General features: G+C 44.0%; 1 protein-coding gene and 1 pseudogene across 1 annotated transcript; one reads left to right on the top strand and one right to left on the bottom strand.

Annotated features, from left to right (window-relative positions):
• The first annotated feature begins 2,231 nt into the window (after window positions 1-2,231).
• On the top strand, window positions 2,232-2,345 carry LOC136643085 (5S ribosomal RNA; annotated as a pseudogene).
• A 43,670-nt stretch (window positions 2,346-46,015) lies between these two features.
• On the bottom strand, window positions 46,016-134,222 carry KCNIP1 (potassium voltage-gated channel interacting protein 1). The gene is given in 9 exon segments (XM_066614179.1): window positions 46,016-46,093; window positions 47,845-47,907; window positions 48,654-48,758; window positions 51,649-51,756; window positions 53,519-53,589; window positions 54,974-55,043; window positions 61,108-61,232; window positions 133,993-134,113; window positions 134,115-134,222. Coding segments are annotated over 9 exon segments (819 nt in total). The 3' UTR covers window positions 46,016-46,045.
• Between the last annotated feature and the right edge of the window lie 9,957 nt (window positions 134,223-144,179).

The raw sequence follows: 144,179 nt of genomic DNA, 5'->3' as shown, positions 1-144,179 counted from the left end.
CTTCATCCAGTCCCAAGAACATAAATTCAATTAACTAGATGTTTCCTTACCATCTCTTTCCCTATCTTGAGTGGTGATGCCCCTAATTCTTCATTACTGAAAATGGCAGATTGGGTGCCTTCCCAATGTGGGCATAGACAGATGAAAAATAAGCAGCTCTGCCTTTTCTCTATTATTAGTTACCACTTCCCTGTGTCCTCCATGCATGCCCCAGCCTGAAGGCCCTGGCCTCTTCCCCCTTAAGGGATCCCCAGGATCGCGTTGCTCAGGGGGGCTGCAGGGACTTGGATGTATGTACTCAGCAGTCCCTGCAGCAGCCGTCCTGGGGTGCAGGGAGCCCTGCGCGAGCATCTGCCGCCCACCCTGCCTCATCTTCTCCCCATTCCACCCCTCCCTGCATTACTCCTGTCCCTGCACTGGACCAGGTCCTGCAGGCTTGCTGTCTGGCCTTCCCACTGGTGCATGACTACTAATGCTCTCACAAAGTGATTTACAACGTTTTTGCTTTACAACGTTTTTGCGACAGTGTGTGCACTTGAATAGGATTGGGCCATAAAAGTGGAAACTAGCCAGCAAATACTTTTCCTGATAATAAGTGGCAAAATATTTTAAACCAAATGCGAAAATGCTTGGCAGAAGCTCTTTGTTCCAGATAACAGCCATATTACTTTTACGACAACTTGATTTTGTGCAACTTCTTGTAGACAAATTCATGCATCTTCCTTTTGTGGCCAGAGTATAGAAACTGACAGATGCCTCTAGAGGAAGTGTTACAGTTTGGATGGAGCCTTGTGTCTGTGTTTATAGCACTTCTACTCTATTATCTAATAAAGAGAACTTCCTTCTTCTCTGTCTACTTTCCTTCCCTCTACATAAGTTACATAAATTTAGCTGAGAGATGTTTCCACAGAAATTCATCATTGAATTATCAGCTGTTTAGTCTCAGGCAGAGAAACTTTCAGCATGGCCCTGGGTTGGTTAGGAAGCTTTATTCAGATTCTTATCTCTTATGAGATCATTTTAAGGCAGCAAGCTCAGTAAGGAATACACCTCTATATGAGTCATGAACTATCTGTCATCCATTGTCTACAGGGAGCAGTTTAGGACAAAAGCATCTGAGCTGCTTGCCTCCTGGCCTCCTACAATGAGAGACATGCACGAGCAGTTCCTGGCCCTCTGCCAGCACACTGTTCCCATTTTCCTAATTGTGCGTACAGTGGTTTGTCTGACCCACAACTATACTCACAGTTTAAATATTATTTTAAAACAAGTGTGGAAGGTTGGTTTCACTGACCCTCCCCCCCACATGATTAGAATGGAAATGACACACTGAGAGAAGAAACATTATGAGGGAGACAGCATCTCAGATACTATCATTTGAACCAGCTGAATATCACCACAGATTAGTTTATCCATATCATGGAGGTTAATTTTAAATCCTCAAGTGCCAATCAAATGACCCCTTTATGCAGAGTGTACACAACAGCTATATTAGTTATACAGTATGTGTCAAAGAGACAATGGTCTGATAAACCTGAAAATATTTAATACATAACTTGTGGTATTTTATGTAGGCATTGCATTTATTTCTCTTTGTGAACATGAGATACTAATGGAAGGAAAAACAAGCCTGAAGAAATATGGGTGCATGGTTGTGATGATTATCTACACAAACTCTTACCCTGCCTACTTGAAAAACAGCTATTTTCTACAGGATGAAAATATTGTTCTCTCAGTCTGCAATTCTGTCCTTGTTTACCTGGGGATTACCTGACTATAATGGGGCTTACTTCTGAGGAGACATGCTTAGGATTGGGCACTTAGGGCCCAACTTTCCTATCCAACTTTCAAGCACCTGTGCAGCAGCAATACAACCCTGAAGTAAGAGTACAAATGTCCCCATACCTTGAGGTGGCCTCTGTGACTGCCCCCCAATTGCAAGATGCAATGCATGTCTCATTGGCACAGCTGCATCAGCACTGGAAAATTGGATAGGATTGAGCCCTTAGTTGACTATCAGATGTTTACACATGCATTGCTGCACTATCCATTAATGCATTGACTATTGAATAAAAGTTTTCACGACAATATTAGTCAACACAGGAGCTGTGGAAGCTGAGTGCCAAATGAAGGAAAGCAAAATGCACAGTGTATTAGACTTATGGACCATTAATTACATTTAAAAAATGCATACAGAAAAAAGTGACATAACTGATTTAGAATTTGGAAGTGCATACTGTTACCCTGCACATGCCCGATCTCATCTGATCTTGGAAGCTAAGCAGGGTCAGGCCTGGTTAGTACTTGGATGGGAGACCGCCTGGGAATACCGGGTACTGTAGGCTTATACCATAGTCTTTCGAGACTGAAGGTTGCCAACCAGTTTCCTTGAGACCTAGAAAGTAGTTTGCCCTGTGCACACTCCAGTAAACACTCAAGTCACAAATATGGATGAACGGGTCACGTTTATTAAGGTTACTTACAGAGAGAGAAATGTGAGACCTGCTGCTATAAAGAAAGATAGTTTGTTAGTGCAGAGGCTAATTCAGAGTAAGAGCATAGTTGATTGCCTGACCCCCAGGCAGGCGTTCCCACCCTGACCCCAAGTCACACTCCCATGTCTGTGTCACACTAACTTATCACAGTCAACCCCATAAGGGGCAGAGGCAGCTGGAATCCAGAAGTCGGCCACAGACTGGAAAGCATTTGAGGCAGTTCTCATAATTCAGGTCAGGAGCTACCCTCCAACCCCTCCTACCAGCAAGCCACTGAGAAGTGGGAAGTACCCTGCTCTTCCTCTGCTGACCTCCGGGGGCACACCAAGAGCCAACTTCATGCCTGCATGATAATCCCCCCCCATCCACACTTGCCACCTAAGAACAGCTTGCTTTAAAAAACTTGCTCCAGAAGGACACCCGTCACACTGAGAGTCCAATCCTATCCAATTTACCAGTGCCGGTGCAGCCATGCCAGTGGGGCGTGTGCTTCATCCTGTGGTGGGGAGGAAATCACGGAGGCCTCTTCAAGAGAAGCGAACATTTGTTTCCTTACCTTGAGACTGCATTGCAGCTGCACCGGTGCTGGAAAGTTGGATAGGATTGGGCTCTAACTTAGCAGCACATACAGAGTCCTTGAATAGCCGTTCTGCAATTCATGACCAGTATGCTGATGCCAATAACCTCACTTTCCAAAATGTGCACAGTCTCTCTGAACGCCATCTTGGTTCCTTAGCTGATATTCTTCAGAGTCAGCCAGAACTTTGCCCTGGAGGGAGTAAGGCAGGGCTCTCTCGAATCAAGAGCATACTAATATGGGCCATTTGTGTGTCACCCTTTTCTAAGGTCTTGCAAATTAAGGCTCTCCACCTTGGCACAATCTCACTTGAGAGCAGGAGTCTTCCAGAATCATAAGTGAAGTTCAACTGCACAGTGGCCAAGTCACCTGAACAGTCTTTTCAGCCTCCTTCTCCAAGAAATCTCTCCCACCAATGGCCTAAGCATGGAGGCAGTTGACACCCTACCATACCTTTTGTCCCATAGGACTCTTTAGTTAGGGTGCAATTAAGCCTTTGTGTCCTTAAGGTGTGTGTGTGTGTGTGTGTGTGTGTGTGTGTGTGTGTGTGTGAGACACACCTTAACTCAATCAAGACCAGGAAATTCCTAGCTGCACTCCAGGAGATGTTCCAGACACCATTACTCACTCCGGAGTGTCATTGTTTTCTTTATAGTCTTACAACTACCCCTGTACTGGAAGCAGGATTTTGGCATTTTCTTCCCCTTTGTCTATGCTATTTTGGTTCTCTTTTCCTCCACTGGAGCCTTCCACTCTGTGTCTTTTTGGTGGGGTTTTTCCTGCTTGGAAAGCCTCTTGCTTCAGGAACCGCCTTCATCTCTGGAGGAGCTACTCTCCCTGCTCACTAAGGGGCACCTTTTAGCCTGTGTTTTTCCATTTTCCCCAGGATCTGAACCCATGCAGCCCAGTCTTCCTTCACAGAAGAACATTGTACCCCAGTCTACCCAGCAAACTAAGGATAGGTAATTTCTCCTCTCCCTAACCCTCCTCTCCCTAACAACTCCCCATTCCTTCTAAAAGCCTTCATTACCCAGTGCATGTTTGAAACTTCCTGCTACCATTTTCTTCCTTTTTCATTCCCTACTTCACTTAACCTGTGCCTGTCCAAACAGAGCTACACCAGAAAATATCTTTTCACCCACAACTACATAGATCTTTGTGCAACGGATTTTATGAATAAACATACTTTTTCCTTGTTTTTCTATATCTCTTCATAGAATCATAAAGTTCTTTTGAAAAATCCAGTCTCCTGGTTACTGTTGGCCTAGTTGGAGTTATTTGGTCCATTATCCAGTCAATAGTCCCTAAACAGCCCACACACTGGCCTCTTGAGTTATAAATTCCCTAATTTAGTTTAAATCTTGGCCTTGCAGACCTGGGTCAGGCTCTCTCTCTCCTCTCTCTCTCTTTGTGTTTGTGTACACCAGCAGAAACGTGTATGAGAGCAGCATTGGTAACAACACAGCACAAGGATATCAGATAAATCTCATTTCACATCTGTTATAGGCAGGCCTGGCCAAAGGGAAAGTTGTACCTGAAACAGAGTCTGCCTCTGCCCTCATCTGTGGGGAAGAGATGCCCCATCTCCTCTGCTTTCATTAAGAAGTGGAGGAGAGGTGATGATGATGATGATGGCCACCTCTGCCAGCCCACCTCCTACGCGAGCAAGGAGGAGGCAGGCAGCAGCAGCAGTGACCGCTGTCATCTTACCACACTTGCCCACCCTTACTCCCCTTACTCACAGAAGAGGTAGCAGTGGTAGATGGGCTATAAGTGTGGCTCTCCTCCTTGCTCATAGGAAATAAGATGGAGATGGAGGCTGTGGTGGTTGCAGCGATCCTCTTCCTGATTTAGGGTTGTTATTACTGCTTCTGCCACTGCCAACTTTCTCTGCTTTCTTCCTCTGCCAACTTACCTATTTTCTTACTGAAGCAGCAAAGATGCTGAGAAGTGAGGTGGTGCTTCTCCCAGCTTCCTTGTTTTGCCCCTTTCTTCTGTGCTATTTCAAACCATACAGCAGTGGGGCAAGATAAGGAACAGGGGGAGAGGGGTAACCCCTGCCAACAGGGCAGTGAGGCACCTTTTAAAACAATGCCCTCATATTTTGCAGGGGAAGAGCAACTGTTAGTCTTCATCCCAGCATGGTGTCTTTTCCAGTGGCTGTTGCTGGCATCTCTTTTGCATCTTTTTTTTAGATAGAAACCTCTGCCCAAAGGGCTTACAAAGTGGGTTGTTGTGATGCTCCAACCAGGGAAGCCCTGGCTCTGCCCCGTTAAGGGGCAGGGTGATGGAAAATGCAGTGATGCAATTGCCAGTATCGTGCCACTGCTAGGGGCAATGGGGGGGTGGGCTTTGGCACAACAGGGGCAGCGCTGACTTCCCAGGGGCTGCAGGAAGTCTGTGGACGCCTCTGCAGGGCTTTCTGAGCCTCTGAATATCTATGAAAAGCTATTGTGACCCACTTCCTGTTTCATGATTGCAAACCAAAAGTAAGTCGCAATCGCTGTTTTTAGATATTAGAGACTTGGGAAGCCCTGCTGAGGCATCCGCAGGCTCCCCACATGTGCAGATTCCCCACATCTCCCCACACAGCATAGCCTCTTTAGTGAATGGTTCAAGCAGCTTCCTCATGAGGAAGCTGCTTGAACCATTCACTAATGAGGCTATACTATATCTTCAAAACTAGACGTGATAGGGCAAAAAGGATGCCATTTTTGGAATCAGCACCCCAAATCAAACTACCATAAAGTTTGGTAAAAACTTTTCTGACCCTCAGTTTTGTAGGCCTGTGTAATTATAATTTATAAAAATGCACCCTTGGAATACACACAATACCACTTTCTGCACTTTTCCTCCTTGAGGAAAAAATTGAAATCTATTTTAAAAATGTTTCAGAACACCTCTAGTAATAAATGTGGACTAGGTCAGTCAGACATGGAGGTGGTTTCAGTAGGAGAGACAAGCATGTGCTTAATTTTCTCTCACTGAAATCAATGGAATGTCAGAATGCTGAACGTTGACTTATGTATAACTTCTGAGATAATGTTCTTACACAAGAGATTCCGCAGTTTTGAAACTTTGTATTACCTTCCTTAATTCAGAAATCCATATTATTTAGGAACTTGCTCTCCTTTCCTTATTACACTGGAAAAATTTGCATGGATGCTTGGGTCAGATGAGCAGTATCATTTCAAAACTAGAGAGTAACCATATTACATGGGTTTGTCCTGTTGAATTTGCATGGAAAGCTTCTCTGTTTTGCTTTATCCATTTTAGGGGAAGTATGCTGTGTTGTGGCTGTTGATGCAAGGATCTCAAGTCGTGTTTTCAATTGTCAAAGAAGCCATGAAGCCATGAAACTCCATTCTGATCTCATGAGGTCACATCTGTTGTAACCTCAGTTCGTTATAAGAAGTATGGGGATATATGAGGGATTTCAGCATTTAAACAGGAAGGGTTTTTAAGAAAAAAATTCCTAGGAAACCACACTTTCAAATTCTGTTTCCATTTATTAATTTTTATTTATGTATTTATTTTTCTTTTTTTGTAGCTGTTTGATGTAGAATGTCAGTGTGCCACCCAGAGTTAGCAAGATTTAAAAAAACGGATTCTGGTCCTGAGCTTCTATCAGTAGCATGACTTAAGAACATAAGAACATAGAAGCAGCCCACCAAATGCCTCAGGGAGCACACCAGATAACAAGAGACCTATATCCTGGTGCCCTCCCTTGCATCTGGCATTCTGACATAGCCCATTTCTAAAATCAGGAGGTTGCACATACACATCATGGCTTGTAACCCATAATGGATTTTTCCTCCAGAAACTTGTCCAATCCCCTTTTAAAGGCATCCAGGCCAGGTGCCATCACTACAATTGAGGTGTTAATGCTTATCTCTGGGACATGAAAAGTTTAATTTGCTGATTTTTACATGATCAAGCTTTATTGTCCAGTCCCTCTTGACTCAGCAGGTTAGAATAGTCTTAAGTTGGAATTGTCACACAGCCATCATTAGCTTGCATTATATGTTTTCCTCCATTCTGTGGTACTATAGGAAGGGCTTCATCTTTTGTCTAGCAACAGTACCCCCCCCCCCGCCTCCAATTAAATATTAAAAGGAGTTCTGGTAAATTCAAAAGCCAGTTCATCACTTTATGAACTTTATAATAGAAGACAAATAAAGACATTTCATTAAAAAATTTGTGGTTATTTTTTTCCCTTGTTGGACTCACACAGCTACCAAGAAAAGGACAGTTAAGCAAAGAGAGAATCTGTAACTGATTTAGGGCACAATCCAAATTTTGCCCTAAGTGTTGCAAAAGTGTCATAAAGCATTTCTGCAATGATTCAGGAGCAGGCCAGGCCAGTGGAGGGACACACGCTAGCCTGCTCCTGCTGGATCCAACCGTAGACCTGAAAAGTAAGCCTGGGAAGGTGGCGTAGCAGCTTGAGGGGGGCAGGGATGGTATTTTGGGAGTGTTGGGGGAGGGAAGCGGGCAGGGGTTGGGCATGTGGGAGGACTGGCCCTGGGAGGAAGGTGGGGCCAGGATTCAGCACTTAGGCCGAATCCTAACCCCCTCCTGAGCAGCCCAGCCTTACACTGGGCTGCTCGGAGATGTGCCACCTCTTTAGGTTGGGCAGATCCGAGTAGCCCCTTAGAGGCAGCTGCACTGTGACACCAGGTACAGGGAATGAATTCCCCTTACTCTAAGTTGCACTGCAACCCAGCCCAGCCTTGCTCTGGATGCAGCGCAGGTCAGATGGCCTGCCAGCTCCCGGGAATGTTAGGATTGGGCTGCCTGTCACATAGACATGGTCTAGAGTACCTAGGCTGCCAAGACTCTTTGAGATGGGGAGTAGGGGCTGTTCGCTGAGTTTGGTTTAAAGTTTAATTAATTAAAGTAAGCTAATAGCATACCGAGTACATAGTTCTTTATCATGTCTGATAGGCATGTAAACATGCCACCTGACTACCTTAGTTGTGATGCATGAGCATCTCTCTGATGACCAAAGGGGATGCACAGGAATGTATGGAGGAAGGCAGTCCCTGAGGTATCCTGGTCCTATGCTGTATAGGGCTTTAAAGGTCATCACCAATACCTTGAATTGGCTACTTGAAGTCCTTCTTTGCCCTAACTCCCTGCCCCCTCTGAACCTAGATATCCCCCCCCCCACTCACGGGGGCAAACAAAAGATGAGATAAGGGAATGCTCTTGCTTTTTGGAGCTCCCCAAAGAAGCAAAGGAGGCAAAAATCAGGGAACCAATAAGGCGGTTCCTGGCCACCAGTTCATTGCATTAAGCAAAGTTGCCTCCAGGTGAGCTGTTCGAAGTGTTGAGAAGGCTTTTGTTTGAGAGGTTGCCAGGCTTTTCATTTGTTAGTTTTGCTGGCAAAGTCACTTAGAGCTGAGCTGATTTGATCTGTCAGCTGTATTAGAGTTGGATTACTTTCAGCCTTACTTTCTTTGTGGAAGTTGATGGCACTGAGAAGTTGCAAATTCCACTACATGTTTGGACCCTTACCCATCAAGGTCAACTTGTGTGGAGCTCAAAAGGTTGCTGGCAAAATAGTAAATGCACTCCAGGAGGGGAGGGACTCTACTCCTATAAATGAGTAGTGGTTATCTGCCCATCTCTAAAACGTAACTTTCAATAGAGATTACAATAGGGATTACAAGTGGGATCACCTCCCTGCATTACAATCTCTGCACATGAAATGGAGGTTGTCCATGACTTTGTGTACCTTGGCTCAACGATCTCCGACACTCTATCTCTCGATACTGAGCTAAACAAACGCATCGGTAAAGCAGCTACCACGTTTTCCAGACTCACAAAGAGAGTCTGGTCCAACAAGAAGCTGACGGAACATACCAAGATCCAGGTCTACAGAGCTTGCATCCTGAGTACACTTCTGTACTGCGGCGAGTCATGGACTCTTCGATCACAACAGGAGAGGAAACTGAACGCTTTCCACATACGCTGCCTCCGGCGCATTCTTGGCATCACCTGGCAGGACAAAGTTCCTAACAACTCAGTCCTGGAACGTGCTGGAATCCCTAGCATGTATGCACTTCTGAAACAGAGATGCCTGCGTTGGCTTGGTCGTGTCGTGAGAATGGATGATGGCCGGATCCCAAAGGATCTCCTCTATGGAGAACTCATGCAGGGAAAGCGCCCTACAAGTAGACCACAGCTGCGATACAAGGACATCTGCAAGAGGGATCTGAAGGCCTTAGGAGTGGACCTCAACAAGTGGGAAACCCTGGCCTCTGAGAGGCCCGCTTGGAGGCAGGCTGTGCAGCATGGCCTTTCCCAGTTTGAAGAGACACTTGACCAACAGCCTGAGGCAAAGAGGCAAAGAAGGAAGGCCCATACCCAGGGAGACAGACCAGGGACAGACTGCACTTGCTCCCGGTGTGGAAGGGATTGTCACTCCTGGATTGGCCTTTTCAGCCACACTAGATGCTGTTCCAGAACCACCTTTCAGAACGCGATACCATAGTCTTTCGAGACTCAAGGTTCCCAATACTACAAGTGGGACCTCTTTTATCCATGTATTCAAGACACATGGTTTTATTTCACTGTGGGTCACAAACCTGTGGATCTCCCCATCTATTGTCCTTCGAACACGAGTAAAGGTCTGCTCCGTTTGCGTTTGGAGGACTTTTGAGGGTTGACTGTGTGCAGCCTATCTGGCCCTTAGGAGGCCCTCTAAGAAGGCTGAAAACTTGAAGTCCAATTTTCAGCCTTCCAGAGGCTTTAGAGGGCCTTCTGAGGCTTGGGGAGGCCTCCCTGGCCCTCAAAAGGCTGAAAATCGACACTTCCGGTTCCCAGCTGAAAACTGTAAGTGCCGATTTTCAACCTTCCAGAGATCTTAGAGGGCCTCCTGCAGGTTGGGGAGGCCGTGCATGGCCTCCCCAGCCCTCAGAAGGTTCGCCGAATGCAACCGAAGCAGAGCTCCAGTCATGCTCAAGGGACAGCAGGTGTGGCGATCCGCAGATTCAGGAACTGCATTGAGATAAAACTGCAGGTCTTGAATCCATGGATAAAGAGGCCCCAACTGCCTGGTTGAATTCCAAGGACAGAAGGTGGGGAGCTCTGGTCGCATTCCGAGGACAGCAGGTGGGGAGATCCACAGATTTTATTATCTGTGGATTTCTGTATGGGGAGATCCGGGAATGGATCCCCTGTGAATACCAAGGCCTCACCTGTACTTTACCAGCTTTTGACCAGCTTCTAGGGAAGATGTGGTGACAGAGCAACTGCAGACACTACTGGAGGAAAGGGCCTTTTTTGCACTGACACCTAAACTGTGCAGCCGCTTCTTTAGACATTTCACTTGGCACCTTCTTTATTGTCTTTTGGATTATGCTGACCCTGGTCGCATGGAATTTTAAAGTTATAGGATCTCTCTCTTTTACTGGGTTTGCTGTCTGATGATTAATTGTGGTTACTTTTTTACAGTGCTGTTTGCTGCTTTTATTGAGATTTGAATGATGTTCTTTTTCCTTTTAATTAATTATGGTTTTGAGAAGTTTTCAGGTTCAATATAAAGTCAATCTCTTGACTCTTTCCCTGACCCATTTCAGTTGAGTCTCTGACCTGGCCGTGGAGCTGAAATGGCTCTAGTTTCTTGTTGTGGATGATACTAGCAGCAAACAACTTTCAACTTTGGATCTGGAAACGAATGAGCTATTTCTGTACCATTGCACAGGTTGTAATCAGACTGATTTGGGCATTGTTGCTGACACAAATAAGTGGGAGTGCCAATAGGAAAGTGAGAATATGTTGAAAAATTTGTTTTTGCTTGGGGCTATGACAAAGCAATTTCCTTTTAGAAAATTACAACATCCTGTATAGTGCAATCCTGTATAGTGAGATCACAACATCCTGTATAGTGAGATCACAAATTCATCCAAACGTATTGCATCATGGGACGGAAGACAGAAGAGAACTTGAGACTTTTCCACATGATCCATTGCAATGCAGCAAAATGTACAGTAGTTGAGACTAGTCCTATCATGAAGCAACGGGAAGCAGGCTGCATCAGGCAGTGGAATTTTCCTGATACAATTCCTGTTTCAATGCTTCTCTCCATCTGGTGCTTGGTGTGTGCTTGCATCCATACTATGACTACATCGGGGAGAAGGGCAGGTACCCACTACTGTCTGTGACATGTGTAAGCACCTACATAATTTGAATGTAGCAGCCCACTTATCTGACAGAAACCTGAGCTCCCTTTAACGGCCCCCTGCTGTTGCCATTCTTCTCTGTGAAACTTGCCTTGAAGAAAACTTGCTGCAAAGCTTGGAAGAAAACCATGACTTTAGATATGGCTTGTAGATTTCACTAGCAGAGAAGAAAGCATGACAGTATGGCTGGAATCCCTGCTGCGTTCTCTACTGCTGCTCTTATGTTGGAAGAGATGACTGTTCAGTTTGGGGAAGAAGAGAATCTGAAAGACCCTCAGAGGAGAAATGGACCTCATTTCTTCAGCAATGGTGCTAGCTTGCTCAGCCACACGCATCTCCTCCTCCCAGAAACTGGTGTGTGAAGGGTGAGGTGGGGTGAGGGGGTGAAAAGTAGAATGAACTTCTGAGTGAGAGGATTTGAGTTTTGGCTTAACTACACAAGTCTGAGAAATTGGGCTGCTGTTGTTGCTCAGTAGTGATCAAAAGGCAGCCTGGGCATGCTTGAAGGCACCCTTTATATTAATTCATCATGTATTTCATGTCTGGGGCCAGGTATCAGTTAAGCCCAAGGAGAACCAAGATGGCCTTACTGTGAAGACCTGAGTGGTGGAATAGGATGTGGGTGAGGTACTGTTTTGCAGTGGTTTCAGTTATCCTGGAGGGAAGGTAATGCTGCAAGAATACTGTTCCACCTTTTGGCCTCCTACTTGTGGGTCTCTGGAAAGTTTCAGCTTGCCTTCTGTGCTCTAGTACAGGGATGTCCAAACGTTTTGACAGGAGGGCCACATCATCTCTCTGACACTGTGTCCGGGGCCAGGAAAAAAAGAATTAATTTACATTTAAAATTTGAATAAATTTACATAAATGAATTTACTGGAGATGGAACTTATGTGAATGAATGAAGGTCTTGCAGTAGCTCAAGGCCTATAAAAGGCCTTGCACAAAGAAAGGCTGATCTTTCCTTCTCAGCTGGTGCTGCATCACAGATTTGAAACAGCAAACAGTGGAGGAAACCCTCATCCCACAGCTCACACAAGCGGTTGAACAGTCGCCCTTAGGCTGAGAGCAGCTGTGTCGGGACAGTATGGGCTCCAGTATGTCTCCAGAGGGCCAGAGGCTCCATGGAGACTGGGGGCTTCCCACAGGCCAGATTGGGAGCCCCTGAAGACCACAAGTGGCCCCAGGGCAGGGATTTGGGCACCCCTGCTCTAATACAATGATTATGGCACTTCTGGGTTTTACCACCACCACCGCCAAATACACCACTGCAAGTATTTAAAAAACAAACACTTTTTTACTCACTTGCATTTGGTAGCCACAGCAAAACCCAGAAGTGCTGTACTAACAGCGCCTATGGCTCTCTGGTCAGGTCACTACCTTCTTTAAGGGGCTAAGCGTCCCAGCTGAAAATGCACACTCCTGCTGGGGGACTCATGACCCCCAGGTTGGGAAACACTGCTTTAACATCTAAAAAGCTGCTGGATTAAGTCATCCAGATTCCAGGATGGCAATGGAAGTCCTGTACTAGTGCCTGAGATTAGTGAAGGATTAGGGCAGAGCTATTCAAACTGGGGTGTCGCGATGCCCCAGCCTGAGAACCCTGGCCTCTGCTCCCTTAAGGGGCAGGGGCAGAGGGAAGGCAGTGATGTGATCCCTAGGATCATGTCGCTCAGGGGGGCTGAGCCTATATATAAAATCCTCCTCCGCAAAACCAGAAGTGGAGCGCAGTCACTCCACTTTCACTTTTGGAAGGCTGGGGAGCCCTGCACACACTTGCGCAGGGCTCCCTGCGCCCCAGGAAAGCTGCTGCAGGGACTGGTGAGTGCATCCCAGTCCCTGCTGCCCCCCTTAGCAATGTGATCATGGGGATTGTGTCGCTGCCTTCCCCCCACCCTGCTGCCTCCCTCCCCTCCCCTGCAAGGACTTACTGCGGTCTTCAAACTCCCTGAGTTTGAAAAACCACAGGATTAGGGAGCTGAGCTCTGTGTGCACCAGTGACTTTGAGTGGGTGGCAGGCTGGATCCGGTCCATGACTTGTAGGTTGCCAACCCCTGCCCTAAAGGAACAAAATCATGGCTTGGTAGTGTTCCTAAAGGCTCAGATAGCCAGGAATGAATTTCACAAGCTAAGGGAGATTTATCAGTTGCGCTTTTCCTGATGTGATTAGGATTGCCAAACCCGGAGTCTCCAAAGGCAGCATCAAACTCCAGGATTGATACTCAGAGCAATCCTGGAGCTTCCTTTGTTTATTGATATTATGTCATATTAGGGGGGGGGAAATCCAATTTTCCAGTGCGGGTGCAGCCATGCCAATGGGGCATGCACAACATCCTGTGGTGAGGAGGCAGTCACAGAGGTCTCCTCAAGGTATGGCAACATTTGTTCCCATACCTTGGAGCTGCATTGCTACTGCACCAGTGCTGGGAAGTTGGATAGGATTTGGCTCTTAGGCAGGTGACTACAGTGGGTAGAGCCATTTTTGTCAGCACATCCAGGATTTGGAACTCTCTCCCGAGAATGTTCATCATCCTTCCATCTTGTTTTTCCCCCATGCTGTTTATTAAAAACAAACCTGCTCCAGATGGCCTATGGTTTGCTTTATTAAGTTATTGCAGTTTTATTTTTTTTATCTATCTCTGGGGTTGTGGATATGTCTCCATAAATGACCTGGAGACAGGGGTGAGCAGTGAAGTGGCAAAGTTTGCAGATGACACCAAACTTTTCAGAGTGGTGAAGACCAGACGTGATTGTGAGGAGCTCCAGAAGGATCTCTCCAAACTGGCAGAATGGGCAGCATAAGAACATAAGAACAGCCCCACTGGATCAGGCCATAGGCCCATCTAGTCCAGCTTCCTGTATCTCACAGCGGCCCACCAAATGCCCCAGGGAGCACACCAGATAACAAGAGACCTCATCCTGGTGCTCTCCCCTACATCTGGCATTCTGACTTAACCCATTCCTAAAATCAGGAGGTTGCGCATACACATCATGGCTTGTACCCCATAATGGATTTTTCCTCCAGAAACTCGTCCAATCCCCTTTTAAAGGCGTCTAGGCTAGACGCCAGCACCACATCCTGTGGCAAGGAGTTCCACAGACCGACCACGCGCTGAGTAAAGAAATATTTTCTTTTGTCTGTCCTAACCCGCCCAACACTCAATTTTAGTGGATGTCCCCTGGTTCTGGTATTATGTGAGAGTGTAAAGAGCATCTCCCTATCCACTCTGTCCATCCCCTGCATAATTTTGTATGTCTCAATCATGTCCCCCCTCAAGCGTCTCTTTTCTAGGCTGAAGAGGCCCAAACGCCGTAGCCTTTCCTCATAAGGAAGGTGCCCCAGCCCCATAATCATCTTAGTCGCTCTCTTTTGCACCTTTTCCATTTCCACTATGTCTTTTTTGAGATGTGGCGACCAGAACTGGACACAATACTCCAGGTGTGGCCTTACCATCGATTTGTACAACGGCATTATAATACTAACCGTTTTGTTCTCAATACCCTTCCTAATGATCCCAAGCATAGAATTGGCCTTCTTCACTGCCACCGCACATTGGGTCGACACTTTCATCGACCTGTCCACCACCACCCCAAGATCTCTCTCTTGATCTGTCACAGACAGCTTAGAACCCATCAGCCTATATCTAAAGTTTTGATTTTTTGCCCCAATGTGCATGACTTTACACTTACTGACATTGAAGCGCATCTGCCATTTTGCTGCCCATTCTGCCAGTCTGGAGAGATCCTTCTGGAGCTCCTCACAATCACCTCCGGTCTTTACCACTCGGAAAAGTTTGGTGTCGTCTGCAAACTTAGCCACTTCACTGCTCAACCCTGTCTCCAGGTCATTTATGAAGAGGTTGAAAAGCACTGGTCCCAGGACAGATCCTTGGGGCACACCGCTTTTCACCTCTCTCCATTGTGAAAATTGCCCATTGACACCCACTCTCTGCTTCCTGGCCTCCAACCAGTTCTCAATCCACGAGAGGACCTGTCCTCTAATTCCCTGACTGTGGAGTTTTTTCAGTGGCCTTTGGTGAGGGACCGTGTCAAACGCCTTCTGAAAGTCCAGATATATAATGTCCATGGGTTCTCCCGCATCCACATGCCTGTTGACCTTTTCAAAGAATTCTATAAGGTTCGTGAGGCAAGACTTACCCTTACAGAAGCCATGCTGACTCTCCCTCAGCAAGGCCTGTTCGTCTATGTGTTTTGAGATCCTATCTTTGATGAGGCATTCCACCATCTTACCCGGTATGGATGTTAGGCTGACCGGCCTATAGTTTCCCGGGTTCCCCCTCTTTCCCTTTTTAAAAATAGGCGTGACATTTGCTATCCTCCAATCTTCTGGCACCGTGGCCGTTTTGAGGGACAAGTTGCATACCTTAGTCAAGAGATCTGCAACTTCATTCTTCAATTCCTTAATAACCCTTGAGTGTATGCCATCAGGGCCCGGTGACTTATTGATCTTTAATTTATCAATGAGGTCTGAAACATCTTCTCTTTTAACCTCTATCTGACTTAACTCCTCGGTTAGGAGGGGCCATTCGGGTAGCGGTATCTGCCCGAGGTCTTCTGCCGTGAAGACAGATGCAAAGAACTCATTTAATTTCTCTGCCATCTCTAAGTCTCCTTTTATCTCCCCTTTCCCTCCCTCACCATCCAGAGGGCCAACCGCTTCTCTGGCGGGTTTCCTGCTTCTAACATATTTGAAGAAGCTTTTATTATTCCCCTTAATGTTGCTGGCCAGCAACATTATTCCCCTTAATGTTGCTGGCCAGCAAAATGGCAGATGCGTTTCAATGTAAGTAAGTGTAAAGTCATGCACATTGGGGCAAAAAAATCAAAACTTCACATATAGGCTAATGGGTTCTGAGCTATCTGTGACAGATCAGATCTTGGGGTGGTGGTGGAGTCGACCCAATGTATGGTGGCAGTAAAGAAGGCCAATTCTATGCTTGGAATCATTAGAAAAGGTATTGAGAACAAAACGGCTAATATTATAATGCCGTTGTACAAATCGATGGTAAGGCCACACCTGGAGTATTGTGTTCAGTTCCGGTTGCCACATCTCAAAAATGGACATAGTGGAAATGGAAAAGGTGCAAAAGAGAGTGACTAAGATGGTTACTGGGCTGGGGCACCTTCCTTATGAGGAAAGGCTATGGTGTTTGGGCCTCTTCAGCCTAGAAAAGAGTCGCCTGAGGGGGGACATGATTGAGATATACAAAATTATGCATGGGAAGGATAAAGTGGATAGACAGATGCTCTTTACACTCTCACATAATACCAGAACCAGGAGAAATCTGCTAAAATTGAGTGTTGGGAGGGTTAGGACAGACAAAAGAAAATATTTCTTTACTCAGCGTGTGGTTGGTCTGTGGAACTCCTTGCCGCAGGATGTGGTGATGGCATCTGGACTGGACGCCTTTAAAAGGGGATTGGACAAGTTTCTGGAGGAAAAATCCATTATGGGTTACAAGCCATGATGTGTATGTGCAACCTCCTGATTTTAGAAATGGGCTATGTCAGAATGCCAGATGCAAGGGAGGGCACCAGGATGCAGGTCTCTTGTTATCTGGTGTGCTCCCTGGGGCATTTGGTGGTCCGCTGTGAGATACAGGAAGCTGGACTAGATGGGCCTATGGCCTGACCCAGTGGGGCTGTTCTTATGTTCTTTTACTTGTCGGATATACTCACTCACATATGTCTACTCACATATACTTTTTTATACTCATGGATTTGACTCAACACTAATGGCCATTGCATATGAGGAGGAATGTGGTGATCCCTGGAGAAGGGGTAAAATGCACCCCTTTAAAATTCTTTTCTTACTGTTGTAGAGATTTTTTTTATCTCAACAGGATGAGAAGAGCCCTTTAAATTAAAGGAAAACAGTCCTTTACAATAGTGAGAGGGCAGCCAGCTGATAATCCATCAATCATTCTCTCTCCAAGCAATCCCTTCCCTTCCCCCTTAACACTGAAAGAAAGATAATCCTGAGGATAATCATCTCTCAGGATTGTAGTCTTAATGACTATATCTTAACATCACAAAGGCTGTCATGTTACCATCAGCAAGGCTGTTTTTAAATCACCAGAGCAAAGGGCCTTTGTTTTTTAAATTGATTTGCTATGGTGCAATTTTTGCCATGCAAGTGAGTTCTGGGAAGGGACCCTCAAGAACAATGAGACTCAACCTGTACATAATAGGAGTGGGAGTTGGTTTGTGGGAAGTGGGACTAATATTCTTGGGTATCTACCATTGCCTGCCTATCTGCCTCTGCCCTCATAATACCCATACCACCTATATATTTTATAGCATATTATTACGGCATATTATTACAAAGGCAGCATAATGTTCAACTGCTCCGAGAGCGATCACATCTCAGGAGCAGGAGTGATCACCTCTCTTTGTAACACTGAACAATTTCAGTTCATCCCCAATTAACACTTGTATTTATTTGATAGGGTGTGCAACTACTGAGCAAGGGCAGAGTACTTGTCTCTTACAACTGAGCAACTACAACCTGACATCACATGACAGATGTAGGAAAGTTCCTGGGCAAATGGTGTGGCTCCTATGCAACCCTAAACACTACCCTTGCTGGAGGCATCTGCTGTTTCTCAGAGCTTCATTACATCATTTTTCTCTGCTTCAGAAGAGTCAGTGGACCAAAACCTAGGAAACTGGTGTATCTTTTAGGGACAAAAGAAAGTCAGGAATGTGCCCCATGGGCTCAGGATTATCCCCCTCCCCAGGTGTAAAAATTCTATAAACAGACCAGAGCACTCCAAGTTCTTCTACATCTTCCTCCAACCCCTAACTCTGGTGTGTTGATGAAGTTCCCATTGTGCTGCTTTGCTGCATTCTCACCCTCCCCTGCCTCTTTGTCCTCTTTACTCCTTTTCTCCCTTCCAGCTTGTTCTCCTACCTCCATAAGCACCTTAACAACATTATTTGCCTCCTTTCCCCTCAGTAAGTCACCCAATTTACTAAATTTCTTGAGTGCTTGTTCGGTTTGTTTCTCAAACAATCTTGTTCTGTTTGTAGTTGCTCTTGGCTCTTAGCCAGGAGCTCTCAGGATTCAAACACTTGTCTTTAAGACCTCCCCAGGTCTTCTAGAAATTGACTTAGCGGATTCAGGAAAAGTGTCACCTATACTTGCTGTTCACAGATGAAATAAACCGGTTTCTACCTCCTCTGTGTGATTCCCATTCTGTGCTTATTAATAGTGACTAAGTGATGTTACATAATGAAGAAATTTGAAGTCATGTCCAGAATGTAGTTGTGTACGTGTCATGAACACCGACTGTTATCAATTACATATTAATGAGAACTAGTGCATCTTACTTGTCCCAGGCACTCTTGTGTGTTGAGACAAAAAACAAAAAAACAGGCAAATTCAGGAAACTCATTTTTGGAAGTTCCCCCAGGGCAATTCTCAATTTTTCCTAATAGAAACTTGGGGGAACATTAAACAATTCTGATAATTTTTTTTCCATTTGGAATGAATGAAACCATTTTTAAGATAAGGATTTCCTTGCTCAAAATGCCCTGAACTGTGTGATATGAAGATTTTTATGTAAGATTGGCTAAAGAAGTAGAGAATGGTAATTACAGTGTACACTGTAAACAAAATAAAGCAATTAAATTCAAGATTTATTTCTGCTGCCATCTTCATGACAGGCATATACAAGGCTATCAGTGTTTGGAGAGGGACTGCCAGTGACAGCATGCTGATCCAGGGCAGTAGTTAGTGTTCATTTTCTTCCCATTCCTCTTTGTTCCCCCTTTTAAAAAAAAATGTTTTTTAAATTTTCCAAAAACAAATATAAACACACACACATAACACAAAAAACATGACACACTTAACTACACAAAAAAAGGGTGCAGGAAATCATATATCATTATCATGTATCACTAAAACTAATAAATCATTACATATCTCCTAATCAATTTCCTCTTCTAAATTTACTCTAAATTAGATTTCTTACCATTTAAATTTACCTCTTAATATCATTTTTCATTCATCATTCGTCTATCATATCATATCAAATATAATATATATGTAGTACAATCATCTAAATGCCCTATCATATATTTCTAAAACTTCATTTTCAACCAAGCATAAAAGGGTTTCCACTGCTCCATTTGTGTCGGTTTTCGTTGTTGAGCCAAAATTTCTGAAAGTCTGTCCATTTCTGCCACATTCATTATTTTCTCTATTAATTCATCTTTCATTGGTATTTTAAAGTCCTTCCAATATCTAGCATATAAAATCCTCGCTACAGTTAAAATCATAATAACTAGGTACACCTCTTTATCTATAACATCTAAAGTAACATTGAGCAAAAATAATTTCAACGGTATAGTATATCCAACAATCTCTTGTATTAGATTTCTTACCATCCTCCAATAAATTTGCGTTTTCTTACATGTCCACCACATATGATAAAGTGTTGCTTCCGCACATTTACATTTTCAACAACTATTTGGTATATTCTGTTTCATTTGTACCAATTTTATTGGTGTCATGTACCATCTATAAAACATTTTATATACATTTTCTTTGAAATTTGTTGCTCTAGTAAGTTCTATATTATGCTTCCAGATCTGTTCCCATTGATCTATTGTGATATTATGGCCTGTATTTTGCACCCATTTTATCATACATCGTTTTACTGTTTCTTCTTGCATCTCAAAGTCCAATAAGAACATATACTTTTTTGATATATTTTTCTTTTGTTTCTAGCAATAGTCTATCTATCAAATGGCATCTGTTCCATATAGTAACCTTCTTGTTTTCCTCTCTGTTCCCCTGTGTGTTCTGGACACACAGCTTACCAGGGAAAAACCTTTGTGTCTGCTGCCATCAGTCCAAGAGATCAGGCTAGCCAGAGGGGTACCCTGGAATGAGCACCCCCCCCCCTTCTAGAATACTAAACCTCAGAGGGGTCTATCAAAATCACTCTCACAGTAGCACACCAGCAGGGCTAAATGTGACAATCCACGGATTTTTCCCTTAGCAAGTCAGACTAAGAATAATATGCAGTTAATTAAAATGCTGATAAAAAGAAATATTGAACGAGGAGAGGAATCAGGATAATCAAATTTGGCAAAACATAAGGGGTTAATTCAAAACAGAAAGAACTTGGGAGCTAGGCAATCATACAAACGGCCAGCACATAGCTCTGAGGTGCTGCCGAATCTCGCTCATGAATGGTTTAACTCACTGCTAGCCAGGACTTTTTAACAAGAGCTTGTAATGCACCAAGATATTAAAATCAAAATAAAATCCTTACGGTTTCTGAACACCATTCCTTAACTGTTTGTGCCTTTGAGGAGCTGCCCGAGGCTGACTGGCGCACTCAGGATGCAATGGTGGCCATTTTGGCACCACTGCTCCTCTGGGCTCCAGGCAGCTCAGGATTGGGCTGTGAGTGAGGTTCTTGAGGCTGCTTCAACCAAAGAAGGCTAGACTTCCTTCCTGTTTGAGTCCTATCTTCATCTGTAATGAGGTCACCTGTTAATTGAAATCTGCCTGGAAGAGTGCCAGCTGCTTGAAACTTGATCAGCCGGTTTGGCCCATCTTGGCTGCTTCGACACCTGATTTGCACTTTGAATCTACTAAGCTGTTGGCAATGGAATCTCAGCTCTGAATCACAGCTCTGAGTTCCAGTTGGCTCCCACATTAAAAAAAAAAAAATAGGCAAAGGGCCTAATCCTATCCAACTTGGCAATGCTGATGCAGCCATGCCAGGGAGGCATGTGGTGCATTCTTTGATCAGAAGGCAGTCACATTTGTGCCCTTACCTTGGAGATGCATTGTGAGTGCATTGGAGCTGAAAAATTGAATCTGATTGAGCCCAGAATCTACTCAGACATACACATTAAATATAGCCATTTTCACATCTCCTTTCAAGTGATAGTGACACAGCCACCCTATTACAAACTGGGAAACAAACATATTGACTTGCCTTACCATGGATGAAAACACCAGAAGAGACTGTTGTTGAAATCAAAGCCTCAGAGGAATGATCTGAAAATTTGGGTGAGAGTTAAACTCTAACCAGTTCAAGGGTAGCTTAGGGTGCAGCCATTTGCAGCTGTCTTGTGGGTATATTTGCAATTTTGCATGTACAAAACAAAGGCTTGTATATTCGCTATATGCCTGATAGTAGAATTGTATGCACTGGCGTCACTAGGGGGGTGCGGGCCGCACCAGGTGACACGCCGGGGGGCTTCGTGGCTTTAGGAGCTACCCTGTCATGCCATACACCATTAGATGTGGAATGGCCGGTGGAGTGCAGTGCAAAAAACAGAATTGAAATAGCTCCTTTCCTTCAAATGTTATGGCCAAAAACCCGCAAGGAAAAAATGAATGGCGCCCTATGGAAAGTGAAACTGAGCCGTATCTCTCGTTTACTCCCGTATAGGCGTACTTGCCATAGTCCTTCGGAAAGGGCAGGCTGAGAGGACTCCAAGGACGTCAGAATGGTCCTGATTCAATGAATGCAGCCCCCCAAAACACAAAAGGGAGGAGGTCCCTCCCTCCCTCCCAGCTGCAGTCTCTTGAGCCCTATGGAAAGCAAGCAGCCTCACGTCATGTTTACTCGTGAGTAGGCAGATGTGCCTTGGCTGCTGGTCAGGCCAGGCAAAGGGGAATGTGAGGACACCAGAATGGTCCTGATCCAATGGAGCTGGAGATGCTCCAGAAGGCAGCCTTCCCTCCTTCCACTAAAAAGGACAAAAAAGAGGCTTCAGCTGGTAAGGGGAAAGTTTTCTGTTTTGCACTTGTGAAGCCAGGAGGGTCTTTGTATTGATATGCCTGAAATAGAAGAACTTTAAACTGGGCACTGGGGAGGGCTGAAGATCTCACTGCTTTTTTTTTTTTTTGGGGGGGGGGTTATTGCAGGCAGGCTGCAGAGTAAGCTCCATTGACCACTATGGGACTTACTTCAGAGTAGATTCACTTGGTGGAACAGGACTGGCTCCCCCTTATTTAATTATTTCTTTTATTTTAATTTAATTGTTTACAATTATTTATTTTAATTTGCTTGATGATGTCACTTCTGGCCATGACATCACTTTCAATGGGTCCTGAACAGATTGTCATTCTAAAAAGTGGGTCCCAGTGCTAAAAGTTTGAGAACTGCTGCAATAAGTTGTTAGTAAGTTGACACAGGTGTGTGTGTGTGTGTGTGTGTGTGTGTGTGTGTGTGTGAGACTCTACAAGTTTTCAAAATCACTAAAATCAGAATTTGGAGGAATAATACCATCATGTTATATATCAATCAATGCATAATTTAATGCAGAATGCAATGAAACAACCCCCAAATTAGGTTCAGTGGATATCCCTCTACTTTTGTACGCTGATGACATGGCCCTGATATCTCGGACTAAAATAGGATTAAGGAAACTGGTTAACGCCTGCATATAATATCTTACCAACAACGCCCTGCAGCTAAACTATGAAAAGTCCAAGATTGTGGTGTTTGGGCATGCTTGGAAACCACAGTCTTGGTTTTTCAATGGTAAATCAATACAACAAGTCAAGGAATTCCAGTATCTTGGTCTCCGGTTTCATTACTGGCATTTCTGGTCTTCCCATCGTTTTATAGTAATTAATTCATCCAAACTAGCTGTTCAGGCTATAACTCGTTTTTTCTTCTCTTGGGGTAATTCATTTATTCCAGCTGCTCTCCAGGCTTTTAAAGCCAAAGTTACACCTCAAATTTTGTATGGCATTCCTGTTTGGATGCCAGCACTAAATGACTTGATTGAAAAGATCCATTCAAATTTTCTATACAAAATCTTAGGTGTACCGCATTGCGTGCCTTACGCGGCACTTTGCCTTGAGACAGGCCAATATAGGCTGCAGTTCCTAGCATGGTCCAGTTTCTTAAAATACTGGGCCAAAGTGTACTTCAGGGCTGACCAAAACCCATTGTTAACGGGGTTACTGACTAACTTGCTGTTATCTCCCTGCTTAGCTCTTTTCTATAAGAAAATCAGACAAATGGGTCTCGAGGAAGATTTACAAGGAGCTGCTACACTTGAGGTTTCTATTAGGCTCCTGACAACAAGACTAACTGATATAGAAAGGCAAGAGATTTTGGCTGCAGCACAAAAAAAATGTTCGCCCCTAAATTTCCATCTTAACAATACTTTTGGTCAACAACCAAAGTACCTGACCTTCTTAGAGTGCCCCTTTGCAAGGAGGGCTTTTACATTAGCCAGTTGCAACATGTTGCCTTCTAAAGACCTACTTGGTAGGTTTAGAAATGCCCCAAAGGAAGAACAAGTTTGCAATTGTGGCCTCAGAGAGGTAGACTCTCTTCCACGCATTGTTCTGCACTGTGCTTCCAATCAAGTGCTCAGAGACCAGTATCTCCCTTGATTGTCAAGAATCAAAAAAGGTCTTTCTGAGAACACCTTTTTACAACTTCTGCTGGCAGATGAATCTGAACTCGTGACCCTTCCAGTTGCTAAATTTTTATATTTGAGCAACTTGAAGCGGGTTAAGCTGCTGGTCCTAGGCAACTTGGAGTAACTCTGTAAGTAAATTGTTGTGTTTTAACCCTTATTTTTATTTCTCTTTAACATATACTTTTATACACTACTGTCTGGAGATATTAGTTGTAAAACTATATGCCTAATAAAGGTTTGTTGTATGTTGTATGTTGCAATGAAACAAACCACATTCAAATATCTGTGTTCTAACAAAAAGTACAGCCAAAAGACCAGTGGGGGTAGGGCGATGGTACATCACCATGCCCACCACCTGGGGCATTGCCCCGCCCACTGCATGGGGTGATGCGCAGGCCTCCCGCACCAGGTGACACGAATCCTAGTGACGCAACTGATTGTATGTGCTAAATTAGTTATAAATGATGTATTTTATGCTGCTAAAGCAGTAAATTGAGTTGAGGCGCAATACAAAAATAACTATTTTATACAGATAGGCCTTGAGTTACAGATGTCCGACTTACAGACATCCCAACTTACAGACAGATATATCTGCACTTTTTATGGTCTGTCTGGCCTTGTGCTTTTGTGCCTGCAAGGAAGCACTGAGCTGACAAGAGTGGCTGTGACGGCGCGGTCTGTTCAATGCTGTGCTTTCATGCTTGTGCAATAGCCCCACTCTGGCTTGTTGCGTTTCTGACTTCCAGACAAGTTACCAGAACAGAAAATGAGGGTTAGTCAGGGCTACCTGTAGTACAATTTTTTTTTTTGTGACTTCAAAATTTCCAGAGATTTTGCACCTCTGTTGAGACCAGTACTGAGCTTATAAAGAGGGGAATTCCACAGTAGCTGGAAATGGCTGTTGTCACAGCAAACCGCAGGGAAGTCTCTGTTCAGTTTCTGCAGTGGCAGCAAGTCATGTTTTGCTGTGAGACTTTAGGATGACTCAGCGCTGCTGTACATGTACATGTGCATAACTGACTTTGGGCGTCTTCATGATTTGTTTTGAGTTTAGCCATCTGCAGATCTAGTGCTAGTTTCCTCTTGTTACATAAATAATATAAATCAACCCAGTATAACAACATAAATTATGTTGCAATAACAGAGGCATAACAAACATAACAATTACAGACAAATCACGTTAGATCGTGTGGAACTAATTGATCCAGTTAACCTAGAAAGCAAATACTATGTGACTTGTTCAACAGGCTATTTACAGTTGGCCTTCATCTTGTGCAAGAGTTATGTTCTGAGGTCAGAGCAGAAAGCAACATTTTGTATAGTCAAAATGCCCTTAAAGTGAACAAATATGTACCATCTCTTTAAGAACTTGTTGGCATCCTTCAGTCTCGGAAGACTATGGTGTCACGCTCTGAATGGTGGTTCTGGAACAGAGTGTCCTCTCCAGTGCATGAAGCCTGGGTAAAGTAGGTATGGAGGATAGGCTGTTACCCATGCAGCAAATCCCCCCTCTCCACATCGCTGAAATGGTCCAATGGAAAGGCAGAGGCCAATACGGTTGGTTCCAGCGGCATCACAGGAGTTGCCAGAACGTGACTGTGTTCAGCCATGAACTGCCTCAGGGACTCCGGCTCCGGATTTTGCCTCGAGGTTGACTCCTGAAGCCTCTTCCATAACTGGATGTAGCCACAAGGCAGTGGAGGTTTGGGATCAGAGTTTTCCTTCTCTCAGATGAGCTGCCTTCCCAGGCTGACGAGTCCCATCTACCCGGTGGCTGTTTAGTCGCCTCTTATGACAAGTACAGCCAAACTGAGGGCCTATTCTTATCCCCCAGCCCCCAGGGGATAAGAATAGAACTAGGTGCACAGTAAGAACATAAGAACAGCCCCACTGGATCTGGAGCACACCAGATAACAAGAGCACACCAGATAACAAGAGACCTGCATCCTGGTGTCCTCCCTTGCATCTGGCATTCTGACATAGCCCATTTCTAAAATCAGGAGGTTGCACATACATATCATGTCTTGTAACCCGTAATGGATTTTTCCTCTAGAAACTTGTCCAATCCCCTTTTAAAGGCGTCCAGGCCAGATGCCATCACCACATCCTGTAGCAATGAGTTCCACAGACCAACCACACGCTGAGTAAATAAATATTTTATTTTGTCTGTTCTAACTCTCCCAACACTCAATTTTAGTGGGTGTCCCCTGGTTTTGGTGTTATGTGAGAGTGTAAAGAGCATCTCCCTATCCACTCTGTCCATCCCCTGCATAATTTTGTATGTCTCAATCATGTCCCCCCTCGGGCGCCTCTTTTCTAGACTGAAGTGGCCCAAATGGCGTAGCCTTTCCTCATAAGGAAGGTGCCCCAGCCCAGTAATCATGTTAGTCGCTCTCTTTTGCACCTTTTCCATTTCCACTATGTCTTTTTTGAGATGCGGCGACCAGAACTGGACACAATACTCCAGGTGTGACCTTACCATCAATTTGTAAGAGAAACAGATGGGGATTGCGGGAACAGCAGCGTCATTCTCCCATTTAGGCTTGCTCCGAGGTATAAACAGAGTACGTGCAATGACAGGCAGAGTTGCCTGCACTATTTAAACTGCTGTTTTTTTTCTACCTTTGGGGGGGCACTCAAGTGCATATACTGTGAGTCAGTCCTGTGAATCAGTCACATGTAAAATGTGGGCTGACTGTGTATTCAAATCTAGGATAGTGAGCCAGGCAACACCCTGGAGATTTTTGTGTTGCTGTAAAGCTCAAAGTCAGAGATTTTGACTTTGAGCTTTGAGCTTTACAGCAACAAACTTACAGGCCTTTGGAACTGCAACAGAAGGCATCTATCTCCGGACCAGATCAGATGGAAAGCTCTTCAACCTCTCCAGACTGAGAGCAAAGTCCAAAGTCCAGCTGAAATGTCTGTGTGACTTCTTCTTTGCCGACGATGCAGCTGTCACTACCCACTCTGCCAAAGATCTCCAGCAGCTCATGGATCGTTTTAGCAAGGCCTGCCAAGATTTTGGACTGACAATCAGCCTGAAGAAAACACAGGTCATGGTTCAGGATGTGGACTCACCTCCCTGCATTACAATCTCTGCGCATGAACTGGAGGTTGTCCATGACTTTGTGTACCTTGGCTCAACGATCTCCGACACTCTTTCTCTCGATACCGAGCTAAACAAGCGCATCGGAAAGCAGCTACCACGTTTTCCAGACTCACAAAGAGAGTCTGGTCCAACAAGAAGCTGATGGAACATACTAAGATGCAGGTCTACAGAGCTTGCGTCCTGAGTACATTTCTGTACTGCAGCGAGTCATGTACTCTTTGCTCACAACAGGACAGGAAACTGAACGCTTTCCACATGCGCTGCCTCCGATGCATCCTTGGCATCACCTGGCAGGACAAAGTTCCAAAAACACAGTCCTGGAACGAGCTGGAATCCCTAGCATGTATTCACTGCTGAAACAGAGACGCCTGCGTTGGCTTGGTCATGTCGTGAGAATGGATGATGGCCGGATCCCAAAGGATCTCCTCTATGGAGAACTTGTGCAAGGAAAGCGCCCTACAGGTAGACCACAGCTGCGATACAAGGACATCTGCAAGAGAGATCTGAAGGCCTTAGGAGTGGACCTCAACAAGTGGGAAATCCTGGCCTCTGAGCGGCCCGCTTGGAGGCAGGCTGTACAGCATGGCCTTTCCCAGTTTGAAGAGACACTTGGCCAACAGTCTGAGGCAAAGAGGCAAAGAAGGAAGCCCACAGCCAGGGAGACAGACCAGGACAGACTGCACTTGCTCCCGGTGTGGAAGGGATTGTTACTCCCGAACTGGCCTTTTCAGCCACACTAGACGCTGTTCCAGAACCACCATTCAGAGCGTGATACCATAGTCTTTCAAGACTGAAGGTTGCCAACAAAAAGCTCAAAGTCAGTGAGAAACTATCACTTAGCTTCTTTTATTTGTATCTCACCATTCAACCTTCATGGAACCCAAAGCAGCACACACGGGATTTCCAGGCAGTCACCATCTCTAGGCCTGACCCCAAACTTAGACCTGCTTAATCTCAGCCAGGTGGCCGTATCATGTGCCCTCAAATTATGTCCTGGGATTAGGTTGTTGCAAGCTACTGAACTTGAGCGTTTTCCCATCTGAGGCAGAAGAATGGGCACCAAGAGCAGGAGGGTACAAGGTGACAGTGCTTCACACTGTTTCACAACCTTCAAGTTCCTGAAGTGAATGGCCAGTTCTCCAGTTGGCAACCCGCCAAACCTAATTAGGGAGGCTGAAGGCTAAATCGTTTTTGGAGGATAGAAATTGTGGCTAGAAAGGATAAAGCTTGCAATGGCTAAGGTATGTTTGAGCACCTGTTGAGCAATTCTGCACACAGTGGGAATATTGCTGTTGTGCCCATGCTCACGCTATGTGCAGTTCTTAAAAAGGGGGTAAGGGCAAGAGCAGAACACTCTTCCTTTTTCTGAGTGTACAGCCAAAGTAGATTTCAATTCATGTGTGTATAGATGGTTTTCTTTTCTATCTCCTATTGCTTGAGTTTGTCTGTGTGAAAGCAGGCATACCTCGAGACAGCTTTCCTCTTCTGGTCTCAGGAATGTATGGTCTTTCGATCTGGGCAGGGCAAATGCAGACCACTTTCAAACACAAATTATTATTCACCTTTTGATTTTGTGTACCTGGATTCCAAATGGTTGAATAATTTCTACACAGTTCTTTTTGATAGGACAGAAGAAAATATTTCTTTACCCAGTGTGTAATTAGTCTGTGGAACTCTTTGCCACAGGACATAGTGATGGCATCTTGCCTAGATGCCTTTAAGAGGGGATTGGACAAATTTCTGGAGGAAAAGTTCATTACGGGTTACAAGTCATAGTAGGTATGTGCAAGCACTTGGTTTTGGAGGGGCTGCCTCTGATTGCCACATGCAGGAGAGGGCACCAGGATGTAGGTTGTGTCTGTTGTCTTGAGTGCTCCCTGAAGCATTTGATGGGCCACTGTGAGATACAGGAAGCTGGACTAGATTGGCCTTTGGCCTGATCCAGCGGGGCTCTTCTTATGTTCTTATAACTCAGCATTCCTGCATTGAGGCCAGAATGTATTTGATTTTACTTAAAAAAAAAATCTATTCCATCCCCACAGAGACCTAGTCACAATATGACATTCTGATAGGATCCAATTTTGTTGCATTAACAGTTAATTTTAAAATATGTTGATGCTACTTTTCTGCCCCATTTACAGGATACCCACAGCAGCTGATAACCATCAAGATTACACAGATTAAAATCCAATACAATATCATGAGCAAACAACATTGTTAAAGATACAGCAGCAAATAAGCATAAAATTCACAACGAAGTAATAGTCATAACTCCTAGTCAGGCTTGGATGGAAATCAGACTAGCACAGCCAAATTTCTATAATTTTTTACATGTTTGTCTTGTGTACCCTGCAGGATCTCAGGGCAGATTATAATGTCCCTCCCTGTTTTATCCTCACAACCCTTAGAGTAGGCTAGGCTGAGTACCTTCCTGTTTTGCATACTTTTAGTTTAAAAAGTTCAAATCAGTTATTTTTTTTCCTGAGGAAAAAATGTAACCCACAAACCAGTATTGCACTCTTTCAGGCGAGTTCATGAAGAAGAACTTTTTTCTAAGATGAACAATCCTGCTGATTATTTCCTGTTTTTGAATACTGCAACAGAAAACCCTTACCTTCTGCAGTTCCCTGTCAGCTGTGGCGTTGGCTATTCTTCATGTGCTATTCTTCATGTGGTTTCCTTTATCTTGGAATAGATTTTGTGATGTGATTATGTAGCTGAGCGCCAGGTGGGGCCAGATGGAAGTCAGGGCAGTGCCTCAAAGGTCCTCCAAAACAGCACCCAAGGAAAGAGTGTGTTGCATGGGCACTTAAAGCATTCATGAACACAGGCCCTCCCCTTGCTTTGACTCAGCCCCAAGAGTATTGCACTCCTAGGATCCTGTTGTAGACTAGGAAAAATGGGCAAGGCTTTTTGGCTTTGGACGCTTATCTATAATAAGCTAAGCCTGAGGTATTCAATCTGTTCGTCCTTAGGGACGAGGCATCCCTTAGGGAGGCGTGGCTAGCCTCTAGGGGCACTGCCAGGCATCTCGGGAGAGAGGCTGGGCTGCGCTGCTCTGCTGCACGTGCTTCCTGCTGACTTGCTGCTTTTCTGCAGCTGTGAACGAGGTGGATGGGGCAGTGTGAAACATGCTGGGGGAAGAACATAAGAACAGCCCCACTGGATCAGGCCATTGGCCCATCTAGTCCAGCTTCCTGTATCTCACAGTGGCCCACCAAATGCCCCAGGGAGCACACCAGATAACAAGAGACCTCATCCTGGTGCCCTCCCTTGCATCTGGCATTCTGACACAACCCATTTCTAAAATCAGGAGGTTGCGCATACGCATCATGGCTTGTACCCCATAATGGATTTTTCCTCCAGAAACTTGTCCAATCCCCTTTTAAAGACATCCAGGCCAGATGCCATCACCACATCCTGCAGCAAGGAGTTCCACAGACCAACCACACGCTGAGTAAAGAAATATTTTCTTTTGTTTGTCCTAACCCTCCCAACACGCAATTTTAGTGGATGTCCCCTGGTTCTGGTGTTATGTGAGAGTGTAAAGAGCATCTCTCTATCCACTCTGTGCATCCCCTGCATAATTTTGTATGTCTCAATCATGTCCCCCCTCAAGCGCCTCTTTTCTAGGTTGAAGAGGCACAAAGGCCGTAGCCTTTCCTCATAAGGGAGGTGCCCCAGCCTAGTAATCTACAACGGCATTATAATATTAGCTGTTTTGTTCTCAATACCTTTTCTAATGATCCCAAGCATAGAATTGGCCTTCTTTACTGCCGCCGCACATTGGGTTGACACTTTCATCGACCTGTCCACCACCACCCCAAGATCTCTCTCCTGATCTGTCACAGACAGCTCAGAACCCATCAGCCTATATGTGAAGTTTTGATTTTTTTGCCCCATTGTGCATGACTTTACACTTACTGACATTGAAGCGCATCTGCCATTTTGCTGCCCATTCTGCCAGTCTGGAGAAATCCTTCTGCAGCACCTCACAATCATGTCTGGTCTTCACCACTCGGAAAAGTTTGGTGTCGTCTGCAAACTTAGCCACCTCACTGCTCAACCCTGTCTCCAGGTCATTTATGAAGAGGTTGAAAAGCACCAGTCCCAGGACAGATCCTTGGGGTACACCGCTTTTCACCTTTCTCCATTGTGAAAATTGCCCATTGACACCCACTCGCTGCTTCCTGGCCTCCAACCAGTTCTCAATCCAGGAGAGGACCTGTCCTCTAATTCCCTGACTGTGGAGTTTTTTCAGTGGCCTTTGGTGAGGGACCGTGTTGAACGCCTTCTGAAAGTCCAGATATATAATGTCCATGGGTTCTCCCACATCCACATGCCTGTTGACCTTTTCAAAGAATTCTATAAGGTTCGTGAAGCAAGACTTACCCTTACAGAAGCCATGCTGATTCTCCCTCAGCAAGGTCTGTTCATCTATGTGTTTTGAGATTCTAACTTTGATGAGGCATTCCACCATCTTACCCGATATAGATGTTAGGCTGACCGGCCTATAGTTTCCCGGGTCCCCCCTCTTTCCCTTTTTAAAGATAAGCATGACATTTGCTATCCTCCAATCTTCTGGACCATGGCCGTTTCCTTAATAACTCTTGGGTGGATGCCATCAGGGCCCGGTGACTTATTGATCTTTAATTTATCAATGAGGTCTGAAACATCTTCTCTTTTAACCTCTATCTGACTTAATTCCTTGGTCAGGAGGGGCCGTTCGGGCTGCGGTATCTGCCCGAGGTCTTCTGCCGTGAAGAGAGATGCAAAAAACTCATTTAATTTTTCTGCCATGTCCAAGTCTCCTTTTATTTCCCCTTTCCCTCCCTCACCATCCAGAGGGCCAACCGCTTCTCTGGCGGGTTTCCTGCTTCTAACATATTTGAAGAAGCTTTTATTATTCCCCTTAATGTTGCTGGCCATGTGTTCCTCATAGTCTCTCTTGGCCTCCCGTATCACCTTCTTACATTTCTTTTGCCACAGTTTATGTTCCTTTTTATTCTCCTCATTAGGGCTAGACTTCCATTTAGGAAGGAAGCTTCCTTGCCCTTTACAGCCTCTCTAACTTGGCTCGTTAGCCATGCGGGGACCCTCCTGGACTTAGTGGAGCCCTTCTTTCTTTGTGGTATACACCTCTGCTGGGCCTCTATTGTTTTAAGCAGCCTCCGTGCACTCTGGAGAGATTGGACTCTTTTTACCTTCCCTTTCAACCTCCTTCTAACCAGCCTTCTCATTTGAGGGAAGTCAGGAGATCAGGAGGAGTCAGGAAGTGGGGAGGTGGGAGAGAAGGCTGCCTGGGCAGGTAGAGCTGCCACATCTCATCATGGAGCTCTCTCCATGTGCGACCTCTCCCCAAGGACTACATTTCCCAGTGTGCCCCCCACCCTGGGCATCCTGGGATTGGTCAAGGCTGGAGGAGAGAAGAGTGCGGAGGCGCTGCATCTCATCAGCACAGGGGCCCTCCTGGTAGGCTTCAAAGCGGGAGGGAAAAGTAAGTGCTCCACTTGGGGAGCCCAGCCTGCTCTTAGTGTCCAAATGTCCCAGCCTGCATCCCTCCGTCTTGCCTGGGGGGAACAGGGGTGGTATCTGCATACTGGGTGTATGTATGCGAGCAGCCCCCATCTGCTTTGGGGTGAGTTGTAATCTTGCTCTGTGTGGCTGCAATCCTTTTCACACTTTCCTGGGAGTAAACCCCATTGACTCAAATGGGGCTTACTTCTGAGTAGACCTACATAGGTGTGGGGTCTGTGTCAGCTTAATGAAGGATCTTCACCTTTCTCTTTTTCCTTCCCCTCCAAAAAAGAGAAAAAAAGCCACTCTTGATGGCTTTGTCTCCCAAAACTGATAAAAAATAAAAAATACCCATTACTTTTCAGTCATCCCCCTTTTTCCTCCTGCCTCCTTTTTTTTTGGGGGGGGGGCTGTAGGCTGCTACTGTAAGACAAAAGGCACAATTCTAGCTAGGTCAACTCAGAAGTAAGTCCTATTGTGTTCAGTGGGACTTACTCCCAGGAAAGTGGGGTTAGGATTCCAGCCAAACAGTCTCAGTTTGCAATTAGCAGATACACACAAAACAAAGTCTTCCCCTCCTGCAAATTCATCACTTCCCCCCTCCCTCCAAAACCCTCCAGGTGTGCGGCTAACAAACTTGGGACATAATCCTAACCAGGCCTACTCAGAAGTAAGTCCTATTTTGTTCAATGGGGCTCACTCTCAGGTAAGTGTGGTTAGGATTGCAGCCTCAGAGTGCTGGCAGCCTTATTTCTAGTGTATAATTATAACACCTTCATCCCCATTTTGGGAGTAACTGAGGTGAGGCTTTGTAAAGGGTAGCCGGAAAAGTTTGAGAACCACCGAGCTAAGCACATTGTTTGCTTTTAAGTTTTTGCAACTCACAGTCCACTAGATGGAGGTATGACCTAAGAAGGGAGAGAGAAAAATACTGATTTTAGGAACTCATGGATTTTGCTCACCCTGGGAAAGAAGTTTCTAAAGTTGGAAGCCATCACTTTCACTCTTTTGTCTTTTGCCGTATTGTATTTATGTACTGGCTGAATCTGAACAATCAATTCACAAGTGACAATGATTGTACTTATTTTCTCTATTTTCTTAGTTTTACACAATCTCAAAGCAGAGTGATTTGAACAGCTCTAAGCCCAAGGACCATTTTCCTTACTCTCTAATTAGGGAAATCTTTGCATCTTCTGCAAGCCGTCTGCTTGTCCCTTACTCTCCCTGGTTCTACACCAGCTAAATGGTGCTGGTGCAGATCTGAGGAAACCCATTGGGGCAGCAGAGGCTTACCCCAAGGTAAGGGAATGAAAGTTCCCTTATCTTGAGGAGGCCTCCAGGTCTGCCCCTCCCCCACTGTATGCAGCATGCACTCTGTTGGCACAGCTGAATTGGTGGGGAGGGGGTTTACTTAGGTTTGGGCTGTCAATCATGTTCCCACTTAAACACCTTCTTTTCCCAAGCTAAAAAGATCCAAATTATAATCTTTCATTGCAAAGCTCCTGCATTCTGATGATTTGGGTTGCCCTCTTTCATGCATTTTTCATCTCTACAGGCTGGATTTAAAGGTTGCAACCAACACCTTGAATTGAGAAAGCACACTGGTAGCCTATGAAGATGATATGAGATGGGCTCTCACTAGATGTAGCAGCATTTGTACCAAGGGCAGCCACACAAAGCACACTGTAAAAGACCAATCTAGCTGTGCCCAAGACACTGGCCAGAACTGCCTTTCACAGGAAGGGGCAGAATTGGCAGCCTAAGCTTTGCAAAAGCACATTTTGCCACAGCTGCCACCTGATCTTCCAGAAGGAAGGCCATGTCAAATGACACACCCAAGCACACCCAATGACACACCACAAGCACACCCAAATGACATACTTGACCTCTTGGGTGAACACAACCCCATCCAGAACAGTCTGAAGACCAAATAGATCAAACCCCAAACACTAAGTAACCAGCAACATTTCTCTCTTATTCAGTCTCGGTGTAATAGCCCACACCATCACTGAACTCAGCCATCAGTTCAGGACCTTCACAACTTTCCTAGCAGCAGATGAAAACGAGAGGTAGGGCTGGGTATGACATGTCAACTCAAACTGCTAGGTGACCTCGGCCAGAGTTCCAAGTAGATGTTAAAAAGCTTCTTACAGAAAAAATGTACAATCCAAGTGCTGTTCAGAGTATAGATTTAAGCATAGGCAGAGAAGGGTGGCTCCCACTTGTTTCTCCAAATTTTGAGCTGCACATAAGCATTTGTACCCCCTAACCCCAAAACACATACCCAAGTGTGGAACTATTCCATAGGCGTCAGTGGAGATGGAGAAGAAAAGCCTAAGATAAACTTATGCTTAGCTTAAGTTACTTGTGAAAAATATAAAATATGCATCATTTTTTTTTCTCCTGCTATGCCAAGGCTGCTGTTGGTGGTGACTTAATTTTTGTCACATGAAATTCCAGAGAAAGGGGCTGGACCCATTACTGTTGGCAATCTGGTGATCAGTATAGAACAATCAGACCATATTCGTAGCAGCTGGAAAGACAGGTTCAGCAAGCACAATTGAAGCACAAGCACAGATCATTGATATTTCATGCGGTTGAACAAATAGGTGATTGGAATAGGGCACTGGTCTATTAGTGTGGCAAGTGCTTCTTTAAAGAAGACTATCTACACTGCTACATGCTTCAAGAGCAGGAGATGGGTTGCAAGTTTGCAGCAGAAGGTTTTTGTTCTTTTCTTTCCTAGGGTGCACTTCTCTTTCAGCAAAAACTTTGGGCCCGTTCCCCCAAATGGCACCTCCTGCTGCAAAAAATTAAGCCCATGAAAATTTGGCATAGCCATTTCCTACTAATAGGGAACATAAGAACAGCCCCACTGGATCAGGCCATAGGCCCTTCTAGTCCAACTTCCTGTATCTCACCCACCAAATGCCCCAGGGAGCACACCAGATAACAAGAGATCTGCATTCTGGTGCCCTCCCTTGCATTGGCATTCTGACATAGCCCATTTCTAAAATCAGGAGGTTGCACATACACATCATGGCTTGTAACCCATAATGGATTTTTCCTCCAGAAACTTGTTGAATCCCCTTTTAAAGACATCCAGGCCAGATGCCATCACCACATCTTGCGGCAAGGAGTTCCACAGACCAACCACATGCTTAGTAAAGAAATATTTTCTTTTGTCTATCCTAACTCTCCCAACTGTAATTCACTGGTAGACCATATTTTGTATGCAGGAAGGGCTGCTAATGTCAAACATCTCCAGGTACAGCTGGAAAAAAGCCTTTCTGTAATCCAGGAGAGTTGCTGTGGCAATTGTCAACAACACTGAGCTAGATGGAGCAAGGGTCTGAAAACTGGAATGAACTTTCTGCTAAGACCCACAGCGAATTGCTTGTGTAGGTGTATTTCATATTCTAAATTGCTCAGTGGCTTGTGCCTGATTGTACTTTTTTTGGCTTTTTCTTTCTCCTGCTCACCATCAATACTTGATGGCAACAATTTATTCATCTGTAGTGATCGGCATTCTCGGTGTTTAACATTAAATGAAAGAAAAGATAGGTCCCTGCCCTGAGGGGCTTACAGACTAGGCAATGAAGAGGGGGTGGGGCAATTGCAGCAAGCATGTGCAATTGTTTCAGTTATGCATACAGAACTTAAACTTAGGAACAGTAAGGATTGGAGGTTAAGCTGTGGGTTAACAGAAACAGGTGGGTTTTAAGAATTGATTTGTAGAAAATGAGCATCCTATAGGGGTTCTGGGAGGCATCTCCAAATGTAAGGGAGTAGTGCACATTGCCCTGACACCCATGTATGCACATTACAGTTCTGGGTCATCTGTCTCCACATGCAGTTTCCCATTTCCAGGCCTCTCTGATTTGATAAACATGTGCACTCGGTTTGGGGCATTGTATGTCTGGAATTATTCACAATATCTGATCTATGTTGAACTGAGTGAAAGCTATCAATAAGAGCCACACTTGGGGTCTCAACTAGTGTATCATATTGTTGGAATGCTGTGATGATGCTTTAAGAATGAGTATTGTTATCAGGAGATAGTGGGGGATTATCTTTTGCAAGAGAATGCAACATTATTTTAGTGGAAAAGCAGTGTGATGAAGCAGCCAGATGGTGGTGCTAAAGCAAAGAAAAACTTCAGATCAAAATCCTTTTATCCACAAGGGAATGTCTGAAATTCTATAAGCCTGAATACAAAACAGGAATCGCATCTGACCAACTTTAACGCATTTTTGCCTGGCCTACAGGTGTACATATTTGGTCCCTGTTGCGTATATGCAGTTTTGGGCAGAAATGGCTTAAATTGGTTTGTTCATTTTTCCCCAGCCAACTGGGATTTTTCTTAGATCCTCAGTATCAGTGTAGGCAGTAGTCATGTTGAACATTTCCGTGCACCTGAGAAATGTCTTACTAAGAGGCAGATTCTAGTCAGTTGCAATGTCAAACAATTCAGATCAGGAAGAAGGATAGGTGCCTAAAGAAACCAGAGTTGTTCTACTCCGTCGGAGGAGGTGGCATATAAGAGGGACAGATACAGGAAGTGGGAACATAGACAAAGATGGATACCAGCATATATCTGTCAACTGTAGGTAGAGAGTCAGGAGGGCTAAAACTCAGAATGAATTTTGGTTAATGAGGGAGGAGAATGAAAACAAAATGGGGGTTTTGTGGTAATGTCCAGTGCAGTAGGAAGAACAAGGAAGTGGTTGGCCAGTTGAGTAGCAAAGATAGTGAAATGGGAATAGGTGATAGAGAAAAGGTAGAATTACTCAGTTCCTACTTCTGTCCTCTCCTGCAAATGAACCCCTGTTTAACGTAGTGAGAACAGAGTAAAGGAGGTGGTGAGGAAAATACACTGTAAGACAGATAAGTATGTAGTTTGGGATCATTTGCTACTTGAAATGAATTTAGGATGCAGCTTAAGACCTGCTTAAAAAGGGTGCTCAAAGGAGTGTCAATGTAATCTTGGAGGCTTTGTGTATAATCTTTGATAATCATGGAGGTTACTCAAGGAAGTGCCAGGAGATTGAAGGAATGTGGTGCTATTTTCAAGAAAGGGAAAAAGAAGATCCAGGAAATTACAGAATGGTTGGTTTGATACCTGAAAAAAGGTACTGGAGCAAATCATTAAGTGGTCTCTCTGTGAGCATTTAGAGAAGAAGGTGGTAATTTCCAAGGGCCATAATGGTTTTCTTAAGAACAAGTCCTGCCAGACAACTGTCTTATGATGGAATGACTACAGGTTGAGTGAGTCTCATTATTCAGGAGGGTTCTGTTCCCAGAACTCACATGGATGGCAAAAATGCAAAAATCCGCACTAAAGCAAATCAATTTAAAAAACAAAGTTCCTTTGCTCAGTGATTTAAAAACAGCCTTGCTGAGCTTTCTGATGTTAAGACATTAGGCAGACAATCCATCAATCAGTCTCTCTCCAGGCCAGCGACCCCTCCCTTCACCCAGAGCAAAGTGATCTTTCTTTCAAGTGCTCAGGGGGAAGGGAGGGGTCGCTTTGCCTTGAAGTGAAGCCTGGAGAGAGAATGCTTGATGGATTGTCAGCCGGCTGTCCTCTCTCACATTAAGGAGGCTATGGTTAAAGGAATGTTTTCCTTTAATTTAAAGGACCCTCCTCATCGCATTGAGATAGAAAAATGTGTGGATAATTAGGTTATTCCTGTAATCCCTTGCATGACTGTCTCTATAATAGTAAGAAAAGCAGGTTTTTTATACTGTGATTTTAAAGGGATGCATTTTTCCCCTTCTCCAGGGATCAGCACATTCCTTCTCATTTGCAGTGGCCATTCATGTTGAGTCAAATCCTTGTATAAAAAATCCGTGTATAACAAAGTTGGACCTGTAATTTGTTACATCAGGGAGATGCTGTGGATATATCTGGATTTCAGTAAGGCTTTTATCAAGGTTCCCCATGACATGCTGGTGGACATGTTGGTAGGAAGTTGGCTAGATGATGCTAGTGTTGGGTGGATCTGTAGCTGGCTGACAAACTGTACTTGGAGATTATTTTTCAAAGGCTCCTTGTCAACCTGGATGACAGTGACCAGTGGGGGGTGCCTCAGGGCTTGGGCTCTGCTCAAAATCTTTATAAATGACTTGGATGCGGGAATACATGAGATACCCTTCAGATTTGCAGATGGCACCAAACTGGGAGAGGTAGATAATAGGTTAGAACAGTAATGGTAAACCTTTAGAGCTTGGCGTATCAAAAATTTGGAAAATGACAACCTTGACTCTGTTGGCGTGTCACCCCCCCCCAAACAAGAGAGAACCAATTCTTTACATATTCCATTATTTAAAATGGAGGGGAAAGAGGGTCAACCACTACTTACTGGAGCTCGGTGCATTGCCTCTCTCCCTCCCCTGCACCACTTCTCTTTGCTTGGCAGGACGGAGCAGGCGGGGGGGGGAGAAGAGGTGGGAAGCCCCTGGTGGGTCAGCGCAGCTGCTCCTGAAAAATGAGGCTGGAGAAAGGGGCAATGCAGTTGCAGGAGTGGATGGGAAGCCTTGCTGGAGGGGGGTGGGTGGGTAGCAGCAGTGGTATATGCTGGCCAGATTTGTAAGTGCATGTGCAGGAGAGGGTAGGAAGATTCGAAAGTGAGGGGGAGAGGGAAACCGAGGAGACTGTCACGTGTGTGTCCTGGACTTTAATAGCCTGCAGGGCAGGCAAGTGATGTGCTGAAAATGCTGGCCGCTGTCTTGTTGATGATCTCGTGCCATGATCCTAGCGTGGGGCTCCATCAGAATGGGGCCTAATTTGCTGTGGGTGTTGCTGAATGCTGGCATGTCAGCCAGAATGTTGTGGTGTGTCGCACATGTCATAGGTTTGCCATCACTGTCCTAGAGGGACCAGAACAGGATCCAGGATTATCTTGTTGGGATGGAAAACTCAGCAAATCCAAACAAAATCCATTTGAACAAGGACAAATGTAAAATTTTGTATTTGGGCAGGAAAAAATCAGAGATATATGAGAGGAGGGGTCGATACTGGCCTGAGCAATAGTACATGTGATAAAGTTCTAGCTACTGTAGTGCATGATAAGCTGAATGTGAGCTGGCAGTGTGATGTGGCAGCAAAGAAGGTGAGTGTGATTCTAGGTTGCATCAACTGAAGTATAGTTAGATTGAGAGAGGTTGTGGTGTCCCTGGATTCTGCTTCCATCAGACTTCCCCTGGAATGTTGAGGCCAGCTCTGTGGGCCACAATTTCAGAGGGATAGTGACAAACCCGAGGAGGGAGACTGGAGTGGTGATAGTGCTGGCAACCACATAGAACAGTGTGCTTCAGAAGATCTCCTTTGGAGGTCTTTAAGCAGAGGCTGGGTAACACTTCTCGGGGTATTGTAGTTGTGGATGGCCTGCATCGGCAGGAGATGGAATTTAAGATCAAGACTAACATCAAGTGAAGTCAAGATCAAGTCAAGCATTGGAGTCCCATCCAGTGCTGTGATTCTAAGACTTCTACAAACAAGAACTTCCTGCTCCCTTCAGAGTAAAAATACATGTGGACATCATCTTATGTGCATATATTTTATTATTAAAACCAATATCTTTGAAAATGTTCAACAAAATATTATACAAATTGCTGTTTGATCATAATACAGTATTTGTGAAAGTGAACTATGTGTTGCTGCTTCAATAGAATGGCTTTTACTTATCATGAACTCTTGTTGTTTGTTTCTGATGTCCTTAAAAGCTACGGTGGTTCGTTGCATGGGGACAGAAAAGCGTAACACCACTGCACTCTTATGGATCACGTTTCTCATGACAACACAGTGGGGATGTTTTTTCTGAAGTATGATTTTAGGGACGCCATTACGCTGTCATTCCAACTGAACGCTGCAGAATACATCCTGTGAACCCACCACAATCAGCATTATTCATGGATACACATTGCATTGCGATGAGTAACAGGAAAACTAACATCAACATTAACAGACACGTTCATTTTTTTTTTTGCATCGTCATTTCTGGCATTTCTATTTTTAACAAACTGTTACCTTAAGTGCATATTAGCAACATTTGGAAGAAAAAAAAAGATACTTCCGACGCAGTTAGAATAACTCATAACTAATGGAGTCAGACAAATATTTTGGACACTGGGAAAACAGTTACAATTATGAGCAGATTTGTACAATGGAGATCACAGGCATTTCACAACATAACTTAAAACTTAGACCCAAAATTACCTTTCATTGAATGCTGTTAAAGTTTGGAGTGTTGCAAAACCAGTTGATCACAATAGTTCTCGTGTTATTATCAAGTCTGCCATAAATACTGAAAGGCTTTTGAGAGCTGCTAACAGAGAACAAATACACTCCAAAGTCAAAGTTAAGCACTTTTAGATCTCACTACTTTAATGGGAAATTTGAAACACAAGCTTTGCTCTCTCCCAGTTAAATAAATGGGACTTAGAATGAGTACATAACTCATGTTGGTTCATTGTCCCAAAAGAGTTTGATTCCCAACCCTAAATGACACCATTGTGAATAATGCATGTCTTTATCTTTTTACCTATTAGTCAGACTGCATGCTATGTTCATACCTTTAGTCCATGGGTGAGAATATTCCTGAACAAGACATGGATTCAATTTTTTTTTTTTAAGGGAGAAAATACGACCTGGATTATTAAGTTCCCTGACATCATCACAGTTTGAATTCACAATTAGAGTTAGTAATGAGAACAATGGCTTCAGTCTCGTTTTTTTTACAATAGATCTTTAAAAAAGGAAAAGAAAAGCCAACATTGTATGATAGATCCTGCTACTATAGCCTCTAGTAACCTTCACTGCAGAGGGAGACAGTAACTCCATTTGAATCATCAACTGGGTCCCCAAACAGATTTCTGAAGTCACTGAGTTTTGCCACTGATTACAACAGAAACAGAACCATTGTGCTATTCAGTGGCCTTGCCACATATAATCCTCTGTCCCTGCTAGGACCATGTGAGTTTGTGACTTGCAGATTTTGGACTTCTTGTGATAGAACATATTGAACAATCTATTTTGTTCAGTTTTAACTGGCAAAAGACTGGAGGGAGAATGTTACTTTTAGCATGATGATGGTAGAAGCAGCAGTGGGGGATGGTATGTGTTCTGGGGTACCACAGGGTATTATGCCTGGTCATTGTTTGAAAGGAGCAGGAAGTGACCGTTACCCTGACTCCTACTGCTGACCTCCAAAATCCAGTAAATATGGCTTCATTCTTGCCCAATTCAACTTGCTCGTTAAGCAACTTTAGCTGATGTTATACTGTCAGTAGTAATGCAGGAAGAGTTAACACATGCCTCAGGAATGCAGTTGTGAAAAGCGGTGGCATAGCGAGGGTGGTGGGGCAGTCCACTCCTGGGGGGGTAATGGTTGCACCACCCAAGCCTCTGGCAAACAGAGGCTCTGCCATGTTTGATGGGAAAAGGGCCCGCCTGCCCTTTTGTCAGAATGGCTGCAAATTGCAGCCCTGGAAGCAGAAATCAACCTCCTTCATGAGCTGCATAATATGACCTGAAAAGGTGGTAGGTACAAAATGCACCAGAGCCGAGCTATGGTTTAGTCCTTACTTTGTTATCTTCCAAGACATCTCAGCCTCTGTGTGTGTGTGTGTGTGTGCGCGCACGCGCGCATGCATGCGCAGTTCAATTTTCCACTTAGCTAGCCCAAATTAGAACTAATCTATAAGGTAGAGATGTTCATGAGTTCCTTCTTTGCTTGAATATGCAAGGAAACATATGGCTCTGGACCCCTCCCACTCTCCAGATTTTGTGAGATACAGACATGTCCACAGATTTTATGCTGTCTGTGCATACATTTGTGGAACACGCTTATTAAATGCACATTTCACAATGTGTTATTATGCCAGCTGTTTGGGTAGGAACTATGTGAAAATATTTGGGGAAAAATGCATTTACTACAAATACATATTTTTTTTTCAGTGACAAAAATGGAGAATTTCGTGGAAGAGTGTGGAACAGAAATCAAAGAAAAGTGTGGCAGTTCAGATGGAAAGGAACTGGGGTGCTTAAATATGAGGCAGTTCATCTAATTGAGGAGACCCTTATCTTCTAGGGAAAGAGAGCATCCTATGGCAGGAAGAGCCAGAGGCAGCTTACTCCCAAAAAGCTTACAGCAAAGAGGGAGGGTGCTGAATCTAGCCCCACAGATCCTCTCTCAAACAATCAATTGTTGATGTTTTCACCCCCACAGCCCTTTTTGCTGCATCCAAGAGGGGAACCCCATGCACAGCGCCTTTCTGCTCCAGCTTAGGACAGTGACAGGCTCCTGCACATATAGGGGCTGTTTCATGGATCAGAGTGCCAGTAGGAATATTTGTCAGTGGATCTTTGAGTGAGTTGTGAGGGAGACCAGATAAGCAGGTGAGGCTGAAGCCAGGAGACAGAAGGGCAGTTAGGAACTGGAAACCGAATTCTCCAGGCCAGTATTTCTAAAGGGCAGTGTCTTAGGAGGACAAACGTGTCATATCTAAAATCCAGTGACATCAGGATCAGCTATTTTTACTGCATATACAAACATATAAGTTTAGGCTTTACAATTAATGTTATTTATAAAATATAGAACTATGCATGTAATTGAAAATATATTTTCATTGCCAATAACATGTAATCCATTTGTAAAAAAAATATGTAGAACCTACCTCGAAATATAATGGTCACAGTGTACCCCAAGTCACCTGTTGCTGCCCCTGCCTTGCTTCTTCTACCCCTTGCCGTTTACCTGGGTTAGTCCAATGACCTTTCCTAGGTAACCAATCAAAGTAATTATCCTTAAACAAAACTTAATTTTTATTTTATTTAAAATGTATATCCGGCTTTTTCCCCTTCTGAAGCAGGAACTCAGATTAATTCTTACATAATACTGTAAGAGGTGAATTTTCTGTTATTTATAAGCCAGTACTGAAAACTCAGCCAGGGTCATGAAGCCAAAAATCTCTGGTTTCTAGAAAGTCATCTTTTTATGTCGGATGTACTGCTGTGAACTAGTTTGTGCTAACATTGTCCTGCAAGCCAAATGGGTATCGCTGTGTGGTCACATAGACCCTAACCATACTGACCCTCAAGATGAAATGCTACTGGAAGCAATTGAACCTAACTTAGTTGTAACGAAAGCTCTATGTAGTCATTATTGGCCACACAGAAAGGAATACGTGGGAGGGCGGGGAATACGTGGGAACGTTAGAAGAGGTGTACCTGACTTGACAGTAAATATATCAAAGCCTCTGAAATATTTAGTATCAGCATTCATTTTGAAACGTCATTGTTTTCTCTCAACAGATGCTTCAGAATGGCTCAAATTTTTAAACCAAGAGAAGTATTTTGTCCAAATATTTTAAGCTCACCCTGGCCTTCTGCCTTCTTTTAGAAGCTGGGAAACACTCTGGGCAGCAGTCCAAGGGTATCCTTCTTCCAGAAGAAGATTCCTTGCTTTCGAGAAAGGGAGCCCTGAATTTGTAGCCCCTTTCTTTTATACTAAATGGTCAAATGACATGATTTCAAGAACCTTGGTTCTGTAGAGAGAAACATGCTTTCTTGAACTTGAAGATTGTAGGCATACTATATGAAGAATTATTTGTGCATGACCTTGAAAGACCTTTGATTGAACGCAATAGTTGATGGGCTGCCTAGAGGTCTGTGTTAGAATTAGGATGACACAAAACTCTATCCAGTGCTTTCTGTTGACCCAGTGCACTGCTGTATGTACCAGGGGGTAGTGAATGATTAAAGCTTGTGGGTCCAATCTTATCCAACTTTTTAGCACAGATGTAGCCGCAATGCAGGCCCCAGGTAAGGGAACAAACGTTACCTTGAGGAGGTCTCTATGATGGCCCTCCCACCTCAGGATGCAGCACATGATCCACTGGCATGGCTGCATCAGTGCTGGAAAGCTGGATAAGACTGGGCCCTATATCTCTTAATATTTCAGCCCTTTCGAATACTAAAGAAGTTCTGGCCTTAACTGTGCAGCTTTCAGGACTGTGAAGACAATGACACAAATAATCCAGTCCTAATGCTATTCAGTGCAATACAGCTCTTGCTTATCTTAGTATAGTCTGCTTTTATCTAACAGGCTTCACTGACTTGTATGAAATATGATCAGCTTCACTCAAATGAGTTGGGGGGAATATGAAACTATGAGAGTAACAAGCTGTAGGTAGGTAAGCTTGTCTTGGCAATCAGTTCCAAACAAATTTCTGCCCCCAAACAGTAGTGCAACATTCAATCCCTATCTAAGAGAGGAGATCTTTACTGTAGAGGTGATGATCTTGTTGATTTTTTCAGGAGCAAATATCAACAAGATTTTATATTTGAAGATTCACATGAGAGCTGCAACCAACTAGCATCAAGGTGGAAAAACACCCTGTCAGTTTCATGTTCTAGCCCTCTCCTGACTTAAATTCAGGTGCATAATGAACACGTGTGGGGGAGGGAGCGAAAATGCACTGCCAAGCCCTGCCCCATACATGCACGACATTTGTCTATGACAAATACTGCACCTGGGTGTTCCAGATTGTAGGTAGTATCTCTTCCCTAGTATAGCATTTGTTCCTGCAGACAGGTTCTGTCCATATCGGTATGGGGCAGGGGTTTGGCAGCTTGGGGGTGGAGTTTGCTGTCACAGTCTCGCTCTTCCCCTCAATATGTGTACTGTGCCCATGTGAAGTCTCCACACTTCCCAAAGCAGCAAGTCCATTGAAATTTTCACGTCAGGTCAAAGTTTAAAGACTTGCTGTGGGAGGCCTGGTGTTGGTGGTAAAAGCTCTTTGCCTTGAAAGAGTCAGATTTAACTTCTCCTTGAGTCCCTTCTTTGCCAGCAGAGTGCTGAGTGTAAGTGGCGTTTTGTTGGGATGGAGTTGCATTGCTCAGCATTAATGAATGGTATCATGGATACTGACCTACAGCTGCTATGACTCTCATTCAACCAAATTCTGACAGTCCTCCAAAAGACAGGCCTTGCTAGTGGGGAAAATCAATGCCTTTTCTCAACAACCATAAGTTTGAGTGCTGGAAAAATGCAGCATTGTCAATGTCCTTGAGGGAAGGTCTCTCAATCCTGTACAACAAATGAGCCACAACTGCACATTTGTTGTACTCCAAGTTGATGAAGCAGCCAAGCCCTTTATGTATCCAGCCCTCCATTTACCAAGTTAAATTGGGGTCAGTTTGCAAACCTAACACAGGCTTTACCAGCATCTTTCTCACTGTCAAAGCAAAATATTAGCACAAGATTTTGTCCCGTGATGATTACAAAAAGAGTTTCTGCTCACAATGGATGGTTAAGCAAGCTGACTGATGCCCTGGTACCATGTGCAATCCTGCTTGCTAGAGCAAAAGCAGCAGAAGTTTTTGTGATTAGCAAACAGAATGCTGAATATTGTTTTAATTATTTAAACTTCAATAATTCATTAAACTTTAAGCAGCAGGTCTCTCTGGTCAGGTTTTATTAGCATGCTTCCAAAATGAAATAAATTCTGGTTAGTGTCTCTGGAGGGCGACGAAATGGAGTTTGTAGCATTCAGAGACACAGCTCAGTTTGCGGATGGCATACAAAATCCTTGCACGCTGATTATATCCGAGTAGTAAAAAGCTTTCATCAAGAAAGGTGGCAGAGAGAAAAATCTTGACTCATTTTCTTCAGGGTCTCATTACATACAAAGTCTCAGATTTCTACGTGCTCTTCAGCTGCTGTTACATGACATTTTCAAAAAGTTGTAAGGATCTCATGATATTGTCATCCTGGAAGCAATGAGAAAACAAACCATGCACATTTCTGCAAAGGATCTTGAAACAGTTCTGCCATACCTGCAAGTGCTGGAGATGGACTTGTTATAAGATCCACCATTGAAAGTATCTACTAAGCCTGATTCACTAGGCCTGGCATACATGCTTATTGGCTGCATCGTGGAGTGTGGTGGCAAGCCGCAAAGTTGAGGACCCTCCCCAAATCTGCAGGGAACCTCAACTGACAACTGGGGCCTACACATATTAATACCTCCATGAGAAGTTCTTCTCATGTAATCCATCATTCCCCCTCTTGATTTGTGCTTACAATCTTGATCATTTTTGTTTTGTTGTTATGCTGTTTATCATAAGGTTTCATTTCAGTTTGCTGGTGTTTTAATTAATTTTATTGTAAATGGCTTTGGAAGCTTCGCTGGAAAGCACTTTCAGAAATGCAATGAATTTAAAAAAACATGGTGTGGGGGTCAGAATGATTCATTTGATAGGAAGCACAATGTGACTGGGACTATGGCTTGAATGAAGACTAAAGGACATTTATTCAGGCTTTGTATCCGAGTCTCAAACATGTTTACACAACAGGTTTGGAGATTTGACTAACCCCTCACTGACTCTTGTTCTCACAGGCAAATGGCAAACAAGCAAGACCAAGTGGTCACTGAATTTTGCACTTGGACCAAATATTTTAAGCCAAATTCAAGCTTGCATCTCTCCCCCCCCCCCCCGTACTATGCTTCTCCTTTGGCTATTCTTAGATAGGGTAAACAGTAAACAAAATAAATCCTTAGGCCTGCTTGGTACATTAGGTTACAAGGTGTACAAGGTGTAATACAAGGTGTATTATCTTTTCCTGTTTCTCATAATTAAAATTAAAATAACTTATAGTCCAATCCTATGGGCCTGTTATACCACTGGAACTCATATTTGAAAGTGCAGCATGCTTTTCAGCGGTTGCAAAAGGTGACCCTCCATTTCACACAACCGGGCTGCTGCGCATCAATGGCCTGTGAAGAAGCTCTGGTGCCAGTAAGTGCTGGTGGGGTTCGTGTGGAGACTGGGGTAGGGAGGAGGATGTGGTGAGGCTGGAAAAGGGGTGGTATTGACAGCAGAACCAATGTTCACATCATGGCAGCAGCAGCTGCAGAAGCAGCATTAGGACTGTGGTAGAGGATGTGGCAATTGGTTCATTAGAGGAGACGATGTAGCAGGAGTAACCTGCCAGAAAATTTTTGGTTTTGGGAAGGAGTGAAGAAGGGGCCACCCAGGCATTAATGCCTCATTGTATAATAGTCTGACCCTGCTCCCTCACCTCCAAACCTGAGAGAATGGGAGAGTGGCAGGGCAGTTGGAAACGCCCTTGCAAGAATAATTTGCAAACTGAAAAGGCAGTGCTGGTTGAGGGTAGCAGGGTAGTTGGTATGCCTGCAAAACCTGAAGTGGCCTGATCTGACCCATCATACCCTGGAGGGACCTACCTTAAACACGCGTACGGATTTCCACGTCTGCAAAATTTAGCTCTGTGTGCTGCATGCTACTTCTACACCCTGTTCCGTATTGCTCTTTTCCAGTACTGAAACGCAGCAAGGAGTCTTGAACTTCTTGAGGAAGTTGAGTGGCCATGAACCAAAGTGAAACTTGATGTCCCAGTATTCTCAGCATTTGCATGAACTGAAATCTGTAGTTTTCCAGCACAAGACCATTTTACTGGCATTTTACTGGCTTTACTGTGGAAGCAAGTCTAGACTTACCTCCTGACATGACTCAATAAACTCATCCAAGGTCACGACACCATCTTTATTTTTATCCATTTTCTGTAAAATAAAAAGCCCCAAACACTCTGAGTTTATAATGCCGATGCATCTGTAAAAGGCAGTACAGTAGAATGCAAAACTGACAGTATTTAAATACAACTGCCCAGTTTTGCAGTTTTAGAGCCCAATCCTGAGCTCGGTGCGCTGGCTCACTGCCAGCGTGCACTGTCACAAATGTGCCATAAAACACATTTGATGAGTTTATTTGCAGGCCCTGGTGCTGCCGTCACATGGCGGCCACGTGGACCGCCAAGCAGCGGTGAAGAAGGTGGAAGCATGGGGGGAGGTGGGGAGGAGGCATTCTGGGGCGGGGCAGGCAGAAGGAGGAGGGGGAGAGAGCAGGGAGGAGGTGTGACGGGGAGGGAGCAGGGCGGGAGGGAGGCGGAACTGGTGAAGATTTGCTTCACCAGATCCTAAGCCTCTGTTTAGGGCCACCGGTCCGACACATAGGCTCAAAATTCTATGCCACCCTGTGGAATCAAGTAGCCCCATTGTAGGACTAGTCAGCTTACCCGGGGAAAGGGAACAAAAGTCCCCTTCTCTCGAGGAGCCATCAGCAGTGCCTGCAAAGTGTGCAGGATGCAGCAGCAGCCATTTTTGGCACCAGTGCAGCCCCGCATGCCGGGCAGCTCCAGATTGGGCTGTTATACAGTCTAGTGACCCCAACAGAACACAAAATAACAGAAGACAAAATAGTTATGAGCTTAGATAGTAGGGAGAAAAGTGCACTGAGAAAGAGAAGTTACCTGGAAGAATACTTCTACGTGCTGCCTCGGAGCATCTTCTTTCAGCACAGGGTACGTATATTTGCCCATCATGTCATAAATGGCCTTTACTATATCCATCATCTCCTGGAATCATGATAATAAAATACAAGAGGGACATTAGCAACATCAAATGGAGCTGTGGTGGTAGCACACAGGAGCTTTAGAGCCCAATCCTAGGCATATATACTTTGAAGCAAGTCTCATTCTAGTCAACAGAGCTTACTCCCAGGTAAGTGTGGTTAGGATTGCAGCCTGCATCTTCTTTCTAGCTATCTTTCACCAAAGCAACTGCAGCAAACTACAGGTATTTGATAATTTGGTTTTTCTAACACAAATGTATGGCTTTGCTGTGCTTTATATCTGAATACATACGATTATCATACATGTTGAAATTAATGTTGGGCAATCTCCATCCGACCAAGCCTGAAATGAGGTTTCAAAACAAAAACAGCTCTCCCTGAAAATAACCTGGTTTGACTCTGTTGCTCCCTAATATTATTGGGAACGGGGTCCAGTCCTCCTTGCAGCTCTCCTCAAATGCAGACACACCTCCCTCTTGCTTGCCCCCCCTGAAGGGAGGGAGGAAGGGAGGTGGAGCTTAATCCATTTTTACCCAGCCCACAGGTGTATACATTTGGTCCCTGTTGCGTATATGCAACGTCTGGCAGAAATGGCTTAAGTTCCTCTTCAATTCAGTTTCAACCTTGAGATGCAGAAGACATTCTGAGTTGTACTGTTGACCTCCACTGCAAGACAAACTCTACAAGTGAGCTTCTGAGCTGTACTCTGATAATGTGGGGGTGGCATCGGTAGTCAAAATCTTGCAGATACTATTTCATATTTACTTCATATTAAAAATGAATTTACTTCATATTAAAAATGAATGATGCAGACCGTCCTATCTAAGAAAAAAATTAGTTCTGCACACTTCATTCACTTATGTGAGAGCAACTGTCCAGACAGAACTGGTGCATAAGCATAGGATTTTTGCTTTGTTAGAAAATCAGATGCTCAGGTGTTGCTTGACTTTTTACATCACATTAGATGCCTCGTGGACAGGGATGCCAGATAATCTGTCTTTCATTAGTGAATTGGTTTTGACCAAAAAAATTATGTACTAATCTTTGTGACAAGAAAGCTTCAGCTGCTTAATTTTTTAATTGTGATATTGGGGGATACAGTCCAGAAAAATGGTTGACAATTCTGCTCCCAAGGACAAACAGAAGTACTCCCTATTTGTGGACTTGTATGCAAAAGGGAAGTTGTCCAACCTTCTCGCTGTCTTCTTACCAATGCTATTTATTATACTCTACATACAGCCAGTAATAAAAAGTTTGGATGATAATTCAAGATGCGTTGACCTAAGTCCTTACTTCTCTCAATGGGGATGCCAGCAATAAAATGACCAGGTGATTCCTTTCTTCCCCAAGTTATCTTTGAATGATCACAACTGTAGCCATCAATATGACCCTACTTGAACCAGTGAAATGAATTGTAATTGTTTACATAGTGCTAGAGAGTATTTTAAATTTTTAATTTGTATAAAACTAAATTTCGTATACATTGTCTAAGAATGTCTACAAGCATTTGTGCAATGGAGTCTGGCTTTGATTCTGTATAGGAAAACACAACACAGGGCTCTAGGGTGCGGCTGATCGCTATATCTCATTCTCCACCATGATCAAATACACGCCAGTTATCTGGTGTCTTTGATGTACACAGCAGGCCTTATAAACCTTAGACTGTTCCATTTCAAAGGAAAGCACACAAATTCTGAGCAAACATTTCCTGGCACAGCTTGTGGCTCAAAAAGAGATAATTAGTTCATGTAATTTACTGAACATATTGAGGGAGGTTGTTGCCATGAATATTAGAAAAGTTGTTAGGGACTAAAATGGCCAAGTTGGCATATGGTGTTCCATGCGTTGTGAATTTATCTGTGAGACTCATTATTACTGTGGCCATAAATGTGCTGTGCACTTCTTCATTGTATTCATCGTCTTCCAAGAAAATTGCTCGGCCAGATCCAACGGAGACATTTTGTTCTCTCAAAGCCTTACTCCAGGCAAGACATACCCACCAATCACATTGCTTCCTGTTTCTGCAAGATACTGGCTTGCACCCATTTGGCACATTTGTCTGGAGTGCTCTATAACTTGTGTGTGTCCAAGCAAAGTTACAGTGCTCCAGTCTCATGGGTTTCAGCAGAAGACAGCTAAGAATGATTGTGCTGCAGTGTGAGCAGTGATGACAAGTGGTATACCTAACCTCTCTAATCATATGCCTGAACCATTTTGAAGGCTTTATAAGCCTACTTGTTCATTTGTAGAATCATCATAATATTCAGTGAAAATTCCTCTGTTCAGTAGTATGTCTTCCATATGCAGTCCTGAACTAAAAATATCAAATGGCCTAGCCTCAAACCACCATTTTTTACTTAAAAATAGAACAACTCAGGCAAACTTCTTGCAAAATAGCTCTTTCTCAAGATCACCTACAGCTCCATTGACAATAGAGACAGAGAGTTAACCCACACTGGTATGCTTCCTTCTTGTTTAGAAAGAACCCACAGCAACTGTTACCCTGCAGATGCCTGATCTCCTCTGATCTTGGAAGCTAAGCAGAGTCAGGCCTGGTTAGTACTTGGATGGGAGACCGCCTGGGAATACCGGGTGCTGAAGGCTTATACCATAGTCTTTCGAGACTGAAGGTTGCCAACCAACCATAGTAATTTACATTCCTAACTATTACTTAACAGTGATCAAGCCACAACACATCATCAGTACATTTTAGGAAGAGAGGCCTGGCAGAGTTGACTCAAAGCCAGTTATAGCTGAGTAGGTATTATCTACTGATCTGTGTTGATGGCTTTTCAGTCAATTATGCCAAACGTTAATTACATTTTACAACCTGAGCCAGTCAGCCTTTTGGCTCTTTACAGAGTTGGATTGTTGCCAATGCCATAGAGTCTCACCTCCTTGTTTATATAGCCATCTTTATTTATGTCGTACAGATTAAATGTCCATCGTAGCTTTTCATGAACCGATCCTCTCAACAGAATGGAAAGGGCTGTCACAAAATCCTGTTAGAAGGAGAATACAGATTCATCTTAATTGAGAAATAAACCTTTCCTCAAGTCTCTCTGTAGCAACTGCTTGACATTTGTGTGCAAAAGATGTCCTATTAAAATATTCATTTCTCTACTTTGTCATATGTAATAATGTTCACTGATATCCATAGCAGGCTCTTCATTAATTCTAAAGTCTTAGCGATGTGACTTTGGGTGCAAGCCTGGGTTGCCTTTGGGCTGGTGCAAGTCGCTTGCGCTGGCCCAGGAGTGTGACAAAGTGCCATAAGGAACATTTGCGCCTTCTTAAGAGTCGGAGAAGCTAGCACAAGACTGTGTGCCAGCCAACCTGTGCCGCTTCCCAGACTTCAGCCAGTGAGTTGTGCTGGCTGGGAGCAGCCGGTGTGGGGGGTTGGAGAGGGCAGTGGGGTGGAATGAAGGTATTCCAGGGCAAGGGAGGATGGGCAGGCCAGTAGGAGGACCAGGCTCAGGAGAGGGCAGTACCAGGATCTGGCACTTAGGCTGGATCCCCTGCCAAGCAGCCCGGCCTCACACTGGGCTGCTCAGATCTGTGTCACCTCTTTAGTTGGCGCAGATCTAAATAGTCCCATAGGGGTAGCTGCTGCATGACACGAGGTAAGGGGAATGAATTACCCTTACTTTGAGTTGTGCTGCAACCTGGCCCAGCCCTGCTCTGGGTGCAGGGCAGGCCAACTGGCCTGCCTTCTCCAGGGCATGGTAGGATTGAACAGTTAATGATTCTGCCCACCAGGCAATCTTTTACAAGTTCCTATCTTTTAAACCGGGGTGCCCAAACCCTGGCCCGGGGCCCACTTACAGCCCTCGGGGACTCCCAATCTGACCCACAGGGAGCCCCCAGTCTCCAATGAGCCTCTGGTCTGCTGGAGACTTGCTGGAGTCCGTGCTGGCCCAACGCAACTGCTCTTAGCATTAGGACAACTGTTTGATCTCTTGCCTGAGCTGTGGGGCAAGGGTTCCCTCCACTGCTTGCTGTTTCACGTGTGTGATGCAGCGGCGGCAGCCAAGGAAAGGCCAGCCTTGCTTTGTGCAAGGTCTTTTATAGGCCTTGTGCTATTGCAACACCTTCTTCCATTCATATAAGTTCCATCTCTAATATATTCATATATGTAAATTTATTCAAATTTGAAATGTAAATTAATTCTTTTTCCCCCCTGGCCCTTGACACAGTGTCAGAGACATGATGCTGCCCTCCTGCCAAAAAGTTTGGACACCCCTGTTCTAAAAAAATGTGACAGCCAAGTGGTCTGGCCACTTAACCGCATTCTCAAAATTTGTGAATTTGAAACCTCTTTGGTTTTGCATAAGATTGCAGCAGGTCACATTTTGACTCACTTGATTTTGTACATTTTGCTAGGGATGATGAGTCAGTTGTGAATAGCACATGTCAATTTTCTCATTGTAAAAGTGAATACAGTATTTTGTTGGGTTTTTGCTAAAGGTACATCAGCTACACACAGAAGTACACCTATCATAACTTGGAACTAAAGGTAGACATGAAAAGTTACAGACACAGAAGGCTCCTTGTCTATTAAGCACTCCAAACGCATCATCTTCATTCATGTCAATGGGATTTGTGAGGGAAGCAAGTTCAATGGGATGCACAAAAAAATGGGAAATACGCTATTCTAGATTGGATCAATTTATGTTGGGTAAACTACCAAGCCTGCGACATTCTTCTTCACAGAGAAAGGAAAGCAATGGGTTCAGTATGTAAACAGATTTATGATTCCTTTACCTCAAACTTTACGGATCCATTCTGTGCTGTGTCAAATGCATTAAAGAGATAATGAGCATACATACTAGCATCTGAAAAACACAATGGCAGTGAAAGGATGCATTGTTAAAATAACTTCAGAAATATATGAAAGGCTGAGCTAAGTGTTCCCCAGGTTCACTTTCCAGAAGAAATGTCGGGGAGTGGGTGGGTGGGTGGTAGAATCATGCTCTATAAACTCCTTAATCCTATCTGTTTTTTCTTTAATAGCTATCTGTGAGTATTCACAGCCAACTCTCCACTTGTTGATGCTGGCTGTTCTGTTTAATTCGTCCTAAAGTGATCAAACTCACTAATGGGAAATGAAGCCTATTTAAAGTGAAGGCAGTGTAGTCTGTTCTGTTCTGAGACCTTTATTGGCATATCAACACAATTTGCAATCAAAATTTACAATTGACAGAGCAATTTCATAACAAACTGGACAATTAAAAGCAGGATATCAAGTTATTTGAATTCTGACAACGTTACTTTAAGAATCTCAGATAAATAACCAGCAACAGCTGCAGTCAGAGAAACACAAACATCACTCATGAACTTGGAAAGAGTAATATCAGAAGGGGTAAGATCAGAGGAAATCCAAGAAGTAAGGTAATGATTACGAATATCAAGGTGTACTGGACAAAAAAAGAGAATGTGAGACAAAAAATCAGAAGACTCGTGACAGAAGGGACAGAGCCTTTTCTCCCGTGGAATATTAAAAAAGCGGCCAGAATGGACTGCTGAAGGGAAAATGTTAAAACGAGCTAACATAAAGGCTCGTCTATGTAACGGGTTGCCTTTGATCAGGCAGTGTAGTCTATATGGCCACACAGGTGACATCATTCAGTCCAGAATCACCAGAATCTCAAAATGAAATATTTCATAGCCATTTTGCTATGATTCTCTCAAAAAAACACCAAAAGGAGAGGTGCTTTTTGATTTTGATGTTTGCCAAAATATCCTTTCACCCCCCCACCCCTTCAGCTTAACTGTAGACATAAATGCTAAGGAATCAAGCTTGCAATTATTCTGACCTTGTCAAATGGATTACTGATACTATATCACAGCCATATTATGCAGAAAATTTTAAAAATCATATTAGCGAGAAGCTGCAGAGAAGCTGATTTAGGTTTAATGAATCATACTTTAATGAAGGAGATATACTGAAGACACATATCAACACTACATTTCGATCAGTCCTTAGGGAGATTCACTTCTGTAAGCAAATGTACATCAATTGTTCCAAACTGAAACATCATTCATTCGAAACTGAAAGGCCTCCGTGGAATGCTACAGACTAGTGACAGCTTGCAGTACTTGAACCTGCTGAACTTTTCCGTAAATACACACTGCATATCAATTATTTACAGTAATTGTTCTGACTCATGACTTCTGGAATTTGAGCTACTCTTCATAGGTAAAATGTTCTCTACTCACCCCCGTGTGGGAAAAACTGTGCATAGATTTGTTTGAATGTCTCTTCATTAACAGCTCCACTGGGACATTCCTAAAAGTTAAAAAGCATTAAGATTTTATTTGTAATGTTTCCAAAGGCAGTATTCACCTGAGGATGCTTGTGCCACTAAATGTACCCTGTATGGCAGGCATTCACATGAACAAGAAATGCATTGTCATAGTGTGAAAGTCAATGAATGGTGCTATATGTATAGTTTGCCCCATGACCTATGTGTGTAGGAGAAGCTGCAAAAAATCTCATTTGCCCAAGAAGCATTGCCTTGCACAGACCATTGTGAGTTTGACCTTCTCAGGCCACCTAGGGTCACTTGCTTCCCTTCATGTGGCAAGAATCAAGACAAGTTGGGAAATAACTAGCTGCCTGAATATACAGTTTGTTGTTTCCCAATTTATCTGTAAACAAGCCTCCACGTTAGGATGCAGTATGCATAGGTCAACCAGATGTTGGGCACAGTCAACAAGGGGTGGCTGTCACCTTCATAACCTGCCTGTGAACTTGTAAAGGTATCTGCTTCTCCCTGTTTTAAACAGAATGCTTGGCTACATGGACAGTGGTGTGACCAAACCACGATTATATATATGACTCATATAACAGTATTAACCCCAGCTCTAATTGCAGAACACAAGAGAATGCTACGTAAGCAGTGCCTTTAAGGTCCCAGTGGCGCCAGAGTCAGGTTACACCATCCAGCATCAGAAGATGATGTGTCAGAATTGAGAGTTTAACCTGGGCAGTTTTAATTATCACTGTGCTTTGAGCTGACCTTATTCCAATGCCAGACAGAGGAACTCTAATATAAGCACCAGAAACCCTCTTGCCTAAGCATTAACAATGCCTTTCGTCTTTAGAGATGCAAACATTTAAGGAATGAATTCAAGAGCAGCATTTTATTTTGCAGACATCTTTAGGACAGGAGTTGCTCAGACAAAGAGGAGAATGAAAATAATGAGAATGAAAATAAGCCATCACTTGCAAATGCCACCTGCTGAGAAGAACAATGCGGGGAAACTGAATTGCTGAAGAGAGAAAGAGGCTTATGAACCAGCAGACAATGTGGCCAATCCTGCCAAAGTTAAGCACTGCTAAGCCCTATTGATTTTACTGTGAGAGCTCAGGGCATGCTTAACCAGAATCAATAAACCTTCTTCAGAAAGGAGATGGACCAAGAACATTTGTATTAGGAAGTACTGTAGTCACAGGCCACAAAATCATAATTGTGCATGGATTCATGGCTAACAAAACGGTCCATTGTCTTTGACTAATGCCCCCCATGCTATGGTCCAGGAAACAGGAAAACTGGCCTTTAAGTAACCCATTCATTTCGCCTTTGTTTTTGTAGACCAGAAACACCGTCCAAATACTCACTTAAAAGAGATTTCTTTTTTAACACAGATAAGCCATCTCGGTATAAAAAGATATACTATTTTGTTACCATGCAATACTATAAGGTTGGAAGTTGCTCTATAAAGTTCCTCTTAAATATTAGAAGCCCTGAAGAATCAAGCCAAAAGCCAATTTAGTCCAGCATTCTGTTGCTTACAGTGATCCATCAGATGCCTCAGAGAAGCCCAGAAGGAGGACTTGAAGGCAGCAGCTCCCCCCCCCCCCCGCATTGCTCTCACTGTAACTGGTATTCAGAGGTACAGCATCTCTGAACCTGGAGCCACTGATGGATTTGTCCTCCATGAAATTCCCTAAACCCCTTTTAATAGGAACATTTACAGCCCAATCCAATTGGGCTGCCCTGCGTTCCACCAGCTGTAAATCATGCTCTGGCAGTTTGTGAGAAGCTCTGGCACCTTCCCTCCGGTGCTAAAGGAAAGCCAGTGGGAAGGCCAGAGCCTTCCCCTGTGCATCAGCAGGTCACCTACTGGAGCAGGTAAGCCAGAATGGGAGGAAGAAGGGGTTGGGGGAGAGCAGAGCAGGATGGGGAGGCTGTGGGAGGTGGTGAATCCAGTGGTGATGGCACATGCCAGCCCCTCTGGCAGCAGCCTCCCCAACCCCCTTTCTTTCCTTGGACTTGCACAAGCTGAAGAACTGGTTCAGGTCCAAGGAGACCCATTGTGGGGTGGGAGACTTATGGAGGAGAAAGGGGATTTTAATCCCCTTTCCAAAGCCTCCTGCTCTACGCCCTCACTGGATACAGCTCACAAATCATCTTTCTTGTCGTGCCCTCACCCGACTGGACATACTTGATAAGGTCTTTGCCATTTCTCTATCTCCTCTTCCCACTGCTGCCACCCATGATGCGTAGCTTGCATGGACAAGTAAAAGTCTTGATGCCTTTCTGTAAATTATTTTGTCCAGTGCTGATCCTTCACAGAGATCTCTGGCAAGATTTTGGACAAAACCCTCTGGAATACCCATAAACACGCAATGCAGCCATTGATCATCTCATTTCAGCTTTCAGAGGCTGGACTGCTTTCCGATGGATCTGCTAGTTTCAATTCATTTGCACCTCAATGATCACAGTTTTGTTTCATAAGAGCCAAGAATGCTCAAGAGACCTCATTAGTAGTAGTGGGCTCATCAGCTTAATAGAGCTGATGAGCAAGGCTTATTTTTTGTGAAACTAAGCAGGTATGCCCCTTAGTTTAATTTCTACTCAAGGCAGCATAGGGTTGACAACTTAAAATACATAGTTTGCTAAGAATCTTGATGAATATTCTGAACAATACATTAATATACATTACCAGAAAATTTTATGCACACCAAAGATAATTAGGGTGTTCGAGCCCTCATCTATCATTCAATAATTTAAGTGTTTGCGAGGCTGGGATATGAAAGCTTATGAAAAGAACATGCCACTTTTACTTTGCTTTCTGCCTTCAAATAGCTAATAGACACTCACTCTAGACACTCAAAATTCCCATTTAATGCAACTTCCTCCACAGCCTGAAACAATTTCCTCTTCCCAGTCCATTCCGTCCATGTCTAATTATGTCATACAACAATCTATACAAGAGTTCCTTAAAGACAGAACTAAAAGTTCTCCAGAAAATACTTCGTGGCTTGAATTTTGGGGGCAGCTACAGTGAAAAGGGGGATATTTTCCTGTCAACACTACTTGTTTTGTAGTGGGACTGCTACTGCAGTAGCCCTTGAGAAGACTACAAGTCCCAAGGGTCACTTTAGTCCACTGCCTTTCAGAGTGTCAGAACAGCAGAAAGGAAGAAAACGGAAACTTTCTTGTTCCTTCTCTTTGTATGCTCCTGCTCCCACTGCCACCAGACTGGTAAATAAAAGGTTGAGGCAAGTGGGTTTGGGGATGGGGACTGGTGGAGTGGAGTACTGCTGATGGGGGGTGGAAGCTGGTAATTCTTCTCTAACATATTTTTCCAAGCAGGAGAATAATTCACAAGGGCTTAGAAAGCTCACCTCTCTTTGAAGATGGTTTCTATGAGCCCCCAAAGATCTTCTCTAAGTCCAAGACTAAGAGGAGATGTGAAAGCCATCTTCAAGGATCTGAGGGGCTGTCACACAGAAGAAGGGGTGGACCTAATCTTTGTGGCTCTTGAAGGCAGGACTAGAACCATGGGTTGAAACTACAGAGAGTAGATTTAAGCAAGAAATAAGAAAGAATTTCTCAACTGTGAGACCTGCCTAGCATGCAGTAGTGGCTCTCCCCATGCAGTCTGCCCCATGCAATAGTGGCTCTTCTTTGTTGGATGTTTTCAAGCAGAAGCTGGATGGCCAGGGATGGTGTAATAGTCACCTGCATTGAGCAGGGAGTTGGACTAGATAACTCCAAGGACCCTACCAATTCTAATGTTCTATGATTCTAATGTTCTATGATTCCAAGAATAAGATTTGCTAGCATAAATTTGCTAGCATCCCTACAAAACATTTGTACTGCAACCACCGTTTTAGTATGCTGGCAGCAAAAGATTATAATTATTTGAGAGCAACCCTAAGAAATAGACTATGAAAGTGATAAGCAAATATCAAGAGCAGACAAGAAAGAGCAGACAGGCAGCTTTTTGTGTGCTTATATTGGCTTGATTCATTAATCAAGTAATATTACTGAATATGCACAGCGAAGCTAATTTGAAGGCAACCTGTCCATTGGTAGGATTCACAGTGACTTCACTGAGTATTAAGAGCCATGCTTTTAGCACATTTTTAGTTTTTGAACAGCACTACACCAATTCTTAGTCTTTTTAGAGCTGGACCACTCATTGTGAGTAGGGTGTGCATATTTCATCACTCCCTCCATAAAAAGAATTTTTCATAGATGGAAAAAGGGCATGACAGGTGCCAGACCTTGCTTTGTCTTCCTTGATACACTAGGGCACTGGTTCCCAAACCTTTTAGCACTGGGACCCACTTTTCAAAGTGACATTCTATTGCTGGCAAATTGCATGCCAAACTTCTGCCTCTGCATACTGCTGAAACCTGGTGAAAACTATTGAATTTTGAGTAGTTATACCACCAGAGCTCTAGTCAGATCAATATACTGCAATGTGAGAAACTGTTGTCACTGCATGTGTTTTTATCTCTTTGTCATTGACTAGAGAACAGCAGAAGCTAAAAAATAAAAATAGAACTATAGACAATATCATTTGGAATATCTGAAGTATGGATTTATGCCAGCACCAACAAATCAGTAGCTGCCAATATGCCTAATATGTGAAAAGGACTTTTCTAATAAGGCAATGAAGCTTTCCAGAATGATTGAACATGTGAGGAAGACACAATGTGTCATTCATCACCAACATCTGGTTGCATAATATTCAGTGATCACCTGCACAAGTCATTACACACTGTTATTACTGCAGTGACTGTCCAGGAGACTTTTCAGAAAACCTGAGCACTGCACCGTCCATCCTCAGCACTGACAGCCAAGACACATATGAGTCACATAGTTATTTGCATACTGCTGACTGAATGTGCTTGGATCCAACCAAGAACCTACCCTGGTTGTCAGGAAGATCATGCCTTTGTGCACTTCTCCAGGGAAAGCCATTTCTGACTTCAAGGACTGTTGCACAACATTAATTAACCACAGTTCCCTTTGCAAACATATTCCTTTTCAGGAAAAAACCAGTGTTGAATAAAGATTAAATCCTTTGCATTTTTCTGAGTGGTTTTGTTTTTGCTTTAATTAAAATAAATGTTGTGTTGTCAGGTGTGCTGTTTTTCTTCCATACTTTTATTTTTTGCAGTTAACTGGTTGATGACCCGAACTGAAGGGCATTGCACAGTGGATCATCTAAGTCCCAGGGAAATTCAGCTACTGTACACATTCCAAGCAAAAGTTTGCAAAAGCTTGAGCCTTCCTGTACTATCCATCTGATCTTTCACAGTGGCCTCAATGTGCCCCCAAAAGGTGAAATCTTTGCAAGCATCAGCTACTGGCAAAGGTTTGAATGAAAAAAACACCTTTGTTAGTGGCTAATTTGTTTGCAGAGGTTCAAACTTCTGCAAGCCCATTTGTGCTTATCTCGATTCTGCCTGCAAACATTTGAGCAGGAGAATTCAGTATCTGGAGCTCACCTGGCAGAATGCTCACAACATCTAGCAACACTGCTGTGTCTAGAGTAGAATTGTTCCAGTGCTGGCAGGAGGTTTGACAGCTATGTCAGAATCTATACAGAAAAGGCTAAAATTCTTAACAATTCATTTTAAACACTGAAGATAGGCCATGAATATTTGGACGTCATACACATTTTCTATTCCAGTGAGGAAACAGAAAACATTGCCAGGTTGCCAAATCCAAAATATTCAAAGCCAACATCAACTATGACAAAATCAAGGAATAACAATAATGATGGTTCAGAAATTTTGATCAACAAATAGTTCTGAGCTATCCGAACTGAACATGAGGTGAGTGGAAAAACAGGCTACGTTTGCTGATTCATCCATTAGCTGCATATTTATCATCCGGCTGTAGCTTTAAACACATCATAATGGTACCTTTAAAAATATGCATTTTAAAGCAAGCCTTACATCTCTATGCACTGGAACAAGGGTTAGCAAATTATTCCTCCTGCTGAAAAGCAAATGAATGCATGCTCATTATTCACAACTGAAACCCATCTCTGCCTCAAATGCCAGTCACTTTACTACAACCCATTAACCCTTTTGGTCTTACATTTTTGAATCCTCTGTATAGTACTTGAAGTTCCCTCTTTGTAAAATTGGTTTGTGCCTCCAGTTGTTCCAGTCCTTCTGGCCGATGGCATACTGTGGTCATTTCTAACTCATCTTCGATTTTATCTAAAAACAAAGACAGAAAAAGTTATTTGGGGCACCATCCTTTGCTTATTAAAGTGATGGAAAGTCAAATGTAATTGACTTTTTGCAAATAGCTTCAAATATAAATAATTCACAAAGTTGCATATCCAACCATTTCATTTGAAACAAAATCAAAACCATGAAACAGAAGCATACCTCACATTTTTCTTAAGCATTGGTAAGTCGCTATTACACTCAAAAAGACTGAACAGTGTTCCCATTCAGCGCACTGAAGACATTTCTAAAGATCTCAGGATGCTTCCATTCAACAAATAGCAGATTGCCTAAATTCATAGACACCGACTCAAAAATATTCCCCAACCCAATGCTGATGCCATAGACTATACATGTTTTGTGGGTTTAAGTGACCCATGAGCCATACATGCTTAAACAAAGTAGACAAATGCCGTAATCCCAGGCACATCAACACAGCAGTATATCCTACCAAAATCAGTGGAACTTACTTCTGAGAAATATGTTCAGGATTGGGTTGAACAACATCAACACTGAGCACACATGGAAATTACTCTTTCTTTTGTGATGCAACAAAAGAGTTTGAAGGATGAGGAGATTATAGCTGTGGAGATTCACCTGTATTTTAGTCAAACAGGGTTAACATTAACCCTGTTAATACAGGGTTTTCAGAGAAGAAAATAGCAGGTAAGCAGTGTGTTGGGAAAGTGTACAAAGTGCAAAATATGTTCACTGAACATATTCAGAAGAACTGGTTGGTGAGAAATTTGCTTACACATTATCTCACAGAATTGCGATCAACTGTCTATACTGTATACCTACTTTTGGCCCACCCTGCATATTCTCAGTGATGATTGTGTACCTTGCACTTCCATTGTCTCAATGATCAGTAGCAAGGCAACATTCATCATTGTTGCAGACATGTGTAGTCCATCCGTTGGGAATCCAAATTTGTGGATGAAGATGACACTCAAGGTCATTCAATCTCTTGAGTACCAGTTCCTTTAGATAAAAGGATAAATCACGCAGGTTGGTTTCTCCAATCACTGCTATTGAAAGTGCATGAAACAAGTCAGTGTGAAACCATGTTATGTCTCCTTTTCTTTCTTTCTCTCCATCACATACACATTCTTAACAACTCCCTAGGCACTGCTCTCTTAATCTGTTCCTCTTTCAAGGAAATCTCAAACCTTTGAGAATGCAACCTTTCCTCGCGCTCCATAAGAAATACTGGTATAATAGCAGAGGAAGAATGAAATGAGAGGAGCAGTGTGCTCAGCTAACAGTATTATGCCTTCATTGAGGTTTTCAACCAGGCACTAGAGAAAGTGGGCCAAACTAATTAGAGCTCCTTTCTGTGGCTGTTGAAGAAGTAATACAGGCAAGAAGTGAGCCATTCTTCAACAATGACAAGTTAGTACTAAGAAAGTAGCAGTCTTGAGTACTAGTTGCCATGGGGTTTCAGCCTTGACCCCCTCCTACTTGAGAGGACTCTGAGAAGAGTCATTCTGCTGCCGCTACCACACGCAAAGGCTGTGGGCACAGGGGAGGTCTTCAGAATCAGCACTGTGCACTTCCAAAAGGCAGTGGGGCCCTCGGTAGCTACCCAATGATGCTAATCTCTGATGAATAACGCATGAGGTCCACCAGAGTTCTTTTCGCCAAAGTGCTCAATAAATGTTAAGTCACCCTAGTGCTTATACAGAAAATTATAAAACCTGTATTAAATCTGTATTATAAAATACAGAAAAAATAATATGCAGAAAAAAGGAAATGCAGGGCAAAAAATAATGTTTGAATGACAATTGTAAGGCTCATTGTAAGGTGTCAATTGTAAGATGTCACTGTTCTCATCAAAACAGTTGACACACAAATGTATAGTACAAATGTTCTCCCTCCAAGCTAAGAGGCACTGGTTGGCTCGAGGAAAGAATAATCCAAAATACATTTTCATGCTTCTCCTATATAAAATCCTTAGCCAGTAGAATTATTTTTGTATTGATAACAGTTGTTACCATTGTTGTATGATAGATTACAATGAATTCAGAATTCTCTGCAAAAGCAAGCATTTGGATGCCACAAGGTAATTCATGACTTTGACCTTGCCATCAGTTGACAGATAAGAACATAAGAACAGCCCCACTGGATCAGGCCATAGGCCCATCTAGTCCAGCTTCCTGTATCTCACAGCGGCCCACCAAATGCCCCAGGAGCACACCAGATAACAAGAGACCTCATCCTGGTGCCCTCCCCTGCATCTGGCATTCTGACTTAACCCATTTCTAAAATCAGGAGGTTGCGCATACAATCAGGAGGTTGCGCATACAACAGAACAGCCATGGGCTGCCAAAGGGATGTTTTCCCATTGAGAAGTGTGGCTGTGCAGAAAAGATGTGCTCTTTTATTCACATTATACAGAAGTTTTCTATTTCTAAAGTGAGTGCCCACCATCTACCAAAGGTAAATGCCTTTTTTAAAATAGCAGAGCAAGAAGCAGGGCCAATCCACCTCAGCCAGTCTCAGACTGTGGATGTCGTAGAATTAGATTTGGGCTGCGGTTCTGCAGCAAGGAGGCATGCAAGGCAACCAGCACCACAAAGTTGGGGCACTTCTGACTGTCCAGATCAAACATGGACCAAGATGGCCAGGAGCAGCACCAAGGCCTCATGGTTCACAGCCAGCCATTAAACCCAGAAAGCCTCTTTTGTTATACCTTGCTCCATAACTCACTAAGGTCAGAAGAGGAGGTGGTGCTAATGAGTGAGTTTTATGGGATATAAACCTGTAGCTTACAAACAGTGGCTTGTGGGCACTCATAGCCCAATCACTTTGCCCCAATCTTATTCCTTCCTTCCTCTATTGATGCAGCCGCACCTCCACAGCACACACTGTGTCTTGCAGGGGAGAGCTGTCCTGGCAGTCTCTGGGTAAGAGAACATTTGTTCCCTTACCCAGGGGTAAGCCTTCAGCACTGGGATGGGTCTACTCCAACATGTGCCAGCAATTTTACTGGCACAAATATCCTTGGACCAGGGAAGGTGGCTCAAGGCCTGGAAGGGGAATAGAACATTGGTGGGGCCACTTCTGCGTCCAGTGCTGTCACCTCCCTGCCCTCATTCCAACCGCGGACCTCCGCAGCCCTGCACCCAGGGCAAAGCTCTGCAATGGTGCCCCAACGGGCTATCGTCACCCCCCCCACACACAGAGATCCACCCCCCCTACTCACCAGAGGCTCACAGAGCCTTGCACGACCTCCACCCACATCGGAGAACCCTCTCTGAGGTTCCCCGAGGCTATAAACTGTGCTCCCAGAAAACTGGAAGCATAGTTCCTGCCCCTGTTGGGAACATCAGAGAGGTTTCTGTGGGGTCCTAGCTGCTGGCACCTGGCGCTTTTGCCGCATAGAAGCCTACGGCAGGTACGCAACTGCCTCATTCTTCTCCCGTTCTGCCCGTTCTGCATTCCACCCACTATTATTGGTGCCACTGCAGCCCCATGTGCCAGGTAGCTCAATACATGGGTAGCTCAGGCTGCCCATCAATACATGATAGCTCCTTTGTTAGTATATGCTGCAGAACTGAACCTTTGTTGAGCAATGAGCATTTTATGAAATTAATTCAGGGTGAGGAAGGGGAACCTATAGCTGATGCATACAATCATTGAAAATTGCATAAAATGGCAGCTCTAATCTTTTTTTTTTTTTTTTTTACCCATGTGCCCCATGTGCCAGGGTAAAAAAATAGACCTTTACTTCATGCAGAGGTCTATTTGTTCATAATCCCAGCTATGTAGGAGAGATCTTGGATGCTTGAGGGACAGGCAGTAAAATGCAGCAGCAAAGATGTTTGGTTTCATATTGCAAGATTCCAACTATCTGAAAGATGTTTGGTTACTGATCTTCAACGTTACTTAAGCATGCAGCTACTGTCTGCTATTTATTTTCCTGTTGCTCAGGCACCTACATCTTCCAGGTAGGCTGCACCTGAAGAAGCTGGCTAACTTACAACTATGGTGCGGATTCCAGAGGGTGTCATACTGAAAATTAGCTTAAGTTGGAAGGCACTGGATAAAATTATGTAGAGTCAATTAAGGCTTGTGGGGGGGTGGGAGGGAAGGAAAGCAAGAATAATATAGCAAGCTAGAACTAATGAAAACCACTAAAGGGAAACCGTGGACACATTAACAGCTCCCAGGAGAGAAAGCCAAATTGGTATTAAATGAGAGACACTTAAGTTCTTGAAATGTCTGAACTTCATACTAGTAAAAGGTGGAAATGCAATTAAGAAGAAAGGAAAGTTCTGATGAATTCTGTTGATAAGATATGTAGAAAATGTGGAAATGCTGTAAAAATGAATAAATCAGCTGTTGTTCAGAGTTGCAAAGATAATTAGTTAATGCATTTTCTGAAATGATAGTAGTCACTAAATGCCACTCGCATGGTTGATCCTTGTGCCTGAACCACATGATGTACTATATATTCTTAGCCTGGAAGTAAAATTGGAAAATGTAAGATCCCGGGAAATTTTTGGGTGCTGGGCCCAATTTTTGACCTTGGGCCCAGGTACAATTTACCCCTTGCACCTCCCTCTCATGGGCCCTGCTAGTAGAACACTACCATCACCACCAAGATCATCCACCTAAATAATGTTCCACATGTTGGTATGCAAACAAGAATATGTTATCTGCCTTAAAGCACAATCCTTTACATGTCTACTAAGAAGTTAGCCCTACTGAATGTATTGGAACTTAATCCCAGGTAAATATCCAACTGCAGCCTTAGACTGCAATCTTATCTGAATTTACCTGGGAGTGAGCCCTATTGATTATAACTTACTTATATCTGTTATTTATGTCTGAGTAAGTACTTACATCTGAGTAAACATGCATGAGATTGGGCTCTAACATGTTTTGAACATTGCCAGGATGAGAACAGGGCACCAGGATGAGGTCTCTTGTTATCTGGTGTGCTCCCTGGGGCATTTGGTGGGCCGCTGTGAGATACAGGAAGCTGGACTAGATGGGCCTATGGCCTGATCCAGTGGGGCTGTTCTTATGTTCTTATGTTCTTATGCCAATCTAGTCAAGAGAGACACTATTTAAAAGCTCAGAGGAAATAAGGAAGGTAATAAATTGAATTTTATTCCACTGTGGTCTACTACCTCTTGCGAAATTCTGATATATTGATACCCCACTCCCCAAAAAACTACAGAGGATAGAGTGGCAGGAAAACTATTCTGACTTTAGTATCATCTGAACATCACTAGCCAATACCCAAATTATGTATACCCGACAAGTCAGTTGAATCAAAACATCACCAAGCAATCAAATGACTTGTAACCATCTCACATCTAATGTCCAGTTTTGATTAACTAAATTCTCCAGACCATGAACCAGATTCTTGCCTAATCCTTCCCCTGCATGAACGGCGCTTATCATTCCACAGAGGAGCCTGCTGTTCATGCCGCAGATCACTCCTGACTTTTGCACTCACCTGAAGCTTCCAGGGTCTTTCATCTCAGCTGGCTTTATTCCCAGATTTCCAGGCATGCACAGCTGGCTGGCACAAAGGTTGGGGGTGATCGGTGCTGCCAAAGAGAAGCCCCCAGGCAGAATGATAAACTCTGTCCATATCGGGAATGGCTTTATCAGCATGCAACAGTCTCCACTTTGGAGACCACTGTATTAAAGAAAACTCTTGCTCCAAACTCTTGCTCCTCCATACGATGGAGATGTAAAGACACTGTTACAAAATACCTTATGAATCACAGCCTATAATGGCCAAACACCAATTAGCAAATTCACTGAAGCAGGCAGCAGGGGTCAAACCAATCTTCAGAACCTGTCCACAGGATTACGAAAGGTTTGACAAATGTACATTCTGGACATACTTCTGGAATAGAACTAGTTTGTATCTTGGGGGCTTAGCACCACTGGCGTACCTAGAGGGGGGCAAACAGGGCAAATGCCCCAAGCACTGACCCTCCAGGGGCGCCTCTCAGAACCGGCCCCCACCCCCACCCCTGCGGAGTGCCCAGGAGTGCTGCGGAGAGGCAGCTTGCAGCTTGCCTTAGCGAAAACTGTGCTGCCCTCCTCCCCTCCTTCTTATGAGGATAGGAGACAGGCACCCTAGAGAGGCACTGACGCCCTAGAGAGGCACCTATAAAGGAGGAGGGGAGGGGAGGGGAGGGACGGCCCAGGCAGCGTCAAGACACTGCCTAAGAGGCAGCGTCCTGCTGCCTCCCAGGAGCGCTCCTGGGTGCCCTCACTCCGCCTCTGAGGGCGTCTCTCAGAGGCGGAGCAGAACCGGCGCGCACCTCCTCCTACTTTGGAGGAGACATGCGCCTCCTCCCAGCCCGGGGCGCATCTCCTCCGCCTCTGAGGGTGCCCCACAGAGGCGGAGCGGAAGCGGCGCGCACCTCCTCCATTCGGAGGCGCATGCCGCTTCTTAGGCCCCCACAGAGCCTTCCACACTGCTTGCAAGTGGCACGGAAGGCTCCGTGGGGCCTCGGCTGCCTCCTCCGTTCCCCCTTGTTTTCAAAGGGGGGACGGAGGAGGCAGCTGCACGGAAGTAATTGCGGTGACGATGACGTCACTGCAATTACTTCCAGGTCAGGTGCGAGGGGGCCGAGAAGGGGGGCAAAACAGGGTGTGGGGGGTGGAAAACTGGGGGTTGCCCTGGGTGCAGGGACCCCCAGGAACACCTCTGCTTAGCACACATTTAAGAATAAAAAAGGTGCCAAAGCAACTACCAAGAGATGACAGTGCACGCATATGAATAAGCAAGGAGTAGATACTTGGGTTTTTTCAGGACACAATGGGACGCCCAACTCTGTCAGCCATACAAAATGCACAGTTGCAAACACTTGGGGAAACTCTAATTTCCCCACCTTCACTAGTTTGCACCATTTGGCGGGCAATTTTACTAGATTAGCCTGAATTCAGCAAAAAACTTGTACAGCCCTAAGAGTGTCTGCCAGGAATCTTCCTCCGTCTAATCCAGGGGTGCCCAAACCCCAGCCCTGGGGCCACTTGTGGCCCTTGAGGCCTCTCAATGCGGCCCTCAGGGAGCTTCCAGTCTCCAATGAGCCTCTGGCCCTCCGGTGATTTGTTGGAGTCCCCACTGGCCCAATGCAACTGCTCTCAGTGTGAGGGCAACTGTTTGACATCTCGGTGAGCTGTAGGATGAGGTCTCCCTCCACTGCTTGCTGTTTCACATCTGTGATGCAGTAGCAGCAGCAAAGGAAAGGCCAGCCTTGCTTTGTGCAAGGCCTTTTATAGGCCTTGAGCTATTGCAAAACCTTAATTCATTCATATAAGTTCATCTTTAATATATTCATTTATGCAAACATATGTAAATTTATTCAAATTTGAAATGTAAATTAATTCTTTTTCCCCCCCCCGGCCCCTGACACAGTGTCAGAGAGCCAATGTGGCCCTCCTGCCAAAAACATTGGACTCCCCTGGTCTAATCCAATGGCAATTTTAAATACAAAAGAGCACCTGTGAAATTAAAGCCTATATTGTTTTTGTCCCAGTGTTGGGTATGCAAAATATTCATTAGCAGGAAGCCTGGAAATGAACTACAATGTCAAACTATCAGTTTCCTCTTTCCTGTTGGTGAAAGCTGCATGCATATCTAAATAGCCCATTAACTTACTGCAAAAATGTTGCAAATGGATCATCTACTGGGGTGCTTTGTCCTTTATGAAAATGTCACACACTTTAGTTTTGCTCATTTCCAGAATAGTATCACTAATTCAGTGACAAGACACAAAAAACACTATCATACTTTCACATATGACAGCAGTTTTTTTGTTTTTTTGGGGGGGGGGCTGATTTCCTGATTTGGGGAATCTATTCATACAGTGGTGATAACTAAGGGCCCAATCCTATCCAACTTTCTAGCTCCACTGTAGCAACAATGCAGCCCCATGGAAAGGGACCACATGTTCCCATACCTTAAGAAGGCCCCAGTGACTGCCCCTCCACCACAGGATGCAGATCACACCCCACTGGCACACCTGCACTAGCACTGGAAAATTGGATAGAACTGGGCCCTAAGTTTAAAAGAAGAAGAAGAAGAAGAAAAAAGATTAGAGCTGCCATTTTATGCAATGTTCAATAATTGTATGCATCAGCTATAGGTTCCCCTTCCTCACCTTGAATTAATTTCATAAAATGCTCATTGCTCAACAAAGGTTCAGTTCTGCAGCATATACGAACAAAGGAGTTATCATGTATTGATTGGCAGCCTGAGCTACCCATGTATTGAGCTACCTGGCACATGGGGCTGGCACATGTATTGAGCTACAATGTGCCAGGGGCTTTTTTTACCCATCAATACCCATGTATTGATGGGCAGCCTCCGCTAAAGCAGAAGTGGAGCACGATCACTCCGCATCCACTTTCCCTGCTGCAGGGAGCCCTGCCAGAAGTCGCGCCAGGCTCCCTGCACCCCAGGGAGACTGCAGGAGGCTTGGGTAAGTGCACCCAAGCCCCCTGAGCGGCGCGATTCTGGGGATCATGCCGCTGCCTTCCCCCTGCCTCTAGGCTGCCCCCGCCCCTTAAGGGGGCAGAGACCAGGGCCCTCAGGCTGGGGCGTCATGGCCCCCCAGTTTGAATAGCACTGGCCAAGGGTTTTGTGAACATGCCATAAAGTACATTCGCAACACCATGCAAGTAGGCAGCACTGGTGGGGAAGCCTGCGCCACCCTGCCAGCGCTTTATCCACTGACCCAGTCACTACTGGAGTTAAGTACACCGCTGAGCAACATAGGGGGAATGTGACAGGGAGGGGCATTTTGAGGTGGGAGGAGGAGCTGAATAGGAGGCAGACCAGGCCCAGGGGGGCTGGATCATGATAAAGTCTCAAAATGGGTGTTTGTCCATCTTAAACAATAGAAGCATCTCATGTGTGGTGTAAGTACCAAGTCATGTCATGCTGCAACACCTATTAAAAGAGCCAGGATGGCGTAGTGGCATGGGTGTTAGACCCGGAAGATCCAGGTCCAAATCTCCGCTCAGCTATGAAGCTTCTTAGATGGCCTTGGGCCGCTCTCCGCCTCACCTTCCTCACAGGGTTGTTGTGAGAAACAAAAAGAGGGATGGAACCATGTACACCATCTTGAGCTCCATGGAGGAAGGGTGGTATAAAAATGTGAAAGATACATAAAATAGATAAGTAGTAATAGACTACTACAGACAGGGATGTGTCCAAAGATGTAGCTCCATAGTGGCCAATCTGCCTCTACAAACATATGGGATTCATCTCCTAGAGATGTGCTGTATAACTATTCTGTCTGCTTATACATACAGTGCCATGTCAGGCAATTATAGCTCTTGGCAGCACACACCCTGCTCCTCCTTCAATGTAAGCACTACTTATTGTGAACCCCCATTTACAACACTTTACACCTATAAGTTGGGAGTCAAACTCTTTGTGTATCCTTCAGAGAACACAGTGACCTACCAAATTCATTACATTCATTAACAGCCATTTCCTTTGAGCCAGCCCAGCTGACCCTGATCGCTCAGAAACAAACCTTTTTATGGAGGCAGCATTGAGAGTTCCTGTACTACCTATAAGCTGTTTCAGTTTAAATCCCTAGATTCTACAGGAATAAATAATGCTGGGTTAAGATGGGACTAGATAAATGAGTTTTACATTGCCTGTATGATAAATGTCATCTCCTCATGTAAATGTAATTATGTAAAAATGTACTTGAAGTGTCCACCATTAGTTGTAAAACTGTCATGAACTATACGGATGGGCAGATCCGTCAGGAAAGGAGAAAGGTTTAATATAATAGGTGAAATTCATTAGAAAGCCTCTCATTTTTATTCACTACAGTTTAAGAAGAAACTTCCGAAAGAATGACTTCCCATTTGTAAGCGGCTTGAACTAAGAAGTTTCTTTCAAGCAACGGAGACCAAAGCCTTGAATAAGTTTCCTTGAACATTTCATTGCAGCCATGCAAGGTATGGCAAAAGCAGGTTGTTTTAAATGCAGCCTCCCTCTTGAGCAGAGCCAGTTGCTACAGGAGAAAATGTTCAGGAACATCTGGCTGTGTGTGTGGCTCTCCACAGCATGTGCCTCTGGCTCTGCTGAATTGCAGCATTGGTCTTTGTGGCATCAAAACCCCTTAAATGTGGTATCATAGCCTGCATCTATTGTTAAGGTCTGAAAACCAAAAATCCATGGGTTAAAAACCTATTGTTAAGGTCTGAAAACCAAAAGTCGCAGAAATGGTTCATGAATCACTGCAGGGATAACCTTGTTCATGCGAACCTTCCTTCAGGCAGGCTGCAGTTCTTTGGACACTGACTTAGAAGTCAGTCATTATGGCAATATTCTACCCCTTCTGGGTTTAGAGACCATTTGCCTCTGCATTCCTGCCACAGGGCAGCAACAGTCAGAGAAGAATTTGCCCTCATATCCTGCTTGTGGGCTTGCCAGAGACATTCAGTTAGCTGTTGTGGCAGAAAGGCTGCTAGACTTGACAGGCCCTTGACGTGATCCAGCAGGTCATCTTCTTATAAAGTAACTCCCAAAGAACTCAGTGGGCCTTACTTCTTAGTAAACATGTGATTGCAGCTGCAGTTCATATACTTCATTCACGATAGCGAGGAGGAACTGGGCGGTGTGAACCTCCCCCGCCCCCCAAGCCCAACAGTTACAACTGGATTTACTTGATTTGGACAGGTAACATTAAAACTTGAGAACAAACTGACACAATCCTCTTACCACATAAACTTCTCTGGACCATTATATACCCACAGTTGGTACATTTGAGAAATACAATGTAATGTGCACCCTGCGGTGGTCACATCTTAGAACTACTATCCAGCTTGACTATGTTGTGTTATTGCAAACGCTCTCTTAGGCTGTGGTTGCTAATGAGGTGCTAAAAGAAACCTCATCAGTTGTGAATAAGTTTGGATCTGTGAGGAGAGCGGGAAAAAGAATTGGACTGATTTCTTCCAATGTCTTTAATAGGGTTCAAGATGTTGAATCAGTTCACCACATGTTGAATCACACCAACTATTCTGTGACACCAAATGCATCAACAATTCACTATTAAAGCATGGGGATATAGTACAGTGCCGCAGGTCAGTTCTTGTCACTTCAAGATTGTGGCCTAGTTTTCCAGGTTTAAGCCATTTTTGCCCAATGTTGCATATACGCAACAGGGACCAAATATGTACACCTGTGTGCTGGGCATAAATGGGTTAAACAAAACCCATAGGAAAAGTAGGAAAGTTGTAATCACCACTTATACCATTGTTAGAATAATCAGGGGAAAAACTTCTTCTTTTGAAAGTTAGTCAAATTGATTTAAATTTTACCTCTCGGGGACAGGTAATACCACCGGGCGAAGTCTAGGAAAAAGTAAGAAAACAATTTAACAAAAAAAGAAAAGTGAAACTACATACACCTTTAAATTCTTTCTTTTCGATGTGAAACTGAATGGGATCTATTCTCAGTATGAAGATGGCCCTATTTTCTATATGGCAAATGTATCTGCTTCCAGTCATTGGATGTGACATTTTTCATTGCATGGCTATGTCGTCTTCCCCAGATGGTGATAACAAATGTCAGGCCTCCCTCTTCCCTGCATGAAACCTTATGACAATGAATGACAGGACAGAGCAGAAGGAAGCATGCCACAAGTCATGCAACCATGCGATTAGCAGGAAATGTTCGCCAAAGAGGAATAGATCACAACATTTTTGAGGAACAGCAAATCTCAGAAACTGTAGTTGTAAGGAGCTTTCAAAGGCAGAAGACGCCCCTCATGCACTTTTAAATGTCAGTTATAGAATGTGGAATGGTTCCCCTTTACAACAGAGGGAAGGTGCTAGTCTTCTGCTTCTTAGTCAGCAGACCTGAACAGCTGTAGGAAGCAAGAGTGGTTTCTGCAAAGAGAACAACTTCAGGTTGATTTTGTTGTCCCTTATCAAAATCATCCAAATTTTGTAACAAAAACAGAATGTAATTTGTATGTCCCTAGGGAAAAATAGAATTATTAGCAATTCAGGAAAATAAATGGACTCATATTTATCATCTCAGGTCATCCACATCCACTGCCCACAAAATTCTGCAAATTAAATTTGTAGCAAACTCCAAAAGGAAAAGTAGTTAGCATATATCAACATACTAATAACCCAACATATATTCATACTTAGTTTTATACTCATATTTCATATGTCCTGCTTCTGTGGAACTCTACCTTCATCTCCATTGCTTTGCTGCCATTCACTTTGTGGTACACAAGTCCTTTACTATATAAAGAGCCTTCCAACTCCTCTCTCAATGCATTCTCCAAAAAATAACCAACAATCTTTTCTGCTCCCTGAACAACCCCTCTCAATTGCTTATATACATTACTTATTCAAGTGCAGCTTGTGGTATCACACAAGTGCAGCCCATCCATTAGGTGAAGTGATGTGCATTCCATCAGCAGCAGGTTGCAGGGGAGCAAAAGGGCAGTGGATTTGGGGTGCCCTTCACCCCAAGTCTGCCACTGCTTTCTTCCAGCCCACCCCAGAGGCAACCTTCACTAATCATCTATCCATCCACTAAAAGTGGGCACAATGTAGATCTCCTGCCTCTTTACCGTGCTCCTCACATGGTTTTTTCAAACAAATCAGACTTCTAGTTTGATTTAAAGCAACCATGCAAATGAAATAGAATGTGGAAGTCTTGCACTTTCACAATTGAAGACACTGTGCAAGGAGCATAGCTTTGATACCTGTCTGTTTGGCCTGTACCATATTACATAGCTTGCTTTCTTAAGCACTTGGGGTAAGGTGGGGTTCCCTTCAATAACTATTTATTGTTCCTCATTCCACTATGATGAGTCTGGTATGTAGAAGCCTTGTAATCTCAATAAGTTTTCTTTTATGAAATACTCTGTTAGGGATGCCTGGTTATGGATGATCCTATTTCAGTGCAGGAAGCTGGACTAAGAAGACCATTCCATCAAGAAGATGCACAGTGGATCCAGTACATTCAGTCCTGTTGTGAGTCATACTGAAGTAGCAATGACTTGTGGTTACTGCATGGCAAAGCCATGTGAACTCTTACACTTTCTGCACCTTCACTACCAAGCCATTCACCCAAATATTTCTGTAATTTAACTTCTGAGAAGTAACTGATGCTGGTCTTGATTAATGCAGTCTTATTTTGTCCATTTTCAAAATAGCGCAATACCAGAAGTATAATTTATGCTGGCAATTTTTGAAACAACACAGCCAATTAGCTGCAGATTAATTGCTAATGAGCAACCCTATAAGACACTGGCAGATTCCTGTAGGGGGGAATCTCCTCTAACAACAGAAGATAAAAATAGGAAAGAAAGTGTGTTCACAAAGCTGTCGCTTACTGCTTTCTCAATTTCTGTACTGGCATCTTTGTTTTTCTCATTGCTTTCTCCACCATCAACATCAGTAGCCACTCCCACTTGCCTTCCTCCTTACCATCTTGGAACAGCAGAAGTCACTAGTTGTCAGCATGAGTATTAAATGACTTTTCCCCTAACCCATCCCAATGACATTGTTTCCTATGGGAAAATAAGTTTCAATTGACACATTTTTAATAAATGCACAGATTTCTGGGAACCCATCCCCATAAATCAAGAGCTATTTGCGCTAGTACATGATCCTGCATTGTATTCAAGTAAGCAAAGCTAACTAGTGACACCAGCAGATTGTGTAGAGGTTGAAAGAGTCTGTGCTGTACCTCCCGAAAAGAGCAAAGAAAGTATACACTGAGGAAATAAGATTCTTATAGTTTCGCTGAGCTATACAACCATGGCAGCTCATTTCTTATGCTGCTTGACAAATTGATAAATACAATTGTGCACAGTTGTATTAATGCACTTCATAAAACAGAGATTACTTTCTGTGCCCCTGTGGATAATACAAACTATAGTTGACTTTGCTATTAATATGTCGGTTTCTTAGTGGGAGTGTTTTTTTGTTTGCTTTTGTTTTTGGAGCTGCTGGATTATATGGACAAAGACCACTGTGCAATACTCCTACAGTAATTTTAAATTACAAAACCTGTTTAGAGGTTTGGGGATTCAAAGAATTCTGCAGCTGTCTGTCAAATTACTTTGCCTCGAAAGCTGGGAGCATGCCTAAAAAATGCAGCAAACCCCGGCTCCGAGGGGAAAACGCAGTAACCTTGTTACCGGAGCTTTTAACAGAAATAGGCTTGTGCCTATTATAAACTTCTTAACAGATCTCTACCTCCCTCATCTCATTTCTGAAGCAATCCCATGGAGAGATTTTTCTCTAGCTCCCTGTAGGCTATAGCAGAAACATTTTGGAAAAACAAATCACTCTGAGAGCCAGAGTAGATTGCAATGATTTCAGGATGCACTTGCTTTATGTTTCCCTTCTTTATTTCATATCATTCATGAGAACATGTGCTGCCCATAGAGGTGGCTCAAGTGACTTCTCCCCACCTCTATGAGCAATATTCAGAGAATAATTTGAGTTGGAGGTGAGCCACTTGCTAGTGTTGTTGAAAAGATATGCATGCTCAATGTATGCTCTGGGGAGTCAGCAGGAAGCAGCAGTAATGGAGATGCTCGCAGCTCCTGCTGTGCCAAAACCAGCTGGCTCTAGGCCTTGACAGGAGCAGCAGCCACAGTCTCCCTCCTTAGGGAGAAGGTGTGAAGAGATAGTGATGGTGGCTGCAGCTCCTGCTGGGCTGCAAGTTAGCCACTTCTCAACCCTGGCAGGAGCGGCGGCAGCAGCAGCCATCTCCTCCTTTTCCCCACACACTTCCCAGACTCTGATGACACAGGGCACAATCCTAACCAGGTCTACTCAGAAGTAAGTCCTATTTTGTGCAATGAGGCTTACTCTCAGGAAAGTGTAGTTAGGATTGCAGCCACAACCAGATAAGGCCAGGCAGGTGACTTAGTGGGTGACCAGCAAAGGTGGTGAGAAGCTATGGGGTGTGTGAAGCGCAAGCCGGCCAGTCCTTCACCTCCTGCCCACCCTCATAGGTGGGCCAGCCCTGCCCACAAACTTTACCTGATGCAGAACTCTGCCACTTGATTGTGACCGGAGGGTTTGGCAGAGCACGGGTCAGGGCTTGTGTAAGAGCCAAGAGAGGCCAGAAATGGTTGCATTGACCATTGGGAGACAAGAAATGGTCATATTTGCCTTGAACCAGTTAGGATGATACTTTCTTGCCTAAACCAGTCCCATGCATTTACTCTAGCCCACCCCTTTGCTTTCCAGTTCATTTCTATAACTGAATTGGGAGAGATTCACCTGAGCTGCTTCACAGGCTGCCAAACCGAGCTTAAACTAGATTTTGCAGCACATACAGAGGGGTGGTGGTGGTTAGTATGAACTCTCCCCCACATGAGTACAGAAACTAGCCCAGAAGTGAAGCTAGTAGCCAGAATGTGCGTGAGCGGTGAGCATGCGTGTTTGCAACGGGGCCAGTTGAATGGGGAAAAAAATGGGGCCAGTTTTGGGGATAAAAATATTGTCTCAACTGTCCTTGCTGAAATATCTAAGCAAGGAATTGACAGCCCAATCCTGAGCTTCCCAGTGCCTGCTGGAACAGTGGTGCCAAAGCAGCTACCGCAGTATCCAGTGGCAACAGGAAGCAGTCGGAGGTCTCCTCAGGGGAAGCACCAAGCCCGGCAATGGGCTTCTCAAGTCTGCGCAGGCTATTTTGCAAAGCTCTGTCCATCAATCCTGCCCCAGTTCCTCCCCCACTCCATCCTTCCCCCACCCCTAGAGACTGCACTGCCACTGAATGGTTACACTTACCTCTGGCAGCAGCACAGCCTTTTCCTGCCAGCGCTAGGCCCAGGGCCTGACTGGCACAGGCCTGGTGCCTGAGTGGCGCGGGCCCAGCGTCGGTGCTCCTTACTAGCTGGGTGCTGTAAACATACTTTAAAGCACATTTACGGCACCCAGAGCTGGCGCTAGGGTTCAGCACCAGCACTGGGCCCTTTTAGAATTAGCCCCTGATCTGAGGAAGGAGCAGTTTGTCCTAAGTGGTTTCAATCTGTCACTGTTTACTAATACTCACTAACTTACTTGTGAACAATTGGCACTTTTACAGCAAAACATCTTGTGCATAAAACACAAAACATAAATAGCAAAGTTATTAATATAGCCGTTGAGGCCCACCATAAAATCTAAAGCATAAAAAAAGTTCACAAAAGATTAAAACTGTAGAAGACAATAATTTACAAGATGCCATTAAAACATGCATTATACAAAAGCCATTGCAAGATTGCAAAATATTGAAGATGGTACAACTCATACTCCTTTCCACCTAAAATATTTAAGGCAGTCCCAGACAGAATTTTACACCAAGAGCTAACGCAAGTTGGAAAAGTTTGCAGTGTGTAGTTTTACTCACAGCTAAGAAGTGGAGCAAAAAAGAAAAAAGTGTTTATTGTGGTATTAGAAACTAAGGGCTCAATCCTATCCAACATTCCAGCACCAGTGTAGCTGCAATGCAGCCCTGAGGAAAGAGAACAAACAGTCCCTTAAAATCATAAAATCATAAAATCACTGTATTTTATGTGTGTTTTTGTCAAATCCTGAGCTCTGCACACCAGCTTACCACTGGTGTGCACTGTTGCAAACGTGCCATAAGGCATGTTTGCAGGGCTTTGTGCCAGCCCAGCACCAGAGCTTGCCCAGCATGAGATCACATTGGGCTAGTGCCAGTAGAAAGCCAGTGCTCCACTGCTCAGCAGTTGTCTGAACCATGGGAGTAGGCGTTCTGGGGTGGGGGAAGGAAGTGGGGCAGGAGGAGGGTGGGACCAGTGGAGCTCAGCTCCACCGAATCCTGTGCTCTGTGTTGGGTTGTGTGACCCTACACAGAACTCTTTGATTCCGTGGCAGCTCCAGAGCTGATGCAGGATCAAGTAGCCCCACTGCGGAGCTACTTTCCTTGCCCAGGGGAAGGGGACAAACATTCCCTTCCCCAAGGAGCTGTTGATGGCTGCCCAGTTGTGCTCAGGATGCTGCAGCAACCATTTTTGGCACTGCGGCAGCCCCAAGCTCCGGGCAGCTCAGGATTGGGCTGCCCAGCCTTTTTCTGTGGAGTTTTGCCTGTATCATTGTATATTTCATAATGGTGGGTATTTTAGCTGGCCCCTGCCATTCCAGTTGCTACCCAAGAACCACTGTGCCAAGCTGGCACCCAAGACTGAAAATTATCTGCTCTCCTTTTCCTCTTTCCCCCTGAACACAAATGTCACCAGCACAGGCCAGACAACCATACTTGTGGAAAGCCATGCAATGCACCCTCTTCTCCCTTGAAAGTCACCACTGACCCCCCCCCCAACTTTCTTGTCCCATGTGAAGTCCAATTGACAACATATTTAGTGCTTCTCATTTTCCTTTTCTGTGTGTGTTTGTGTGTGTATGTGGGGGGGGGGAGGGGGATGGTACAATTTCCCTTAGAGTCTATATTTAAATTGCTGTATGGCAGGCCAGAGATAAGTCCCAAGCCTACTTTTTAGGTGGCCACCCTTAACCATCACCACAACTGCTTGAATAGCGAGACTGTTTGGTTGCCTAAAGGAACACTCATCAAGCAAAAGCTGTGCTGGTTAAGATGAATTTTTCAGTGAGATGAACTTCCCCACTGCAAGGAAGTGAAGTGACTTCATGGCTTACACAGAGCTCACTCCTTGCCTGCAGCCCTTGGCTCAGGCCACAACAAAACCACAATCTAACCACAGCCTTTTGTCACAGCCAAAACCCTGGGAACTCTCACTGCTTCTTTTTCCTTCCTCTCCCAGCTATCCCTCTCCCTCCCCCCTTTTTTAAAGTCCCAGTTCCCCCAGGTTCCTCTTCTAATTTCCCCATGTCCCTTACCCCTTGTGTAATCTTGTGCCCCTTTTCCTTTAAGTGTTTTGTCCTTAAATTTTTTTTCTTGTAAATAGCAACCACTTACATTTATGATGTAGTGAATGGCTAAGAGACATTAAACTGCTTTTTATTTTGATTCGTCCCGTGCTGCTGTTGTAAAATTATTCCCACACCTGGATGAGACCTCCAGCGGACTCCCTGGCCCCGTCTTATACAGCAGTGGCCATTTCAATACCACTGTTAGGATTGGGCTGTTAATTTCCTACATATGTTAATAAGTCTGGCAAGCAAAGTTGGTTAACACTTTAGACCAGGGGTCTCAAAACTTTTCAGCCAAAGGGCCGCATCAAATATCTGGCACAGTGTCGAGGGCCGGAAAAAAAAATTAAATATAAAATTTAAATAAATACATTAGAGATGGAATTTAGATGAATGAATGGGCTCAAATGTCCAGGATTTCTCCAGCTTGTTGGCAACCTTCAGTCTCGAGAGACTATGGTATCGCGCTCTGAAAGGTGGTTTTGGAACATCGTCTAGTGTGGCTGAAAAGGCCAATTCAGGAGTGACAATCCCTTCCACACCGGGAGCAAGTGCAGTCTGACCCTGGTCTGTCTCCCTGGCTATGGGCCTTCCTCCTTTGCATCTTTGCCTCAGACTGTTGGCCAAGTGTCTCTTCAAACTGGGAAAGGCCATGCTGCACAGCCTGCCTCCAAGCGGGCCGCTCAGAGGCCAGGGTTTCCCACTTGTTGAGGTCCACTCCTAAGGCCTTCAGATCCCTCTTGCAGATGTCCTTGTATCGCAGCTGTGGTCTACCTGTAGGGCGTTTTCCTTGCACGAGTTCTCCATAGAGGAGATCCTTTGGGATCCGGCCATCATCCATTCTCACGACATGACCGAGCCAACGCAGGCGTCTCTGTTTCAGCAGTGCATACATGCTAGGGATTCCAGCTCGTTCCAAGCACCAACATAGCCAAGGAAATAAAGCACACACAAGCACAACTCTGGTTCTGTTTGGTCAATTGGGCCAGAGGCTCTCAGGGGATAAGAGGCTGGTCGCAGGCTGAATAAAGGCTCTCTGCGGGCCACATCTGGCCCCCGGGCCGGGGTTTGGAGACCCCTGCTTTAGACAAAGTGAATGATGACCCATCAGATAAACAGAATCCAAAATCCATTTTCTGTTACTTTTATCAGATAGTGGCCTTTGGGGTTTTTGTTTGTTTTTTTACTAGACAAAACATGATTATTTCAATAAGTATAAGGAATGTCATCTGCATTTGACAAACACCTTTCAGAGACCCCAAACAAGTTCTGTTGCAGATATCACTTTCCAAAAGAAAGATTGTTAATTCATGGGAATCCACATTTTCTAGAAATTGCTCCTCACAGAGCATGTTAACAAAAACAAAACACACATATGCACTCACAAAGAAAACTGTTATATATGTGATGGTTCACCTTGCTCTGTTCGCCTGGGGGCCAGTTTGGATTTAAAAATGAAAGATATTGATACATTGAACAGTATATCAATACCCTATCTAAGAAGGGATTTCCATCACAGTTGCACCCTCCATGAACAATGGGAATCTCTGCCATGTGATCCTGGGTCAGATATGGCATAGAGACTAAAATGGGGCCAGCTGAGGAATGCTCAGCCATATGGCTGAGGAAGGGGAGGTGCAATAGCAGTGGCATGAGGTGTTTGTGTTTTTTAGCACCTCTTTTTCCCAGCAGCACTGGAGGAAGAGATGGGCTGCCCTTGGTCCAGACCTCTTCTAGCTTGCTGTCAGAAAAAGGGAATAGGATCAGAGAGCTGACTGAAGTAGCTTGGTTGATGGTAGGCAGGCATGGAGTGCAGGGCAGCCTTTGCCCATTCATTGCTTCCCCCCTCCCCCTTGACACTCAACAGAAGTCCTTCAGTCGGCACTATCGTGGGCAGGGTGGCTCCCAGCTGAACCAAGGCTTGAAAAACACCTGCTCTTAAGAGAATGTTGCCCTCCCTGCCCATCCTGCCCCTACCTACTTTCCCCATTCTGCCCTTCCTTGTCCTGTTCAGCCTCCCTCTCCCATGCCCCATTTCTCTGGCGCTACCAGTAATTAGGATTGGGCTGTTAATCATGCCTAACTTTCTTAGAATACAAACGGAGCTATTTCAACACAGTTATAGGGCACCGTGGGGAAAAATGGCATCTGTCAATGACTGCCATCATGTTTTTGTAGTGACCAGTATTTTTTTCCTAACAATGCACTGCAATGACACGGCTTCTGGATCACTGTGTTGAAAAATGGCAGCATCTGGATGGCAGCCACCAAAATGAGATCTGCCACACTTTTAAAACCTTAAATGGTAAAGGTTTCAAATTCTATACTCACTGAAACTGGAGTAGCAGGCCAATCCTATACTTTGGCTCCACTGCTGAAACTGCTGAATTCAGGAGGAGAAGCATGCTTTATAGTGTTGTAAATGCTGTTATGGAAGTTCATGGTGGCCCATGCTTCTAGGACCCCACCACAGATGCAGAGAAGCACATCATGTGTGGCGACAACCAGAGGAGCCCCCCAGTGTTGGTAAGTCGATAAGCTGGCAGAGTGGAACAGGACAAATGGGGGGGGGAGAAAAGGGGGCATACTGGAGGAGAGAGGGGTTATCCTGGACAAGCAACTTGTGCCAGGATGCTATCCCCTCCAGAGCCTCCCAATATGCTTCGTCTCCTCAGACTTGTGCCAGCTACAATGCTGGTGAAGGTACAAGGAGAACCACTGGTGATCAAAGGGCTTAAGGAGAAGTCTTAAGAAGTTTTCCAAGCCTCCTGATCAACCCCCCCCCCCCACAGCATGTAGTTCAGCCTGTTTTGGTGCGGCTGCATGCTATGGCGGGGAGAAGATTGGGCTGTAAGTCTCATTGAACTCAGTCGCTTGCACTGTAAACACGCATGACATTTTGCTGTGCTATAGCTATGTTGCTCCCCATTACAAAAATGAATGGAATAATGAATTCAACACCAGGCACATGTGCCATTCATTTCATTCAAGACATCCCTGCAGTTGCTACAAAATGAATGGAAATTGAATGGAAATACAGAATGATTGATTTGTTCAGTGTTTCATTTATTCCTGAAGGGGAATGTGTTACCCCTATTTCACTGTTAATTTAGCAGTAACTCACATTAAAGTCTCAAGTGTGTTCTTGAACAAGTGCATTCTTAACTCTCAGCCTCACCAATTACAATTTACTCTACTGATACATTAACTACAGTTTTAATTGATTAACCTACTTATTTAAGCCTGCAGCAACATAAATAATGAGATTTCGTTCTTGAAATACATTTCTTATAATCAAATGTATAATCATTTGTATAATTACAGTTTGATACAAGATCAAAAGTGAAATGACTGAATAAACCATGCAGGCTTGTTAAGATTAAGGTCCCATTTCCGACTGCAAATAACCATAGCTAGTTGAGCCACGTGAACCAACCCAGCGTCTATAAAGATATAAACATGATGAGGTCCACAAGATTTGAGGCTGTCAATCTTAATTCTAAGGACAGTAGATTTCTAGAAATGGTACTGAATTCTTATTTGTCTATCCAACCCCTCAACTGCTGGAATACTTTGCTCTTTCTATATGTAATAGTTCAAGGTGGGTAACATCAGAAGCAGCTATATAACTTGAAGCTTTTTTTAAAAATCATCGACTCAGAGGTTTCTTGGTCACTACATACATTAGTGTCAGCAGAGTTGTGTTCTAAAAAAAGACGTTCCTTTGTCCATCTCTGCAGAGGTGGTCTCAGTGGTCGGCCAGGGAAGGCATGGGCTGAGAACCAAGACCCATCGGAAGTCTAAAATGGCTAAGCCAGTCCCTAGTCCTTCAGTACCAGAAGCAGTGGTACACTCAATGCGCCATTAGAGGATGCGGAGTACCACTGGGGACCCAATAGAGAGCTTTGTCCCAGAGCCCCCAGCAACCAAGTTACCAGTACTGCCTATGATCCCTCTGTTGGTATAAAAGCCCAAACAGAAAAATGCACAGGGGGACACACGTACAGTCTCTGAACATTTTATTTCATTGAAAAAGAGCACCAGGAATAGAAACACAACAGGGGAGCTGCTTAACCCTTTGACTTCCTGCTGTTTTTCTGTTCAAAATCACATGTGTGTGTGCACACAAACACCCCAAGCTGTTTTCTCAGCCATGATGGGAAAAATACAGGTTCCCCATATCTTTTCATCTGTGGGGAAAAAAGCAGCTGGGGGATTTGAGTGAATTCACAACAGAAAGGGAAAGGGTTAATCAGCCCCACCCCATGCCATTCTTCTAATGAAACAGGCATACTTCTAAGACTGCTTTTCAGTAATGAACATCATTACCACCACCACAACTGGGAAACTAACCCTGTTTCTTTTGCATAGTATCCAGTCTGATCAACAGATAGCAAGATAAAAGTTAGGAATGTGGGAAAGACACTTGGTTTCTTTTACATTATGATTGACAGATGCACTCTCTTGTTTATGTCACGTTGACTGTGATCAGAATCATACACTCAGAACACAATGCTTAATAGCCATTAACTCCTCGGTATTGCAACTATGCTCTCAAAGGTTAACAAAGTTTTCTTTTCTCTTATTACTGAGACAGCTCAACAAAGGAATTATGAATCCAGTAAAATGAATTGCCATGCCAGCCATTACATTTCTATTATAGCCTGATTGGCTGATATTATCCTTTTCAAAAAGCAGATTTGCAATAAAATACACAAGGACTAAAGCAAATACAAATGAACAGATATAACTTGTACATGAGGGATTTGGTTTATTGAAAGTGTTTCTGCCACTTTACCCCAGAAATATGGGAAGAATCAATCCTTTTGATACCTTCTCTTCAAAGCAAGGGATTGTTATACCCAGTGCCTGCCTCTCTGGTTTAATACAACTTTCTTTTCCTAGTTCTGCCAAAGATCCCCCTTGAGAAGTTTGTGAATGTAGCATAGCTTCAACAGCTACCTCTCGTAAACCACATAGTTCACTTCTATGGGATTGGCCAAGAATATGAAATGTATTAACATGCATTAACTATGAGTGCTGATGGGAGCAGTCTTATCAAAATACTCCCATCTTATTAAATACCTTTGTTAATAACTCATCAAAAATTCTGTTTCTCCTAGTCATAGAACCTCTACATTTTTCAGGCCAACAGATGTCATTTTTCAGTACAGCAAAGCTTCACTAAGTCAGGAACCTTCACTATTCTGGAACCTCAACTGTGTCCTCTGGAGGCTGGTCTTTGGTAATGCAAGGTGTATATGTTTACACTGAGAAGAAAACCAAATAGACAGGCCTTCTGTTGGCAACCCATGCAGCATTCAGAGGTAACCTAGTAGGAAAAAAGAATAAGAAAACAAACCAGATAGAAAATGGGCCTGCCTTGGTCTGAACAACCCTTTGCACAAGGCTAAGGGCTAAGGGTTTCAATATGGCTAAGATGTGACCATTGTAATGGAGGGGGCCTGGAGTTAAGCAAAAGCCAAACCCACAGACACACTTGGCTTATGTGATGTCAGTGGGAAAATGCGTCCATCCCCAAATGATCTCCATCTCAAATTACTGAACTGCATCATCACATATTTCAACCATCTCTGCATTGAGTTTAGATGCATGACAAATCTGTTTCAGCTTGTTGCCATTGGCCTGAAGTGAATGCCTAGGGCAGACAAGCAAGAAAGGAAAGATAACAGCTCCAGATACACTACAGTCAGCATGGCAGCTACAGGATACAAGTGCCTTTCTTTACACATTTTGAGATTGTGCAAGTGAAATTGACTTGCATTGTTGGTCCTACTCCTTCACTGTAGTTTTCATTTAATAAAGGACACTGGTGCTATCATTTTATGGCTGCAAATGTCCTATGCAGTGTGCGAGTATTCACTTGCCTGTTCTTGGTTTACTTTTCAAATTAATCCCTATAGTTCAATGAAACAATTAAGCTAATTAGGTAAATAATAAATGATCATCAAGACAACAAGCTAGAGAATACGCCTGCTGCTATCGCTCATATCTACACAGCAGGCTGCGTTGATCTCTGCACTCCATTAATACAGTATACTTGGTCACTACCATTTTGGAAATGTCATTATAAAAAAGGAAGCAAATAAAGAAAGAGTGGATTAAAAATGTGACAGCTTCATGGTTACTTCTCTCTGCAACAGCAACCATGGAAAAAGAGCTCAGGAAGTGATCATATTATTCTTTTTGCTAAAATTTATGGTACATAAGAACATAAGAAATCTAATGGAGATTTACTCATACTTTGCTAGACTATGATTTATTCTCTCATAGTACATGGGTGATCACTTTTGCCAGTTCACTAAATGACATGAGCCCTTGAGTTTGTCTGCCTGGCACTCTCTCCCCACTGCAATTCCTTGTGGATCTCTACAGTGCTTATTGTAAATTATGTAGCATTTTTAAAAGTGCCCAAAGAATGACAAATGCCTAATCTCTTAGGAACAGTACTACCCAGGGGTGGCTCAGACAAAGTGACGCAGGCTGCATCAGTGGCAGATTGCTTGGGGGTAGAAGGGCAATGGATTTGGGGTGCCCTTTATCCTGCAGCTGCCTCCCTCTGGACTGCAGTGGAGGTGAGCCACACTGATCCATTTTCTGCCTGTTAAAAGCAAGTTGGACACAGATCATCTGCCTCCTTATTTTGCTCCTGGCACGGATCTCTTCAAACGTGAAAGGACAGGACTTCTAGTTTGATTTACAAGAACTGCATGAACAAAGGAGCACCTCCGTTCACAGGGTCCCTTTACATCAAATTGGAAATCCTGCACTTCTGGCAAAGCAGGTCACCAGGATGTTCCCCAAACTGCAGATAGGAGGCTGTACTATGAGAGAGTGCCTTATCTAAGACCACAGAGGGGGGTTGTGGCTAAGGTGGAGGCATAAGTACTACCCTTCTGACCACAGGCCTTTGTAGGACTATGTATTCCAGCCCCCTATTTCCCACAGTGGCTTAGCCTTAGCAGATGCCTCTAGGAGCCCAGAAGCAGGACATGTAAGCAAAAACATGTAAACTTTTACCTCCCAGTCTCCTGGCATTCAGAAGGAAACGGCCTCTGAATCAGGAGGTAGCCTATTACCGAGAGATTTGAATTGAGGAGCTCCTGCCTCACAGCTCATTCTAGACATCCATACTCATACTCAGTGTGGTACATGCTCTTCTTTTCTTTCACAATGGCAGATGCTAATTAGGCTTGTTATCAAAGATAGCATACAGATTCTTTTCTTCACTGATGCTTGATGGAGAGACATTCCATAAGTAGCACTTGTGCTCTTAATTGCTCTTACCAAAGAGGTGGCCCTGAAGCATCTCCTGTTATTTATATCCATGAGTCCCATTGTCTGAGATCAATTTAAATGATGGCCATGCCAAGGATCTTGCAAGACATTAAAAAGGACAGTGGAAAATTTCCCCAAGCCTAGTGGATTTCAAACTTTTTAGAGGCCCTAGATTAGGGGTGTCAAACACAAGGCCGGCAGACTGGATGTGCCCTACAAAGCTCTTTATCCAGCCCTCTGGTTGGAGGTTGGAATTGCAAGCATTTCAGGCTGGGGCAAATAATTAGACATTCAATACATTTCATGGATTTAGATGATGCAAATGCTCAAGAACTATATCTTCCCTTACAAAGCTGACTGAGAATCCACAACTGAAGCCCTTCGCTGCTTTTTTTCTGCTGCCATTTGAAATACAGCTGGTATAGACAAGCAATTTGGTCTTTTGTGGCCATAACTTGGTGGTAGAGCACTTGTGTGCAGAAAGGCTGGGGTTCAGTCCCCCACATCTTAAGTCAGGCCTATAAAAGACTCCTGCCTGAAACCCTGGAGAGCCACTGCCTCTTGGATACAATAGCAACTCTATGAGGTAGAATTGATGGAATGTTAGGTGTTAGATGAGGTAGAATGTTAGAATTGGAACAAACTTTAAAGATTATTTAGTCCAAACCCAAGCTCAGTGCAGGCCACTACAGCATCTCTGACTGTCCAACCACTGCTAAAAACCTCCAATGAGGGAGAGCCTACAGCTGCACAAGACAGATGGTTCCACACACACACACACACACACACACACAACCTCTTACAATACAGTTCTTACAAAATAAATAAATTCTTCCTCATGTCTAGCCTAAATTTACTATCCCCATCGTTCCAACCAATTGGTTCTATTTCTGCCTTCATCACCAACAGAGAGCATGTCTGTTCCTTCTTCCATGTGACAACACTTCAGATATTTGAAGATGGCTGTCATATCTCTCCTTAGTCTTCCCTTTACCCGACTCAACATACCAAGCTCTTTTGACAGCTCTTTTGACAGGACTTGGTTTCCAGACCTCTCACCATTTCTGTTGCCCTTCCATTTCAGCTTGGCAATGGAATGCCCGTTACTGGATGCAATATCCCATATGAGGTTTGCCAGGCAGAGTAGAACTGGACAGAGTTGACTTGAAAGTCAAACAGCACTATTGGACATATTGTTGATTGAATATGCAGGAAACAGGTGCTAATTGGCCCAGAATGCACTGCTGCAGTTGGGTAGAATGGCTTTCAATCACGCCGGAGCAAAAAATGCTGTAACAAATCAACTCTAAAGGATGCTGTCTTATTCAATTACTGTATGCATTTATGGGAAGAGGATACAGACGACTACATTTTGTGATATATGCATGGAGATAGGAGCTGGTCATCTTGATGTCTTGAAGTACCTCTGAGCCCCTGACTTCCAGTTATACTGGAGTCACAGCAGTAAAAGGTAAAGCCCTTTTTCTGAATATAGCTCCCCAAAGCACTGGACAATGATTGGTCAAGCCATCAAACTGTGGTTCCTTTTCATAAGTAGATGTGACAGACTTGCCACAATGTCCTTAATGATGCTCTCACCCAAGTACTCTGAATTATAAATGAAGTAATTCAGTGGTAATTGTTTTTCTCTTTCTTGGAAAGGTTAGGGTAAACTAACTATGATGAGCCCTGATAATGCATTGCAAATGAACACATTATCCCCTGTAGAATTCATGCAGTTAATAAAGGTTTGACCTCATTGAAAAGCAATGGACATGTAGAGTTTCTTGATTTATTAATGCCTCACTTTTTGTGTGTCAGCATGTTTTAAACTTTCAGTCAGAGGAATGAATGAAGTACCCTGTGGTTGGCCAATGGCAAGTATAACATGGATTGAACTGCAACTCAAAAAGCAATTACCTAACTGAAGGACAGGCAGCTTTTGCCATATCAGAGCTCTGGGATTGAAGCAAACCAAAAAAAAACCGATGAAAGATTTTTCACTTGAGTTTCAAAGACGAAGTCAATTGCTAACCCAGGATCAGGCATTTGTATTTTATTTCACTCTGTGATGGACAGAAGAAAGATGGATGGAATGACAACTTGCCTGCGAGAGCTGAAGTTCTCAATAGAGCATTTAAACTCAGTCCACATGAGTTGAATTGAATTCAGCCAAATTAGAATATTTTTGTTTTCGGGCACCAGTTCTGCATTTTCTTTGCAGTAATCTAAATGGATTCCGCAAAGACCAAGCGACACGTGACCAAGGCTGAAAGCAAAGAAAACTGTGAACTGGAACTCTTTGTGTAGAAACCCACACACACACAGCTTTTTCATAGCAATCCTACACCACTGGCAATCATGTGTGATGGTTATTGCAACCATCCTGGCAAGACCACTGCAGAGTAACTAGCTTTTTAACATGGTTCAATCAATCAACAGTATTTATATACCGCTCTTCAACTAAAAGTTCACAAAGCGGTTTACAGAGAAAAATCAAATAACATAAATGGCTCCCTGTCCCAAAAGGGCTCACAATCTAAAAAGATGCAAATGAATACCAGCAGACAGCCACTAGAACAGACAGTGCTGGGGTGAGGTGGGCCAATTGCTCTCCCCCTGCTAAAAAAAGGAGCACCCACTTGAAAAAGTGCCTCTTACCCAATTAGCAGGGGTAACATGGTTCTGACTGGAACTAGTTTCTTCCTTACTGTTAACCAATTCACAACAAATTGAACTAGTTACCATACTAGAACAACAAAAGCATTCGCGTAAGTACCACCGGAAGTAACCAGTGATGACATCATCGCCAGTTTCTTCTGCGTTGAGAGTTCAGATGCAACGTGACAAACACCAGTTAGAGGCTCAGGGTGGACGCTTTTTAGAATGCGTGAAAAGCACGCTTTGGAGCTCTGTCCACCAAGCCAAGCCTCCTACCGATGTTTGCTGTGTCACTTCGCTCATCTTGCTGCCAGGCAGCAGATGTCCAGGGGTACCAGAAGGACCACCAGAACACCACTGGTTCATACCTTGCTGGGGGAAAAATGGTGAGCAGTCCCTCAAAACACTGAACATAGTTTGAAACCCTGCCGTCTGCCACAGAATGAATAAGCTGTTCTCCGTTGTGAACATGAATAATAATAAAAACAGCTGAAATAACACCTGAAGCAAATGAAATTTTAACAAGTTGATAATGAAAGTTCTTTGTTTAAATACACAAATGGTATAATGAGACAAAACATTCTTGTGCACACCCATACTTTGTACGTGTCTCTACAAAAATGTCTGCTAAGCAGACTTGGGTTCAAATATTATTTATTAACGATATTTATTTATTTATTTTTATTTTAAACACATTGATGTGTGTGCACATGAGAAATGTCCTGAAACCACAATTGGGAAGTAGTATGGGAGGGGATCACACACCCATGCACTATCTGTAATTTTAAAAGGCAAGTGTTGATTTTCAATAGAAGCTTTTAAAAAAACCATAAATAGCACATTGGTACTAAGAACTATGGCAGGGTGCAAATCCTAAATAACCACTGCTACTATCCTGCTGTGATTTTGGATCATTTCACATTGTGTCCCCGTCCCCCCCCAATGCTATTTGTTAAAAAAATTAAGGGTCTAATTTGCATGCATGTCTATATCTGGCCCTCAAAAGAGAAAATAACTGTGATTCCCCAGTGAAGTTGGTAAATGGTGGGGCATATACAAGCAGTGGAAAACAACAAATCATAATTTACAGAAGTCTGCTGAGCCTGAGGATAGAGAACCCAATCCTGTGGTCCGTGTCGTGCCTCTGTGGCACGGACCACAGTCGCAAATGTGCCATAAGGCACATTTGCGGGGCTTACCGCCAGGCTCCTGCTGGAGGTGGCTCAGCTCCGACTAGCACTGAGCCACTGCCTGGCGGGCGCCCACACTCCGCAGCTCGGCGGTGCCTGTGACTGCCGGGCTGCGGAACGAGGAATGGGGGCATTCCCGGGGGTGGGGGAAAGGCATTCCGGGGAGGGGGGAGGCGTGGTCGGGGGCATTCCCGGGGGGAGAGGGGGTCCACAGAGCCGAGCTCCGCAGGATCCAAGGCGTTCGAGTAGGGCTGCTCACCCTACATGAGCACTTTAGCGGCGACCAAACAGTCACCGCTAAAGTGAGTAGTCCCATTGCAGGACTGCTTCCCTTACTTGAAGGAAGGGGAAGAACATCCCCTTCTCTTGAGGAGCCTCCTGTGGTAGCGCAGGAGGCTCTGGATCCAGCGGGAGCCCTTTGTGGAGCCGCTGGGTCCCGCAGCTCCGGGCAGCTCAGGATTGGGCTGGGAGACTGCAGTGTGTGATCTTCCTTGTTACTGGAATGTGGTGTAACATACTATACTCTAGATCAGCGATTTTCAACCTTCTTCATCTCATGGCACACTAACAAGGCGCTAAAATTGTCAAGGCACACCATCGGTTTCTTGATAATTGACAAGGCACACCCATTGACAGCAGGGGCTCACATCCCCCAGTGGCCTTACTAACAATGTCTCTCCCCCAAACTCTCACGGCACACCTGCAGACCATCCATGGCACATCAGTGTGCCATGGCACAATGGCTGAAAATGGCTGCTTTAGATCCTGATTTGGCACAAAATAGTTTGAACACTCAAAAAGTTCTCCCTAAAATGTTAAGCTTTATTATCCTTATTGTTATTGGAATCACATAGCACCACCAGCCCTATGGAGACAAGAGGCTTTAATGAAAGAATACAGAAAAATCACCAACAACCCACTTTTACCAGTGCATGCCAATCTTTCTCATCTATCAATCGGTAGGCTCAAATCCAGGAAGCTTCTCTGGCACTCGCACAACATCTGCACAACAATTTTAACATCAATGCCCAATGGAAAGCAAAATGGACAGTCGAACGCCCAGAAACGGGTAGATATGTAGACCAGGGGTCTCCAAACTCCGGCCTGGGGGCCAGATGCCGCCCGCAGCAAGCCTCAATCTGGCCCGTGGCCAGCCTCTTGTCCCCTGAAAGGCTCTGGCCCACTTGACTGAAAGTGACCAGAGCTGTTGCATCTGGAGGGTGTTCTGAGGGCAGGAGAGCCTGAGTGAATGAGCCCATTCATTCATTTATTCATTCATCTAAGTTCCATCTCTAAGTTATTATTTAAATTTTATATTTAAATTTTTTCCCAGCCCTCAGCACTGCGCCAGATATTTCATGCGGCCCTCTGGCCTAAAAGTTTGGAGACCCCTGATGTAGACAATCCTACACTTAAGGTGCCAGGTTTCGACTTACCTCGCCAGCACTGGAAAACTTTGAATAGGATCTGTACCCTACATGGTGTTTGTCAGGAATCTATGTTCAAATGGGGGCTAGTATCTACCCCACAGTGTGATTGCAGATACTCTCAGCAAACCATGTACCACATTGTGTCTGGCTGCAAACTGAGGGCGTATACTGGCCCATGGTCTGACTTTTTCTATGAAGGTAACTCTGTCCTTGAATGGCTGCATGAACTGGACATTGACATTTGATCTAGTCTAACAGATATATAAGTCCTTGTATTATATGCCATACGCTAAATAAAATAAATTGGAATTACATGACAATCAGAAAAAAAGAGATTTTCCTGGTGAAACACAAGAAAGAGTTTGGTATCATTCAGGAAGATATACAGAAGGAAGCTGGAGTTGTGCAAAAGAAAAAGAAAGTTAGTTCCAATAAGTTACAGGAAAAATTAACAGAAGGAGTCAGGAACCTAAGTATGTGGGACATTTGATGACATTTGATGACAAGAGGTCTGTACTCTAAAGAGCAGATGGGAAAGAATTCAACATTCACAGCTTAAACAGGAAATCTGGCAAGCATGAGAAAAAACATACTCTGGAGAGTGAATGTGACTTTTCAGCTGACCAGGAATGGCCATACCCCAATGTATCTTTAGCTGAGGTCCTAGCACAGTTCCGACATCCTTGCAAGGAATTTTGTTCATGGTGGCCCATCCTTGCTCAGGCAAAAGGATGAAGGATGGATGTAATCCTAGAAAGAACAGAGAAGGTCCAGGCAAGAGGCAAGGGATCTTGGCAAGAGCAGAAAGAATGGATCTTGGCAAGAGCAGAAAGAATGAGGGAATGCTAAGACCTGGTGAGGCATAAGTTAGAGAGCAGCAAAACACTGTCATGAGACATTCTTTGGATTTTATAATTATCCAATCAATTGTTGTGTTTTTGAGATAAATTGCCATAGGATAAGCACATGTCTGCAATATGTGAATGACTGCTTAACGGTTTCGCTTTCAGAAGGCTGTAAGAGGAAGTACATGAGAAGCTGAGCATCCATACATAGAACAATGACCTGAAAAAACCACCATTCGGAGATGTCAGCAATTGAGGACCTTGCTTGATAGCAGAATAGCTGGAGGGTACAGATATCAGAAGATGGGAATTGTTACACAAGAAACCTTGCCCATATTTAAGCCCCATGTAGAAATAAGTTTGCAGAGTTCGACAAAGGACATCTGAGTGAAAGGTAGGTGTTATAAGTATCCAATTAAGAATGTCACTGTTCAAAAACATTAGTAAGTCCCTATACCTTCAGATGACACCAAAATGGTTATAAAGATAACGAGCAAGATTCCATTCAGCAGAGGAGGCCACCATCAACTCGAGGTCACAATGCACCACCACTTTCTCAATCTTTCACCAGACATGCTCCAAGTTAAGCCAACCACTTAAATTAGGGGCATATAGTGAGTATGACTAGGAAAGCAGCTATTGGTTGTTGTTGAATGTCAGTCATAAGCTGCCTAGATTATCATAGCATATGAGAAGTTGAGTTCTCATTCATTTGTCGACCCATTCATCTCAAAGGCGTTGGCTTTGCGGTCAGAAATACCCTGCTGAAATCCATCATCCCACCTACTGTGGGAAGTGAAAGAATTTTGTCCCTGCAGCTCCAGTCATCAGCAGGACCTGTCACTCTCATCAGTGCTTATGCACCGACTCTGTCGTCTCCAGCAGAAGCCAAAGACAAATTCTATGATGACCTGGCCACCACTGTCAAGAAAATCCCTGTAAAAGAGCCATTGTTCATCCTCGGCGATTTCAATGCTAGAGTTGGTGCTGATAACAGTTCATGGCCCACTTGCTTAGGTCAGTTTGGCACTGGGAGGATGAACGAAAATGGCCAACGCCTGCTAGAGTTTTGCTGTCATCACGGTCTCTGTGTCAGCAACACGTTCTTCAACACAAAGCCCCAACATAGAGTCTCTTGGAGACATCCAAGATCAAAGCACTGGCACCAGCTCGACCTGATCCTCACCAGATGCTCCAGCCTTCCCAGCATCAAGATCACACGCAGTTATCATGGTGCTGCCTGCGACACTGACCACTCCCTGGTGTGCAGCAGAGTGAAACTGCAAACAAAGCGACTGTATCACACGAAAAAGGAAGGAAGACCTCGCATTGATACCAGCAAGACCCGGGATCAGAGAAAAGTGGAGGAATTTGCACAAGCGCTTGAGGAATCTCTTCCAGGCCAGGCCGACGCAAACGCATCCAACAGATGGGAACATTTCAAGAATACCGTTTACAACACCGCCTTGTCCATATTCGGCAAGAAGACCAACAAGGCGGCAGACTGGTTTGAAGCCCACTCTGAGGAGTTGACACCAGTCATTGAGGAAAAGAGGAGAGCTCAAGCAGCATACAAGGCCTGTCCCAGTGAGCGCAACCTGCAGGTCCTCCGAACTGCTCGCAGCAAATTCCAACAGACTGCCAGGAGATGTGCTAACGACTACTGGCTCCAGCTCTGTTCCGAGATACAGATAGCAGCTGACACGGGCAACATCAAGGGGATGTATGATGGTATCAAGCAGGCCCTAGGTCCAACACAGAAGAAAATTGCACCTCTGAAGTCTGCCACAGGCAAGGTCATCCAGGATCGGGCGCAGCAGATGGAACGCTGGGTGCAGCACTACTCTGAGCTATATTCCAGAGAAAATGTAGTCACCAAAGAAGCACTGAACAACATTGAGTGCCTGCCTGTGCTGGAAGAGCTTGACAGTGAACCAACCCTAGAAGAACTTCACGTGGCCCTGGACTCCCTTGCCTTTGGCAAGGCACCTGGAAAAGACAGCATCCCTGCTGAAGTCCTAAAATGCTGCAAAGAGATCATCGTCACTGAGCTGCATGAAATCCTCTGTCTCTGCTGGAGAGAAGGTGGAGTACCTCAAGACATGAGGGATGCAAACATCATCACGCTGTACAAGAACAAAGCCGACAGGGGTGACTGCAACAACTACCGCGGCATCTCTCTCCTTAGCGTTGTAGGAAAGCTGTTTGCCCGAGTGGCACTAAAGAGGCTCCAGGTACTTGCAGAGAGCGTCTATCCAGAATCGCAGTGTGGATTCCGAGCCAACAGGTCCACCACTGATATGGTATTCTCCCTTAGACAACTGCAGGAGAAATGCAGGGAACAACGACAGCCACTCTATATAGCCTTCATAGATCTCACAAAGGCTTTCGACCTGGTCAGCAGAGACGGCCTCTTCAAGATTCTCCCCAAGATCGGATGTCCACCCAGGCTCCTCAGCATCATCAGATCTTTCCACAAGGACATGAAGGGCACTGTTGTCTTCGATGGCTCCATATCAGACCCCTTTGACATCCGAAGCGGAGTGAAGCAGGGCTGTGTTCTTGCACCAACCTTGTTTGGGATTTTCTTCGCTGTCATGCTGAAGCAGGCCTTTGGAACTGCAACAGAAGGCATCTATCTCCGGACCAGATCAGACGGAAAGCTCTTCAACCTCTCCAGACTGAGAGCAAAATCCAAAGTCCAGCTGAAATGTCTGCGTGACTTCCTCTTTGCCGACGATGCAGCTGTCACTACCCACTCTGCCAAAGATCTCCAGCAGCTCATGGATCGTTTTAGCAAGGCCTGCCAAGATTTTGGACTGACAATCAGCCTGAAGAAAATACAGGTCATGGTTCAGGATGTTGACTCACCTCCCTGCATTACAATCTCTGAGCATGAACTGGAGGTTGTCCATGACTTTGTGTACCTTGGCTCAACGATCTCCAACACTCTTTCTCTCGATACCGAGCTAAACAAGCACATCAGTAAAGCAGCTACCACGTTTTCCAGACTCACAAAGAGAGTCTGGTCCAACAAGAAGCTGACGGAACATACCAAGATCCAGGTCTACAGAGCTTGCGTCCTGAGTACACTTCTGTACTGCAGTGAGTCATGGACTCTTCGCTCACAACAGGAGAGGAAACTGAGCGCTTTCCACATGCGCTGCCTCCGACGCATCCTCGGCATCACCTGGCAGGACAAAGTTCCAAACAACACAGTCCTGGAACGTGCTGGAATCCCTAGCATGTATTCACTGCTGAAACAGAGACGCCTGCGTTGGCTCGGTCATGTTGTGAGAATGGATGATGGCCGGATCCCAAAGGATCTCCTCTATGGAGAACTCGTGCAAGGAAAGCGCCCTACAGGTAGACCACAGCTGCGATACAAGGACATCTGCAAGAGGGATCTGAAGGCCTTAGGGATGGACCTCAACAAGTGGGAAACCCTGGCCTCTGAGCGGCCCGCTTGGAGGCAGGCTGTGCAGCATGGCCTTTCCCAGTTTGAAGAGACACTTTGCCAACAGTCTGAGGCTAAGAGGCAAAGAAGGAAGGCCCATAGCCAGGGAGACAGACCAGGGACAGACTGCACTTGCTCCCGGTGTGGAAGGGATTGTCACTCCCGGATTGGCCTTTTCAGCCACACTAGACGCTGTGCCAGAACCACCTTTCAGAGCGCGATACCATAGTCTTTCGAGACTGAAGGTTGCCAATACAAATGAGAAGTTGTTGTTCTTTAATTTTAATCATTCCATTTTTAATTAACTGTATTTGTTACTCTCCTTTGTTTAATATATAAAATTTGCTGCTACCATTAAGTGTGGTTTCTGCGCCCCACTCCTAAAAGATCTCTCATTATGGGACAGCTTTCCAGCTGGCTTGATCATCCAACAGATGTGGAACCCAATCTTAATGGCAGCAATGCCGCTGAGTGCAACGGCACTAAAATGGCTAGTGCTGCATCAACGACACCACCAGTGCCATTAAGTTCTCCTCAAGGGAAGGGGACTTTCATCCCCTTCCCCTGGGGAAAGCACCAAGCCCTGCAATGGGGCTTCTCAAGTCTGTGCCAGCTATTTTGCTGGCGCAAACTTGAAAGCCTTCATGTCAGGCTTTGCAGCCCAACATGGAGGACAGGATATGACAGAGTAGTTTGCTGGTCCCAACCCCTCCTTATCATTAAAAATAATTTTTTTATTAAAAAAAATACTTATGTGTGCATCTTCGGAAAATTATATCAATGCATATAAGTAGGCACCAATTGATGTGATTGCTCTGAATTTTGCAAGATTTACAAGCAATTAATTTCCCCTTTTTTGTTTCCTAAATCACATAACAATGCATTCCTTTTAAAACTAGCAATCTGGGACTCCAGTTCTACTATTAAAAACAAACAACATACATAGTCAATGGATATGCAGACTGTGGCTGATGAAATTCAGTTGTGCGCCACTTAACGACAGGGATCGGGACCGCAATCTCTGTCGTCAAGTGGTGCCTGACGCAATCCAGTCCCTCTGCAGAGAAGGGGATGCTGTGCTCCCCTTCCCTATGGAGGGACGTCTGAGCTTCCCAGAGGCAGTGCATGACCACGTGCTGCCTCTGCAGAGCTCAGACTGAGGGAAATTGTGTCTGTTGCGCAACTTCCGGTTTCATGGAGGAAGCAGAAAATCATGCAAGAGATGCAATTTCCCTCAGTCTGAGCCTTGCAGAAGCAGCGCGTGGGTGTGCGCTGCCACTGAGAGGCTCAGACAACCCTCCAGAGGGGAATAGAGCACCCCTTGCTTTCAGAGGGTTGGGGAGTGTGCCCCCGACAATCACGTGACCACACACAGTCGATGGTTATGCGATCCCAGTGTTAGATGGAACGTCGCTAAGGGGCACACACCTGTATTATGCATGGACACATCAAAGTTCAGGACTTTTAAAGGCCACCTGATTTCCTTGGGAGAGAAGCATGAACAATATTTTAATCCTGCCTGTTGAAATCAGGGAAACTTACAATGCTTAACTCTGGCTTGATTGTGGCCATTGTCATCTGTAGAGTTTTATTCAGTATCTCTGCTCTACTAGTCACAGCTTACAATGAAAGAAAGACAGATCTGGCAAATTAAAAAAAAATACTTTAAGGTAGTTTGAAGTTCCCTCTTTAAATCCTTGAAGGAGATGTTGCAGACAACTGTGTTTGATTTACATTGACCTTTTAATGGTTTGCCTCTCTAGCCAAAACATACTCCAAGAATAATTACTTTAACTCAGGTTAACATGTGCTTCTTGCAGCCAAAGGCAAGATTTTTGGTAGAATTAAAGCAATTCATGGCCACCTGTATTTGGTTCTGTGGCATACAACTCTTCCCAATTATTGATATTGTATCCCCCCCCCCCCCAATTTTCAGGACAGCTCATCTTACCTAGGAACATGCACTCATTCCCACTGTTGATAGGTCAGCAGAAGAACAATCTTATTTGTAGCTGCACTTCTGCTACAATACAACCAGGACTCCTAATTACGGAAGCAGGAAATCTTTCTTTCCCTACTAAGAGCTTAATAAACCTTGCATAGAAATTGTTGGTAATGTGCTATAGCATTAGACACAGGAGGTTTATAAACTGGATCTTCACATAGTTGAAGATTTAAAATGAATTTAAAAATTCAAATAACAAAGAAAAATGCACTTTTCTTTTTACTTTTCTTATACATTAAAAGTATCAAGGGAGGCCAGCATTTACATGAAATTAAATAGAAGACAAATAATCAGCCTACACCTGACACTATTGTTCTCTTTTTAAATAAACCATTCCAAATGTTTTGTACTTACTGTACTTCACACATTTCCAAGGAAAATCTGTTATCTAAATGTAACCCTTTTTCTCTCGCCATCAATCCCACCTGATAAACTGCTTTTCAGTCAATGAACATTCAATGAATATTCAGCTCTTTTTAATTACTGAACTTTATCTGAGAGAAGCTAAGCCTTCTGAATTCCATTTGGGTGTTTTTCTTTAAACTTTCCATATAATGACTCTCAAACAACTTATATATTTTTAAAAAGCTTTCAAATCACAGTACATTAATTAACTTATTACCTCCCACCCCATGCCACCACAGATGCAGCTGAGCTCAAAGCAGAATTTCTATCACATATATATCTGTACAGTACTAAGAACAAATAGCTTAGCCTGACTTTTCATAGTGGCAGGTTTGGATTATACTTTCTGAAAGAGTCCCTTTACAGTGAGGAGTGGAATCATATCCATCGCACTTGTCCTTCTGGTGTGTTTTTTCCCATTGCAAATCCCATGGGGGGATTTGGTTTAGGTGAATCCTCCTCCCAAAAAATTAGCAAAAGTTACCCTGGAAGGAGGAACAGAATGCCCACTCCTTGGCAAATGAAGAGGGGCCCTGCTTGAAAAGTATCATCTGAATAGGCTGAATGAGCTTATACAAAGAGGGCAACCAACCATAAGCTTGTAATATGGGCCTACCAAAGGCAGATAAAGGAAACGGCTCACCAGTAAATTTATAAAGTGAATTCAAGTGAACCAGTAGTTCTTTGAGTCCCTCCCTGCTGTGCTCATCTTCTGTGGTTGGTTTTATCTGTTTGAACTAGATCAAAGATAGTTAGATATTCTGTTAGATAATCTGTTAGAAATTCTGCCTTGGTATGGAGATGTTAGATACAGATTATCTAACATCTCCATACCAAGGCAGAATTTCTGAACTTTATCTTTACCCAGTTTCCAGGCCTTCCAAAGTAGCCAGGCTAAACACAGGTAAGAATGTTAAACACAAGAGTTCAATCTACTATGCTGTATCCACTTTTTGGAGCTGGAGCTGCAATGCAGTTTTGCACAAATTCGCAGCAGGCTGCTTGAAGTGTGAATCTGACCAAATGCTTTTTTGGTAAATTCTGATGGTGTCTCAAAACCTTCATGCCGCTGCAAGAAACAAGGTTTTCTAACTTGCAGAGTAGCTAATGGATCCCAATGTGTTTTGAGATATTACAGTTCTTCGGCAGGGGAAGATCAAACATGTTTAAAATTGAAGGATGTGTCTAAAAACCTACATCAACTCTAGTTAATGGACTTAGAGGCAATAATTCCAAGTATTACTTTGCCAATTTCAGTGCTTCTATAACCAAACCACCAAACAAATAAAACAGTGTCCATAATTAGGAATATTTGGGGAAAAATAAAATTAGAAAATAAAAATTTTTTATTTTCCAAACATGTTTGCCAGAGAAGGGCATTTTATCAGTACCAACCTGATAAAACTATTCCTGCCAAATTGAATGGGACCTCTCCAAGCCTGACACTCCCCACCCCCCAGTAGTTCAATAGAAAATCTTTCTCTGATGCTTGTTACCTATGGAAAATGTAATCCTAACTATCAGCCCATTCCTACCACTTGTTGCATTCTACTGGGTGCATTCTAAAGGAACTGCTACAATGCAGAGGTAAGTAGTTTATTTCTCTTAGCACTTCCCCACCTGTGCATGTTAAATTGCAGTTTGAGTCACAATCAGCATAACTGGTCTCAATAATCCCTTATAAATTCACAAGTCCATTTTTTTTCAATCTCCAAGATCACAAAAGGTGACAATGACACCTTTATTCATGACAACCTCCAAGATCACAAAAGGTGTCAATGGCCAGTAGTGGCAAGCTCCTGGCTCAAAAGTTTTTATGTCTTGGCAAGTTCTGGCCAAGGACAGCTGGGATGAGTCTCACATCCCAGCTCACAAATGAGCCTGAATTTGAATGTATATACTCTGAAGAAAGGCCAAATATTTTATTTACATTTGCATCTAAGGATAACACGACTAAGGACAATGCCTGACACCACCCTTGGTTCACTGCTGCTATCTCTGCCTCTGCATACTAAAAAAAAGTCCTTACCAGTCTTTGTTGAGCAGTTTTCACAAAGCAGGAAGTTCAGGACTTCCAGCTTTATTTAAAGGGAACATGCACACAAATGAACTCCTTTGCCTGCACAAATAAAACTTTAAAGTCCCTTTAAATAAAACTAGCAGTTCCATACTTCCTGACTTGCTAAAGCTGTGCAACAGAGCATGTAAGGAAACTGATTGCTTTCCACTTGGATTTAGTAAGCAGGAGGTGGATCTACGCAGCTCATGTCTGTGGCACACTGGAAGGAGCCAGCAGCGGACTTGGGACGAAGGACACCCCCAATCTGCCTCCCCCCTGCTATCTGTTGATGACATAAGTGGCATCGGTCTACTTCATGGCTGGGCTGGGCTGGTTTGTATCCATGCACTGTTATAGATAGCTACATTGCTTCTTGCTGCTTCCCCACTCTGCAACCCCTTTATCAACATTCCTGCTGTACCAGAGCAAAGGGCAAGATGCAGTGTGATACCTTTGCCGATCAGAACAAAGGCCAGATCAGAACAAGCTATGGCCACTCTGGTACAACAGTGCACCACATCATAGAGAAGAAAACCTCTAAAGCGCACTGAAAATGTGCCCCATTTGGTCCCCTGACAAAGATTTTCAAAAAGTTTGGCAAAATAATTTTTTCCTGAGCTCTTTAGAGGATTTCTTCTGTCTGTAAGCTTTTGTAGTGTCCCTTCCTTCCTTTCCCCTATATTTCCAATACAACAGGATCACTTCAACCCAGCTAGAACATTCCCAAAGGTGTTTCTAACTGAATGAGGAATTACACATGCAAATGAGTAATGCACCTGAGCACCGTCTCCCAATTCAGGTAACCTGGCTGTAGATTTGCAATCAGAAACTCACAACACGATAGCTGATTACCTGGCAGATAAATATAGGTAAAACATGCACACACACAGGATTATGCTGGATGAGGGTGTGTATGTTACATTCAGGAAAGCACAATGAGAGGATTTTTCACTGTACTGGCAAGAACCAAACAGCATGTTAACACCCTGATCTTTTACAACCAGACCACCTGCGCATCAATTCACATTAAGCCTCAGCATCACCATCTGCAGAGTTTTATCCTTCTCCCCTTGGGGGAGCAGCCACGCTTGTCCTCATTTCAAAGACTGTGCTGGCTTTATTCATGACATTTCATACTCCTGAAGCATCAACAACCTCTTAGGTGCACTGGTATTTCACAGAACCAGCAGACTTCTTTTTCCCTTCACCTCAGTTGACTGTGCTAAGTGAAGCAGACTTTATAGCTATCACATTAGAGGAAACCAAACATATGACAGGAGAAAAATCCCTGCTGCCTGGCCCAGCTGCTGTGCTTCATAACTCTCCTATTAGGAGACAAACCTGCATGGCATGGAGTGATTCAGAGCAAAGTGTTGGAAGTGGCTCACAGCATCTTTTTTCAGAGACACTGGATCCAGTGGCGTCTGATTGATTGGGGCTACTTCAGGACCTACTTCTTGCTTAATAGAACACACAGTCAAAGGTGTGAACCTGGCCACAGGGAATTGTGTACTACTGTTTCATAATAAAATTCCTCCTAAGGTCGTGTATAATTAAATAATTGCGTCTGAAATAAGTATATGGCTGGGATCTAAGGAGTCCTGGGTACACACGGACTCTGTGTGTGTGTGTGTGTGTGTGTGTGTGTGTGTGTGTTGCGGCTGATTTCCTTTTCCTATACACCACACTAAATGTTGAAGGATCCCCCGGCCTTCCAAAGTGGCTTCTCTGGAGGCACAAGTTGCTGTGGTGGGAAGTGGGGTCTCAAATATGCCCAGTGCTCAAGTGTTCTTAGGATTCTGGTCACTGTTTTCACATTCTATTGTCTTACCCACAGAGGTATGATGCATGTATGGGAGCATGTTTTCATCCAGCCCTGCCAAAATAGACACTGTATACCTCAGTGATTTTCAACCAGTATGCCATGGTACCTTGGTGTGTTGCAAATTATCTGAAAGTGAGCTGTAGAAATTTTGGGGAGTTTTATTTCTTAGTCCCCTGCTTCATCAACTATGCCAAAGGCTTTGACTGTGTGGATCACAACAAATTGTGCAAGTTCTTTCAGATAAGGGAGTACAAGACCATCTCATCTGTCTCCTGAGAAATCTGTATGCGGGTCAAGAAGCAACCGTTAGAACCGGATATGGAACAACTGATTGGTTTAAAACTGGGAAAGGAGTACGACAAGGCTCTATATTGTCACCCTGCTTATTTAACTTATATGCAGAGTACATCGTGCAAAAGGCTGGGCTGGATGAATCACAAACCTGAGTTAAGATCAAAGGGAGAAATATCAATAACCTCAGATATGCAGATGATACCGCTCTAATGGCAGAAAATAAGGAGGATCTAAAGAACCTCCTAATGAGGGTGAAGAAGGAAAGTGCAAAATGTGGCTTGAAACTTTACATTAAAAAAATTAAGGTCATGGCATCCGGCCCCATCAACCCATGGCATATAGAAGGGGAGGAAATGGAAGCCGTGACAGAGTTTATCTTCTTGGGCTCCAAGATCACTGCAGACAGAGACTGCAGCCAGGAAATTAAAAGACGCTTGCTTCTTGGGAGGAAAGCTATGGTAAGCCTAGACAGCTTAATTAAAAGCCAAGACATCACCTTGTCGACAAAGATCCGTATAGTCAAAGCTATGGTTTTCCCAGCAGTAATGTATGGCTGTGAGAGCTGCACCATAAGTAGGGCTGAGCGCCAAAGAATAGACGCTTTTGAATTATAGTGTTGGAGAAGACTTTTGAGAATCCCCTGGATTGCAAGGAGATCAGATCAATCAATTCTACAGGAAATCAACCCTGACTGTTCATTGGAAGGACAGGTGATGCAGCTGAAGCTTAAATACTTTGGTCATCTCATGAGAAGGGAGGACTCTTTAGAAAAGACCCTAATGCTGGGAAAAACTGAAGGCAAAAGGAGAAGGAGACGGCAGAGGATGAGATGTTTAGATAGTGTCACAGAGGCAATGAACATGAATTTGGGTACACTCCAGAAGTTAGTGGTAGACAGGGAGGGCCTGGCGTCCTGTGGTCCATGGGGTCACAAAGAGTCAGACATGACTTAAGGACTGAACAACAAATTTATTAGTAGGGCCACTGGGGGATGTGAGCCTCCCACCAGCACCATGCTGTGCCTTGTCAACTGTCAAAAAACTGATGATGCGCCTTGATAATTTTAGCCCCTTGCCGGTGTGCCATGAGATGAAAAAGATTGAAAACGATGGCCTCCATTGTCGAACATATAAAGCTACCTCATCTTCAGTCAGACCATTGTTCTCACCAACTCAGTATTGTCTACCCCAATTGACAGAAGCTTTCCAGGGTTTCAGAAAGAACTCTTTCCCAGTCCTATGTGGAAACGCCACAATTGGAAAGCTCACTCTAGTCATACCTGTTTGGGAGCCTGAATACAGCTTCACTTTCCAGCTACCCCTAGACAATATTACGCAACTAACTTACTAGGGCTATAAACACAAACCTCTTCATTAAACAAGCAATTGAATGATGCTAGAAACATCTTCTGAAAAGCGACTGTTCAAAATGTTAATTCTCTCACTGACCTCAGAGCAGATGTGTGGGGGAAACATAAAGGAATATCTTAATTCTTAATATTTTGGAAGTCTGAGAAGCCCACCCAAGTGCCATAGAAGATACTTCTCTTATTTTACTCATCTAGCCATTTATATCCCAACCATTAACACTAAGAAAACTTCACACTTATCCAGTGAAAGAAATGACAAGGACATGAACAAGTACTATGGCGAATGCAGTGAATAACTTGGAATGTCAAGGGCTGGATAGCAATGGTGGCTCAGAAACGCTCTAATTGTGAAGTTGTAAAAAGCATAAGAAGCAGATATTCTGGGCCAAGTGGATGTGTACAAGAAGGAGGAATGGCATGGAAGTCCATTTTGGCCAGATTCAGGCTGAATTAATATACTCATTCTTGAGTTGATCAACGCTTCATACAGGGTCACAAAGTCCTCTCATGGCATCCTTTTCACATGAGGAAGCTGGTGGGTGGAACATCACCCAGCTTCCTGGGTGAAACATCCTTGCCTTGAGCAAAGGTTGCACAAACTTTTTTTTCTATGAGGCATCATTTCAATGCAAAACAAAGGTATTCCTCCAAAACCTTAGTTAAAAACTAACAGTAAGCGCCATTTTGTTCAATATTCCCTGCAAAATGAGTAACTGACAGGGGGAGAAGTTAAGCCATTCTAAGGTGTATATAAGGTCCAGCTCCTACCCATTCTGGGTGAGAGGTTGGAGTCGAGAAGAGCCAAATCACAGAGATAAAATCACTGCGCTGTATCACTGCTGCATCCCATCATTGAACGATTGAGAGGAATACTGCTACCAAAGATAAATCTAGTTTCACTTGAGAAGCAACACCAATGCTGTTTCATTCCTGCCTTTGGTGCCAGGTACCTAGAAGGTGAGCCAGACAACCCAGTAGGGAAGCATCCCCACTCATTCTAGACTTACAGGAGACAGAGCGCTGGGAAGGTAGGGATTGGTAGCAGTGGAAGAATGACTGGTTGAGTCAGCTCATCTGGGTCCTGGGTCAGGCACTTTGAGATCACACATGAGAAACTTAAAAGTTTATATAGGGGGAAAAACAACACTATTTCTCTATGTTAATTGCTAAGTCTTCCATTCTGCAGGCAAGGGTGATTTTGCACAAATGGTTCTTCACACAAACCGATCTGGTAAGTCATTGAGTGTGAATAGAGATGTAGTCAGGGCTGTTAGCTGGGATGCCAGTGTAATTCAGGAAGTTTGATTTCCTATGCCGATCTTGTAACCCTACTGGTGCAGAGAATTATCCTCAACCCACCTGCTGTCCAATTCTATTTGACTTACTTTCATTTGGGAAAAAAGTTATCCAAGGCCTGATACGCACTCTCACAGAAGCTATCCGAGAGTTTCAGAATAGTGATGCATATCCCATTGGTAATAAAGGGCAGGATTTGCACTGGGATACACATTCAGTTGACACCCTCCAGATTCTAAAAGCAGAGATATCAAAGATATTCCCAAGAGTTTTCTATGGATGCCTGAGACTGTGGGGCAGAAAAACAGAAAACAACACGGAACAAGGGACAGGTGTCCTGCAATTGAAGTTAATAGTAAGCGATTTGGTGCACTGTAGGAATAAACTCAGAGCAATCAGAGCTCCTGCAGTATTACATCCCTGATTTACATATCACCTAGCAAAAGTGTTTGTAACACTGGAATCCATGAAAATAAAAACTCATTTAATTTCATTTCTTACAATTAACATGCAGAAGGAAAGTTATCAGATCAAAATTTAAACTGTTCCATCTCTGAGACATTTCAGATTGCATATAACCAGGCCTTTCACTACCTGAGAAGAGCCAGTTCATCTTGGTTTGCAAAATAGCATTAATTTTGTTCATGCCTCTCATTTTTCATTGGTATAAATTTTTGATTAAATGTATCAGTCAAGCAAAGCTGCAGAGAATATTCAATATATATCCCAAGAGAGCAGAAAAGTAAAAGCCAGAGGGGAAAAATACAGTCTGTTGCCAAATATTAAGGCCAGGAAATTGCATAAGCTGCCAATGATTTGAAGAACGTTTTGATTTATTTAAGGGTATTTGTTTTTTAACCATTACACGCACACATGGTTTTACCCTTGGGGAAGCACAGTTTTTGTTTCTCTTTCTTTTCCCCAGACTTCTTCTTGGGCTAAGACAGATGTGATCAATACATTAGCGGCACAATTTATTTCTAGCATTCTTGTTCTAATATATCGTAAAGTTATGACTTAAATAGAGATTTGACTGCAGGGAAGGCGCTCTAACTAGCATTAGACTCCCTGATAACTGGGCAATGAAGCACCTTTAATTGGTGGTTCTCTTCTAGTTAAACTTCCCTTTGCACCCCAGCACAGAGCACCTCCTAGTTGCTGTGACCAGGTATCTCCCTTGTGGTTTTGTGAGCATTTTGGGGGACAGAGAACTTTTTTTTCCATGCACAAGTCGCTTTGAGGATTATACTATGGAAGAGTTATATAAATATTCTTATAATCACATCTCTGCCCTGAATTGTCACTAGGGGGCCTCAGGCAAACCACTCCCTTTCAATCTCAGCTCCCCAGTTGCCATGTGATGATAATACTACAAGTGGGCGTAATGCTTATGAAATCTTTTCGTATTATTTATTGCTACTTTTTTGTTTGTTTGCATGTCTCATATGCCAATAAAGGTAAATGAATGAATGTATGAACATATGAACGAATGAATGAATTCTACAAGTGCTGCAATCTTAAACCATATCTCCCCTACCTGGGAGAAAGCCCCATTTGAATGCAGTACGACTCACTTCTACTTATATCAGCTTGCTCTGTTATTCATCTTACAGAGCTGTTGTAAGAACAACATCAAGTACACACTCAGAAACATGATGTAAATGTTAAATAGAATAGATGATAAAAATAATAATAAAGACAAGTTTAAACAATAATTTAAAGTAACCATTTACTTTGGGATTGCAGTTGTTTTCCTTTCTGCATTCCTAATTTCATTCCCTTCCATCTTCCACCTTTTCTTTAGTTCTGGCAGCAGAGGAAGGTTTTGATAGATGATGAGTAGGAGAAAGCAATGATTCAGACCCCCTCACCCTTTCTCAAAGCCAGTCTTGAAGTAAGATGCTTCCATTCAGGTAAGGCGCATTCAGGAGTCACAGCGCAAATGGCATGACCATGGACACAAGCTGACAGCAGTGCTGGCCGTAATGCATCCATTGATAAATCTTCATAGAAAGGCAACTCAGAAAAAGCCAGACTGCAGAAACAAAAATTAATGATGTTTCTAAAAACACAGTTGCAAGGAGGATAATCTCTAACGGTTGCAATATGCTCTACCTCTGGAAAAAAAAAAACAACAGCATTTCAGCTGTATAAGTATGTCATACAAGGGCAACTTTTCCACATTGCTACCAATATATCTGGAAAAGCCTTGCCATCATAATTTCTGATTTTCCCCAAGGTTCTGCTTCCAGCGCTCAAGTTGTGCATTGCAGTCGCACTTTTCCACGTTCATAAAGTTGGAGAGTGTGCTGCAGCTGTCAGGCATTTCCAGTTCCCAGTTAATTCTTACCACTCTTAGCTACAGTAGTCTCTGCTTGTGGTTTCTATGCAGTACAATACCGTGCATTACAAAGTCTTTTCTCATCTTACGGCTTCATCTATCTCCTGCAGTTAAGTTTCCGCATAAACAGCTGTGGTTTAGGAAAATTTTCATCCCGGTTGATGAAGTTACAGATGTGCCCCCTTGTTTAATGGGCAGCCCAAACCAGCGCAAATTCCCATGCAGTGATGCACTGGCACTGACACGACGGTCTCCTGGAGGTCTCCTTGGGGTAAGGGAACATTTGTCCCCTTGCCCTGGGGAAAGCCCCAGCGGCCACAATGCGGCAACATGGACTTTCATGAGCTCAACCGCTGGCAAAAGTCTGTGTTGCCCCATGTCAGTGGTTCAGGCCCTAGAAAGGGTTGCAGCTGATCCTGCCCCCCTCCTGGGCCCAATCTGCCCATCCCTTGCCTTGTTGCCACCCTCCCCCCATTCCAGCCTTGTGCCTATAAAAACATACTGTGCAAAGTGGTATTGGAATCCTGTGATACTGAGCTTTGTAACTGTCTTTTAAGCTGAAGATGCTTCTTCCTTCAAAGGAAGGAAGCCAGAAACTGTGCAAAGCACACATTTAAGGTCAACTCTGGCTTCCATTAAAAAACAAAGCCACCAAAAGTTGCTGAATTTGATTCTCCAGTGCTGTTTCTATCAGAGGTGGTGGGAGAGAAAGCTTGAAGAAGTGTATAATTATTGATCATGACCTTGAGCTTGGAAGGAAAATCCTTCAGCAGCAAAAACGTTTGCAATATCTTTCCCCCTCCCCTCCCAAGAGATTTATTGGAAAAGGGTTGTGAGAGGCATCAAGGTTTCAGTCCAATAAATATACTTAAGGAGAGATGTTGGTGCTGAACTGTTGGGGTTTTTTCATGGCAGTTTTCTCAGTGATTCACTAAAATATCAAACTGGAGTTCATCTTTATTCTGGGTTGTGTTCATGTAATCCTCACAAATAGAGTTAGCACTGACATTTTAGGAAAAAGTGAAATCTGAAGTGAACGTCAGGATTTTTCTTTTAAGAAAAGCTGAACCAGAGAAGTGGCAATTAAACTTATGGCTGGGTTCAAAGATATTTGAGAAACTGCCTTCTCCCATATGAACCAACCCATCACCTAAGGTCAACAGGACCTACGACCCTTTTGCACATGCCGTCCTTGGCAGAGGTCAGACTGGCAAAGAGGAGCAGGGCCTTCTTTGGGTGGCACCTTTATCAAGGAGCTCGCTCCCAGCAGGATTAATAACTACTCTCTTCCTGTTTGAATACCAGTGAGGGTTGTAGACATTCACTTCCCAACTAACCTTCCCTTATTAATGATTTGCTTTGGGGTGTTACAACTGCATTTTGTTTTAATGTTTTTATTGCTCTGCTATTATTTGTATGATTATCGCGCTTTATTTTTTGCTTCTATTTTTGCATTTAACTGTTCCTTTTCTATATTGTACATGGCCTTGAGCACTCTGTTGATTTAGAGGAAAAGGGGAGATTTACATAATTTAAAGAAATACATACATATAAACTTCTCCTATCTTATTGCCACTATGATAGGAAATGCTGCTACACTTATTCCAATTTGCCCATAAAAATAGCTATTCAAGAGACAGGAGGCTAAATTTTAAGTTGGTCTCAGGGAGTAACACTGAAGCAGGGCCTCATGCCAGCAAATAAAGAACAACAATGGGTGGATTGGTTCAGATATACATTTATTTTACTTGACTTCTCAGTGTTTGATGACTCAGGGCCCAATCCTATTCAGCACGCGCCAGTTTACCACTGGCACGCACTGTCACGAATATGACATAAGGCACATTTGCAGGCCCTAGCACCGGTGCTAGCCCAGCGCTGGCTGGCACTGGGGTAGCGCCACTGTAGCGCTGGAGCTCTGCCACTTGGCATGAACTGCCAAACAACAGAGAGGTAGGTGGGGGCGTGGGGGGGTGAAGCGGAGGTGTTCTGGGGCAGGGTAGGTGGAGAGAGGGCGGGGAGAGGGTGGGGAGGAGGCGTGCCAGGGGGAGGGAGCAGGGTGGGAGGGTGGCTGGACTGGTGGAGTTTCGACCCACCGAATCCAGTGGGCTGGCCACCCAACATGGAGGCTCTGAATTCTATGCTGACCCTTGAGTTGTCACAGAATCAAGTAGCCCCATTCCAAGGCTACTTGGTTTACTTGGGGGAAGGGGACGAAAGGAGGAGGAGGTGGCTGCCTGGAGCATCCTGGATGCAGCGGCAGCCATTTTCAGTGCCAGGCACTGAATGTATGCCAGGCAGCTCAGGTTTGAGCTGTCAATGTCTAATACATTTTACTTTCTGAATGTTCTAGTGTTCATTTTTCTTTTCTTTTTAAATAAAAAAGCCCTTGTTGGCTTTCGATTGAATTGCATTTGGGGCGATGTGAGGGGATCTGAAAATGTTTTGCCGTTTGATGTGTGGCGGCTCATTCACATACAGAAGTTACTGTTTGATGTTGCAGACCACTTTAGGACGTGCATGTGTGAAGCAGCCACTTGTATGCAGATAAACAGAATCACTATAAGAAAGTCAGACACCACCATCAGCATCTTTCTGTCTGGTTCTGAAAATGCAGTCCCCTAGTGACCTCCTGTCACAGGACACAGAATTTTTCCCTAGACCTTTAGAGGAAGAGGAGTGGGACTGTGATAGGCCCAGCCCAGACTTTTAAGCATTGTGAGTATAATTCAACTGTTCAAAAACCACACTTTGGGCTTAAGTCACCACCATGAAACCACAGCCTGACTTTCAAAGGTGGCAGGTCACATTTGATTGAAAACAATCAAAACATCAGATGATGATTTGCAAACCAGATGATTTGCAGCCCAATCCTATGCAGGTCTACTCAGAAGTAAGTCCTATTGTGTTCAGTGGGGACTACTCCCAGGCAAGTGTGCATAGGATTGCAGCCTTAGACCGTTTTCATGCTGGGGAAAGTGCAACAGGGCTGCTCCGATATAGCACCTTCACTTGATACCAGGTGACTTTCACCCAGCTAAACCGGGGGATGGGCAATTTATTTTTTTGCCCTCTGTTGGTGCTTGCAGAATAAAGATGCCTTAATACTGGGGGAGGGGGGAATCCATTGGCATAAAGAGGTTACTGAATGTAACAATTGGTAGATCAGTTTAATAAATATGAAAGAACAATATGATTTAGCTTAGCTAAGAAAGGCTTGTCTATAATAGGGGTCTGTCGCATATATACTGTACTGCCCGGACAGCTTTAGGATTTGTAGGAGTGATGAGAAAGGCTCTAAACCCTTCTCCAGACTCAGGGGTTTAATCTGGCTCTTGGTGCTTAGTAGGACTGCCGCATTTACAAAATACCATGCGATCTTGACGCAGGGCTTGGGACTTATTTCACATTGTTCAGGAGGTCTTGAATATACTGGCATGCAGGGAGCAGTAATTGGCATGCTGTGGGCATGGATTTGTGAAATTTCTCTGGCTGTGGGCGGTAACACTAACTGCGTGCAAGAGGCCAGCTTTCAGGTTCTGCAAATGGCATTTCGATCTCAGTTGAGGATGTAAGAGACATCCATGCACTCCCACATCAATCAAGGAAAGTGCAGAGGTCGTCAGTCTCTTTTAGACTGTAATATTCTACATATAGCATGGACATAAAGTCACTAGAGGTCACTGCTGAAACAATATTGTGGAAGAAGCTGCCACTCTACCATCAAGATAAGCTCCTACTTGAGCTTGGATCTCCATGTGAATGGCCAATTGCAGGAAACTCTGTTTGCAAGGTTTATCCTTAATAAAAGGGAGAGAAAATGAGTTGTATGGAGGACTCAGCTTTCCCAGGAGATTGTGTGAGCAGTGGAGGGGAAAGGCTTGTGTTAGTACTTCATGATAGATACAAACACCTCTCAATTTATGTGGAGGTTGAGTTCTCGGAAATCTGAGCTTATATTAAAAAAATATGTAAATTAAAGTTACTTATCCCATAGGAACCAATGTAAATGTTATGGGTCAGGGGAAAGGTCATTGAACATTTACACTGATGACTGGTGACTTCTGCTGCCCAAGATGGTGTTAGGGGACGGTTGATGAGAGAGGTCACTGATGTCAACGGCTGAGAGAGCAATGAGGAAAACAAAGATGGCAGCAAGGAAATAAGGAAAGTGATAACTGGTAGCTCTGCAAATGCATTTTATTTCTCTATTTTTTATCTTCTGGTTTTAGAGGAGACCCCCTCCCCCGCAGGAAGCTGCCTGCATCTTATGGGGGCTGCTTGTTAGCAGGTGCTAATAAATTTCATTTCAAAGCTGACAAATGTTATAAAATGCCTTTATGTCTTCTGTAGTGGCTTTGCAAGGAAATAATTGACCATGTTATTTCAAAAATTCAGGGATTACAAAATGAACACAAAATCAACCAATCAGGCAGGGGCACTTGGTCGACATAGCAAACATATATTCTGAGAGTATAACGAGGACAGAAAATTATAAGAGTTACACTATGTCGCAACGAAGCAAGTAATTTAGACTATTAATACCTTGAGTGTAATACTAAGAATGTGCTAATCTCCTCAGAGATTAAGAGATCAAGCGTATGGCCTTCAAATATGTGCAGAAGAAATCAATAGACTATTTAAGCCCGTGGCTACTGAATTGTGAAATAAAGCCAGCCAGAGAAATTAAAACAGCATGAGATATAAGATTGCCACTTCAATATATTTCATTTGCACAGCTCTGACCAAGGAAAGGACTCTAGCATACTGCAGTCACAATCCGTCAGCCATTTATTCCAAAATAGTCCCACTGACCTCAATGGGAGGTCTTTGAAGTAAATTGCTTGAGGACGGTAGCACCAGCAGGAAACAGAGAACTAGTGGAAGGAGCAATAAAAAAAGAAGAAAGTTTCAGAAAAGTAGTTGGGAGAGACTCCCAGGAAGTGAAATCTTGCCCACTAAGAGTGCTGATTTACATTTTCTTGACAGGGAGGAAAAAAAGATAAGAAGCTGGTGCAGAAGGAAGGGCTCTGTACAGCCTCAACTCTCACTTCAAGTGGACGAAGTTAATCAATCACACAGCTCTAGCCCAACTGCCTGGATAGAAAGGGCCCCTTGCTATGACAGGCAGTCACTGTTAAAAGAGCTGTAGGATGGAGCAGAAAAGCCACTCTGGATTTACAGATAAGAATAAATTATTAGCAGATGCAAGGTTTTTTAAAATTATGTAATGAGGAACCATTTAGAACACCTGCACGTAACTGGCTTGTAGAAACTGGATTAAAATACTCCACATAAGAGATCACATAAGGAAGACACTTAGGGTTCAATCCTATCCAATTTTCCAGTGCTGAGGCAACAATTTCTTCCCTTACTGCATTGTGGCTGCATCGGCCCTGGAAAATTGTATAGGATTGAGTCCTTCGTCACTTGCAGGAGATAATCATGACCTTTTACTAGCTTGAAAGAGGAATGCTTTCCCAACAGCTCCAGTTCAGTATCACCTGAGTCATCCAGTTGAGCATAGCCCATCAGACACCTGGCCTGCAAGGTGCTTCCAGTTTTAGGCTGGCAGAAAAATAGGTGAGTTGGGCAGGAGGTCTACAACAGGAGGTGCTCCCTTGGTGCTGTGACCTGTTAGGTCACTGCTTCCCTGGAGTGCTGTTCAGGGTCTGGCCAGGCAGACATGAGGTTCCAGCTGACTTTTACTATCTTCTTGAGAAGTTGTTCCAATGATGTGCTGCTCTGACAATCATCAGAGGGGCTGTGAGGAAACTGCACTGGCACAATCCAGAAACAAGGACTGTCTACAGACAGTTGCTTTGTAGGGCTTTAAATGCCTATTGGTGTTATGCTTTATGTTTCTACTCCATGACTGCAGCTTGCCACTAGAGTTGCAACAGGAAACTTAATGGTTAAGTTGTCTTAATCTTAGCTCTTTGTCTAGGTAGGATGGCTTGAGGTAAAAGTGTGATCAGTCTTGCTGGGCAGGGACCATGCCACTTCTACCCATTGGACTGTAATTCATTTATTTACAATTCCGAAACCAGTTTTCCATGAAAGTACTGAACGTCAAAGCAGTGTACTGTACAGACAAGCTATAAAATGTAAACACAAGCTAAAACCATTCTAACAACAATAAATTGAACATCAAGAACATTCAGGGCCTGATCTAGATGAATGCGCGCCATAAGGCACACCTGTGACTATTAGCACAGGGTCAATGCGGGCGCTGGCTCAGTGAGAGCCCGCAGTGGGCCAGTGCTGGTTGGAGGCTGGCAGACCACCACCAGGTGCTCCGTACGAAGAGCTGCGTAGCAGAGAGGTAAGTGGGGCGTGGAGAGAGGCAGAGGGAAACATTCCGGGGCAGGGGGAAGGCAGGGAGGAGGAGTGATGGATAGGGGTGGGGTGGAAGGAGGGTAGGACTGGCAGAGCTCTGCTCTGCCAGATCCAGAGCCCCGTGTCAGGCCTCATGGCCCAACATGAGGTGTCTTTCTTCTGCACCAGCTAAAGAGCCACCACAGAGTTGAGTAGTCCCATTGCAGGACTACTTTCCTTCCCCTGAGGAGCTGCCAAAGATTGCATGGTGCGCTCAAGATGCCACTTTTGGCACCACGGCAGCCCTGTGCACTGGGCAGCTCAGGATTGGGCTGCCCATCAGCAAGCAGCTAAGAGGGGGAGGAACACAGAATCACAACTATCACCAGTAGAATAATTCCACCCCCCACCCCCCAAGAAACTTTAAGCCAACCCAACCAAAAGAATGTATTCACAGTCCTTCTGAGTGCAAGTTGTGTTTGGAGTAGTTTGGGAAAGGAGTTCCATAGCCTAGGAACAGTCACTGAGAAGAACCCTATCCTGAGCACCCACAGTCTCATATCAGATGGGGTTGGGGCCTGCAATAGAGACTCTCCTGATGACCTCAGTGAATGAGCAGTTTTGTTTGGAGTGAGCTGGTCCTTCAGTACTCATATCCAAATCAGTTTCAGATTTAACAGTTATAACACCATGAGTTCCACCTAGCACAGTCCTGAGGCTAAATAAATGTGGAGGAAGAGGAGTATATGGCAAGGTTCCCCCCCCTTAAGAAAATGCTTTGTTATTTCATTGACAAAGGCCACTGCAATGATATCTTGCCTCCCCATCCGTTTCCATATATCTTTGTGATTGATATATGAACATTGCAAAAGGAACTGTGGGTGCTGAAGGAGGAAATGTCTTGCATTCTCACTCTAGTTAACACACCTTACATTTCATTTGATTAAGTCAACTTCATAGCAGAACAGTTGCAGACCATATGAAAGCCAGGCCACACATTTTCTGTGCATCATTTTGGTAAGCAGAAGTGACCGGGTTCAAAGCCAGATCTTCAGTTTTCAATAAACTTAACACAAGAGGACAGCTGTTCACTTCTGGACTCGCCACATCACCTCAGGGACTCCAGATGCCCTGTGCCACCAATGCACAGATTTGTGTCTGGCCCACGCACCATTCCCCAAGCTGACAGGGCACAATGTCGAGGACAACTCTCAGCCTCCTGTGAATCCTTGCAAAGATGGGCCAAGTCTTGGGAAATGGGCTACACCACCAGATAGTGGGCTGGTGATAGATTCAGTGGCAAACAAAGAGAACCCCAAGTAAATCTTCAGTGTGCATAAAGAAGGAGGTTGAAACTCCTCCTCGACTGCTCCACATAGGGTGAGGGCCTCTGTGCCCAGGAGTATCATTGCTCCTTTAATGGCCAGGTACAGGAGGTGGTGAGGATAGGGAAGAGACAGCCCAAGAAAGGGGTGGGCAGAGCTACATAAGGAACTCAGGGTGGATAATGAGGCATTCTTTCAACAGGCTCCCTGAGGGCCACTCAATATCAGTTGCCCTGGGACTGAGCCTGGGTCAAGCTCAAAGAAGGAGCCAGGAGATTGGTGGAGGAAGAAAGAGGAGGAGGCTAAGGCAGTCACCTCACCAGCACTGGAGGCCTGGTTGTTCCATGTTGGTCAGCAACCCTCTTTTCCGACCCTTTTTTTGCCCTGGGATCATGGTGGATTCAGACACTGGAGGGGCACATGCCTCTCATGACAACTCTGCCTGGAGGAGGAACAACTTACAGCCCATTCCTGAGCTGCCTGGTGCGTGGGGCCGCAGCAGAACCGAAAATGGCTGCCGCTGCATCCTGCATGCTCAGTGGGCAGTGCCAGTTTGCCCTGTTTGGGAGAAGAGGATCTTCTCTGTAGCCAGAACACGTGCAGCAAAGTGGAGCTCGTGCGCTCGCTCGCTCTCTCGCTCTCTCTCTCACACAGGGGCAGGTGCAGTAGCAACAGAGGGGATTGCTTTAAAAAACCCAGGGAGTGTTTGCCAAATTCCCCCCCATTGAGATGGCACAGGCAGTCACCAACACAAGTAACCCCTCCCCCCATGGTGCAGGCAATCACCGAAACAAGCAAGCCTTCCCACCAAGCAAAGCAAGAGAATTAGCCTACAATCCTCTCTACACTTTCATGGGAGTAAGCCCCATTGACTACAATGGGGCTTACTTCTGAGTAGCAACGCATAGGGCTGAACTCTTAAAAGATCAGCATCCCAACTGTGAAAGAATCCGGGCAGCTGGCAACGGGGAGGGCTGAGTACGAAGGGGGAGGCAGGAGAGGGGATTGCTTTAAAAAACCCAGGGAGTGTTCACCAAATCCCCCCCCCCCAAGATGATGCAGACTCTCCTGCTCCAGCAAGCCTTCCCAAGCAAGCCTTGGGAAGCCTTGGAGAGACAGGTGAGGGTGAGCAGAGTGCTGGACTACAAGTTCCAGAATGCTCTGGGGCAGGGGAGCTTCCATGCTGGCAGTGGCCAGGGAGGGCTGCAGGAGTGGCAGCAGCAAAGGAGGAGGAGGAGAACCTGCAGTGCTGTTGGGAAGCTGCCTGGGACACAGAGGACAAGGCTTCCCAAGCAAGTTCAGGATCCCACCTATGAAAGGGGAAGGAGGGGGAGGCAGGGGCAAGGGGCGGGGATTGATAACAGCTGCCTTAGTTTCCTTCCATCTGGAAGTGTCAGGCTGCAGCCTATTTGCTCTATGGACTCTAACTCTATGGACTCAGCACAACGCGTTTTTTGTTAATTGCACCGAGTCACAGAACGGAACTAACGCAGATAAATGGACTCCACCTGTAATCCACAACACCATCCTCTACCTCTCCTTATTACAGCTCATATAGAAAGTGAAACCTGTGTATGCTATCAGAAACTGCCACCAGCTAATCTGAATTGATGATCTGAATGCTGGGGAAAGTGAGAGTCCAAGACAATAATCAAAAGAGCATGCAAAATTCAAACCTTCTTGACTGATAAGCAGTGAACAGCCAAATGCAAGCAGAAACCTGCCAAATTTTCACAGGATGCAAGCCTTTCCAGCACTGAGGTAAGGGCAATGCAATTCTGACATAAAGGAAAAAAGATTCCCTTACCCTGAGAAGGCTTCTGTGACTGTCCCCCCCCCCCCAACTGCAGGATGCAGCACATGCCCCATTGGCATGGCTATGTCAGTGATGCAAGGTTGGTTAGGATTTGGGCCACAGTCACTAATAGCCCAATCCTATCATTTTCCGCCAAAGCATGTGGTTGCACCTAAATAGGCTGCACGACATGCTATGGTGGTGGTGGTGGGGTTGATCAGGACCCTTGTGAGATGTAAGGGAAAATATTTTTTCTAAAATATTTTCTCTGACCCCTTTGTAAGCCCTCGATTGCCAATGGGTCTTCTCAGACCTGTACCAGCTCTATAAATGGTATAAGTCCAAGGAGTCAAAGGGGGCATGTCAGCTGGGTCCAGAGAGGACAGCATCCAGAGCAAGTTGCTCACACTGGGTGGAAACCCTCCCTTCTCTCACACACCCTCAACTCTTCCACCATTCCACCGTGATCCTCCCACCCTTGTCCTATTCCACCCACCCCACCGACTTACCAACTTTGGTGGGGGCTCTCCTTGCAGTTGTGCATGGGGTCCTCCACACCAAATTTTCAGCAGTGCAGCAGCGGCCCAGAAGCACACAGCTACAGGTGCTTCCATAATGGTGTTTGTGACACGTAAAGTGTGCTGGAATGCTAATTCTGGTGGCAGAGTGCATGGTTAGAATTGGGCTGTAATCCTAAATGCACTTACTAGGGACTAATCTCTATTTTTAAAAAATGGAACTTACTTCTGAGTAAAAATGCATAGGATTGTGCTGTCAGTAAACACTATAAATTACAGCCACACATACATTTGCCTGCTACACTTATACCCAGTTAATTCAATTTCAACAACCTTTAATGGCATAATAAAAGTTATTACGGCATACATAAACAAACAACAGAGATACAAAACAACAAATAAAATAAATAAAACATAGAAACGAGGCCACAGGAAAATGCTCGCCCAAATACACCATTCACAGCTACCCAACACTGTTAAAGGTAAGGACTTTTGCTAGGAACTTGGCCACTAGAGTCGTAATTTCGTGCGAAAAGTCGTGTAAAAGGAACGCAACAAGAAGGTGAGGGGGGCCGGAATAACTTAAAAGAAATGGGCCCAAGATAAAACAGCAAAGTTTACTGAGGGCAGGGCAAACACAAAGAAGATGGGTAACAGAATCAGGCTCAATACCACACCAGTTACAACGCCTTTGATTGAAGGGAACCTGGGAGTAGCGGCCACTCAACACCCCTGAGGGGGATACCCAGTTATTACTACAAAGAGCTCACACTTGCTTACATTTGCCGCCCCAGAAAACAGCCCATTGTGGCAGTTTATGGGCCCAGGCATGCTTAGCTTCAACATGTCTTTATGCCTTAAAGCTATTCTCTGTAAGTCTGCAGCCATTTGTTGAGTGTAGCAAGAAGATAGCAGCAATAATTTCTGTAAGAAACATTCCTGTTTCATGAGAGAGAGAGAGAGAGAGAGAGAGAGAGAGAGAGAGAGAGAGAGAGAGATCAACTGCAAATAAACATCCCTGGAACAAGAATTGACCTCAAGATGAAAGGAGGCATGATTTTCTGATGTTGGTCAATACCACTTCTGCAAATGAATCTGCAAACTTGAATTCTCTCAACAGGTCACTGATGAAACACTAAATGGCCAAAATTTAAACTAGGAAACATTCACGCGTAGTGGATATTTAGTTTTGAATATCTGCATGAATATGTGAGAAATACATGCTTTACTTACCTAAAGGATATATAAGCAGAAACTATCCTAACCTCATGGTTCTGATTGTAACTGCAAACCCTAAAATGTGATACCTGCACATTTATGATCTCCTAAAATAATGCTAAATTGCTGAACTATTAATGAATCTGATTCAGAAAGTGAACTATGTTATATACCTGTAAATGTTACTAGTAAATGTTATATATGTATAACAAATGTTACAACATCTGTTATAAAGAGCATGCAAACTTATGGCATTAATTCCTTATAAATACAATCACATTAAATGATTATTTTCTCAATGAGTTGTAGTGGGGGCCCAGGCCTAATATGAAATCACAATTGAAAAACCTTTCTTACAGTTTCAGACAAGACATTTCATACATTACACAAAGTTTAGATTAACTGAGTAGGTTGGATCAAAAAATTCTTCTGTGCAAGCAGAAAGCACTTACATGCATGCATGGGTGTGTGTATATGTACAATCTAATCGATGCATCCAACTGCCTTGTATTACACATTTCTCTGGAAGTGCCCTGGAATTGGAATCCCTCTAAGGCAGTGGTTCTCAAACTGTGGGATGGGACCCACTTGGTGGGTCGCAACCCGATTTCTGGTGGGTTGCGAGAAACTGGCAGCAGCCATCTTGGAAGATGGCAAAAGACCTAGGCAACGCCATTTTAGAAGTGGGCAAAGCCTGGGTATCGCCATTTTAAACTTCCCAGCGTTGAGACGTAACTAAGAGTGGCTTGCACATGTGCAAAGAAAGCAGAGTGCCACTTTTCCCCAGAAAGCATGCTGCTGCCTTCCAGCTGGACCTCCCTCTGCACTTGGAAGCTTCCCTCAGGGGAGCCAATTGCGGAGTGCAGGCTTGCATTGCAGGCAAAGAAGGACCGGGAGAGACGTGGACGAGCCAGCCAGGCTTCTCCCCACCAGCCTTTGTTAGCTTGGCTGCCTTGATAGGATGGGCTGCCTCAGGGTTGCAAGACAGAGCAGCTCCCCCCCTCCCCGCAGCTGGACTGGGCTGGAGAGCGTAGGCAGAAACCTGAACACAGGGCTTGGGTGAGTAGAGGCAGACCCGCGTGATCTCCCCTCTTGTGAGCCTGCTTTGAAAGCATCATCGCTGCCGCCGCCACCCCACTGCCGTTCTCGTCCTCTGCATCACAACCTCTCTTCCTCTCTGAAATCACCTGGAAGCCACGATCCTTTCCTGCCCTGGCTAGCACATCCTCTCTTTATGTCTTTGCTGGGGTGAGGGGGGATCCCTGGTTGCCTTGTTACGTGAAAATCCCCTTTTTCCTTAGTTGTGATTTTATATCTGGTTACAGGCCAAGCTTCCAAAAAACCCTGGTCAAGCTACAAGCTCATGGATTACACAATCTCCACTTCCATGTGGTCACTGCATTCCTTGTATTATTAACCCAATCACTGTTTATGCAAGTACATTATAGAAACAAGTCTGACATCTTAAATTCACCTCCCGAGGAAGAAGTACAACAGAGTAAATCATTGCTTAAGTGTCTCCTATTCATTGCATTGTTTAACTCAATCACTGTTTATTGTTTAAGTTCCCCCAGCTTAAGTCAGCCATTAGACTCATTGGATTTTGCTGATAACTGACAAATCCACTTCCCTATGAACTTATACCCAAGTACCACCCAGCTCAGCTCTGGCAGGAAAACCCCCTTCTTTTAAGAGAGGGCTGGGTGGCACATGCTCCCTCTCTTCCCCCCAAGGCAGAAGGTCCTCCTCCCAGGACTCTCCCCCCCCCCATCCAACTGCTCCACAAGACAGGTAACTATATCTGCATCTGGAACCTTTTCTCTTCTTTCCCCCCTTTTTTCTCCCCTTCTCTCCCCATCTTTAGTCAGCAACTGGGTTGGCAGATCAGGGACCCCTAAAATCCTTCCCTACAACCTATCCTTTTCTGATTTCCTCAGATGCACCAAATACACTCTACATGCAACCATCATGAAAGTTAGGTACACTGGATCCAAGTACTAGGATTAAAGTAGACATATACTTACCATTTTTCCATGTACATTATGTATACCTTTGTGCTTTGTAATAAAACTATAATCTTTTACTGAAAGTTGTCTTTCTCTCAGTCTCCCTTTTAAGCATAAAGGAATTTCTCTGCATTACGCTGTCTTGTTATCCAGCCTGCGATCCTAAGGTTCCAAAGAGGGTAGTGTAATAATTCCCCCTAAACAAAACAGCCCTTTTTGGTAACAGCCTGGCTGCCAAGAGAACACCTGGGAGGAGGGAGGGCAAGCCTGGCATGTGGGGGGGGGAGCACCCAGGGAGAGTGCTGCTCCCCCAGCCGCTTCTCTGACGTGCACCCTTCCCCTCTTCTTACTTCTCTCTTAGGCTGCAATTCTGTCTATTCTTAACTGGGAGTAAGCCCCATTGCCAATAATGGGAGTCAATTCTGAGTAGACATGCTTAGGCTTGGGGGAGATGAGGGGAAGCGTCCTTGCTTATCTTCCTTCTGAGGGGGATACTACTTTTTTATTTTCTTGATTTACAAAAGCTCAAGCTATTTCTTGTCTTGAGGTACCTGAGTAGGGTGCACTTGTTTCTGCCTAGTGCTGAGCACGGTATCAATAGCCACATCAGTGTTCGTTAGTTTCAAGCACAATACAAGAAGTAGCTGGAGATTTTGTAAATAAAGACAGAAATAAAAACAGTAGTAAATAAATACACAAATATTTTGTTCCAGATGTTTTATTTTTTGCTTGATAGCAATGGTAGCGAGGGCAGGGAGAACTGGAAGAAGCTTCTGAGCTGGAATACTGTCTCTTGTCATTTACAGTTTGAGTTTCTAGGCAAGAACTTCCTGCTCGATGACATCACTTCCGGCTCTGACACCACAGTGATGTCACTTCCTGTTTGATGATGTCGTTTCTGGCTATGACATCACTTCCAGGTTGTTGACATCATTTCCGGGGGCCCCAGACAGATTTTCATTCTCAGAAGAGGGTCCCGGGCTAAAAAGGGTGAGAACCACTGCTCTAAGGTACACAGCTAAGCAGCTACACAGCTCTCTGCTAAGCAAAGTGGAACTTGGCAACCTGGAAGTTTGGCAATGTTGTGATTATCATTGAGTGTCTGGAGGTGGCATTGCAACAAGCCACCGGAAGGATCCCCTTCCCCAAACCATGCCTCTTCCAAAGGGCCATATGTGACAGTTGTACAATCACATTCATCACTGACCCAGCCATCTTCACTTTTGTGTGACCAGGCAGGGTAGTGCTGTGGCAACGGTGCCAAGTATTACCTACCATACTGTCAAGTATAACTAGTATCACTGGTTGGAAACCACTGCCCTAAAATGGTGACCTGAGGTCTAGTTGTGACCTGATGTCTACCAAACCAGACATCAGTAGTTCCCTGATGTCTAGTTAGATAGTTGTCTAGAAGAGGAAGTTTCTTTAGGTGGAACTTTCTCCCCCATGCAACTGCAATGGCACAGCAATAATACCTCTTGTGGTATGGGAGGCCTGTCCTGTCATTTATAATTGGTCATTCTAGTAAACTCTGAAGCTGATTAAGCCTCAGAAAAAGGAAAAGAGGCCATTGTTGCTATGGGACATAGCGATATCATCCATTCTGCCAGAAAAATCTCTGGTTACCGGTACATTACAATTTATTATCTGGAGAACAGACTCATCACAAAGTAATGTATTTGGGAGATTAGAAAGAGATCATGAAAACGAAATGTCTGCATCCCTTACATCTCAGATAGTAAAACATATTCATTTATGAAAATGTGGAGCCCTTTTTGTGGTGATGGCATTATTTAATCAAAGTTGGCAATTATGTAATAGTGTACATCATTTTTGAGAAGGAACACTCTATATTTAGGACAAATAAAATTTATCAGCACTGCAAGGCTATCCCAATGATTGATGGAAACTTGAGCAAGGAGAGGAGAATAAGAGCCAACTTAAAAAATAATAATAATAAAGCCTAGCAGAGGTACAGCTTATTCTGGATGGATGTTTTGTTCCTCTCCCAGCTACATATTACCAAAAGATTCATTAATACCTTCTCAATCAGCAGTTAAATGAGAAACCATTCCTGCTCTCATAAAGAAGACCTGTAACTATTTCTGATGTTATACTCAAAGTTTATATTCACAAATATAAGAAGCTGTTGAGTCCAAAGACAAAACCTTGAGGGCCAAAAGACCACAAAATCATGGGTAGTAAGGCAAAGCTAGAAGTTGCCCAAGATCCATTTTGGAATGTAACCCCGGACAGAATGTTCATGGCACAAAAGCATGGACCATGTTGGCTTATCTTCTGACAAAATCACTTCCTAACTTCATCCTAAGTGACAAAAGAAAAATAAGATTCTGCTCATTTAAAAAGGGATGAATGTGGCTAAAGACATCAGTGGTTGTGGAGAAGAGCGGGTTTGAGAGAAGTATCACTTTTAGGATTGCACTGAATGTACCATTTCAATTTAGAGATTGAAAATAATGCTGGGAGACAAAAATATTTGCTGAAAACCCTTGAATTGTGATAATATTCTTAAATTTTCATTCCTGTATATTGTCAATCCCTTCTCCAACTGCTTTTGATCCAATTTTTTCCTCATAATTACTGTACTGGATCATCATCATCCTGAAAAGAATCACATGTACAATTCTACCCAATCAAGTCTGCAGTGAAGAGGATAAAGTCATAACGCTAATTAGACAATCACATTTGGCTATGCGATAGTGATGAGGGCAAATGAAATCAATATAGATCAAGAGTAATAATTCCTGAAATGGCAAATATTTTTGAACCTTTTTATAGCAATCACTGAAAAGATAGGAATGTGTGCCTGAAAGATAATGACTAGCTCAAAGTTATCTGAGCTCTAGCTGGCGACATGAAAGCAAGTCACATCCAACACTCTTGCAATTTGAAAATATTGGTTCTCACTATAGCGTTTTAGTGGATAATCAATAATACTGCTACAGAATGTAAGGGTGACTATTCACAAGGAGGTTTTTCCTTTGCTCTTAGAAAGTTTTATGCAGAATGGATTCATTTGATTCAAAGAACAGGTTGGTTGTCTCAAAAAAGACACAGTGGAAATGGAAAAGGTGCAAAAGAGAGCGACTAAGATGATTACTGGGCTGGGGCACCTTCCTTATGAGGAAAGGCTACGGCGTTTGGGTCTCTTCAGCCTAGAAAAGAGGCACCTGAGGGGGGACATGATTGGGACATACAAAATTATGCACGGGAAGGACAGTGGATAGAGAGATGCTCTTTACACTCTCACATAACACCAGAACCAGGGGACATCCACTAAAATTGAGTGTTGGGAGAGTTAGAATGGACAAGAAAAAATATTTCTTTACTCAGCGTGTGGTTGGTCTGTGGAACTCCTTGCCACAGGATGTGGTGACGGCATCTGGCCTGGACGCCTTTAACAAGTTTATGGAGGAAAAATCCATTATGGGTTACAAACAATTATGTGTATGTGCAAGCTCCTGATTTTAGAAATGGGCTATGTCAGAAGGCCAGATGCAAGGGAGGGCACCAGGATGAGGTCTCTTGTTATCTGGTGTGCTCCCTGGGGCATTTGGTGGGCCGCTGTGAGATACAGGAAGCTGGACTAGATGGGCCTATGGCCTGATCCAGTGGGGCTGTTCTTACGTTCTTATGTAGTGAAATCAACCAGATGGCAGAATTAACTTTCAGTTAAGTATGGGGATTCTGGGGTTCATTTTAATACCCTGGGTCAGCTCAGATAAGACTCCAACTTTCTTGCCCCTATTTGCAGTAGAAGAGAACACAGAATTTTAAAATGCAGGGATCCAGAAAAGGAAGTTGCCTTTTCATAGGATGCTCAAATATTCAAATCTGAAAGTCAATATTCCTCTGGGGTAGCCCATGCCTCCTTACTGCCTTTCACCCCCCCCCCTAATTTTTCTGTCCCCACATGTCCACCCCCTGTGGAAGAGTGGGAAGGGTGAATGAGGGGCAGCCCAATCCTAACCTGCCCCGGAGCAGGCAGGCCGGTAGGCCCGCCCCACATCCAGAGCAGGGTTGGGGTCAAAAGCAGCACAATCCGGGACAAGGGGAATTGTTTCCCCATACTCTGTGTTGCACTGCAGCAGCCCCAATGGGGTTACTCAGATCTGCACCACCTAAAGAGAACTGGGATAGGATCTAGCATAAATGTTGGATCCTGGCCAAGCCACCTGCCCACAGGACCATCTGCTGCCCGCCCTCGCCCTCCCCGAAATGCCTCCCTTCCGCCCTCCCCATGCTGCCCCCAGACCACCGTGCTGACCTAGAAATGCCAGCACGAACTTACCAGGCCCAGGGCCTGCTCCGGTGCTGGGATGCCAGCACGCATCCTCACACTGGCCTCCCCGACTCATAAGTCAGCACATAAGTGCTTTACAGAACTTCCTCAACAGTACTGGGCCAACACAAGGGACTTCATCAGCCCAAGATGCAATCAGGATTGCACCTTGAGTGGGGTAAGGAAAGAAGCAAGCAGGTGAGTGCCCCCATGGATAGGAGAAGGGAGGCGACCCATTCTTTCCCCTATACCAGGGGTCGGCAACCTTAAACACTCAAAGAGCCATTTGGACCCATTTTCTGGAGGAAAAAAAACCTCAGGAGCCACAAAACCCTTTTGACGGCTAAAATGAAGATAATACTGCATATATAGTTTTTTTTTCACCTTTATGCTCTTATAGGTCCCATTTTTATAATGTAGCCCCCTCTTGTAGCTTTTAGTTAGTTTTGTCATACATTCTTGTCCTGTGTTTTCAGACATCTGGTCCTCTATGGTGTTTTGCCTGATTCCAAGGCCATTCTCTGCCTGGAGAATTAGGCCCACTTTAAGCAAATTAGCTCCCCTTCTTTCCCCCAACAAATGACCCTGGTTCTGCCCTGCAGTCTTGCTGGACCCCACCTCCAGGGTAGCTCGCCTGTTCAACCTGCAGAGGTCCTCTCTCCTGCCAGCAGCCTCCCACCACTACAGCAGACCCTGGGTCCTCAGCAGGTCTTGGGCACAGCAGCCACACACCAAACTCCAGTGTCTCCAGCAGTCCATTAGTCACAAAGTCAGTCAGAGCATCCAGGGCAGAGTCCTAAGTCAATAAGCCAAGTCACAGTCCAAGGTCAGATTCCAAAGTAAGTAAGTCAAATCAGTCAGAGTATCAAAGTCAATAAGCCCAGTCAGTCTAGTCTAGTCTAATCTAGTCTAGTCTCCTCTGCAACCTGCACTCCTTCTACAACCCACAACCCCTTCCTCAGGTGCTCCTTATGTCCCTGAGGGCCCTATTGCCTTCAAGTGGCTGCAGCTGTGCAGCACACTCTGCTGGATGCCCAGGCCTTACCCTTAAAGGGGCCACTGCTGACAGCACAGCTAGCTCCTCACCAGATCTTCCAGGATTCCAATACATATGGCTGTTATGACATCTGCTTATCTTACATGGATACTAAAGAACTCCCCCCACCTTCCAGAGGCACCCTGCTGGAAGGAAAAAATGACATAGACTCCAGAGGTGGGGAGGAGAAGAAGGGGGGGCAGCCACAGGCCAGCTTCTGCCCTGCCTGCCTGCCTGCCTGCCCTCCCTTAGGTTGCAACCCTCTCCACACTATCCTGGGAGTAAGCCCCATTGGCTACAATGGGACTTCTGAGCAGACAAGTTGGTTGGAGCTCTCAGGTTGCAGTCCTCTCCACACTTTCCTGGGAGGAAGCCTCACTGACTACTTGTGAGTAGACCTGCACAGGAGGAGACTGTGGCTACAGCCCTCCACACCTTCCTGGGAGTAGCCCAGGGACTACATCAGGGCTTACTCTCCAACAGACCTGCGCGGGCTCCCACTCACCAGTCCTTGTGCTTGGCCTTGAGCAGGCTCCAAGGCTGCCATCCCAGGCACCCTTTCCTGGGAGTAAGCTTCATCTGCTGTAATGGGGCTTACTACTGAGTATACACACGGGATGTCTCCTTTGCTGTGGAGGAAAAGCCTCTCCTTGCACTGAGTGGGGACCTGCAAGGGCTCGCAATGGCTGAGGAGGAGGGCATCCTGCTGGAGAGTTGGGGAAGGGAAAAACAGGGAGCTTAAGCCTGCAGAGCGGGCAAAATTGAAAAGGGAAACCAATGTGGGGCGAAGGGAGGAGGGCAGTGAGCTCAGGGGGTGGAGGGAAGCAGCCTGCCCTCCCAACACAGGTGCCTCCTGTTACCCCCTTTGCCACTTTCACCGGGAGGAGCTGCAGCAGACAGCTGAAAGAGCTACATTCGGCTCTAGAGCTACAGGTTGCCGACCCCTGCCCTATACCTTGACTGAGTCACTGAGAGTTTTATGAGGAGTACAAAATTATTGGGCCTCTTCCCTTCTCCCTTCAAATGTGAATTTGGTTCCCAGGCCCACTTTGGTTCCTGGCTCCCCTTTTTGAGCCTGGGACAAATGAAGTCAGTATAGATCCCACCTCTCAGAGGCCCTGCCTTAACTTGGCAGGAGCAGAGCGTGCTACCTCCATCCTTCTGTTTAGAAGACTGGGGACAGAGGCAGTGCAGAGAAGGAAGGCTGCAGGTCACACTCCTGGTAAGTGAAGGAAGGAAAGGGAGATGGGGGTCCAAATTGTCTCTCCCTGCCCATTTGACGCTTTGTAAGGATTAGGTGCATGAAGAGATTTGGAGCTGTGGCAGCTTTTCTTGCCCTTCCCCTTTTTTCCTTCAGTAGTGCTGAAGGAGGAAGGGGGCTGCTGCAGCAAGAGGATTGGAGCACTCAGCAGAGTGGCTGGCAGGGGTGGGTGGCAGACAGATGTAGCGGGAACATTGGAGAGGTGCTGAACAGACACGCACCCAACTCATGTGAGTATTTCATGCAGCTTCATGGAAAGATCAGCTCTGCCTTAAAGACAGAGTGAGAGAGAAAACTGTACACAGATGTGAAAAATGTAATTCTATAGGTTTTCACTATGAGTTTTAAGGTGACTAATATGCCATTCCATTGTTAGTTAAACAGCAAAACATGTAGAATAGCAAGAGCACGCATACATTTTCTTGGAGAAAACCTACACTTAGCATTACATACATTACATTACATTGTACATAAAATTACATTAGTTTAAATTTGGAGGTTTTTCAACCACACTAAAAGGACCTTCAGCTGGCAAAGAGCAAAAGAGGAAATAAAATGGGTTGCCTAATTAAGTATTGTTTTGGTCTGTACTTCTGTTAGAGAGATTTCTGTCTGTCCATTTGCTATTTTAAATCACTAGCAGCCAATCTACAATTCTATTAAGCTGAAATACTTGTGTCAGCAGGACTAAGGACTTCTCATATTGATTTGGTACATAGTCAAGCCTTCACAAGGTCACTCTTTGCTCTTTTTCTCCCACAGTGAACAATTCTTCTGAATGCACTCCTACATGGTGGCGCCTGGCATTTATCACGTCCTGGAAAACAACTGAAAATTACTATAAGTCCATCACAAAAAAGAGTCATGGACTCTTCGCTCACAACAGGAGAGGAAACTGAACGCTTTCCACATGCGCTGCCTCCAATGCATTCTCGGCATCACCTGGCAGGACAAAGTTCCAAACAACACAGTCCTGGAACGTGCTGGAATCCCTAGCATGTATGCACTGCTGAAACACAGACGCCTGCGTTGGCTCGGTCATGTCGTGAGAATGGATGATGGCCGGATCCCAAAGGATCTCCTCTATGGAGAACCCGTGCAAGGAAAGCGCCCTATAGGTAGACCACAGCTGCGATACAAGGACATCTGCAAGAGGGATCTGAAGGTCTTAGGAGTGGACCTCAACAGGTGGGAAACCCTGGCCTCTGAGCGGCCCGCTTGGAGGCAGGCTGTGCAGCATGGTCTTTCCCAGTTTGAAGAGACACTTGGCCAACAGTCTGAGGCTAAGAGGCAAAGAAGGAAGGCCCATAGCCAGGGAGGCAGACCAGGGACAGACTGCACTTGCTCCCGGTGTGGAAGGGATTGTCACTCCTGAATCGGCCTTTTCAGCCACAGTAGAAGCTGTTCCAGAACCACCATTCAGAGCGTGATACCATAGTCTTTCGAGACTGAAGGTTGCCAACATACTAACATCACAAAAAAGATAAATATGAAACTGCACTCCGAGGACATATTCAGAAAAAGTCCACTAGATACAAATGACCCAGACTTCTCTTGTAATCCATCCATCACTAAGTACAGTGGTAGGGGGAGGGGCTCGTTTGTTACACAGGTCCAGAAATTCTTCCTCAACTCCAAATAGTGTTGTCAGAATATTGCATTTATTCAGCAAAGTGCAGTATTCTTCTGTTGGGAAAATTTGGTTCTTCTGTTAATCAATATGTCCATTGCAATTGTAGATGATTGTGACAGTGTTATAAACCTGACCATATATAGCTATAAGTACAACACCTATATTAGTGCTATTTCATAAACTTTTAAACTACACTTAAAATTCATTAAGTCCTCTAAGCTCTCTTATTCTAGAATTGATTTGGTACATAGTCAAGCCTTCACAAGGTCACTCTTTGCTCTTTTTCTCCCACAGTGAACAATTCTTCTGAATGCACTCCTACATGGTGGCGCCTGGCATTTATCACGTCCATGTCTAGCCTAGAAATCCTAGTTAGAGCTACAGAATGTCACTTTTCATAAAAACATAAGAATAGTCTTCTGTACTGAACTAGGGACCTTCAAGCCAGTGCTCAAATTATAGGGGGATAAAAAAGGGCCTGACCCCTTCACCTTTGTCATGGCTCACATAGCTGCTGTTTTTAGAAGGCAATGGGGGACCAGATATGGATAAATTCAGGGAAGTTAGGGGGTTCGGCTTGTGAATTTTATGATGAGTCCCCTTACCTGCTCTTCTATAATTCAAGCTCTGCATTCAGTCACCTGTCAGCTATAAATAGAAGCCATTCAGATGCTGCTGAAAAACCCCAAAGCAGAGAATGAAGGTGATGGCCATCCTCTGCATCTTCAGCCTTGTACTGTATATATTTTGCCTTTTAAAAATGGAGATTCCAGTTAGCTAACATGGCTCACAGCAATTGACCAATCCTCCATAAATTTCTTGAAAAATTAGAAGTAAACTAAGTTGACACTCTCAAAGATTTCTAAAAGGCTGGTGAGACCAGAGGTGTTCCCAATGCAAAACTAAGTTTTGCAGGATGCCTCAACATGCCATGAAAGCTGCCTCTCCCCCTCACCTTTGGAGCCAGGGCCTCTGAGAGCAATTTTATCAGGGGGTACAAAGTTTCTTTGGGGCCCCTTCCCAAAGGGGGGTGGTGGCAGTGGCAGAATGAGGGCAAAACAGGTAGGGGGAAAGTGGCAACAGTCAGAATAGTCTTTGGAGCCCAGGTCTACCACACTTCCCAATGCAGAGCTCAGGTCTACCTGCCTGCCCAGCGCTGGCAGCTAGATCCAGAAAACCAAACACACTCCAAAGTCTCTCTCAAATCTTTCAAATAAAGAAAATCATTGCAAGAGATTAGTATCATTGTATTTAGGCTCACACTAGAATCGAAAGTGTCCTGTGTACACCAAAACTGACTTCTTCAACAGCTGTAGTCCCACAGCTGTGTCCCTGAGCTCTTCTACACTCCTTCATGGTTAGCAGATCCACAAGCCAAAGAACAACTGTAGCAAGTCAGTTTCCTCCCAGATGTGACACGGTTAAGGAATGTATGTATTCCTGGGCATGGTGTGTATGGCTTGTGGCAGTAGTCACTGTCATGTGCCCACAGTAATGCCTTCAGCATCCCACATGGGCAGTGATCTGGGTGAGACTGGAAAATGTAAGATCTCAGGAAATTTCTGGGCCCCCTTCCTTGGCTCCTGGGCCCCCTTTCTGACCTGGAGCCCAGGTACAAATTACCCCCTTTACCCCCTCTCCTAGGCCCTGTTTGGAGCCATTTAGGGGGAAAGGGCAAAGTGGAGAAGATGCCTTCTCATCGCTCTCACCGCCCAGAATGGCTCCAACAGCAAGGGGGAGGGGGCAAATGGGAAAGAGGCAGCGAGGGGGAGAATAGGCAAAACGTGACACTGTGCCCTCCCTCTGGGAACGCCACTGGGTGAGACAACACTTCTTTCTGTAGAAGCCATGCTTATTCTCCCTTATTATTCCCTCCCTTATATTTCTAATTTTTAGAGATATAATAGTTTTAGGGTGCAATCCTAACCAACTTTCCAGTACTGGCATAGCTGTGCCAGTGGGGCATGTGCTGCATCCTGCAGTTGGGGGCAGTCATGGAGGCCTCCTCAAGGTAAGGCAATGTTTGTTCCCTTACTTAGGAGTTGCACTGCCCTTATGTCAGTGCCGGAAAATCAGTTAGGATTGCTGCCTTAGACTAAATTATATTTTCTTCCAATTTAACTGGAACTGAAGATAGGCTGATGGGTTTCTACTTTCCTGGATCTTTCAGCTCCCACCTGAATACTTCTATCAAAATTGTGTGATGTTGGTTACCTCTACATTTTCTAGTAAGAAGGCTGTTGATTTTAGTTTACAAGGTCAACAGTTTCACATTGAACAAAGTTTGTTACAAACCCTTATCAGTGTTTCCCAAACTGTGGCTTGGACCCACCAGTGGATCTCAAGCCAATTTTTTGTGGGTCGTGAAAAATGAACCCAGTTTTAGCCTTTTGTCTGGCCTGGAAGTCCCTAACTGTACATTTTGCTCTTCAGTTCTAGGAACCCTGGAATGACTATAAAGATTTGGGGGGTCAGTCCTTGGTCACAATTTCTAGAGAGAGTCTAGCAAACACACACACACACACACACACACACACACACACACACACACACACAATGTGTAAGGTCTCTAGCAGCTTCAGGAGCACAGGACCCCAATTGTTATTAACTAGTAATATATTAATTAACATTATTAATACATAAAATATTATTTCTTTCATGATCTCTTTTTTTTTTGTTTAGTGGGTGACGATAGATTGTCATTTTTAGAAGTGGGTCCTGGTGCTAAAAAGTTTGGGAAGCACTGTTTTAGATTATCCACCCCAGCAGACCTGTTGCTACTTAATTTTGAAGTTAGTGGAGATCTCAGGGAAAATTCCAGCCCAGTCCGAAAGAACACAATACATGCTTATTGAGCTAAATTTCATACAGGATTCATAACATGCACAAAGAAAACAGAGTAGCCCTCTCCAGGATGATAACACCTACAATATTTGAACATGACCTGAAAAGACAAATATATTTTCTTTGTGTACTTTACGCATTGTGCCCCTTTGACCCAACAGGTTAAAATAAGAGCTAGCATCCCAACAGCTCAGAGGATATACTCCTTTACTTATGTCATAGCAACTGGAATCACGTCTTTGTTTTGTTTCAAGAGATTATTTTTGTGTAGGTGCTATTTGGCACAGCTCCAATATCCAGTTAGAGATTTTAGAAGGCCTGAGAGAATATAAAACTCAAAACTTCTACACTATTTAACAGCATGCTCTACACCATGCTGCCAAATCCTAAGAGGACTCTTTTACAACCTAAAAGGTGGCAGAAATTAACAACCAAAGCTGTAGAAGAAATGCAGTCCATTAGCACTGAGAGATGCTGGTGAAGAGCACACTGCTTACTGCAAAGATTTAATACACACGTCGGTCGTTGCAGTGCTTGCACAACACTGAATGGTGCTGTTGCACACTAGGTTAGCTGATACAAAGCAAACTTGTTCCAAATTGTCTTCTCACCCAGGATTTTAGACTGGTAGCAGCCCAGTCTGTGGCTTTAAAACACCAATAAACTCTGAGTACACTTTACAAAGATCTGGTATTGCTCTGTGTTAGAGCTTCCTCTGTCAATTTATTACAGCAATTTAATTTTTCTACACCATACGGTTGATACAAAACAGATGATTTATCTTCCAGAAAAGAACAGAATTTCGTGGTCGGAGTTACAGCAAAGAACAAACAGAAAAGAAATCTTGCACTCACATGGACGGCACTGCAAATGCAATCTGCTGCAGAATTTCATACTGCTTTCCTTTCCTTCGTAATGCACTGAGGTGAGTCCCTTTCTTGATACCATCTACCTTGTTGGTCTATTAGTGGCATTTTTTTTTCAGACTTCTCATTGGATTTCATTTCCTATCAGGGTAAATTGATCTATTATCATGTTTTAAATGGGAAAGCTTAAATGATTAGTAACATATGGCTAGGTAACAACTGTAAATAAAGTCTACAGACCATTGGAAGACATGTTTATCTCTTGTCATCTACTGTTCACTCACAAAGAGCCTTACAGTACAGAGTTGACTTAAAGGCAGGAGTTAGTGTTCTTTTACTTGATCAAGGGATGGAACTGTACGCAAATGTACTTCTGCCTGTCTCCTTCATTAATTCCATATTTCACTCTTGCCTTGATATATTCTCAGGAAACCTCTCAATAAAATCAGCACTGCTTTTGTACTTTAGTTCTCAGTAGGGAAAACTTGCCTGGCTATGCCAAAAAGGACTTCCAGAACTACATATAAACCTTCACATTAATTTTAAGCACTCAAGTTTGTCAACTGCTTTTTATGAATTTAACGAGAATATACTTTGGCTGTTAAATTCATTTAAATATATATTTTTTTCTATTGCCAGTAATAAACTAAGCTCTAGCTTTCCAACAACAACAAAATAATATTTTATTATGGAGTTTACTTTCTATCTTACTATCATTTAGTTTTTAAAGTTTCCTTTTCATCAAATAAGCTTTTAAAGGTTTTTTTTTCTAGCACACTTACTAGGAAGCAAGTCCTACTGATCTGAGTGGAACTTACTTGCAAGTAAACATGTTGAAAAATCAGGGTGTTAATCAGTAAAGGAACCTTTCTATTAGGCATCATGTAGACCCAAACTCTTAAGAATTACTTGATTTACAGGTATCCCAAGGGATGCATACTCCACCAAACAGGAACTGAGTTATAATGAAGCAGCACTCACAGGAAAAAACATGACAGCTTCATAAAAGAACTAAACATGCCTCTCCCCCCCCCAACCCACCCCCCCCTGCACCTAGAATTCTGAACCCCTGCAAACACTCTCAAAAGCACAAAGAAAAGTCCGGAGCTGCAGGATTAAGCAGGAAAGAGATGCAAAAGAAAAACAAGTATAGGGGGAATATGAAGCTTTTTCTTATGTATCTCATATAGCTACTATAGTGATTTTTTTTTTAACCCTACAGAAATCTACAAAGGAGCTGGTAAAACTAGGAGATTCTCTTACCATCTGACAAGTCAATTAGCCCAAGGTAGTGCAAAAGTTTCAGAGAGGAGCAAATCACCACCACAATTCCTAAAGTCTGGAGCCCTTCTGACTCTCCTTTGCTCCACATCTTTAAGATCACAAACACAGATAGGAGCCTCTGATGTGCTTGCAAAACGGCAGGCAGGAATTGAAAGGAGTGGGAAAATCAGCTGTTTGAAGCTTTTCTGCCTGCTGCTCGATAAGTGCATGGCTCATTTTCTCTCTTTCGTCCCTCTCTCCCTCCTAGTGCGTGAGTGTGATTCTTTTCTTTTTCCTGTTTTCCGGTTCCCCCGCCTCCCCATGTACTCTTCCAGTCCTTCTCTCTTCCACATTAACGGTAATCTATGATTTACTTCCTTCTCTCTCTCTCTCCAGGGCAATTGTCTCAATTGCTTATACTTCTCATTTACAACTTAACACCATTTTGCTCACTGCAGTAGCATTGTTTCTGGATCTTGCACTTGGGATTATTTGTTCAACTACACCAAATGGATGCATTTTCCTACTGCTTTTACTATTTTGGATGATAAGTACAGAAAAATACTGGTGGGAATTTTGAAGGAACAATATCTTGCTCCTTCTCTGAGCCTCACATAGTGATCCTTGTCTTCCAATCTGTGATACTAAGATTATTCATACTTTCCAACTTCATGCAGACCCATAAGTGGTGTTAAATATCTTCTGCCCTACTTCCTCTAAGTTCCATTTACTTTCAGCAGTTAGATTATTATTATTTGGATGACCAGCTGAGATGGCCAGAATACACTGGCATCCCGATAGCAAAAACAAGATTTAAATGGAGCTTGATTCCACGTAGTTATGGGCAAGATCCACAAGTGAATTGTACTGATACATGTGTACACCAGGAATCCATGACATTTCTGGGACAGAAAGAGCCACTGTCCCACAGCCACCAAATTTATCTTCTGTTTAAGAAATGTGAGATCCTGGTTCAAATTCCTGTAAAGTCATGAAACTTGTGCTCAACCTAGATGTGGCATGCAGTCATTAGTATCTTTCCCTGGATTTTTTTTTTTAAACCAAAAGTGGATTTGGTCAATCATAACCAACTTTCCAGCACTGATGCAGCTGTGCCAACTGGGCATGCACTGCATCCTGTGGGTGGTGGGGCAGTCATGGGGTCCTGCATTGTAATTGCATCAGCACTGAAACATTGGATAGGATTGGGCTGTAAGAGTTTGAGTGGAGAAATGTTTGAGGGGGTTGCTTAATGCTTTTCGCTCCAGCTGTTTTCCCACTCAAATCTGCTTTTCTCCCTGTATCTTTTGTCTCCGAAAGCAACTTGGATTTTTTTTTTTGGGGGGGGGGGGAGTGGAAAGGCTTTCATAGGCTTTCCTCTCTGCTGTTCCTCTGCTTAAGCTCACAGCCATCCACAACCGGTTTTGGTTTTGGAAACACTGTGGAAAGAGACACATGAGTGTATGGGCCAGGCTGGGGTTCCAGGTCTACTTTATGTGGCAGGAAAGTGCTCCACTCAAGAGAAGGGCTTCTCTAGATAGAAATGATGCAAATAACATCACTTTTCTGCAGGGGCTTCTGAGATGTTATCCTAGTTGGAGACCCAACCAGGAAAAGCTCCCATCAGGGCCCTGAAAGTACCTGCTATCTTTCCCAGCACCAAAGTAAGCACTTTGCCTTGGGGAAAGAACAGGAAGATGGCAGGAGCAGGATCTTTACTTGTAAGCCTTTGTAAGAGTTCCATTTGATTGCTCACAAGAGCTCAAGACTGTGAGGGGTCATGTTCATCTCAATTTGCACATAAGGCAACTGAATAAGGTTTTTGCCTTTTGGATTGTTACTGACTGAACATTCATGACATCTCTATGCAGCAGTCTCTGACGATGTATGAAGCTATATTTAAATTCTAGCCATCCTCTACACAAGCTAAGAAGATGGCACCTTTGGTGCCTTTGTAATTCATCTACTGATAGCAACATATTTTTTTTTAACGTTTCTGAGGTCAGAATTTTGCTGCTGTTCTCTGAATCCCTAGATTTGACATCACTAATCATAAATGTAAGAGCATAGTTTTGAAACATTAGATAGTGGTGGTGTTGGTTTCAATGTCTGATTACACAGGCCAATACACATTTTGCTTCCTTAAACGTTACACCAATTCCTGGGTATATTTGGGGTGCCGATTCAAAAAATGGCATCTGTTTTGCCCCATTTGCCCATTTTGCCATGGAGTAGGCTTCCTCATGAGGAAGCTGCTTGAACCATTCACTAATGAGGCTATACTACGTCTCCAAAACTAGACGTGATGGGGCAAAACGGATGCCATTTTTTGAATCGACACCCCAAATTCATATCAAACCACCATAAGTTTGGGAAAAACTTTTCTGACCCTCAGTTTTGTAGGCCTGTGTTATCAATCTGCAACAACAATTTCTCCTTCTTATCCCAAAACTTTTAGCCTCAAAGATCCATCCAATGGAGAAGACAAGTATTTGGAAAAGCTTCTCTTTGAAGGAGGTAAGCAAGATTTCAACAGAAAACGGAAGTACTGTACTGATGCAGGAATTAGCATAGTCAAGTCTCAAGGGTCACAACAAACTTCTCACTCAATAGTAGTCCTGAAGCAGTTCTTTTAATTTCAGTAAGATCTTTGAGTGAGTTGCAGATGGATAGTAATTCTACTTAATTAGACGCAAAGTTCACACAAGAGTTAAACTAACATAGTCATTTTCAGTGCATTGGCATAAAAATATATCTGGCACTTGTAGCATGCAGATTTTTTGAAGCTTGGTGCCTTTCAGACAGAGGAAAGGAAGAAAGAAATGAATCAGAATTGTCAGCTGTTCGATGGATTTTGCATTCTGTTTTCTACTATTATTACTTCCACCTAGTCACTGGTGCACACTTGTAAAGGGAGACCCTTTGAGACGAGATCTTTGGAGATAGATAATAGTGGTGGGTTTGTTTTCTTTTCACTATTGAAAGTGGTGTTATAGAGCCATCATTGCTTGTTATGCTATATACACAACTTTTCTTCTTCTCCTTTACCTTTAATGGACTATATCCAAAGTTTGATGACATTAAAGGGATTTAGGTCCTGATTGGGCCTGTACCAGCCCAGCACCAGGCTCAGTATTGCAAACATGCTGTAAGGCACACCTGTGACACTTAACACTGGGCCGGCATTGGTGCTGGGCCAGCACTGGGCAAAGAATGGCTGAATGCCACCTGGAGAACCGAGCAAGCACCAGGCGGTGGAACAGTAAGTTGGGGCATGTGGGGAGATGTTTCAGGGTGGGGAGAAGGCAGAGAGAAGATGGAACAGGGGGTGGAAGTGGGGTGGGAGGGGGCGGAGATAGTGGCAGACCTTGCCGCCATGCCATAACCCCCTTCCAGGCCCGGGAGACCTGACATGGGACTCCTTGAATCTGCGTCTGCTCAATAGCAGGTACAGATCTGAGGAGACCGGCTGGGGCCTTCTGGGTCTTACATGGGGTAAGGGAGCTTATGCTCCCTTACCCCAAGGATACCTGGAGCGGCTTGTCAGCCCCACGGAATGTAGTGGTTGCCATTTTGGCACCACTGCAGCCCTGGGCACTGGGAAGCATTGGACCGAGCTCTTAGACATGATTAAATTAGTACGCAGCTCACTGTCTCTGGTCAAAGAGGATTTTGTAGTGTTCCCAAAACTGAAAATTACAGAGGGATAACAGAAATGAGTGTGTTCACCATGCACAGTAATGCAGTATCCTCCCAGATCAACCTCATTAAAAATTATTGCCTTTTTTTCAGTCTGTTTTCTATGAGTGACCAAACTGTCCACCTGAAACAAGAATAACTGTGGTGATTTTAAAAATATGATAATTGAGATTGCCTCCAGTAGGACTACCTACTATGAAATTACAGAAGTTTTTAATATTCCTAGCACTATATCTCTGAAAATCCATCTTTAGTAATCAAATCCTCTTTGTCGTTGGCAGAGTTCCCTCAAGAACTGTTAGTTCAGGTTTGCGAGTCTCTTCATAGTTACATGGTGCTCTCATTTTGATTGCTCTTGACAGGAGCAATCAGCATTGGTGGAATTGCAGCACTGGGATTAATGATAGAAATAACACTTAACAATGGTTATGAAAAATAAAGTAAGGTTCACCATTGTCACTACACACAGCAACCGTCTCGTCTAAGCTGTGCGGCCACCCAGCTCGGAGCTCGGCTACCCAAAAGTCAGTAGTGACATGTGATGTCATCACTGAGCATCTGGAAGCTCTGCTCCTGTGGACCCACAAATTGGCTCTGCACAGCAGACAGGATTCTTAACAAGGAACACTGTACTATACGTGGGCGATGTGGCATAAGGGATGAAAATGAAGAACTCATAGGTCCCATTGATTTTAGCAGAGAAGAGTGTGTACTCTTCACTTTCTCCTGCTGAATTCAGCAGGTAAAACGTGCTTCACTTTATCTGGAAGGATTGTGCCCAGATTTTTTATATCATCAATTAATCACAGTGAAATATGACCACATCATGAGCTCACAACCAAGAATTATTCACAAATACAGAGTTGTGAATCATTGGCAACCTTTTTGTACAGAGAAGCTGAGAGCGACTGTATCAATTATTCACTCTGAATAGCTTTGTTTCCATACAGCTTTTTGGTCTTCAAACCTCTGGTTTTGTTGTTGTTTTTTTAAACAACTATTCTGCATGTTGTCTTCAACATTTCATCCAAAATGTGCATTTATTTGTTTTGTGAATACCCAAGTTCAAAAAAGCAAAGAGAAAAGAAAACAAAGTCTAGAAGTTTCCTACTCTAGTTTCTTCTGGAGAGAATACTGCTGGATTATGGCATTCAAAAAAAGATAATAAACACATAACATTATAACAAAAAAGATTATAAACACATAATATAAACACACCAAAATAAATTAGGGATTGAAAATCTTAGGGTCCAATCCCATCCAACTTGCCAGCACTGATGCAACTGTGCCAAAGGGTGTGCGTTGCATCTTGTGGTGGTGAGGGGCAGTTACAGAGGCCTCCTCAAGGTAAAGGAACGTTTGCCCCCCTACTTTGGGGCTGCACTGACGCCGGAACGCTGGATAGGATTGGGCCCATACAGCCTGATCCTGAACTCAGCGGCACAGCCCTGTGCTGCTAATGAGTGTAGCCCCATTTGGTCTCTCTCTTTTGGTCGCCACTAAAGAGAGTAGCCCCATTGCGGGGCTGCCTCCCTTACCCGGGGGAAGGGGACGAATGTCTCCTATTTCTGAGGTGCTTTCTGCTTTAGCGTGGGAGGCGCTGCATTCGGCAGCAGCCCTCGCGGTGTCACCGAGCTGGGGCACCCCGGGCAGCTCAGGATTGGGCTGTCCGCCTTTAGTTTCTACACCTGTTCCTTCTTGCACATCTTTCCTATCTCATGTAAGAAATCAATATTGCCTGCATGTGGAAAAGTAATCTCTTCTCTGCCAGAGTACGACTGGTCTTTGAAGCAGGCCCAGGAATCACAAGGATGGGAATCAACCTTATCCTTCAGCGCAGCAGTGTCCTGAAGTGACCTTAACCTTCCCTCATATAAATGTGTGGCTGCTGCTACTCACTTCTGTGGTAAAATTACTACACTGCTGTGCTTAGGGTAAAATCTGCCCTCAGCCTCTGATACTGGGAGACCCAAGTCACACTAGCAAGGGGGCTGGATGGTGTGCAGACTGCACAAAGCTTCATTATGTATATCCAGGATGGTTTTTTTAAATTTTATTTTGCAACATATAGGCCTTCCATCCACACATCACAATCTGTCACAATGATAGGCAGTCACTATTAATAACCATTTTCAACAGAAATAGTTGTATGTACCACCCACAGGTGAGACTTTTTCTTCATAAAAGCTTGAAGGTGTCTACTGATATCCACCACCATCCCTTTTGCTGATCTAAAGTGTGATTACATGCATATTATGACAATGACTGAGACTGCATCTTATAAGACGTAAACCCAGCTTCTTGCAGAGGAACACTCAAGGCCAAGGAATAAAGTGAGTTCAAACTTTTCTTACAGAGCATTTTCCACATATGCAAGGAGATAATAACTTCATTTAAATTGGTTTGAACATTTCCCTTGAGAAAAATCTTCTGAATAGCACTACAAGGCAGATATTTTCAATTATATACTCAAGAGTGACTCTCCTAGATGAATCGATAGAACTGATGTGTCCTTGCCAGCAATGGGAAGAAATATATTACAAGGTAAAAAAAATGCTTCAAAACAGTGACATTGAGGTGACTACAAATATTCAACCGCATATAAATCATACATACTGGTACTTTTTTTTTAACAGCAGTAGTTATTTTGGTAATGTTTGTACTATCAATTCAGTTAGAATTATAGTACTGCTGTTCTCTTCCTTGATTGCCCTGTGTTGCCTTGCACTGAGAATATGAAGAAAGATGACTTGACAAGGGCTCTTTACCCAACTGCAGCTGCAACCCTATCTGCACTTACCTGGGAGTAAGCCCCACTGACTCTAATAAGACTTACTTCTGAGTAGAAATACATAGGATTGGGCTCTGACTCATGATGAGAAGCAATTACAGAGCATTCAGAATATTATTTTAAAGCATCCCATGGGGAAACAACAGTAAACTGCAACTGGATTTTTCAGCAATTATATAAGATCTAACAACAGCTATTTGCATTTCCATCAGTGGTTCCTATAGTAAACTGCTAGTTTTTTGTTTTGATTTGTTGTATCCCAAATGCCACCTGTACTAATGAAAAAGCTTTGATTTTCTTGCATTGTTTATAGATAAATTTGCAGAAATGTAAAAGAAACAAATACAATGGATAATAGCAAGATTACCTCCATTGATATGCCATCAGCAGTATTCAAAGTACGTACTAATATAAGACACACTTTCTAAGTGAACTGCACCTTAAGTAAGCACTTCTAGTATCTTCACTATTCCTGTGAAATTTTTCATACTCTTTCCACCCTGCATCATCAAAGCCATTTGGAGACAGAATGACTAGGTGATTTATTGGCTATCGTGCCTTCTGTTCTGAAAACCGCCAAAGCAGCTAACAAGACAGTGGCAAGACAATCATAAAACCCTCCCCGGAATGCCCCTGTCCCCACCCCGTTTGCTGTTCCGCAGCCCAGCAGTCACAGGCACCGCCGAGCTGCAGAATGCAGGCACCCGCCGGCTGGTGGCTTAGCGTCAGCCAGAGCTGAACCACCTCTGGCGGGAGCCCGGCGGTAAGCCCCACAAACATGCCTTACAGCACGTTTGCGACTATGGTCTGCGCCGCGGAGGCGCAGTCCAGACCATAGGATTGGGCCCTCATTCTGCAATGCAGATACAAGAGGCAAAAAGATCTTGGACACAATCCTATGCGCATCTACTCAGAAGTAAGTCTGATCATGTTCAAAGGAAAGCATGAATAGGATTGCAGCCTTTGTCTCCTTTGCCCACCTGCTGAAACCAAGATGGTGGGTGGATGGAGAAAGCAGGGCCACTGATATTGGTGATCTGAATACATCAAGCAGGTTCATAATGGGAGGAAGTAGTTCTTTAGAAGCAGTACAGTCATACTCCATTTACAGTTTCAAAGTTCATCCTCAATACTTTGAAATGGACCCAGCAATGAACAGGCAACTGATGGAAAATTAAGTAACGTTGGATGTATACATTCAGCATAACACACATCAGTTAACAGTTAGGCCATGGCATTTGAAACCAACTGTATTTCTGGACATTTTTCAAAGGCAGGGCCACATAAACAGTGTTACAATAATCTAAACAACCATTTAAAGAAAAAATACAAAAAATAATTTTACAATATGGCTGTTACTAAGGAATGAATCATCATGGTCAGCTCTGTTTTTTCCAGAAAAGGATGCAACAGGTGCACCAGCTGAAAAGCACTTCCTGTCCATCATCACTACCTGGCTCCCTGGAGCAGCACTTAATTCAGGAGCACTTCCCCAACCGCAAATCTGACCTTTAAGGAGGAGCACAACCCTGTTCCAATGAGGCTGCTTTCCAACTCTGGATCAACAGACGAAACCCAACCAACAGTGTTTCCATCATGCTTCAGTTTCTTCATTCACACCCTACCAATTGCTGATTTCAGACACTGTCTCACTATTAAACATTATTCAAGTTATGCTCACAGATATATACTGTATATATACTGTATATTTGTACAGATATATACTTTTTATTTGTGGACATAAGATGCAAGGCAAGCACAGGTTTACGCTGAATTGTTTCCTACAATACCCAAAGTCTTTAGTTTATTTGCAACTCAGCAACGTGCAGTGATAATTTAAATTATCCCATCCAAGGTACTTAATCTTATTTTTTCTCAGCACTTCAATCTCATTAGCCATCAGGATGACAATTTATCAAATGTTGTTAACTTCCTTTTAGAGCTTCTTTATTCTATTTAGCTTTGACAATCCCAACTAAATGTGTGTTTTATGCATAATTTTGGAATAAAATGTAGATTATGGATGACTGGTTCATTGTAAGAATGTAATATAAACAAGCTAGCAGGAGAGAACTCATTATGATTGCATATTCATTTCAAGCAACAGCTGGCATGTTTCAAATATTTGTGCCAAAATCTCATCATTGTAGATCTAAATTGGAGACTACCATAGTTTTTTAAAGGTATCTTTGCTAACAGGGCAAAGGGGCACCTTTTAAATGGTGTCCTATTTAGCAGGGAGAGAGCCACTGTCCCTCTTCACCCCAGCTGTTACTGGTATCTTTTTTGTGTTCGCAAGAAGCCATGTTATTTAACTATAACAGCCATTTTCAAACACTGTGCCGTGGCACACTGGTGTGCCGCGAATGGTCCGCAGGTGTGCCGCAGGAGTTTGGGGGAGAGTCATTTATTAGTAGGACCATTGGGGAATGTAGCCCCCCACCAACAGCATGGTGTGCCTTGTCAATTGTCAAAAAACTGATGGTGTGCCTTGACAATTTTAGTACCTTGTCAGTGTGCTCTGAGATGAAAAAGGTTGAAAATCACTGAACTATATAAATCATTTTGTGAACTACATTTTGTTGAAACACAGTAATGTATATGTATATTCTTAATGGTAATTTTCCAGAGTTGGCATTAGAGGTTCACAGCCCCTGGGTTTGTTTACCGAGCACTGTGGTCCCAGCCCAAATTTGGGCTGGACTAGTCCCCACTCCAGTCTTATGCAGTAATTAAGAAAATACTACCCCATTCAATCATTTCACAGAATGGAATTCCATCTAGAATTGATGCATGAGGGGAGAGTGGGAGTGTGCCTGCTGATGTTCCTCAGTTGATCATGCACTTATTGGCTCTGATGCACTGAGTTTATGTGCTTATGTGTGAACTTGAACTATGAAAAGAGTATAGGTGGCCTGACCTCAGGGAGAGCTTATGCTTTTACAGCTTGTTAAGTTTAGGCTCTGTGCATCATCTAAGATGACTAATGTATGAAGACTGTGGACAGAGACAGTGGACACAATCCTATTCCTACACACTAAACATGGATCCTACCTTTCCTTCCATTAACCAGAATTGAGTTCCAGTCACAAAATGGCATTTCCTGATTCTTCCTAACCTCTGCAACCCTAAACCCATTTTGTTAGAATGGTCTCACAGATGCTGCAAAAGAAACAATATATGAGTCATCAATGATATTTACAAAAAGCCCATCAATACTGCTATAATTTCACATTCCTCACATGCAGATGAGCAGCATGATTCTGCATTGTATGGCATTTGTTCATCAGTGTGCATGCGTGGATGTCTTTCAATCCAACATAATCATACACACAAGCATACTTCCAGAAGTGTCAATCCTTTCAAAAGAATACCACAATACAAAATTTATAGGCCCTTATGAAGCCACAAAGTAGGGAACATAATCAAGTATAAAGGTGGCAGGTTGAATTTGCTAGCAGAAAAAAGGAATCATTGAAAAAGGGTAAAAATAATTTGTTTATATAATCCCATTAACTAGGGTAATAAATATTTTAGTGGGGACGTCTTTGCCATTGGTCCTGAAAAGATGAATCAGTTATGTGCAGTTAAGGCATAATTATTTAAAATGGCAGGAGTTTCTCCTGTTTCATTAGAGTGGTAAGTAAGTAAAGAAAGTCCCAACATTGCAAAATATACATCAACAAAGAAGCAGAGT

Source organism: Tiliqua scincoides, chromosome 2 (assembly GCF_035046505.1).
Source record: "Tiliqua scincoides isolate rTilSci1 chromosome 2, rTilSci1.hap2, whole genome shotgun sequence".
NCBI classification, from domain to species: Eukaryota; Metazoa; Chordata; class Lepidosauria; order Squamata; family Scincidae; genus Tiliqua; species Tiliqua scincoides.
The sequence above is the reverse complement of the archived record's forward strand: the minus strand, read 5'-3'. Positions and strand labels throughout refer to the sequence as shown.